The sequence below is a fragment of the Bombus fervidus genome, chromosome 7 (assembly GCF_041682495.2).
Source record: "Bombus fervidus isolate BK054 chromosome 7, iyBomFerv1, whole genome shotgun sequence".
NCBI lineage: Eukaryota > Metazoa > Arthropoda > Insecta > Hymenoptera > Apidae > Bombus > Bombus fervidus.
Window position 1 is genome coordinate 3,896,000 of NC_091523.1, and position 144,179 is coordinate 4,040,178.

At 38.0% G+C, this 144,179-nt stretch overlaps 7 protein-coding genes and 17 non-coding genes across 24 annotated transcripts; 16 read left to right on the forward strand and 8 right to left on the reverse strand.

The window, feature by feature from the left end:
- Nucleotides 1-8,753: 8,753 nt before the first annotated feature.
- On the forward strand, nucleotides 8,754-8,826 carry Trnam-cau (transfer RNA methionine (anticodon CAU)). The gene has a single exon. It is a non-coding gene; the product is annotated as a tRNA-Met (tRNA).
- Nucleotides 8,827-19,903: 11,077 nt separating this feature from the next.
- Nucleotides 19,904-19,976, forward strand: Trnak-uuu (transfer RNA lysine (anticodon UUU)). The gene has a single exon. It is a non-coding gene; the product is annotated as a tRNA-Lys (tRNA).
- Nucleotides 19,977-22,782: 2,806 nt separating this feature from the next.
- Nucleotides 22,783-22,855, forward strand: Trnak-uuu (transfer RNA lysine (anticodon UUU)). The gene has a single exon. It is a non-coding gene; the product is annotated as a tRNA-Lys (tRNA).
- A 2,173-nt stretch (nucleotides 22,856-25,028) lies between these two features.
- Trnam-cau (transfer RNA methionine (anticodon CAU)) lies at nucleotides 25,029-25,101 on the forward strand. The gene has a single exon. It is a non-coding gene; the product is annotated as a tRNA-Met (tRNA).
- A 2,169-nt stretch (nucleotides 25,102-27,270) lies between these two features.
- Nucleotides 27,271-27,343, forward strand: Trnam-cau (transfer RNA methionine (anticodon CAU)). Its single transcript has one exon. It is a non-coding gene; the product is annotated as a tRNA-Met (tRNA).
- An 11,162-nt stretch (nucleotides 27,344-38,505) lies between these two features.
- Nucleotides 38,506-38,578, forward strand: Trnak-uuu (transfer RNA lysine (anticodon UUU)). The gene has a single exon. It is a non-coding gene; the product is annotated as a tRNA-Lys (tRNA).
- A 4,105-nt stretch (nucleotides 38,579-42,683) lies between these two features.
- Nucleotides 42,684-42,756, forward strand: Trnak-uuu (transfer RNA lysine (anticodon UUU)). Its single transcript has one exon. It is a non-coding gene; the product is annotated as a tRNA-Lys (tRNA).
- Nucleotides 42,757-45,409: 2,653 nt separating this feature from the next.
- Trnak-uuu (transfer RNA lysine (anticodon UUU)) lies at nucleotides 45,410-45,482 on the forward strand. The gene has a single exon. It is a non-coding gene; the product is annotated as a tRNA-Lys (tRNA).
- A 2,807-nt stretch (nucleotides 45,483-48,289) lies between these two features.
- On the forward strand, nucleotides 48,290-48,362 carry Trnak-uuu (transfer RNA lysine (anticodon UUU)). Its single transcript has one exon. It is a non-coding gene; the product is annotated as a tRNA-Lys (tRNA).
- Nucleotides 48,363-53,712: 5,350 nt separating this feature from the next.
- Nucleotides 53,713-53,785, forward strand: Trnak-uuu (transfer RNA lysine (anticodon UUU)). The gene has a single exon. It is a non-coding gene; the product is annotated as a tRNA-Lys (tRNA).
- A 2,867-nt stretch (nucleotides 53,786-56,652) lies between these two features.
- Nucleotides 56,653-56,725, forward strand: Trnak-uuu (transfer RNA lysine (anticodon UUU)). Its single transcript has one exon. It is a non-coding gene; the product is annotated as a tRNA-Lys (tRNA).
- Nucleotides 56,726-59,592: 2,867 nt separating this feature from the next.
- Nucleotides 59,593-59,665, forward strand: Trnak-uuu (transfer RNA lysine (anticodon UUU)). The gene has a single exon. It is a non-coding gene; the product is annotated as a tRNA-Lys (tRNA).
- A 6,589-nt stretch (nucleotides 59,666-66,254) lies between these two features.
- Nucleotides 66,255-66,327, forward strand: Trnak-uuu (transfer RNA lysine (anticodon UUU)). Its single transcript has one exon. It is a non-coding gene; the product is annotated as a tRNA-Lys (tRNA).
- A 2,867-nt stretch (nucleotides 66,328-69,194) lies between these two features.
- Nucleotides 69,195-69,267, forward strand: Trnak-uuu (transfer RNA lysine (anticodon UUU)). The gene has a single exon. It is a non-coding gene; the product is annotated as a tRNA-Lys (tRNA).
- Nucleotides 69,268-78,797: 9,530 nt separating this feature from the next.
- Nucleotides 78,798-78,870, forward strand: Trnak-uuu (transfer RNA lysine (anticodon UUU)). Its single transcript has one exon. It is a non-coding gene; the product is annotated as a tRNA-Lys (tRNA).
- Nucleotides 78,871-80,496: 1,626 nt separating this feature from the next.
- On the forward strand, nucleotides 80,497-80,569 carry Trnak-uuu (transfer RNA lysine (anticodon UUU)). Its single transcript has one exon. It is a non-coding gene; the product is annotated as a tRNA-Lys (tRNA).
- An 8,646-nt stretch (nucleotides 80,570-89,215) lies between these two features.
- On the reverse strand, nucleotides 89,216-90,579 carry LOC139988758 (large ribosomal subunit protein eL18-like). The gene is made up of 3 exons (XM_074111823.1): nucleotides 90,328-90,579; nucleotides 89,586-89,792; nucleotides 89,216-89,474 (listed from the first exon to the last, which is right to left on the reverse strand). Exons 2-3 carry the CDS (start codon nucleotides 89,724-89,726, stop codon nucleotides 89,256-89,258), a joined length of 360 nt encoding a protein of 119 aa, XP_073967924.1. The 5' UTR covers nucleotides 89,727-89,792; nucleotides 90,328-90,579; the 3' UTR covers nucleotides 89,216-89,255.
- A 2,642-nt stretch (nucleotides 90,580-93,221) lies between these two features.
- On the reverse strand, nucleotides 93,222-94,586 carry LOC139988765 (large ribosomal subunit protein eL18-like). The gene is made up of 3 exons (XM_074111828.1): nucleotides 94,334-94,586; nucleotides 93,596-93,802; nucleotides 93,222-93,484 (listed from the first exon to the last, which is right to left on the reverse strand). Exons 2-3 carry the CDS (start codon nucleotides 93,734-93,736, stop codon nucleotides 93,266-93,268), a joined length of 360 nt encoding a protein of 119 aa, XP_073967929.1. The 5' UTR covers nucleotides 93,737-93,802; nucleotides 94,334-94,586; the 3' UTR covers nucleotides 93,222-93,265.
- A 2,641-nt stretch (nucleotides 94,587-97,227) lies between these two features.
- LOC139988761 (large ribosomal subunit protein eL18-like) lies at nucleotides 97,228-98,596 on the reverse strand. Its single transcript, XM_074111825.1, has 3 exons — nucleotides 98,344-98,596; nucleotides 97,602-97,808; nucleotides 97,228-97,490 (listed from the first exon to the last, which is right to left on the reverse strand). The coding sequence occupies exons 2-3, from the start codon at nucleotides 97,740-97,742 to the stop codon at nucleotides 97,272-97,274; spliced, it is 360 nt and encodes a 119-aa protein (XP_073967926.1). The 5' UTR covers nucleotides 97,743-97,808; nucleotides 98,344-98,596; the 3' UTR covers nucleotides 97,228-97,271.
- A 2,641-nt stretch (nucleotides 98,597-101,237) lies between these two features.
- On the reverse strand, nucleotides 101,238-102,602 carry LOC139988760 (large ribosomal subunit protein eL18-like). The gene is made up of 3 exons (XM_074111824.1): nucleotides 102,350-102,602; nucleotides 101,612-101,818; nucleotides 101,238-101,500 (listed from the first exon to the last, which is right to left on the reverse strand). The coding sequence occupies exons 2-3, from the start codon at nucleotides 101,750-101,752 to the stop codon at nucleotides 101,282-101,284; spliced, it is 360 nt and encodes a 119-aa protein (XP_073967925.1). The 5' UTR covers nucleotides 101,753-101,818; nucleotides 102,350-102,602; the 3' UTR covers nucleotides 101,238-101,281.
- Nucleotides 102,603-105,243: 2,641 nt separating this feature from the next.
- On the reverse strand, nucleotides 105,244-106,607 carry LOC139988764 (large ribosomal subunit protein eL18-like). The gene is made up of 3 exons (XM_074111827.1): nucleotides 106,355-106,607; nucleotides 105,618-105,824; nucleotides 105,244-105,506 (listed from the first exon to the last, which is right to left on the reverse strand). Exons 2-3 carry the CDS (start codon nucleotides 105,756-105,758, stop codon nucleotides 105,288-105,290), a joined length of 360 nt encoding a protein of 119 aa, XP_073967928.1. The 5' UTR covers nucleotides 105,759-105,824; nucleotides 106,355-106,607; the 3' UTR covers nucleotides 105,244-105,287.
- Nucleotides 106,608-109,248: 2,641 nt separating this feature from the next.
- On the reverse strand, nucleotides 109,249-110,613 carry LOC139988766 (large ribosomal subunit protein eL18-like). The gene is made up of 3 exons (XM_074111826.1): nucleotides 110,361-110,613; nucleotides 109,623-109,829; nucleotides 109,249-109,511 (listed from the first exon to the last, which is right to left on the reverse strand). The coding sequence occupies exons 2-3, from the start codon at nucleotides 109,761-109,763 to the stop codon at nucleotides 109,293-109,295; spliced, it is 360 nt and encodes a 119-aa protein (XP_073967927.1). The 5' UTR covers nucleotides 109,764-109,829; nucleotides 110,361-110,613; the 3' UTR covers nucleotides 109,249-109,292.
- Nucleotides 110,614-113,253: 2,640 nt separating this feature from the next.
- On the reverse strand, nucleotides 113,254-114,620 carry LOC139988769 (large ribosomal subunit protein eL18-like). The gene is made up of 3 exons (XM_074111829.1): nucleotides 114,367-114,620; nucleotides 113,629-113,835; nucleotides 113,254-113,517 (listed from the first exon to the last, which is right to left on the reverse strand). The coding sequence occupies exons 2-3, from the start codon at nucleotides 113,767-113,769 to the stop codon at nucleotides 113,299-113,301; spliced, it is 360 nt and encodes a 119-aa protein (XP_073967930.1). The 5' UTR covers nucleotides 113,770-113,835; nucleotides 114,367-114,620; the 3' UTR covers nucleotides 113,254-113,298.
- Nucleotides 114,621-122,705: 8,085 nt separating this feature from the next.
- Trnak-uuu (transfer RNA lysine (anticodon UUU)) lies at nucleotides 122,706-122,778 on the reverse strand. The gene has a single exon. It is a non-coding gene; the product is annotated as a tRNA-Lys (tRNA).
- Between the last annotated feature and the right edge of the window lie 21,401 nt (nucleotides 122,779-144,179).

The window sequence follows — 144,179 nt, forward strand, 5'->3', positions numbered from 1 at the left end:
CCCAAGGCCGTATCTGGTGGTGCGGATCTCTCCGACCCGCACCTCCGCACTGCCGCATCCCGCCGCTGAGGCCAGCGCCTGCCGCAGCTCCTCCTTAGCGACCGAGATGTCTATCCCGGCCACCCTCAACTCCGCCGTCCTGTTCGGGGCCGCTACTCTCACCGCGGCCGGATCCAGCACCTCGGCCAGACGCGTCGCCAATCGCGACGCCTTTCCTCTGTCTCTGTCGCCGGGGAGCCGGATAATTATACCCCCGGTCATCGATTTCCTCATTCCGAGGGACTCGACGCCGATCTCCGCAAGCGGGACCTTCTGTCGCGCCGTCGCGAGAACATCGGCGTACGAAGTCTTAACCCCCTCGTTGATAGTCAACGTCACCGCGGACGTACGCGGTGCGCGGGGGAGCCCGGCCGTTTTTGTCGCCTGCGCCGTTCCTTTTTTAGCCACCAGTGCGACGCCCGTCTTCCGTACGCCCATTAGTCGCGACGAAGGAGCAGCGGGCATTCTCTCTTTTTTCTCCTCCTTCCTTGCGGCCCTTTCCTTCCGTTGCCGTCTTTCCACCACCCTCCATTCGCCGCCCTCCTGCTCCCTCGGGAGCATTGTGGCTTGGGTGACGCGAGGGACAGCGGGTTGGTCCGCCTTGCGCCGAGGTTCGGGGCTGTGCGGTCTTCGGCCCCCGAACCGTTCCTCGATGGCCCTCATGATGGAGGGACCGAGTTCGCCCATCTTTTTCTCTAGGGCGTCCAGACGCGCGCCTTCTTGTTTCCCCTCCCGCGGAGGGTGGCCGGGCTCAATAGCCCGACCGTTGCACCGCGGGCACTCGTGGGTGCGAGCGAACAGCCTCGTTATCTCTTTACGCAAGGCCGCGTTTTCCTCCTCCAACGCGGTCAGCCTTGCTTCTGCGAGCCTGGCGGCCGTGGAGCTACCGCTGTGGACCACCTCAGCCCTCTGCAGGTTAAGCTCCCTCCATGCGGCGGCGACGTAGCTCGCCGCGTCTTTTAGGTCCTTGATACTTGCTCCCTTCAGGTTCGGCGCTGTCGCCGCCACCCGCAAGATCTTAGACACCTGCCTGGTGAACTCGGCGCTCACGTCGGCCGCCGAGCTCATCCGTATGTCCAGCGCCAAATCCACAGAAATCTCCGGGGTCAGCGTCATAATGCGCCTTCTCTTCCACCCGGAGACGATCGATCCCAGGGATGACCGAGACGCGGAAGAGGCGACCGAATCCCCGTCATCGGACCTCGTCCGCGCTCCTAGCTCCCTTACCGGCGCGAGGCCCGTTACCGCGGCCGGTGCGAGGAAGACGCCGTCCGCCCCGCCCGTGGTTCTCCGCGATGCTCTTGTTATTCTTCTCGGAGGTTCCCTGTGAATCTCCGTACTATTGCCTCCCGCCTCACCAGACGTGAAAACACATCCGGGGGCCTGGCGGTCCACCCCCGAACAGCCGTGGTCGTGCGATGACGACGCAGGAGAGCCCACTTGACTACCCACCGCTGCGTCGGTACTGGGGTATCCCTCCCCTGCACCGTAAACCATTTTCGCTTTTTGGTCGCAATCTATAGTGCTATGTAATTGTTGTCGCCGCGGTAATCAACAAAGTCCGTCCTGGTGCCACACACTCTTTCGCACCCTGCACCGGTCAAAGCCGGTGCAGGGTGTCGGGGGGCCCCACAAGAAGGTGAGGTGAGTGGTCTTGACAGGCATGGGCCCACCAACTTCTCCGAAACTCTCCGCATCGGATCGGCAAAATTGACGGGCGCCAGAGGCACCGACCAGCTGCCACCCGACTGTAAGAGAGCATCAGATCTATCGGGGTTTCCCGGGACGTGGTCCTACGGCCCGAAAACCCATGCCCGCCTCATGCTCCCCATAGCGTAATGCTACCTAACGTTATACGTTATAAGGTAATAGTATACAACATTATACGTTATAAGGTAATAGTATATAACGTTATACGTTATAAGGTTACAGTATATAACCTATAACGATATAAGGTAATAGTATATAACGTTATACGCTATATCGTAATGCTACATAACGTTATACGTTATAAGGTAATAGCATATAACGTTATACGTTATAACGTAATGCTACATAAGGATATACGTTATAAGGTGATAGCATGTAGCGTTATACGTTATAACGTAATGCTACATAACGTTATACGTTATAGCGTAATGCTACAGAAGGATATACGTTATACGGTAATAGCATATAACGTTACACGTTATAGGGTAATAGCATACAACGTTCTACGTTATAACGTAATGCTACATAACGTTATACGTTATAGCGTAATGCTACAGAAGGATATACGTTATAAGGTAATAGCATATAACGTTACACGTTATAGGGTAATAGGATACAACGTTATACGTTATAGCGTAATGCTACCTAACGTTATACGTTATAACGTAATAGTGTTCAACGTTATACGTTATAACGTAATGCTACAGAAGGATATACGTTATAAGGTAATAGCATATAACGTTACACGTTATAGGGTAATAGGATACAACGTTATACGTTATAGCGTAATGCTACCTAACGTTATAGGTTATAACGAAATAGTATACAACGTTACACGTTATAAGGTAATAGTATATAACGTTATACGTTATAAGGTTACAGTATATAACGTGTAACGATATAAGGTAATAGTATATAACGTTATACGCTATAACGTAATGCTACATAACGTTATACGTTATAAGGTAATAGTATATAACGTTATACGTTATGACATAGTGCTACATAACGCTATACGTTATAACGTAATAGTATACAACGGTATACGTTATAACGTAATGCTACATAACGTTATATGTTATAAGGTAATATTATATAGCGTTATACGTTATAACGTAATGCTACATAACGTTATACGTTATAACGTAATAGCACATAACGTTATACGTTATAACGTAATGCTACAGAAGGATATACGTTATAAGGTAATAGTATATAACGTTATACGTTATACGGTAATAGCATATAACGTTACACGTTATAGGGTAATAGGATACAACGTTATACGTTATAGCGTAATGCTACCTAACGTTATACGTTATAACGTAATAGTGTACAACGTTATACGTTATAAGGTAATAGTATATAACGTTATACGTTATAAGGTTACAGTATATAACGTATAACGATATAAGGTAGTAGTATATAACGTTATCCGCTATAACGTAATGCTACATAACGTTATACGTTATAGCGTAATGCTACAGAAGGATACACGTTATAAGGTAATAGCTTATAACGTTACACGTTATAGGGTAATAGGATACAACGTTATACGTTATAGCGTAATGCTACCTAACGTTATATGTTATAAGGTAATAGCATGTAGCGTTATACGTTATAACGTAATGCTACATAACGTTATACGTTATAGCGTAATGCTACAGAAGGATATACGTTATACGGTAATAGCATATAACGTTACACGTTATAGGGTAATAGCATACAACGTTATACGTTATAACGTAATGCTACATAACGTTATACGTTATAGCGTAATGCTACAGAAGGATATACGTTATAAGGTAATAGCATATATCGTTACACGTTATAGGGTAATAGGATACAACGTTATACGTTATAGCGTAATGCTACCTAACGTTATACGTTATAACGTAATAGTGTTCAACGTTATACGTTATAAGGTAATAGTATATAACGTTATACGTTATACGGTAATAGCATATAACGTTACACGTTATAGGGTAATAGCATACAACGTTATACGTTATAACGTAATGCTACATAACGTTATACGTTATAACGTAATAATACATAACGTTATACGTTATAACGTAATGCTACAGAAGGATATACGTTATAAGGTAACAGCATATAACGTTACACGTTATAGGGTAATAGGATACAACGTTATACGTTATAGCGTAATGCTACCTAACGTTATACGTTATAACGTAATAGTGTTCAACGTTATACGTTATAACGTAATGCTACAGAAGGATATACGTTATAAGGTAATAGCATATAACGTTACACGTTATAAGGTAATAGGATACAACGTTATACGTTATAGCGTGTGCTACCTAACGTTATACGTTATAACGAAATAGTATACAACGTTACACGTTATAAGGTAATAGTATATAACGTTATACGTTATAAGGTTACAGTATATAATGTGTAACGATATAAGGTAATAGTATATAACGTTATACGCTATAACGTAATGCTACATAACGTTATACGTTATAAGGTAATAGTATATAACGTTATACATTATGACATAGTGCTACATAACGCTATAAGTTATAACGTAATAGTATACAACGGTATACGTTATAACGTAATGCTACATAACGTTATATGTTATAAGGTAATATTATATAGCGTTATACGTTATAACGTAATGCTACATAACGTTATACGTTATAACGTAATAGTACATAACGTTATACGTTATAACGTAATGCTACAGAAGGATATACGTTATAAGGTAATAGTATATAACGTTATACGTTATACGGTAATAGCATATAACGTTACACGTTATAGGGTAATAGGATACAACGTTATACGTTATAGCGTATTGCTACCTAACGTTATACGTTATAACGAAATAGTATACAACGTTACACGTTATAAGGTAATAGTATATAACGTTATACGTTATAGGGTTACAGTATATAACGTGTAACGATATAAGGTAATAGTATATAACGTTATACGCTATAACGTAATGCTACATAACGTTATACGTTATAAGGTAATAGTATATAACGTTATACGTTATGATATAGTGCTACATAACGCTATACGTTATAACGTAATAGTATATAACGTTATACGCTATAACGTAATGCTACATAACGTTATACGTTATAAGGTAATAGTATATAGCATTATACGTTATAACGTAATGCTGCATAACGTTATACGTTTTAACGTAATAGTACATAACGTTATACGTTATAACGTAATGCTACAGAAAGATATACGTTATATGGTAATAGCATATAACGTTACACGTTATGACGTAATGCTACATAACGTTATAAGTTATAACGTAATAGTATACTACGGTATACGTTATAAGGTAATAGTACATAACGTTATACGTTATAACGTAATGCTACATAACGTTATACGTTATAAGGTAATAGCATATAACGTTATACGTTATAACGTAATGCTACATAAGGATATAGGATATAAGGTAATAGTATATAACGTTATACGTTATAACGTAATGCTACATAACGTTATATGTTATAAGGTAATAGCATGTAGCGTTATACGTTATAACGTAATGCTACATAACGTTATATGTTATAAGGTAGTAGTATATAGCGTTATACGTTATAACGTAATGCTAAATAACGTTATATGTTATAGGGTAATAGTATATAGCGTTATACGTTATAACGTAATATTATATAACGTTATACGTTATAAGGTAATGGCATATAACGTTATACGTTATAACGTAATGCTACTTAAGGATATACGTTATAAGGTAATAGTATAAAACGTTGTACGTTATAACGTAATGCTACATAACGTTATATGTTATAGGGTAATAGTATATAGCGTTATACGTTATAACGTAACGCTACATAACCTTATACGTTATAAGGTAATAGTATATAACGTATAACGTTATAAGGTAGCAATATATAACGTATGACGTTATAAGGTAATGGCATATAACGTTATACGTTACAAGGTAATAGAATATAACGTTATAAGTTATAACGTAATGCTACAGAACGTTATAAGTTATAAGGTAATAGTATCTAACGTTATACGTTATGAGGTAATAGCATATAACTTTATGCGTTATAACGTAATAGTATATAACGTTATACGTTATAATGTTACAGTATATAACGTATAACGATATAAGGTAATAGCATGTAGCGTTATACGTTATAACGTAATGCTACATAACGTTTCACGTTATAACGTAATAGAACATAACGTTATTCGTTATAGCGCAGTGCTACAGAAGGATATACGTTATAAGGTAATAGTATATAACGTTATACGTTATAAGGTAATAGCATATAACGTTACACGTCATAGGGTAATAGCATACAACGTTATACGTTATAACGTAACGGTACATAACGTTATACGTTATAACGTAATGCTACGTAACGTTATACGTTATAACGTAATGCTACATAACGTTATGCGTTATAAAGTAATAGTATTTAACGTTATACGTTATAAGGTAATAGTATATAACGTTACACGTTATAACGTAATGCTACGTAACGTTATACGTTATAGCGTAATAGTATACAACGTTATACGTTATAAGGTAATAGTATATAACGTTATACGTTATGAGGTTACAGTATATAACGTTATACGTTATAACGTAATAGTATATAACGTTATACGTTATAAGGAAATACCACATAACGTTATACGTTATAACGTAATAGAATAGAACGTTATACGTTATATCGTAATAGTATATAACGTCATACGGTATATGTCAACAGTATACAATCGCCCGGCTAGCTCAGTCGGTAGAGCATGAGACTCTTAATCTCAGGGTCGTGGGTTCGAGCCCCACGTTGGGCGAATATCTATATTTTTTTTTTTGCAAGGAAGAGGAAGGTTCGGCGCAGGACACGTTGGAGTTCTGCCCGGCGTGGGTGGAACCGCGACGCGCCAATCAGATCGTCATCGGCGCGAGTGTGCCCCCCGAAGCTGCAGTAAAAGCAATGCTGAGAGGGCGCCAGGTACACACTGCCCTCCGTACCTCCTGCGAGCAGGGGATGCTCGCGAAGGAACGGGCATAGAGAGGAAGGAAAAGAGACCGCGATCCAGCTAGGGCAACGAGACAAGGAGCTCGACGCTTGGTGGTGTGGTCCCCCCTAGCGGCCCAACATAAACAAGGATGCCTCACTCATTAAGTAGGAACGAGACGAGGGGTACCACCCTGATAGTAATTCGCGAGATAGACCGGGGCTCCTCCACTATAAACGTGAGGACGACCACCGAGGAATTTTTTGTCTATAAGAGTGCCAAACTACTCGCGTGGTACGAAAGCAACACCGGCTGCCAATGAGGACTTCTCTACGTATAATAAAAAAAAAACATGGTAGTAGTATATAGCGTTTTACGTTATAACGGAATAGTATAAAACGTTAGAGGTTATAAGGTAATACCATATCACGTTATAGGTCATAATGCTATGCTTCATAACGATATACGTCATAACGTAATGGTATATACCGTCATACGCTATAACGTAATACCATATTACGTTATGCGTTATAACGTCATTGCATATAACGTTGTACGTTATATGTTAATAGTATATAACATTCTACGTTATAACGTAATAATATATAACGATATACGTTATAACGTAGTAGTATATAACGTTATACGTTATAACGAAATAGTATATAACGATAAACGTTATAACGTAATACCATATAACGTTATACGTTACATCGTAATAGAATATAACGTTATGCGTTATATCGTAATAGAATATAACGTTATAGGTCATAAGGAAATACCACATAACGTTATACGTTATAACGTCATAGTTTATAACGTTATACGTTATAAGGAAATACCACATAACGTTATACGTTATAACGTAATAGAATAGAACGTTATACGTTATATCGTAATAGTATATAACGTCATACGTTGTATGGCAACAGTACACAAACGCCTGGCCAGCTCAGTCGGTAGAGCATGAGACTCTTAATCTCAGGGTCGTGGGTTCGACCCCCGCGTTGGGCGAATATCTATATTTTTTTTTTTTGCAAGGAAGAGGAAGGTTCGGCGCAGGACACGTTGGAGTTCCGCCCGGCGTGGGTGGAAGCGCGTCGCGCCAATCAGATCGTCATCGGCGCGAGAGTACCCTCCGAAGCTGCAGTAAAAGCAATGCTGAGAGGGCGCCAGGTATACACTGCCTTCCGTACCTCCTGCGAGCAGGTGATGCTCGCGAAGGAACGGGCATAGAGAGAAAGGAAAAGAGACCGCGATCCAGCTAGGGCAACGAGACAAGGAGCTCGACGCTAGGTGGTGTGGTCCCCCCTAGCGGCCCAACATAAACAAGGATGCCTCACTCATTAAGTAGGAACATGACGAGGGGTACCACCCTGATAGTAATTCGCGAGATAGACCGGGGCTCCTCCACTATAAACGTGAGGACGACCACCGTCGAATTTTTTGTCTATAAGAGTGCCAAACTACTCGCCTGGTACGATAGCAACACCGGCTGCCAATGAGGATTTTTCTACGTATAATAAAAAAAAATGTGGTAGTAGTATATAGCGTTTTACGTTATAACGGAATAGTATAAAACGTTAGAGATTATAAGGTAATACCATATCACGTTATAGGTTATAATGCTATGCTTCATAATGACATACGTTATAACGTAATGGTATATACCGTTATACGCTATAACGTAATACCATATTACGTTATGCGTTATAACGTCATTGCATATAACGTTGTACGTTATATGTTAATAGTATATGACATTCTACGTTATAACGTAATATTATATAACGTTATGCGTTATATCGTAATAGAATAGAACGTTATAGGTTATAAGGAAATACCACATAACGTTATACGTTATAACGTAATAGTATATAACGTTATACGTTATAAGGAAATACCACATAACGTTATACGTTATAACGTAATAGAATAGAACGTTAATCGTTATATCGTAATAGTATATAACGTCATACGTTGTATGGCAACAGTACACAAACGCCTGGCTAGCTCAGTCGGTAGAGCATGAGACTCATAATCTCAGGGTCGTGGGTTCGAGCCCCACGTTGGGCGAATATCTGCATTTTTTTTTTGCAAGGAAGAGGAAGGTTCGGCGCAGGACACGTTGGAGTTCTGCCCGGCGTGGGTGGAACCGCGACGCGCCAATCAGATCGTCATCGGCGCGAGTGTACCCCCGAAGCTGCAGTAAAAGCAATGCTGAGGGGGCACCAGGTACACACTGCCTTCCGTACCTCCTGCGAGCAGGTGATGCTCGCGAAGGAACGGGCATAGAGAGAAAGGAAAAGAGACCGCGATCCAGCTAGGGCGACGAGACAAGGAGCTCGACGCTAGGTGGTGTGGTCCTCCCTAGCGGCCCAACTTAAACAAGGATGCCTCACTCATTAAGTAGGAACATGACGAGGGGTACCACCCTGATAGTAATTCGCAAGATAGCCCGGGGCACCTCCACTATAAACGTGAGGACGACCACCGTGGAATTTTTTGTCTATAAGAGTCCCAAACTACTCGCGTGCTACGAAAGCAACACCGGTTGTCAATGAGGATTTCTCCACGTATAATAATACCACCGTAATACCATAAAATGTTATACGTTATAACGTAATAGCATATAACGTCATAAGTTAAAAGGTAATAGTATATAGCGTTATACGTCATAACGTAATATCATATAAAGTTATACGTTATAACGTAATAGCATATAATGATGTACGTTATACGTTAGACGGTAATAATATATAACGTTACAAGCCAGAAGAAAATACCATACAAGGTGTACGTTATAACGCAATGCTACTTAACGATATACGTAATATCGAAATAGTATATAATGTTATACGTTATAACGGAATAGTATATAACGTTTGAGGTTGTAATGAAATAGTATATAACGCCGCACGTTATAACGTAATAGAATATAACGTTATACGTGATAACGTAATACCATATCACATTATAGGTTATCGTGCAATGCTTCATAGCGATATACGTTGGCACGTAATGGTATATACCGTTATACGCTATAACGTAATAGCATATAACGTTATAAGTTATAAGAAAATAGCATATAGCGTTATACATCATATCGAAATACCATATAAAGTAATACATTATAACGTAATAGAATATAAAGTTATCTGTTATAAGGTAATACCATATAACGTTGTACGTTATAACGCAATGCTACAGAACGATATACGTTATAACGTAAGACGATATATCGTTATACGTTATAACGTAATAGTATATACCGTTATACATTGTATAGTAATGGTATATTTTATGTTATACGCTATAAGGCAATATCATGTAACGTTTTATGCTATATAGCAATGCTACATAACGATATACGTTATAACGTAATAGTATATAACGTTAGAGGTTATAAGGTAATAGAAGATATCGTTATTCGTTATAATGTGTTACCGTATAACGTTACACGGTATAACATAATGCTACATTGCGATATACGTTAAAAGGTAATAGTATATATCGTTACACGGAAAAAGGTAATATTATGTAACGTTATACGTTATAACGTAGTAGTATATAACGTTATACCTTATGAAGTAATACCATATAACGTTATACGTTATATCGTCATTCCATATAACGTTGTAGGTTATATGGTAATAGTATGTAACGTTATAAGTTATAACGTAATACTATATCACAGCCCGGCTAGCTCAGTCGTAGAGCATGAGACTTTTAATCTCAGGGTCGTGGGTTCAAGTCCCACGTTGGGCGAATATATATATATATTTTTTTTTTTTGCAATGACGGGGAAAGTACGGCGCATAACACGTTGGAGTTCTGTCCGACGTGGGCGGAACCGCGAAGCATCCTTTGGCTCGTCATCGGCGCGAGCATGCCCCCCGAAGCTGCACTAAAAGCAATGCTGAGAGGGCGTCAGGTATACACTGCATTCCGTACCTCCTGCGAGCAGGTGATGCTCGCGAAGGAACGGGCATAGAGAGAAAGGAAAAGAGACCGCGATCCAGCTAGGGCAACGAGACAAGGAGCTCGACGCTAGGTGGTGTGGTCCCCCCTAGCGGCCCAACATAAACAAGGATGCCTCACTCATTAAGTAGGAACGAGACGAGGGGTACCACCCTGATAGTAATTCGCGAGATAGACCGGGGCTCCTCCACTATAAACGTGAGGACGACCACCGTCGAATTTTTTGTCTATAAGAGTGCCAAACTACTCGCGTGGTACGATAGGAACACCGGCTGCCAATGAGGATTTCTCTACGTATAATAAAAAAAAAATATGGTAGTAGTATATAGCGTTTCACATATAACGGAATAGTATAAAACGTTAGAGGTTATAAGGTAATACCATATCACGTTATAGGTTATAATGCTATGATTCATAACGATACACGTTATAACGTAATACCATATAACATTATACGTTATATCGTAATAGAATATAACGTTATGCTCTATATCGTAATAGAATACAACGTTATAGGTTATAAGGAAATACCACATAACGTTATACGTTATAACGTCATAGTTTATAACGTTATACGTTATAAGGAAATACCACATAACGTTATACGTTATAACGTAATAGTATATAACGTTATACGTTATAAGGAAATACCACATAACGTTATACGTTATAACGTAATAGTATATAACGTTATAGGTTATAAGGAAATACCACATAACGTTATACGTTATAACCTCATAGTTTATAACGCTATACGTTATAAGGAAATACCACATAACGTTATACGTTATAACGTAATAGTATATAACGTTATGCGTTATATCGTAATAGAATATAACGTTATAGGTTATAAGGAAATACCACATAACGTTATACGTTATAACGTCATAGTTTATAACGTTATACGTTATAAGGAAATACCACATAACGTTATACGTTATAACGTAATAGTATATAACGTTATACGTTATAAGGAAATACCACATAACGTTATACCTTATAACGTAATAGTATATAACGTTATACGTTATAAGGAAATACCACATAACGTTATACGTTATAACGTAATAGAATAGAACGTTATACGTTATATCGTAATAGTATATAACGTCATACGGTATATGGCAACAGTATACAAACGCCCGGCTAGCTCAGTCGGTAGAGCATGAGACTCTTAATCTCAGGGTCGTGGGTGCGAGCCCCACGCTGGGCGAATATCTATATTTTTGTTTTTTGCAAGGAAGAGGAAGGTTCGGCGCAGGACACGTTGGAGTTCTGCCCGGCGTGGGTGGAACCGCGACGCGCCAATCAGATCGTCATCGGCGCGAGTGTGCCCCCCGAAGCTGCAGTAAAAGCAATGCTGAGAGGGCGCCAGGTACACACTGCCATCCGTACCTCCTGCGAGCAGGTGATGCTCGCGAAGGAACGGGCATAGAGAGAAAGGAAAAGAGACCGCGATCCAGCTAGGGCAACGAGACAAGGAGCTCAACGCTAGGTGGTGTGGTCCCCCCTAGCGGCCCAACATAAACAAGGATGCCTCACTCATTAAGTAGGAACATGACGAGGGGTACCACCCTGATAGTAATTCGCGAGATAGACCGGGGCTCCTCCACTATAAACGTGAGGACGACCACCGTCGAATTTTTTGTCTATAAGAGTGCCAAACTACTCGCGTGGTACGTTAGCAACACCGGCTGCCAATGAGGATTTCTCTACGTATAATAAAAAAAAAATATGGTAATAGTATATAGCGTTTTACATATAACGGAATAGTATAAAACGTTAGAGGTTATAAGGTAATACCGTATCACGTTATAGGTTATAATGCTATGCTTCATAACGATATACGTTATAACGTAATGGTATATACCGTTATACGCTATAACGTAATACCATAATACGTTATGCGTTATAACGTCATTGCATATCACCTTGTACGTTATATGTTAATAGTATATAACATTCTACGTTATAACGTAATAATATATAACGATATACGTTATAACGTAGTAGTATATAACGTTATACGTTATAACGAAATAGTATATAACGATAAACGTTATAACGTAATACCATATAACGTTATACGTTATATCGTAATAGAATATAACGTTATGCGTTATATCGTAATAGAATATAACGTTATAGGTTATAAGGAAATACCACATAACGTTATACGTTATAACGTAATAGTATATAACGTTATACGTTATAAGGAAATACCACATAACGTTATACGTTATAACGTAATAGTATATAACGTCATACGGTATATGGCAACAGTACACAAACGCCCGGCTAGCTCAGTCGGTAGAGCATGAGACTCTTAATCTCAGGGTCGTGGGTTCGAGCCCCACGTTGGGCGAATATCTATATTTTTTTTTTTTGCAAGGAAGAGGAAGGTTCGGCGCAGGACACGTTGGAGTTCTGCCCGGCGTGGGTGGAACCGCGACGCGCCAATCAGATCGTCATCGGCGCGAGTGTGCCCCCCGAAGCTGCAGTAAAAGCAATGCTGAGAGGGCGCCAGGTACACACTGCCTTCCGTACCTCCTGCGTGCAGGTGATGCTCGCGAAGGAACGGGCATAGAGAGAAAGGCAAAGAGACCGCGATCCAGCTAGGGCAACGAGACAAGGAGCTCGACGCTAGGTGGTGTGGTCCCCCCTAGCGGCCCAACATAAACAAGGATGCCACACTCATTAAGTAGGAACATGACGAGGGATACCACCCTGATAGTAATTCGCGAGATAGACCGGGGCTCCTCCACTATAAACGTGAGGACGACCACCGTCGAATTTTTTGTCTATAAGAGTGCCAAACTACTCGCGTGGTACGGTAGCAACACCGGTTGTCAATGAGGATTTCTCCACGTATAATAATACCACCGTAATACCATAAAATGTTATACGTTATAACGTAATAGCATATAACGTCATAAGTTAAAAGGTAATAGTATATAGCGTTATACGTCATAACGTAATATCATATAAAGTTATACGTTATAACGTAATAGCATATAATGATGTACGTTATACGTTAGACGGTAATAATATATAACGTTACGAACCAGAAGAAAATACCATACAAGGTGTACGTTATAACGCAATGCTACTTAACGATATACGTAATATCGAAATAGTATATAATGTTATACGTTATAACGGAATAGTATATAACGTTTGAGGTTGTAATGAAATAGTATATAACGCCGCACGTTATAACGTAATAGAATATAACGTTACACGTTATAACGAAATACCACATAACGTTATACGTTATAACGTAATAGTATATAACGTTATACGTTATAAGGAAATACCACATAACGTTATACGTTATAACGTAATAGAATAGAACGTTATACGTTATATCGTAATAGTATATAACGTCATACGGTATATGGCAACAGTATACAAACGCCCGGCTAGCTCAGTCGGTAGAGCATGAGACTCTTAATCTCAGGGTCGTGGGTTCGAGCCCCACGTTGGGCGAATATCTATATTTTTTTTTTTGCAAGGAAGAGGAAGGTTCGGCGCAGGACACGTTGGAGTTCTGCCCGGCGTGGGTGGAACCGCGACGCGCCAATCAGATCGTCATCGGCGCGAGTGTGCCCCCCGAAGCTGCAGTAAAAGCAATGCTGAGAGGGCGCCAGGTACACACTGCCATCCGTACCTCCTGCGAGCAGGTGATGCTCGCGAAGGAACGGGCATAGAGAGAAAGGCAAAGAGACCGCGATCCAGCTAGGGCAACGAGACAAGGAGCTCGACGCTAGGTGGTGTGGTCCCCCCTAGCGGCCCAACATAAACAAGGATGCCTCACTCATTAAGTAGGAACATGACGAGGGATACCACCCTGATAGTAATTCGCGAGATAGACCGGGGCTCCTCCACTATAAACGTGAGGACGACCACCGTCGAATTTTTTGTCTATAAGAGTGCCAAACTACTCGCGTGGTACGGTAGCAACACCGGTTGTCAATGAGGATTTCTCTACGTATAATAAAAAAAAAATATGGTAATAGTATATAGCGTTTTACATATAACGGAATAGTATAAAACGTTAGAGGTTATAAGGTAATACCGTATCACGTTATAGGTTATAATGCTATGCTTCATAACGATATACGTTATAACGTAATGGTATATACCGTTATACGCTATAACGTAATACCATAATACGTTATGCGTTATAACGTCATTGCATATCACGTTGTACGTTATATGTTAATAGTATATAACATTCTACGTTGTAACGTAATAATATATAACGATATACGTTATAACGTAGTAGTATATAACGTTATACGTTATAACGAAATAGTATATAACGATAAACGTTATAACGTAATACCATATAACGTTATACGTTATATCGTAATAGAATATAACGTTATGCGTTATATCGTAATAGAATATAACGTTATAGGTTATAAGGAAATATCACATAACGTTATACGTTATAACGTAATAGTATATAACGTTATACGTTATAAGGAAATACCACATAACGTTATACGTTATAACGTAATAGAATAGAACGTTATACGTTATATCGTAATAGTATATAACGTCATACGGTATATGGCAACAGTATACAAACGCCCGGCTAGCTCAGTCGGTAGAGCATGAGACTCTTAATCTCAGGGTCGTGGGTTCGAGCCCCACGTTGGGCGAATATCTATATTTTTTTTTTTTGCAAGGAAGAGGAAGGTTCGGCGCAGGACACGTTGGAGTTCTGCCCGGCGTGGGTGGAACCGCGACGCGCCAATCAGATCGTCATCGGCGCGAGTGTGCCCCCCGAAGCTGCAGTAAAAGCAATGCTGAGAGGGCGCCAGGTACACACTGCCATCCGTACCTCCTGCGAGCAGGTGATGCTCGCGAAGGAACGGGCATAGAGAGAAAGGCAAAGAGACCGCGATCCAGCTAGGGCAACGAGACAAGGAGCTCGACGCTAGGTGGTGTGGTCCCCCCTAGCGGCCCAACATAAACAAGGATGCCTCACTCATTAAGTAGGAACATGACGAGGGATACCACCCTGATAGTAATTCGCGAGATAGACCGGGGCTCCTCCACTATAAACGTGAGGACGACCACCGTCGAATTTTTTGTCTATAAGAGTGCCAAACTACTCGCGTGGTACGGTAGCAACACCGGTTGTCAATGAGGATTTCTCCACGTATAATAATACCACCGTAATACCATAAAATGTTATACGTTATAACGTAATAGCATATAACGTCATAAGTTAAAAGGTAATAGTATATAGCGTTATACGTCATAACGTAATATCATATAAAGTTATACGTTATAACGTAATAGCATATAATGATGTACGTTATACGTTAGACGGTAATAATATATAACGTTACGAACCAGAAGAAAATACCATACAAGGTGTACGTTATAACGCAATGCTACTTAACGATATACGTAATATCGAAATAGTATATAATGTTATACGTTATAACGGAATAGTATATATCGTTTGAGGTTGTAATGAAATAGTATATAACGCCGCACGTTATAACGTAATAGAATATAACGTTATACGTGATAACGTAATACCATATCACATTATAGGTTATCATGCAATGCTTCATAGCGATATACGTTGGCACGTAATGGTATATACCGTTATACGCTATAACGTAATAGCATATAACGTTATAAGTTATAAGAAAATAGTATATAGCGTTATACGTCATATCGAAATACCATATAAAGTAATACATTATAACGTAATAGAATATAAAGTTATCTGTTATAAGGTAATACCATATAACGTTGTACGTTATAACGCAATGCTACAGAACGATATACGTTATAACGTAAGACGATATATCGTTATACGTTATAACGTAATAGTATATACCGTTATACGTTGTATAGTAATGGTATGTTTTATGTTATACGCTATAAGGCAATATCATGTAACGTTTTACGCTATATAGCAATGCTACATAACGATATACGTTATAACGTAATAGTATATAACGTTAGAGGTTATAAGGTAATAGAAGATATCGTTATTCGTTATAATGTGTTACCGTATAACGTTACACGGTATAACACAATGCTACATTGCGATATACGTTAAAAGGTAATAGTATATATCGTTACACGGAAAAAGGTAATATTATGTAACGTTATACGTTATAACGTAGTAGTATATAACGTTATACCTTATGAAGTAATACCATATAACGTTATACGTTATATCGTCATTCCATATAACGTTGTAGGTTATATGGTAATAGTATGTAACGTTATAAGTTATAACGTAATACTATATCACAGCCCGGCTAGCTCAGTCGGTAGAGCATGAGACTTTTAATCTCAGGGTCGTGGGTTCAAGTCCCACGTTGGGCGAATATATATATATATTTTTTTTTTGCAATGAAGGGGAAAGTACGGCGCATAACACGTTGGAGTTCTGTCCGACGTTGGCGGAACCGCGACGCGCCAATCAGATCGTCATCGGCGCGAGTGTGCCCCCCGAAGCTGCAGTAAAAGCAATGCTGAGAGGGCGCCAGGTACACACTGCCTTCCGTACCTCCTGCGAGCAGGTGATGCTCGCGAAGGAACGGGCATAGAAAAAAAGGAAAAGAGACCGCGATCCAGCTAGGGCAACGAGACAAGGAGCTCGACGCTAGGTGGTGTGGTCCCCCCTAGCGGCCCAACATAAACAAGGATGCCTCACTCATTAAGTAGGAACGAGACGAGGGGTACCACCCTGATAGTAATTCGCGAGATAGACCGGGGCTCCTCCACTATAAACGTGAGGACGACCACCGTCGAATTTTTTGTCTATAAGAGTGCCAAACTACTCGCGTGGTACGATAGCAACACCGGCTGCCAATGAGGATTTCTCTACGTATAATAAAAAAAAAATATGGTAGTAGTATATAGCGTTTTACATATAACGGAATAGTATAAAACGTTAGAGGTTATAAGGTAATACCGTATCACGTTATAGGTTATAATGCTATGCTTCATAACGATATACGTTATAACGTAATGGTATATACCGTTATACGCTATAACGTAATACCATAATACGTTATGCGTTATAACGTCATTGCATATCACGTTGTACGTTATATGTTAATAGTATATAACATTCTACGTTATAACGTAATAATATATAACGATATACGTTATAACGTAGTAGTATATAACGTTATACGTTATAACGAAATAGTATATGACGATAAACGTTATAACGTAATACCATATAACGTTATACGTTATATCGTAATAGAATATAACGTTATGCGTTATATCGTAATAGAATATAACGTTATAGGTTATAAGGAAATACCACATAACGTTATACGTTATAACGTAATAGTATATAACGTTATACGTTATAAGGAAATACCACATAACGTTATACGTTATAACGTAATAGAATAGAACGTTATACGTTATATCGTAATAGTATATAACGTCATACGGTATATGGCAACAGTATACAAACGCCCGGCTAGCTCAGTCGGTAGAGCATGAGACTCTTAATCTCAGGGTCGTGGGTTCGAGCCCCACGTTGGGCGAATATCTATATTTTTTTTTTTGCAAGGAAGAGGAAGGTTCGGCGCAGGACACGTTGGAGTTCTGCCCGGCGTGGGTGGAACCGCGACGCGCCAATCAGATCGTCATCGGCGCGAGTGTGCCCCCCGAAGCTGCAGTAAAAGCAATGCTGAGAGGGCGCCAGGTACACACTGCCATCCGTACCTCCTGCGAGCAGGTGATGCTCGCGAAGGAACGGGCATAGAGAGAAAGGCAAAGAGACCGCGATCCAGCTAGGTCAACGAGACAAGGAGCTCGACGCTAGGTGGTGTGGTCCCCCCTAGCGGCCCAACATAAACAAGGATGCCTCACTCATTAAGTAGGAACATGACGAGGGATACCACCCTGATAGTAATTCGCGAGATAGACCGGGGCTCCTCCACTATAAACGTGAGGACGACCACCGTCGAATTTTTTGTCTATAAGAGTGCCAAACTACTCGCGTGGTACGGTAGCAACACCGGTTGTCAATGAGGATTTCTCCACGTATAATAATACCACCGTAATACCATAAAATGTTATACGTTATAACGTAATAGCATATAACGTCATAAGTTAAAAGGTAATAGTATATAGCGTTATACGTCATAACGTAATATCATATAAAGTTATACGTTATAACGTAATAGCATATAATGATGTACGTTATACGTTAGACGGTAATAATATATAACGTTACGAACCAGAAGAAAATACCATACAAGGTGTACGTTATAACGCAATGCTACTTAACGATATACGTAATATCGAAATAGTATATAATGTTATACGTTATAACGGAATAGTATATATCGTTTGAGGTTGTAATGAAATAGTATATAACGCCGCACGTTATAACGTAATAGAATATAACGTTATACGTGATAACGTAATACCATATCACATTATAGGTTATCATGCAATGCTTCATAGCGATATACGTTGGCACGTAATGGTATATACCGTTATACGCTATAACGTAATAGCATATAACGTTATAAGTTATAAGAAAATAGTATATAGCGTTATACGTCATATCGAAATACCATATAAAGTAATACATTATAACGTAATAGAATATAAAGTTATCTGTTATAAGGTAATACCATATAACGTTGTACGTTATAACGCAATGCTACAGAACGATATACGTTATAACGTAAGACGATATATCGTTATACGTTATAACGTAATAGTATATACCGTTATACGTTGTATAGTAATGGTATGTTTTATGTTATACGCTATAAGGCAATATCATGTAACGTTTTACGCTATATAGCAATGCTACATAACGATATACGTTATAACGTAATAGTATATAACGTTAGAGGTTATAAGGTAATAGAAGATATCGTTATTCGTTATAATGTGTTACCGTATAACGTTACACGGTATAACACAATGCTACATTGCGATATACGTTAAAAGGTAATAGTATATATCGTTACACGGAAATAGGTAATATTATGTAACGTTATACGTTATAACGTAGTAGTATATAACGTTATACCTTATGAAGTAATACCATATAACGTTATACGTTATATCGTCATTCCATATAACGTTGTAGGTTATATGGTAATAGTATGTAACGTTATAAGTTATAACGTAATACTATATCACAGCCCGGCTAGCTCAGTCGGTAGAGCATGAGACTTTTAATCTCAGGGTCGTGGGTTCAAGTCCCACGTTGGGCGAATATATATATATATTTTTTTTTTGCAATGAAGGGGAAAGTACGGCGCATAACACGTTGGAGTTCTGTCCGACGTTGGCGGAACCGCGACGCGCCAATCAGATCGTCATCGGCGCGAGTGTGCCCCCCGAAGCTGCAGTAAAAGCAATGCTGAGAGGGCGCCAGGTACACACTGCCTTCCGTACCTCCTGCAAGCAGGTGATGCTCGCGAAGGAACGGGCATAGAGAAAAAGGAAAAGAGACCGCGATCCAGCTAGGGCAACGAGACAAGGAGCTCGACGCTAGGTGGTGTGGTCCCCCCTAGCGGCCCAACATAAACAAGGATGCCTCACTCATTAAGTAGGAACGAGACGAGGGGTACCACCCTGATAGTAATTCGCGAGATAGACCGGGGCTCCTCCACTATAAACGTGAGGACGATCACCGTCGAATTTTTTGTCTATAAGAGTGCCAAACTACTCGCGTGGTACGATAGCAACACCGGCTGCCAATGAGGATTTCTCTACGTATAATAAAAAAAAAATATGGTAGTAGTATATAGCGTTTTACATATAACGGAATAGTATAAAACGTTAGAGGTTATAAGGTAATACCGTATCACGTTATAGGTTATAATGCTATGCTTCATAACGATATACGTTATAACGTAATGGTATATACCGTTATACGCTATAACGTAATACCATAATACGTTATGCGTTATAACGTCATTGCATATCACGTTGTACGTTATATGTTAATAGTATATAACATTCTACGTTATAACGTAATAATATATAACGATATACGTTATAACGTAGTAGTATATAACGTTATACGTTATAACGAAATAGTATATATCGATAAACGTTATAACGTAATACCATATAACGTTATACGTTATATCGTAATAGAATATAACGTTATGCGTTATATCGTAATAGAATATAACGTTATAGGTTATAAGGAAATACCACATAACGTTATACGTTATAACGTAATAGTATATAACGTTATACGTTATAAGGAAATACCACATAACGTTATACGTTATAACGTAATAGAATAGAACGTTATACGTTATATCGTAATAGTATATAACGTCATACGGTATATGGCAACAGTATACAAACGCCCGGCTAGCTCAGTCGGTAGAGCATGAGACTCTTAATCTCAGGGTCGTGGGTTCGAGCCCCACGTTGGGCGAATATCTATATTTTTTTTTTTGCAAGGAAGAGGAAGGTTCGGCGCAGGACACGTTGGAGTTCTGCCCGGCGTGGGTGGAACCGCGACGCGCCAATCAGATCGTCATCGGCGCGAGTGTGCCCCCCGAAGCTGCAGTAAAAGCAATGCTGAGAGGGCGCCAGGTACACACTGCCATCCGTACCTCCTGCGAGCAGGTGATGCTCGCGAAGGAACGGGCATAGAGAGAAAGGCAAAGAGACCGCGATCCAGCTAGGGCAACGAGACAAGGAGCTCGACGCTAGGTGGTGTGGTCCCCCCTAGCGGCCCAACATAAACAAGGATGCCTCACTCATTAAGTAGGAACATGACGAGGGATACCACCCTGATAGTAATTCGCGAGATAGACCGGGGCTCCTCCACTATAAACGTGAGGACGACCACCGTCGAATTTTTTGTCTATAAGAGTGCCAAACTACTCGCGTGGTACGGTAGCAACACCGGTTGTCAATGAGGATTTCTCCACGTATAATAATACCACCGTAATACCATAAAATGTTATACGTTATAACGTAATAGCATATAACGTCATAAGTTAAAAGGTAATAGTATATAGCGTTATACGTCATAACGTAATATCATATAAAGTTATACGTTATAACGTAATAGCATATAATGATGTACGTTATACGTTAGACGGTAATAATATATAACGTTACGAACCAGAAGAAAATACCATACAAGGTGTACGTTATAACGCAATGCTACTTAACGATATACGTAATATCGAAATAGTATATAATGTTATACGTTATAACGGAATAGTATATAACGTTTGAGGTTGTAATGAAATAGTATATAACGCCGCACGTTATAACGTAATAGAATATAACGTTATACGTGATAACGTAATACCATATCACATTATAGGTTATCATGCAATGCTTCATAGCGATATACGTTGGCACGTAATGGTATATACCGTTATACGCTATAACGTAATAGCGTATAACGTTATAAGTTATAAGAAAATAGTATATAGCGTTATACGTCATATCGAAATACCATATAAAGTAATACATTATAACGTAATAGAATATAAAGTTATCTGTTATAAGCTAATACCATATAACGTTGTATGATATAACGCAATGCTACAGAACGATATACGTTATAACGTAAGACGATATATCGTTATACGTTATAACGTAATAGTATATACCGTTATACGATGTATAGTAATGGTATATTTTATGTTATACGCTATAAGGCAATATCATGTAACGTTTTACGCTATATAGCAATGCTACATAACGATATACGTTATAACGTAATAGTATATAACGTTAGAGGTTATAAGGTAATAGAAGATATCGTTATTCGTTATAATGTGTTACCGTATAACGTTACACGGTATAACACAATGCTACATTGCGATATACGTTAAAAGGTAATAGTATATATCGTTACACGGAAAAAGGTAATATTATGTAACGTTATACGTTATAACGTAGTAGTATATAACGTTATACCTTATGAAGTAATACCATATAACGTTATACGTTATATCGTCATTCCATATAACGTTGTAGGTTATATGGTAATAGTATGTAACGTTATAAGTTATAACGTAATACTATATCAGAGCCCGGCTAGCTCAGTCGGTAGAGCATGAGACTTTTAATCTCAGGGTCGTGGGTTCAAGTCCCACGTTGGGCGAATATATATATATATTTTTTTTTTGCAATGAAGGGGAAAGTACGGCGCATAACACGTTGGAGTTCTGTCCGACGTTGGCGGAACCGCGACGCGCCAATCAGATCGTCATCGGCGCGAGTGTGCCCCCCGAAGCTGCAGTAAAAGCAATGCAGAGAGGGCGCCAGGTATACACTGCCTTCCGTACCTCCTGCGAGCAGGTGATGCTCGCGAAGGAACGGGCATAGAGAGAAAGGAAAAGAGACCGCGATCCAGCTAGGGCGACGAGACAAGGAGCTCGACGCTAGGTGGTGTGGTCCCCCCTAGCGGCCCAACATAAACAAGGATGCCTCACTCATTAAGTAGGAACATGACGAGGGGTACCACCCTGATAGTAATTCGCAAGATAGACCGGGGCACCTCCACTATAAACGTGAGGACGACCACCGTGGAATTTTTTGTCTATAAGAGTCCCAAACTACTCGCGTGGTACGAAAGCAAAACCGGCTGCCAATGAGGATTTTTCTACGTATAATAGAAAAAAAATATGGTAGTAGTATATAGCGTTTTACGTTATAACGGAATAGTATAAAACGTTAGAGGTTATAAAGTAATACCATATCACGTTATAGGTTATAATGCTATGCTTCATACTGATATACGTTATAACGTAATGGTATATACCGTTATACGCTATAACGTAATACCATATTACGTTATGCGTTATAACGTCATTGCATATAACGTTGTACGTTATATGTTAATAGTATATAACATTCTACGTTATAACGTAATAATATATAACGATATACGTTATAACGTAGTAGTATATAACGTTATACGTTATAACGAAATAGTAAATAACGATAAACGTTATAACGTAATACCATATAACGTTATACGTTATATCGTAATAGAATATAACGTTATGCGTTATATCGTAATAGAATATAACGTTATAGGATATAAGGAAATACCACATAACGTTATACGTTATAGCGTAATAGTATATAACGTTATACGTTATAAGGAAATACCACATAACGTTATACGTTATAACGTAATAGAATAGAACGTTATACGTTATATCGTAATAGTATATAACGTCATACGGTATATGGCAACAGTATACAAACGCTCGGCTAGCTCAGTCGGTAGAGCATGAGACTCTTAATCTCAGGGTCGTGGGTTCGAGCCCCACGTTGGGCGAATATCTATATTTTGTTTTTTGCAAGGAAGAGGAAGGTTCGGCGCAGGACACGTTGGAGTTCTGCCCGGCGTGGGTGGAACCGCGACGCGCCAATTAGATCGTCATCGGCGCGAGTGTGCCCCCCGAAGCTGCAGTAAAAGCAATGCTGAGAGGGCGCCAGGTACACACTGCCTTCCGTACCTCCTGCGAGCAGGTGATGCTCGCGAAGGAACGGGCATAGAGAGAAAGGAAAAGAGACCGCGATCCAGCTAGGGCAACGAGACAAGGAGCTCGACGCTAGGTGGTGTGGTCCCCCCTAGCGGCCCAACATAAACAAGGATGCCTCACTCATTAAGTAGGAACATGACGAGGGGTACCACCCTGATAGTAATTCGCGAGATAGACCGGGGCTCCTCCACTATAAACGTGAGGACGACCACCGTCGAATTTTTTGTCTATAAGAGTGCCAAAATACTCGCCTGGTACGATAGCAACACCGGCTGCCAATGAGGATTTTTCTACGTATAATAAAAAAAAATGTGGTAGTAGTATATAGCGTTTTACGTTATAACGGAATAGTATAAAACGTTAGAGATTATAAGGTAATACCATATCACGTTATAGGTTATAATGCTATGCTTCATAATGATATACGTTATAACGTAATGGTATATACCGTTATACGCTATAACGTAATACCATATTACGTTATGCGTTATAACGTCATTGCATATAACGTTGTACGTTATATGTTAATAGTATATGACATTCTACGTTATAACGTAATATTATATAACGTTATGCGTTATATCGTAATAGAATAGAACGTTATAGGTTATAAGGAAATACCACATAACGTTATACGTTATAACGTAATAGTATATAACGTTATACGTTATAAGGAAATACCACATAACGTTATACGTTATAACGTAATAGAATAGAACGTTAATCGTTATATCGTAATAGTATATAACGTCATACGTTGTATGGCAACAGTACACAAACGCCTGGCTAGCTCAGTCGGTAGAGCATGAGACTCATAATCTCAGGGTCGTGGGTTCGAGCCCCACGTTGGGCGAATATCTGTATTTTTTTTTTTGCAAGGAAGAGGAAGGTTCGGCGCAGGACACGTTGGAGTTCTGCCCGGCGTGGGTGGAACCGCGACGCGCCAATCAGATCGTCATCGGCGCGAGTGTACCCCCGAAGCTGCAGTAAAAGCAATGCTGAGAGGGCACCAGGTACACACTGCCTTCCGTACCTCCTGCGAGCAGGTGATGCTCGCGAAGGAACGGGCATAGAGAGAAAGGAAAAGAGACCGCGATCCAGCTAGGGCGACGAGACAAGGAGCTCGACGCTAGGTGGTGTGGTCCTCCCTAGCGGCCCAACTTAAACAAGGATGCCTCACTCATTAAGTAGGAACATGACGAGGGGTACCACCCTGATAGTAATTCGCAAGATAGCCCGGGGCACCTCCACTATAAACGTGAGGACGACCACCGTGGAATTTTTTGTCTATAAGAGTCCCAAACTACTCGCGTGCTACGAAAGCAACACCGGTTGTCAATGAGGATTTTTCTACGTATAATAGAAAAAAAATATGGTAGTAGTATATAGCGTTTTACGTTATAACGGAATAGTATAAAACGTTAGAGGTTATAAAGTAATACCATATCACGTTATAGGTTATAATGCTATGCTTCATACTGATATACGTTATAACGTAATGGTATATACCGTTATACGCTATAACGTAATACCATATTACGTTATGCGTTATAACGTCATTGCATATAACGTTGTACGTTATATGTTAATAGTATATAACATTCTACGTTATAACGTAATAATATATAACGATATACGTTATAACGTAGTAGTATATAACGTTATACGTTATAACGAAATAGTAAATAACGATAAACGTTATAACGTAATACCATATAACGTTATACGTTATATCGTAATAGAATATAACGTTATGCGTTATATCGTAATAGAATATAACGTTATAGGATATAAGGAAATACCACATAACGTTATACGTTATAGCGTAATAGTATATAACGTTATACGTTATAAGGAAATACCACATAACGTTATACGTTATAACGTAATAGAATAGAACGTTATACGTTATATCGTAATAGTATATAACGTCATACGGTATATGGCAACAGTATACAGACGCTCGGCTAGCTCAGTCGGTAGAGCATGAGACTCTTAATCTCAGGGTCGTGGGTTCGAGCCCCACGTTGGGCGAATATCTATATTTTGTTTTTTGCAAGGAAGAGGAAGGTTCGGCGCAGGACACGTTGGAGTTCTGCCCGGCGTGGGTGGAACCGCGACGCGCCAATTAGATCGTCATCGGCGCGAGTGTGCCCCCCGAAGCTGCAGTAAAAGCAATGCTGAGAGGGCGCCAGGTACACACTGCCTTCCGTACCTCCTGCGAGCAGGTGATGCTCGCGAAGGAACGGGCATAGAGAGAAAGGAAAAGAGACCGCGATCCAGCTAGGGCAACGAGACAAGGAGCTCGACGCTAGGTGGTGTGGTCCCCCCTAGCGGCCCAACATAAACAAGGATGCCTCACTCATTAAGTAGGAACATGACGAGGGGTACCACCCTGATAGTAATTCGCGAGATAGACCGGGGCTCCTCCACTATAAACGTGAGGACGACCACCGTCGAATTTTTTGTCTATAAGAGTGCCAAACTACTCGCCTGGTACGATAGCAACACCGGCTGCCAATGAGGATTTTTCTACGTATAATAAAAAAAAATGTGGTAGTAGTATATAGCGTTTTACGTTATAACGGAATAGTATAAAACGTTAGAGATTATAAGGTAATACCATATCACGTTATAGGTTATAATGCTATGCTTCATAATGATATACGTTATAACGTAATGGTATATACCGTTATACGCTATAACGTAATACCATATTACGTTATGCGTTATAACGTCATTGCATATAACGTTGTACGTTATATGTTAATAGTATATGACATTCTACGTTATAACGTAATATTATATAACGTTATGCGTTATATCGTAATAGAATAGAACGTTATAGGTTATAAGGAAATACCACATAACGTTATACGTTATAACGTAATAGTATATAACGTTATACGTTATAAGGAAATACCACATAACGTTATACGTTATAACGTAATAGAATAGAACGTTAATCGTTATATCGTAATAGTATATAACGTCATACGTTGTATGGCAACAGTACACAAACGCCTGGCTAGCTCAGTCGGTAGAGCATGAGACTCATAATCTCAGGGTCGTGGGTTCGAGCCCCACGTTGGGCGAATATCTGTATTTTTTTTTTTGCAAGGAAGAGGAAGGTTCGGCGCAGGACACGTTGGAGTTCTGCCCGGCGTGGGTGGAACCGCGACGCGCCAATCAGATCGTCATCGGCGCGAGTGTGCCCCCCGAAGCTGCAGTAAAAGCAATGCTGAGAGGGCGCCAGGTACACACTGCCATCCGTACCTCCTGCGAGCAGGTGATGCTCGCGAAGGAACGGGCATAGAGAGAAAGGCAAAGAGACCGCGATCCAGCTAGGGCAACGAGACAAGGAGCTCGACGCTAGGTGGTGTGGTCCCCCCTAGCGGCCCAACATAAACAAGGATGCCTCACTCATTAAGTAGGAACATGACGAGGGATACCACCCTGATAGTAATTCGCGAGATAGACCGGGGCTCCTCCACTATAAACGTGAGGACGACCACCGTCGAATTTTTTGTCTATAAGAGTGCCAAACTACTCGCGTGGTACGGTAGCAACACCGGTTGTCAATGAGGATTTCTCCACGTATAATAATACCACCGTAATACCATAAAATGTTATACGTTATAACGTAATAGCATATAACGTCATAAGTTAAAAGGTAATAGTATATAGCGTTATACGTCATAACGTAATATCATATAAAGTTATACGTTATAACGTAATAGCATATAATGATGTACGTTATACGTTAGACGGTAATAATATATAACGTTACGAACCAGAAGAAAATACCATACAAGGTGTACGTTATAACGCAATGCTACTTAACGATATACGTAATATCGAAATAGTATATAATGTTATACGTTATAACGGAATAGTATATAACGTTTGAGGTTGTAATGAAATAGTATATAACGCCGCACGTTATAACGTAATAGAATATAACGTTATACGTGATAACGTAATACCATATCACATTATAGGTTATCATGCAATGCTTCATAGCGATATACGTTGGCACGTAATGGTATATACCGTTATACGCTATAACGTAATTGCGTATAACGTTATAAGTTATAAGAAAATAGTATATAGCGTTATACGTCATATCGAAATACCATATAAAGTAATACATTATAACGTAATAGAATATAAAGTTATCTGTTATAAGGTAATACCATATAACGTTGTACGTTATAACGCAATGCTACAGAACGATATACGTTATAACGTAAGACGATATATCGTTATACGTTATAACGTAATAGTATATACCGTTATACGTTGTATAGTAATGGTATATTTTATGTTATACGCTATAAGGCAATATCATGTAACGTTTTACGCTATATAGCAATGCTGCATAACGATATACGTAATAACGTAATAGTATATAACGTTAGAGGTTATAAGGTAATAGAAGATATCGTTATTCGTTATAATGTGTTACCGTATAACGTTACACGGTATAACACAATGCTACATTGCGATATACGTTAAAAGGTAATAGTATATATCGTTACACGGAAAAAGGTAATATTATGTAACGTTATACGTTATAACGTAGTAGTATATAACGTTATACCTTATGAAGTAATACCATATAACGTTATACGTTATATCGTCATTCCATATAACGTTGTAGGTTATATGGTAATAGTATGTAACGTTATAAGTTATAACGTAATACTAAATCACAGCCCGTCTAGCTCAGTCGGTAGAGCATGAGACTTTTAATCTCAGGGTCGTGGGTTCAAGTCCCACGTTGGGCGAATATATATATATATTTTTTTTTTGCAATGAAGGGGAAAGTACGGCGCATAACACGTTGGAGTTCTGTCCGACGTTGGCGGAACCGCGAAGCATCCTTTGGCTCGTCATCGGCGCGAGCGTGCCCCCCGAAGCTGCAGTAAAAGCAATGCTGAGAGGGCGCCAGGTACACACTGCCTTCCGTACCTCCTGCGAGCAGGTGATGCTCGCGAAGGAACGGGCATAGAGAGAAAGGAAAAGAGACCGCGATCCAGCTAGGGCAACGAGACAAGGAGCTCGACGCTAGGTGGTGTGGTCCCCCCTAGCGGCCCAACATAAACAAGGATGCCTCACTCATTAAGTAGGAACGAGACGAGGGGTACCACCCTGATAGTAATTCGCGAGATAGACCGGGGCTCCTCCACTATAAACGTGAGGACGACCACCGAGGAATTTTTTGTCTATAAGAGTGCCAAACTACTCGCGTGGTACGAAAGCAACACCGGCTGCCAATGAGGACTTCTCTACGTATAATAAAAAAAAAATATGGTAGTAGTATATAGCGTTTTACGTTATAACGGAATAGTATAAAACGTTAGAGGTTATAAGGTAATACCATATCACGTTATAGGTCATAATGCTATGCTTCATAACGATATACGTTATAACGTAATGGTATATACCGTTATACGCTATAACGTAATACCATATTACGTTATGCGTTATAACGTCATTGCATATAACGTTGTACGTTATATGTTAATAGTATATAACATTCTACGTTATGACGTAATAATATATAACGATATACGTTATAACGTAGTAGTATATATCGTTATACGTTATAAAGAACTAGTATATAACGATAAACGTTATAACGTAATACCATATAACGTTATACGTTATATCGTAATAGAATATAACGTTATGCGTTATATCGTAATAGAATACAACGTTATAGGTCATAAGGAAATACCACATAACGTTATACGTTATAACGTAATAGTATATAACGTTATACGTTATAAGGAAATACCACATAACGTTATACGTTATAGCGTAATAGTATATAACGTTATACGTTATAAGGAAATACCACATAACGTTATACGTTATAACGTATTGGAATAGAACGTTATACGTTATATCGTAATAGTATATAACGTCATACGGTATATGGCAACAGTATAGAAACGCCCGGCTAGCTCAGTCGGTAGAGCATGAGACTCTTAATCTCAGGGTCGTGGGTTCGAGCCCCACGTTGGGCGAATATCTATATTTTTATTTTGCAAGGAAGAGGAAGGTTCGGCGCAGGACACGTTGGAGTTCTGCCCGGCGTGGGTGGAACCGCGACGCGCCAATTAGATCGTCATCGGCGCGAGTGTGCCCCCCGAAGCTGCAGTAAAAGCAATGCTGAGAGGGCGCCAGGTACACACTGCCTTCCGTACCTCCTGCGAGCAGGTGATGCTCTCGAAGGAACGGGCATAGAGAGAAAGGAAAAGAGACCGCGATCCAGCTAGGGCAACGAGACAAGGAGCTCGACGCTAGGTGGTGTGGTCCCCCCTTGCGGCCCAACATAAAGAAGGATGCCTCACTCATTAAGTAGGAACATGACGAGGGGTACCACCCTGATAGTAATTCGCGAGATAGACCGGGGCTCCTCCACTATAAACGTGAGGACGACCACCGTCGAATTTTTTGTCTATAAGAGTGCCAAACTACTCGCCTGGTACGATAGCAACACCGGCTGCCAATGAGGATTTCTCTACGTATAATAAAAAAAAAATATGGTAATAGTATATAGCGTTATACATATAACGGAATAGTATAAAACGTTAGAGGTTATAAGGTAATACCGTATCACGTTATAGGTTATAATGCTATGATTCATAACGATACACGTTATAACGTAATGGTATATACCGTTATACGCTATAACGTAATACCATGTTACGTTATGCGTTATAACGTCATTGCATATTACGTTGTACGTTATATGTTAATAGTATATAACATTCGACGTTATAACGTAATAATATATAACGATATACGTTATAACGTAGTAGTATATAACGTTATACGTTATAACGAAATAGTATATAACGATAAACGTTATAACGTAATACCATATAACATTATACGTTATATCGTAATAGAATATAACGTTATGCTTTATATCGTAATAGAATACAACGTTATAGGTCATAAGGAAATACCACATAACGTTATATGTTATGACGTAATAGTATATAACGTTATACGTTATAAGGAAATACCACATAACGTTATACGTTATAACGTAATAGTATATAACGTTATAGGTTATAAGGAAATACCACATAACGTTATACGTTATAACCTCATAGTTTATAACGCTATACGTTATAAGGAAATACCACATAACGTTATACGTTATAACGTAATAGTATATAACGTTATGCGTTATATCGTAATAGAATATAACGTTATAGGTTATAAGGAAATACCACATAACGTTATACGTTATAACGTCATAGTTTATAACGTTATACGTTATAAGGAAATACCACATAACGTTATACGTTATAACGTAATAGTATATAACGTTATACGTTATAAGGAAATACCACATAACGTTATACGTTATAGCGTAATAGTATATAACGTTATACGTTATAAGGAAATACCACATAACGTTATACGTTATAACGTATTGGAATAGAACGTTATACGTTATATCGTAATAGTATATAACGTCATACGGTATATGGCAACAGTATAGAAACGCCCGGCTAGCTCAGTCGGTAGAGCATGAGACTCTTAATCTCAGGGTCGTGGGTTCGAGCCCCACGTTGGGCGAATATCTATATTTTTATTTTGCAAGGAAGAGGAAGGTTCGGCGCAGGACACGTTGGAGTTCTGCCCGGCGTGGGTGGAACCGCGACGCGCCAATTAGATCGTCATCGGCGCGAGTGTGCCCCCCGAAGCTGCAGTAAAAGCAATGCTGAGAGGGCGCCAGGTACACACTGCCTTCCGTACCTCCTGCGAGCAGGTGATGCTCTCGAAGGAACGGGCATAGAGAGAAAGGAAAAGAGACCGCGATCCAGCTAGGGCAACGAGACAAGGAGCTCGACGGTAGGTGGTGTGGTCCCCCCTAGCGGCCCAACATAAACAAGGATGCCTCACTCATTAAGTAGGAACATGACGAGGGGTACCACCCTGATAGTAATTCGCGAGATAGACCGGGGCTCCTCCACTATAAACGTGAGGACGACCACCGTCGAATTTTTTGTCTATAAGAGTGCCAAACTACTCGCCTGGTACGATAGCAACACCGGCTGCCAATGAGGATTTCTCTACGTATAATAAAAAAAAAATATGGTAATAGTATATAGCGTTTTACATATAACGGAATAGTATAAAACGTTAGAGGTTATAAGGTAATACCGTATCACGTTATAGGTTATAATGCTATGCTTCATAACGATATACGTTATAACGTAATGGTATATACCGTTATACGCTATAACGTAATACCATAATACGTTATACGTTATAACGTAATAGAATAGAACGTTATACGTTATATCGTAATAGTATATAACGTCATACGGTATATGGCAACAGTATACAAACGCCCGGCTAGCTCAGTCGGTAGAGCATGAGACTCTTAATCTCAGGGTCGTGGGTTCGAGCCCCACGTTAGGCGAATATCTATATTTTTTTTTTTTGCAAGGAAGAGGAAGGTTCGGCGCAGGACACGTTGGAGTTCTGCCCGGCGTGGGTGGAACCGCGACGCGCCAATCAGATCGTCATCGGCGCGAGTGTGCCCCCCGAAGCTGCAGTAAAAGCAATGCTGAGAGGGCGCCAGGTACACACTGCCTTCCGTACCTCCTGCGAGCAGGTGATGCTCGCGAAGGAACGGGCATAGAGAGAAAGGCAAAGAGACCGCGATCCAGCTAGGGCAACGAGACAAGGAGCTCGACGCTAGGTGGTGTGGTCCCCCCTAGCGGCCCAACATAAACAAGGATGCCTCACTCATTAAGTAGGAACATGACGAGGGATACCACCCTGATAGTAATTCGCGAGATAGACCGGGGCTCCTCCACTATAAACGTGAGGACGACCACCGTCGAATTTTTTGTCTATAAGAGTGCCAAACTACTCGCGTGGTACGGTAGCAACACCGGTTGTCAATGAGGATTTCTCCACGTATAATAATACCACCGTAATACCATAAAATGTTATACGTTATAACGTAATAGCATATAACGTCATAAGTTAAAAGGTAATAGTATATAGCGTTATACGTCATAACGTAATATCATATAAAGTTATACGTTATAACGTAATAGCATATAATGATGTACGTTATACGTTAGACGGTAATAATATATAACGTTACGAACCAGAAGAAAATACCATACAAGGTGTACGTTATAACGCAATGCTACTTAACGATATACGTAATATCGAAATAGTATATAATGTTATACGTTATAACGGAATAGTATATAACGTTTGAGGTTGTAATGAAATAGTATATAACGCCGCACGTTATAACGTAATAGAATATAACGTTATACGTGATAACGTAATACCATATCACATTATAGGTTATCATGCAATGCTTCATAGCGATATACGTTGGCACGTAATGGTATATACCGTTATACGCTATAACGTAATTGCGTATAACGTTATAAGTTATAAGAAAATAGTATATAGCGTTATACGTCATATCGAAATACCATATAAAGTAATACATTATAACGTAATAGAATATAAAGTTATCTGTTATAAGGTAATACCATATAACGTTGTACGTTATAACGCAATGCTACAGAACGATATACGTTATAACGTAAGACGATATATCGTTATACGTTATAACGTAATAGTATATACCGTTATACGTTGTATAGTAATGGTATATTTTATGTTATACGCTATAAGGCAATATCATGTAACGTTTTACGCTATATAGCAATGCTGCATAACGATATACGTAATAACGTAATAGTATATAACGTTAGAGGTTATAAGGTAATAGAAGATATCGTTATTCGTTATAATGTGTTACCGTATAACGTTACACGGTATAACACAATGCTACATTGCGATATACGTTAAAAGGTAATAGTATATATCGTTACACGGAAAAAGGTAATATTATGTAACGTTATACGTTATAACGTAGTAGTATATAACGTTATACCTTATGAAGTAATACCATATAACGTTATACGTTATATCGTCATTCCATATAACGTTGTAGGTTATATGGTAATAGTATGTAACGTTATAAGTTATAACGTAATACTAAATCACAGCCCGTCTAGCTCAGTCGGTAGAGCATGAGACTTTTAATCTCAGGGTCGTGGGTTCAAGTCCCACGTTGGGCGAATATATATATATATTTTTTTTTTGCAATGAAGGGGAAAGTACGGCGCATAACACGTTGGAGTTCTGTCCGACGTTGGCGGAACCGCGAAGCATCCTTTGGCTCGTCATCGGCGCGAGCGTGCCCCCCGAAGCTGCAGTAAAAGCAATGCTGAGAGGGCGCCAGGTACACACTGCCTTCCGTACCTCCTGCGAGCAGGTGATGCTCGCGAAGGAACGGGCATAGAGAGAAAGGAAAAGAGACCGCGATCCAGCTAGGGCAACGAGACAAGGAGCTCGACGCTAGGTGGTGTGGTCCCCCCTAGCGGCCCAACATAAACAAGGATGCCTCACTCATTAAGTAGGAACGAGACGAGGGGTACCACCCTGATAGTAATTCGCGAGATAGACCGGGGCTCCTCCACTATAAACGTGAGGACGACCACCGAGGAATTTTTTGTCTATAAGAGTGCCAAACTACTCGCGTGGTACGAAAGCAACACCGGCTGCCAATGAGGACTTCTCTACGTATAATAAAAAAAAAATATGGTAGTAGTATATAGCGTTTTACGTTATAACGGAATAGTATAAAACGTTAGAGGTTATAAGGTAATACCATATCACGTTATAGGTCATAATGCTATGCTTCATAACGATATACGTTATAACGTAATGGTATATACCGTTATACGCTATAACGTAATACCATATTACGTTATGCGTTATAACGCCATTGCATATAACGTTGTACGTTATATGTTAATAGTATATAACATTCTACGTTATGACGTAATAATATATAACGATATACGTTATAACGTAGTAGTATATATCGTTATACGTTATAAAGAACTAGTATATAACGATAAACGTTATAACGTAATACCATATAACGTTATACGTTATATCGTAATAGAATATAACGTTATGCGTTATATCGTAATAGAATACAACGTTATAGGTCATAAGGAAATACCACATAACGTTATACGTTATAACGTAATAGTATATAACGTTATACGTTATAAGGAAATACCACATAACGTTATACGTTATAGCGTAATAGTATATAACGTTATACGTTATAAGGAAATACCACATAACGTTATACGTTATAACGTATTGGAATAGAACGTTATACGTTATATCGTAATAGTATATAACGTCATACGGTATATGGCAACAGTATAGAAACGCCCGGCTAGCTCAGTCGGTAGAGCATGAGACTCTTAATCTCAGGGTCGTGGGTTCGAGCCCCACGTTGGGCGAATATCTATATTTTTATTTTGCAAGGAAGAGGAAGGTTCGGCGCAGGACACGTTGGAGTTCTGCCCGGCGTGGGTGGAACCGCGACGCGCCAATTAGATCGTCATCGGCGCGAGTGTGCCCCCCGAAGCTGCAGTAAAAGCAATGCTGAGAGGGCGCCAGGTACACACTGCCTTCCGTACCTCCTGCGAGCAGGTGATGCTCTCGAAGGAACGGGCATAGAGAGAAAGGAAAAGAGACCGCGATCCAGCTAGGGCAACGAGACAAGGAGCTCGACGCTAGGTGGTGTGGTCCCCCCTAGCGGCCCAACATAAAGAAGGATGCCTCACTCATTAAGTAGGAACATGACGAGGGGTACCACCCTGATAGTAATTCGCGAGATAGACCGGGGCTCCTCCACTATAAACGTGAGGACGACCACCGTCGAATTTTTTGTCTATAAGAGTGCCAAACTACTCGCCTGGTACGATAGCAACACCGGCTGCCAATGAGGATTTCTCTACGTATAATAAAAAAAAAATATGGTAATAGTATATAGCGTTTTACATATAACGGAATAGTATAAAACGTTAGAGGTTATAAGGTAATACCGTATCACGTTATAGGTTATAATGCTATGCTTCATAACGATATACGTTATAACGTAATGGTATATACCGTTATACGCTATAACGTAATACCATAATACGTTATGCGTTATAACGTCATTGCAGATCACGTTGTACGTTATATGTTAATAGTATATAACATTCTACGTTATAACGTAATAATATATAACGATATACGTTATAACGTAGTAGTATATATCGTTATACGTTATAAAGAACTAGTATATAACGATAAACGTTATAACGTAATACCATATAACGTTATACGTTATATCGTAATAGAATATAACGTTATGCGTTATATCGTAATAGAATACAACGTTATAGGTCATAAGGAAATACCACATAACGTTATACGTTATAACGTAATAGTATATAACGTTATACGTTATAAGGAAATACCACATAACGTTATACGTTATAGCGTAATAGTATATAACGTTCTACGTTATAAGGAAATACCACATAACGTTATACGTTATAACGTAATAGAATAGAACGTTATACGTTATATCGTAATAGTATATAACGTCATACGGTATATGGCAACAGTATACAAACGCCCGGCTAGCTCAGTCGGTAGAGCATGAGACTCTTAATCTCAGGGTCGTGGGTTCGAGCCCCACGTTGGGCGAATATCTATATTTTTTTTTTGCAAGGAAGAGGAAGTTTCGGCGCAGGACACGTTGGAGTTCTGCCCGGCGTGGTTGGAACCGCGACGCGCCAATCAGATCGTCATCGGCGCGAGTGTGCCCCCCGAAGCTGCAGTAAAAGCAATGCTGAGAGGGCGCCAGGTACACACTGCCTTCCGTACCTCCTGCGAGCAGGTGATGCTCGCGAAGGAACGGGCATAGAGAGAAAGGCAAAGAGACCGCGATCCAGCTAGGGCAACGAGACAAGGAGCTCGACGCTAGGTGGTGTGGTCCCCCCTAGCGGCCCAACATAAACAAGGATGCCTCACTCATTAAGTAGGAACATGACGAGGGATACCACCCTGATAGTAATTCGCGAGATAGACCGGGGCTCCTCCACTATAAACGTGAGGACGACCACCGTCGAATTTTTTGTCTATAAGAGTGCCAAACTACTCGCGTGGTACGGTAGCAACACCGGTTGTCAATGAGGATTTCTCCACGTATAATAATACCACCGTAATACCATAAAATGTTATACGTTATAACGTAATAGCATATAACGTCATAAGTTAAAAGGTAATAGTATATAGCGTTATACGTCATAACGTAATATCATATAAAGTTATACGTTATAACGTAATAGCATATAATGATGTACGTTATACGTTAGACGGTAATAATATATAACGTTACGAACCAGAAGAAAATACCATACAAGGTGTACGTTATAACGCAATGCTACTTAACGATATACGTAATATCGAAATAGTATATAATGTTATACGTTATAACGGAATAGTATATAACGTTTGAGGTTGTAATGAAATAGTATATAACGCCGCACGTTATAACGTAATAGAATATAACGTTATACGTGATAACGTAATACCATATCACATTATAGGTTATCATGCAATGCTTCATAGCGATATACGTTGGCACGTAATGGTATATACCGTTATACGCTATAACGTAATAGCATATAACGTTATAAGTTATAAGAAAATAGTATATAGCGTTATACGTCATATCGAAATACCATATAAAGTAATACATTATAACGTAATAGAATATAAAGTTATCTGTTATAAGGTAATACCATATAACGTTGTACGTTATAACGCAATGCTACAAAACGATATACGTTATAACGTAAGACGATATATCGTTATACGTTATAACGTAATAGTATATACCGTTATACGTTGTATAGTAATGGTATATTTTATGTTATACGCTATAAGGCAATATCATGTAACGTTTTACGCTATATAGCAATGCTACATAACGATATACGTTATAACGTAATAGTATATAACGTTAGAGGTTATAAGGTAATAGAAGATATCGTTATTCGTTATAATGTGTTACCGTATAACGTTACACGGTATAACACAATGCTACATTGCGATATACGTTAAAAGGTAATAGTATATATCGTTACACGGAAAAAGGTAATATTATGTAACGTTATACGTTATAACGTAGTAGTATATAACGTTATACCTTATGAAGTAATACCATATAACGTTATACGTTATATCGTCATTCCATATAACGTTGTAGGTTATATGGTAATAGTATGTAACGTTATAAGTTATAACGTAATACTATATCACAGCCCGGCTAGCTCAGTCGGTAGAGCATGAGACTTTTAATCTCAGGGTCGTGGGTTCAAGTCCCACGTTGGGCGAATATATATATATATTTTTTTTTTGCAATGAAGGGGAAAGTACGGCGCATAACACGTTGGAGTTCTGTCCGACGTTGGCGGAACCGCGAAGCATCCTTTCGCTCGTCATCGGCGCGAGCGTGCCCCCCGAAGCTGCAGTAAAAGCAATGCTGAGAGGGCGCCAGGTACACACTGCCTTCCGTACCTCCTGCGAGCAGGTGATGCTCGCGAAGGAACGGGCATAGAGAGAAAGGAAAAGAGACCGCGATCCAGCTAGGGCAACGAGACAAGGAGCTCGACGCTAGGTGGTGTGGTCCCCCCTAGCGGCCCAACATAAACAAGGATGCCTCACTCATTAAGTAGGAACGAGACGAGGGGTACCACCCTGATAGTAATTCGCGAGATAGACCGGGGCTCCTCCACTATAAACGTGAGGACGACCACCGAGGAATTTTTTGTCTATAAGAGTGCCAAACTACTCGCGTGGTACGAAAGCAACACCGGCTGCCAATGAGGACTTCTCTACGTATAATAAAAAAAAAATATGGTAGTAGTATATAGCGTTTTACATATAACGGAATAGTATAAAACGTTAGAGGTTATAAGGCAATACCGTATCACGTTATAGGTTATAATGCTATGCTTCATAACGATATACGTTATAACGTAATGGTATATACCGTTATACGCTATAACGTAATACCATAATACGTTATGCGTTATAACGTCATTGCATATCACGTTGTACGTTATATGTTAATAGTATATAACATTCTACGTTATAAGGTAATAATATATAACGATATACGTTATAACGTAGTAGTATATATCGTTATACGTTATAAAGAACTAGTATATAACGATAAACGTTATAACGTAATACCATATAACGTTATACGTTATATCGTAATAGAATATAACGTTATGCGTTATATCGTAATAGAATACAACGTTATAGGTCATAAGGAAATACCACATAACGTTATACGTTATAACGTAATAGTATATAACGTTATACGTTATAAGGAAATACCACATAACGTTATACGTTATAGCGTAATAGTATATAACGTTATACGTTATAAGGAAATACCACATAACGTTATACGTTATAACGTATTGGAATAGAACGTTATACGTTATATCGTAATAGTATATAACGTCATACGGTATATGGCAACAGTATAGAAACGCCCGGCTAGCTCAGTCGGTAGAGCATGAGACTCTTAATCTCAGGGTCGTGGGTTCGAGCCCCACGTTGGGCGAATATCTATATTTTTATTTTGCAAGGAAGAGGAAGGTTCGGCGCAGGACACGTTGGAGTTCTGCCCGGCGTGGGTGGAACCGCGACGCGCCAATTAGATCGTCATCGGCGCGAGTGTGCCCCCCGAAGCTGCAGTAAAAGCAATGCTGAGAGGGCGCCAGGTACACACTGCCTTCCGTACCTCCTGCGAGCAGGTGATGCTCTCGAAGGAACGGGCATAGAGAGAAAGGAAAAGAGACCGCGATCCAGCTAGGGCAACGAGACAAGGAGCTCGACGCTAGGTGGTGTGGTCCCCCCTAGCGGCCCAACATAAAGAAGGATGCCTCACTCATTAAGTAGGAACATGACGAGGGGTACCACCCTGATAGTAATTCGCGAGATAGACCGGGGCTCCTCCACTATAAACGTGAGGACGACCACCGTCGAATTTTTTGTCTATAAGAGTGCCAAACTACTCGCCTGGTACGATAGCAACACCGGCTGCCAATGAGGATTTCTCTACGTATAATAAAAAAAAAATATGGTAATAGTATATAGCGTTTTACATATAACGGAATAGTATAAAACGTTAGAGGTTATAAGGTAATACCGTATCACGTTATAGGTTATAATGCTATGCTTCATAACGATATACGTTATAACGTAATGGTATATACCGTTATACGCTATAACGTAATACCATAATACGTTATGCGTTATAACGTCATTGCAGATCACGTTGTACGTTATATGTTAATAGTATATAACATTCTACGTTATAACGTAATAATATATAACGATATACGTTATAACGTAGTAGTATATATCGTTATACGTTATAAAGAACTAGTATATAACGATAAACGTTATAACGTAATACCATATAACGTTATACGTTATATCGTAATAGAATATAACGTTATGCGTTATATCGTAATAGAATACAACGTTATAGGTCATAAGGAAATACCACATAACGTTATACGTTATAACGTAATAGTATATAACGTTATACGTTATAAGGAAATACCACATAACGTTATACGTTATAGCGTAATAGTATATAACGTTCTACGTTATAAGGAAATACCACATAACGTTATACGTTATAACGTAATAGAATAGAACGTTATACGTTATATCGTAATAGTATATAACGTCATACGGTATATGGCAACAGTATACAAACGCCCGGCTAGCTCAGTCGGTAGAGCATGAGACTCTTAATCTCAGGGTCGTGGGTTCGAGCCCCACGTTGGGCGAATATCTATATTTTTTTTTTGCAAGGAAGAGGAAGTTTCGGCGCAGGACACGTTGGAGTTCTGCCCGGCGTGGTTGGAACCGCGACGCGCCAATCAGATCGTCATCGGCGCGAGTGTGCCCCCCGAAGCTGCAGTAAAAGCAATGCTGAGAGGGCGCCAGGTACACACTGCCTTCCGTACCTCCTGCGAGCAGGTGATGCTCGCGAAGGAACGGGCATAGAGAGAAAGGCAAAGAGACCGCGATCCAGCTAGGGCAACGAGACAAGGAGCTCGACGCTAGGTGGTGTGGTCCCCCCTAGCGGCCCAACATAAACAAGGATGCCTCACTCATTAAGTAGGAACATGACGAGGGATACCACCCTGATAGTAATTCGCGAGATAGACCGGGGCTCCTCCACTATAAACGTGAGGACGACCACCGTCGAATTTTTTGTCTATAAGAGTGCCAAACTACTCGCGTGGTACGGTAGCAACACCGGTTGTCAATGAGGATTTCTCCACGTATAATAATACCACCGTAATACCATAAAATGTTATACGTTATAACGTAATAGCATATAACGTCATAAGTTAAAAGGTAATAGTATATAGCGTTATACGTCATAACGTAATATCATATAAAGTTATACGTTATAACGTAATAGCATATAATGATGTACGTTATACGTTAGACGGTAATAATATATAACGTTACGAACCAGAAGAAAATACCATACAAGGTGTACGTTATAACGCAATGCTACTTAACGATATACGTAATATCGAAATAGTATATAATGTTATACGTTATAACGGAATAGTATATAACGTTTGAGGTTGTAATGAAATAGTATATAACGCCGCACGTTATAACGTAATAGAATATAACGTTATACGTGATAACGTAATACCATATCACATTATAGGTTATCATGCAATGCTTCATAGCGATATACGTTGGCACGTAATGGTATATACCGTTATACGCTATAACGTAATAGCATATAACGTTATAAGTTATAAGAAAATAGTATATAGCGTTATACGTCATATCGAAATACCATATAAAGTAATACATTATAACGTAATAGAATATAAAGTTATCTGTTATAAGGTAATACCATATAACGTTGTACGTTATAACGCAATGCTACAAAACGATATACGTTATAACGTAAGACGATATATCGTTATACGTTATAACGTAATAGTATATACCGTTATACGTTGTATAGTAATGGTATATTTTATGTTATACGCTATAAGGCAATATCATGTAACGTTTTACGCTATATAGCAATGCTACATAACGATATACGTTATAACGTAATAGTATATAACGTTAGAGGTTATAAGGTAATAGAAGATATCGTTATTCGTTATAATGTGTTACCGTATAACGTTACACGGTATAACACAATGCTACATTGCGATATACGTTAAAAGGTAATAGTATATATCGTTACACGGAAAAAGGTAATATTATGTAACGTTATACGTTATAACGTAGTAGTATATAACGTTATACCTTATGAAGTAATACCATATAACGTTATACGTTATATCGTCATTCCATATAACGTTGTAGGTTATATGGTAATAGTATGTAACGTTATAAGTTATAACGTAATACTATATCACAGCCCGGCTAGCTCAGTCGGTAGAGCATGAGACTTTTAATCTCAGGGTCGTGGGTTCAAGTCCCACGTTGGGCGAATATATATATATATTTTTTTTTTGCAATGAAGGGGAAAGTACGGCGCATAACACGTTGGAGTTCTGTCCGACGTTGGCGGAACCGCGAAGCATCCTTTCGCTCGTCATCGGCGCGAGCGTGCCCCCCGAAGCTGCAGTAAAAGCAATGCTGAGAGGGCGCCAGGTACACACTGCCTTCCGTACCTCCTGCGAGCAGGTGATGCTCGCGAAGGAACGGGCATAGAGAGAAAGGAAAAGAGACCGCGATCCAGCTAGGGCAACGAGACAAGGAGCTCGACGCTAGGTGGTGTGGTCCCCCCTAGCGGCCCAACATAAACAAGGATGCCTCACTCATTAAGTAGGAACGAGACGAGGGGTACCACCCTGATAGTAATTCGCGAGATAGACCGGGGCTCCTCCACTATAAACGTGAGGACGACCACCGAGGAATTTTTTGTCTATAAGAGTGCCAAACTACTCGCGTGGTACGAAAGCAACACCGGCTGCCAATGAGGACTTCTCTACGTATAATAAAAAAAAAATATGGTAGTAGTATATAGCGTTTTACATATAACGGAATAGTATAAAACGTTAGAGGTTATAAGGCAATACCGTATCACGTTATAGGTTATAATGCTATGCTTCATAACGATATACGTTATAACGTAATGGTATATACCGTTATACGCTATAACGTAATACCATAATACGTTATGCGTTATAACGTCATTGCATATCACGTTGTACGTTATATGTTAATAGTATATAACATTCTACGTTATAAGGTAATAATATATAACGATATACGTTATAACGTAGTAGTATATAACGTTATACGTTATAACGAAATAGTATATAACGATAAACGTTATAACGTAATACCATATAACGTTATACGTTATATCGTAATAGAATATAACGTTATGCGTTATATCGTAATAGAATATAACGTTATAGGTTATAAGGAAATACCACATAACGTTATACGTTATAACGTAATAGTATATAACGTTATACGTTATAAGGAAATACCACATAACGTTATACGTTATAACGTAATAGAATAGAACGTTATACGTTATATCGTAATAGTATATAACGTCATACGGTATATGGCAACAGTATACAAACGCCCGGCTAGCTCAGTCGGTAGAGCATGAGACTCTTAATCTCAGGGTCGTGGGTTCGAGCCCCACGTTGGGCGAATATCTATATTTTTTTTTTGCAAGGAAGAGGAAGTTTCGGCGCAGGACACGTTGGAGTTCTGCCCGGCGTGGTTGGAACCGCGACGCGCCAATCAGATCGTCATCGGCGCGAGTGTGCCCCCCGAAGCTGCAGTAAAAGCAATGCTGAGAGGGCGCCAGGTACACACTGCCTTCCGTACCTCCTGCGAGCAGGTGATGCTCGCGAAGGAACGGGCATAGAGAGAAAGGCAAAGAGACCGCGATCCAGCTAGGGCAACGAGACAAGGAGCTCGACGCTAGGTGGTGTGGTCCCCCCTAGCGGCCCAACATAAACAAGGATGCCTCACTCATTAAGTAGGAACATGACGAGGGATACCACCCTGATAGTAATTCGCGAGATAGACCGGGGCTCCTCCACTATAAACGTGAGGACGACCACCGTCGAATTTTTTGTCTATAAGAGTGCCAAACTACTCGCGTGGTACGGTAGCAACACCGGTTGTCAATGAGGATTTCTCCACGTATAATAATACCACCGTAATACCATAAAATGTTATACGTTATAACGTAATAGCATATAACGTCATAAGTTAAAAGGTAATAGTATATAGCGTTATACGTCATAACGTAATATCATATAAAGTTATACGTTATAACGTAATAGCATATAATGATGTACGTTATACGTTAGACGGTAATAATATATAACGTTACGAACCAGAAGAAAATACCATACAAGGTGTACGTTATAACGCAATGCTACTTAACGATATACGTAATATCGAAATAGTATATAATGTTATACGTTATAACGGAATAGTATATAACGTTTGAGGTTGTAATGAAATAGTATATAACGCCGCACGTTATAACGTAATAGAATATAACGTTATACGTGATAACGTAATACCATATCACATTATAGGTTATCATGCAATGCTTCATAGCGATATACGTTGGCACGTAATGGTATATACCGTTATACGCTATAACGTAATAGCATATAACGTTATAAGTTATAAGAAAATAGTATATAGCGTTATACGTCATATCGAAATACCATATAAAGTAATACATTATAACGTAATAGAATATAAAGTTATCTGTTATAAGGTAATACCATATAACGTTGTACGTTATAACGCAATGCTACAGAACGATATACGTTATAACGTAATAGTATATAACGTTAGAGGTTATAAGGTAATAGAAGATATCGTTATTCGTTATAATGTGTTACCGTATAACGTTACACGGTATAACACAATGCTACATTGCGATATACGTTAAAAGGTAATAGTATATATCGTTACACGGAAAAAGGTAATATTATGTAACGTTATACGTTATAACGTAGTAGTATATAACGTTATACCTTATGAAGTAATACCATATAACGTTATACGTTATATCGTCATTCCATATAACGTTGTAGGTTATATGGTAATAGTATGTAACGTTATAAGTTATAACGTAATACTATATCACAGCCCGGCTAGCTCAGTCGGTAGAGCATGAGACTTTTAATCTCAGGGTCGTGGGTTCAAGTCCCACGTTGGGCGAATATATATATATATTTTTTTTTTGCAATGAAGGGGAAAGTACGGCGCATAACACGTTGGAGTTCTGTCCGACGTTGGCGGAACCGCGAAGCATCCTTTGGCTCGTCATCGGCGCGAGCGTGCCCCCCGAAGCTGCAGTAAAAGCAATGCTGAGAGGGCGCCAGGTACACACTGCCTTCCGTACCTCCTGCGAGCAGGTGATGCTCTCGAAGGAACGGGCATAGAGAGAAAGGAAAAGAGACCGCGATCCAGCTAGGGCAACGAGACAAGGAGCTCGACGCTAGGTGGTGTGGTCCCCCCTAGCGGCCCAACATAAACAAGGATGCCTCACTCATTAAGTAGGAACATGACGAGGGGTACCACCCTGATAGTAATTCGCGAGATAGACCGGGGCTCCTCCACTATAAACGTGAGGACGACCACCGTCGAATTTTTTGTCTATAAGAGTTCCAAACTACTCGCCTGGTACGATAGCAACACCGGCTGCCAATGAGGATTTCTCTACGTATAATAAAAAAAAAATATGGTAATAGTATATAGCGTTTTACATATAACGGAATAGTATAAAACGTTAGAGGTTATAAGGGAATACCGTATCACGTTATAGGTTATAATGCTATGCTTCATAACGATATACGTTATAACGTAATGGTATATACCGTTATACGCTATAACGTAATACCATAATACGTTATGCGTTATAACGTCATTGCATATCACGTTGTACGTTATATGTTAATAGTATATAACATTCTACGTTATAACGTAATAATATATAACGATATACGTTATAACGTAGTAATATATAACGTTATACGTTATAACGAAATAGTATATAACGATAAACGTTATAACGTAATACCATATAACGTTATACGCTATATCGTAATAGAATATAACGTTATGCGTTATATCGTAATAGAATATAACGTTATAGGTTATAAGGAAATACCACATAACGTTATACGTTATAACGTAATAGTATATAACGTTATACGTTATAAGGAAATACCACATAACGTTATACGTTATAACGTAATAGAATAGAACGTTATACGTTATATCGTAATAGTATATAACGTCATACGGTATATGGCAACAGTATACAAACGCCCGGCTAGCTCAGTCGGTAGAGCATGAGACTCTTAATCTCAGGGTCGTGGGTTCGAGCCCCACGTTGGGCGAATATCTATATTTTTTTTTTTTGCAAGGAAGAGGAAGGTTCGGCGCAGGACACGTTGGAGTTCTGCCCGGCGTGGGTGGAACCGCGACGCGCCAATCAGATCGTCATCGGCGCGAGTGTGCCCCCCGAAGCTGCAGTAAAAGCAATGCTGAGAGGGCGCCAGGTACACACTGCCTTCCGTACCTCCTGCGAGCAGGTGATGCTCGCGAAGGAACGGGCATAGAGAGAAAGGCAAAGAGACCGCGATCCAGCTAGGGCAACGAGACAAGGAGCTCGACGCTAGGTGGTGTGGTCCCCCCTAGCGGCCCAACATAAACAAGGATGCCTCACTCATTAAGTAGGAACATGACGAGGGATACCACCCTGATAGTAATTCGCGAGATAGACCGGGGCTCCTCCACTATAAACGTGAGGACGACCACCGTCGAATTTTTTGTCTATAAGAGTGCCAAACTACTCGCGTGGTACGGTAGCAACACCGGTTGTCAATGAGGATTTCTCCACGTATAATAATACCACCGTAATACCATAAAATGTTATACGTTATAACGTAATAGCATATAACGTCATAAGTTAAAAGGTAATAGTATATAGCGTTATACGTCATAACGTAATATCATATAAAGTTATACGTTATAACGTAATAGCATATAATGATGTACGTTATACGTTAGACGGTAATAATATATAACGTTACGAACCAGAAGAAAATACCATACAAGGTGTACGTTATAACGCAATGCTACTTAACGATATACGTAATATCGAAATAGTATATAATGTTATACGTTATAACGGAATAGTATATAACGTTTGAGGTTGTAATGAAATAGTATATAACGCCGCACGTTATAACGTAATAGAATATAACGTTATACGTGATAACGTAATACCATATCACATTATAGGTTATCATGCAATGCTTCATAGCGATATACGTTGGCACGTAATGGTATATACCGTTATACGCTATAACGTAATAGCATATAACGTTATAAGTTATAAGAAAATAGTATATAGCGTTATACGTCATATCGAAATACCATATAAAGTAATACATTATAACGTAATAGAATATAAAGTTATCTGTTATAAGGTAATACCATATAACGTTGTACGTTATAACGCAATGCTACAGAACGATATACGTTATAACGTAAGACGATATATCGTTATACGTTATAACGTAATAGTATATACCGTTATACGTTGTATAGTAATGGTATATTTTATGTTATACGCTATAAGGCAATGTCATGTAACGTTTTACGCTATATAGCAATGCTACATAACGATATACGTTATAACGTAATAGTATATAACGTTAGAGGTTATAAGGTAATAGAAGATATCGTTATTCGTTATAATGTGTTACCGTATAACGTTACACGGTATAACACAATGCTACATTGCGATATACGTTAAAAGGTAATAGTATATATCGTTACACGGAAAAAGGTAATATTATGTAACGTTATACGTTATAACGTAGTAGTATATAACGTTATACCTTATGAAGTAATACCATATAACGTTATACGTTATATCGTCATTCCATATAACGTTGTAGGTTATATGGTAATAGTATGTAACGTTATAAGTTATAACGTAATACTATATCACAGCCCGGCTAGCTCAGTCGGTAGAGCATGAGACTTTTAATCTCAGGGTCGTGGGTTCAAGTCCCACGTTGGGCGAATATATATATATATTTTTTTTTTGCAATGAAGGGGAAAGTACGGCGCATAACACGTTGGAGTTCTGTCCGACGTTGGCGGAACCGCGAAGCATCCCTTGGCTCGTCATCGGCGCGAGCGTGCCCCCCGAAGCTGCAGTAAAAGCAATGCTGAGAGGGCGCCAGGTACACACTGCCTTCCGTACCTCCTGCGAGCAGGTGATGCTCGCGAAGGAACGGGCATAGAGAGAAAGGAAAAGAGACCGCGATCCAGCTAGGGCAACGAGACAAGGAGCTCGACGCTAGGTGGTGTGGTCCCCCCTAGCGGCCCAACATAAACAAGGATGCCTCACTCATTAAGTAGGAACGAGACGAGGGGTACCACCCTGATAGTAATTCGCGAGATAGACCGGGGCTCCTCCACTATAAACGTGAGGACGACCACCGAGGAATTTTTTGTCTATAAGAGTGCCAAACTACTCGCGTGGTACGAAAGCAACACCGGCTGCCAATGAGGACTTCTCTACGTATAATAAAAAAAAAATATGGTAGTAGTATATAGCGTTTTACGTTATAACGGAATAGTATAAAACGTTAGAGGTTATAAGGTAATACCATATCACGTTATAGGTCATAATGCTATGCTTCATAACGATATACGTTATAACGTAATGGTATATACCGTTATACGCTATAACGTAATACCATATTACGTTATGCGTTATAACGTCATTGCATATAACGTTGTACGTTATATGTTAATAGTATATAACATTCTACGTTATGACGTAATAATATATAACGATATACGTTATAACGTAGTAGTATATATCGTTATACGTTATAAAGAACTAGTATATAACGATAAACGTTATAACGTAATACCATATAACGTTATACGTTATATCGTAATAGAATATAACGTTATGCGTTATATCGTAATAGAATACAACGTTATAGGTCATAAGGAAATACCACATAACGTTATACGTTATAACGTAATAGTATATAACGTTATACGTTATAAGGAAATACCACATAACGTTATACGTTATAGCGTAATAGTATATAACGTTATACGTTATAAGGAAATACCACATAACGTTATACGTTATAACGTATTGGAATAGAACGTTATACGTTATATCGTAATAGTATATAACGTCATACGGTATATGGCAACAGTATAGAAACGCCCGGCTAGCTCAGTCGGTAGAGCATGAGACTCTTAATCTCAGGGTCGTGGGTTCGAGCCCCACGTTGGGCGAATATCTATATTTTTATTTTGCAAGGAAGAGGAAGGTTCGGCGCAGGACACGTTGGAGTTCTGCCCGGCGTGGGTGGAACCGCGACGCGCCAATTAGATCGTCATCGGCGCGAGTGTGCCCCCCGAAGCTGCAGTAAAAGCAATGCTGAGAGGGCGCCAGGTACACACTGCCTTCCGTACCTCCTGCGAGCAGGTGATGCTCTCGAAGGAACGGGCATAGAGAGAAAGGAAAAGAGACCGGGATCCAGCTAGGGCAACGAGACAAGGAGCTCGACGCTAGGTGGTGTGGTCCCCCCTAGCGGCCCAACATAAACAAGGATGCCTCACTCATTAAGTAGGAACATGACGAGGGGTACCACCCTGATAGTAATTCGCGAGATAGACCGGGGCTCCTCCACTATAAACGTGAGGACGACCACCGTCGAATTTTTTGTCTATAAGAGTGCCAAACTACTCGCCTGGTACGATAGCAACACCGGCTGCCAATGAGGATTTCTCTACGTATAATAAAAAAAAAATATGGTAATAGTATATAGCGTTATACATATAACGGAATAGTATAAAACGTTAGAGGTTATAAGGTAATACCGTATCACGTTATAGGTTATAATGCTATGCTTCATAACGATATACGTTATAACGTAATGGTATATACCGTTATACGCTATAACGTAATACCATATTACGTTATGCGTTATAACGTCATTGCATATAACGTTGTACGTTATATGTTAATAGTATATAACATTCTACGTTATGACGTAATAATATATAACGATATACGTTATAACGTAGTAGTATATATCGTTATACGTTATAAAGAACTAGTATATAACGATAAACGTTATAACGTAATACCATATAACGTTATACGTTATATCGTAATAGAATATAACGTTATGCGTTATATCGTAATAGAATACAACGTTATAGGTCATAAGGAAATACCACATAACGTTATACGTAATAACGTAATAGTATATAACGTTATACGTTATAAGGAAATACCACATAACGTTATACGTTATAGCGTAATAGTATATAACGTTATACGTTATAAGGAAATACCACATAACGTTATACGTTATAACGTAATAGAATAGAACGTTATACGTTATATCGTAATAGTATATAACGTCATACGGTATATGGCAACAGTATACAAACGCCCGGCTAGCTCAGTCGGTAGAGCATGAGACTCTTAATCTCAGGGTCGTGGGTTCGAGCCCCACGTTGGGCGAATATCTATATTTTTTTTTTTTGCAAGGAAGAGGAAGGTTCGGCGCAGGACACGATGGAGTTCTGCCCGGCGTGGGTGGAACCGCGACGCGCCAATCAGATCGTCATCGGCGCGAGTGTGCCCCCCGAAGCTGCAGTAAAAGCAATGCTGAGAGGGCGCCAGGTACACACTGCCTTCCGTACCTCCTGCGAGCAGGTGATGCTCGCGAAGGAACGGGCATAGAGAGAAAGGCAAAGAGACCGCGATCCAGCTAGGGCAACGAGACAAGGAGCTCGACGCTAGGTGGTGTGGTCCCCCCTAGCGGCCCAACATAAACAAGGATGCCTCACTCATTAAGTAGGAACATGACGAGGGATACCACCCTGATAGTAATTCGCGAGATAGACCGGGGCTCCTCCACTATAAACGTGAGGACGACCACCGTCGAATTTTTTGTCTATAAGAGTGCCAAACTACTCGCGTGGTACGAAAGCAACACCGGCTGCCAATGAGGACTTCTCTACGTATAATAAAAAAAAAATATGGTAGTAGTATATAGCGTTTTACGTTATAACGGAATAGTATAAAACGTTAGAGGTTATAAGGTAATACCATATCACGTTATAGGTCATAATGCTATGCTTCATAACGATATACGTTATAACGTAATGGTATATACCGTTATACGCTATAACGTAATACCATATTACGTTATGCGTTATAACGTCATTGCATATAACGTTGTACGTTATATGTTAATAGTATATAACATTCTACGTTATGACGTAATAATATATAACGATATACGTTATAACGTAGTAGTATATATCGTTATACGTTATAAAGAACTAGTATATAACGATAAACGTTATAACGTAATACCATATAACGTTATACGTTATATCGTAATAGAATATAACGTTATGCGTTATATCGTAATAGAATACAACGTTATAGGTCATAAGGAAATACCACATAACGTTATACGTTATAACGTAATAGTATATAACGTTATACGTTATAAGGAAATACCACATAACGTTATACGTTATAGCGTAATAGTATATAACGTTATACGTTATAAGGAAATACCACATAACGTTATACGTTATAACGTATTGGAATAGAACGTTATACGTTATATCGTAATAGTATATAACGTCATACGGTATATGGCAACAGTATAGAAACGCCCGGCTAGCTCAGTCGGTAGAGCATGAGACTCTTAATCTCAGGGTCGTGGGTTCGAGCCCCACGTTGGGCGAATATCTATATTTTTATTTTGCAAGGAAGAGGAAGGTTCGGCGCAGGACACGTTGGAGTTCTGCCCGGCGTGGGTGGAACCGCGACGCGCCAATCAGATCGTCATCGGCGCGAGTGTGCCCCCCGAAGCTGCAGTAAAAGCAATGCTGAGAGGGCGCCAGGTACACACTGCCTTCCGTACCTCCTGCGAGCAGGTGATGCTCTCGAAGGAACGGGCATAGAGAGAAAGGAAAAGAGACCGCGATCCAGCTAGGGCAACGAGACAAGGAGCTCGACGCTAGGTGGTGTGGTCCCCCCTAGCGGCCCAACATAAACAAGGATGCCTCACTCATTAAGTAGGAACATGACGAGGGATACCACCCTGATAGTAATTCGCGAGATAGACCGGGGCTCCTCCACTATAAACGTGAGGACGACCACCGTCGAATTTTTTGTCTATAAGAGTGCCAAACTACTCGCGTGGTACGGTAGCAACACCGGTTGTCAATGAGGATTTCTCCACGTATAATAATACCACCGTAATACCATAAAATGTTATACGTTATAACGTAATAGCATATAACGTCATAAGTTAAAAGGTAATAGTATATAGCGTTATACGTCATAACGTAATATCATATAAAGTTATACGTTATAACGTAATAGCATATAATGATGTACGTTATACGTTAGACGGTAATAATATATAACGTTACGAACCAGAAGAAAATACCATACAAGGTGTACGTTATAACGCAATGCTACTTAACGATATACGTAATATCGAAATAGTATATAATGTTATACGTTATAACGGAATAGTATATAACGTTTGAGGTTGTAATGAAATAGTATATAACGCCGCACGTTATAACGTAATAGAATATAACGTTATACGTGATAACGTAATACCATATCACATTATAGGTTATCATGCAATGCTTCATAGCGATATACGTTGGCACGTAATGGTATATACCGTTATACGCTATAACGTAATAGCATATAACGTTATAAGTTATAAGAAAATAGTATATAGCGTTATACGTCATATCGAAATACCATATAAAGTAATACATTATAACGTAATAGAATATAAAGTTATCTGTTATAAGGTAATACCATATAACGTTGTACGTTATAACGCAATGCTACAGAACGATATACGTTATAACGTAAGACGATATATCGTTATACGTTATAACGTAATAGTATATACCGTTATACGTTGTATAGTAATGGTATATTTTATGTTATACGCTATAAGGCAATATCATGTAACGTTTTACGCTATATAGCAATGCTACATAACGATATACGTTATAACGTAATAGTATATAACGTTAGAGGTTATAAGGTAATAGAAGATATCGTTATTCGTTATAATGTGTTACCGTATAACGTTACACGGTATAACACAATGCTACATTGCGATATACGTTAAAAGGTAATAGTATATATCGTTACACGGAAAAAGGTAATATTATGTAACGTTAATTCGTTATAACGTAGTAGTATATAACGTTATACCTTATGAAGTAATACCATATAACGTTATACGTTATATCGTCATTCCATATAACGTTGTAGGTTATATGGTAATAGTATGTAACGTTATAAGTTATAACGTAATACTATATCACAGCCCGGCTAGCTCAGTCGGTAGAGCATGAGACTTTTAATCTCAGGGTCGTGGGTTCAAGTCCCACGTTGGGCGAATATATATATATATTTTTTTTTTGCAATGAAGGGGAAAGTACGGCGCATAACACGTTGGAGTTCTGTCCGACGTTGGCGGAACCGCGAAGCATCCTTTGGCTCGTCATCGGCGCGAGCGTGCCCCCCGAAGCTGCAGTAAAAGCAATGCTGAGAGGGCGCCAGGTACACACTGCCTTCCGTACCTCCTGCGAGCAGGTGATGCTCTCGAAGGAACGGGCATAGAGAGAAAGGAAAAGAGACCGCGATCCAGCTAGGGCAACGAGACAAGGAGCTCGACGCTAGGTGGTGTGGTCCCCCCTAGCGGCCCAACATAAACAAGGATGCCTCACTCATTAAGTAGGAACGAGACGAGGGGTACCACCCTGATAGTAATTCGCGAGATAGACCGGGGCTCCTCCACTATAAACGTGACGACGACCACCGAGGAATTTTTTGTCTATAAGAGTGCCAAACTACTCGCGTGGTACGAAAGCAACACCGGCTGCCAATGAGGACTTCTCTACGTATAATAAAAAAAAAATATGGTAGTAGTATATAGCGTTTTACGTTATAACGGAATAGTATAAAACGTTAGAGGTTATAAGGTAATACCATATCACGTTATAGGTCATAATGCTATGCTTCATAACGATATACGTTATAACGTAATGGTATATACCGTTATACGCTATAACGTAATACCATATTACGTTATGCGTTATAACGTCATTGCATATAACGTTGTACGTTATATGTTAATAGTATATAACATTCTACGTTATGACGTAATAATATATAACGATATACGTTATAACGTAGTAGTATATATCGTTATACGTTATAAAGAACTAGTATATAACGATAAACGTTATAACGTAATACCATATAACGTTATACGTTATATCGTAATAGAATATAACGTTATGCGTTATATCGTAATAGAATACAACGTTATAGGTCATAAGGAAATACCACATAACGTTATACGTTATAACGTAATAGTATATAACGTTATACGTTATAAGGAAAAACCACATAACGTTATACGTTATAGCGTAATAGTATATAACGTTATACGTTATAAGGAAATACCACATAACGTTATACGTTATAACGTAATAGAATAGAACGTTATACGTTATATCGTAATAGTATATAACGTCATACGGTATATGGCAACAGTATACAAACGCCCGGCTAGCTCAGTCGGTAGAGCATGAGACTCTTAATCTCAGGGTCGTGGGTTCGAGCCCCACGTTGGGCGAATATCTATATTTTCTTTTTTGCAAGGAAGAGGAAGGTTCGGCGCAGGACACGTTGGAGTTCTGCCCGGCGTGGGTGGAACCGCGACGCGCCAATCAGATCGTCATCGGCGCGAGTGTGCCCCCCGAAGCTGCAGTAAAAGCAATGCTGAGAGGGCGCCAGGTACACACTGCCTTCCGTACCTCCTGCGAGCAGGTGATGCTCGCGAAGGAACGGGCATAGAGAGAAAGGCAAAGAGACCGCGATCCAGCTAGGGCAACGAGACAAGGAGCTCGACGCTAGGTGGTGTGGTCCCCCCTAGCGGCCCAACATAAACAAGGATGCCTCACTCATTAAGTAGGAACATGACGAGGGATACCACCCTGATAGTAATTCGCGAGATAGACCGGGGCTCCTCCACTATAAACGTGAGGACGACCACCGTCGAATTTTTTGTCTATAAGAGTGCCAAACTACTCGCGTGGTACGGTAGCAACACCGGTTGTCAATGAGGATTTCTCCACGTATAATAATACCACCGTAATACCATAAAATGTTATACGTTATAACGTAATAGCATATAACGTCATAAGTTAAAAGGTAATAGTATATAGCGTTATACGTCATAACGTAATATCATATAAAGTTATACGTTATAACGTAATAGCATATAATGATGTACGTTATACGTTAGACGGTAATAATATATAACGTTACGAACCAGAAGAAAATACCATACAAGGTGTACGTTATAACGCAATGCTACTTAACGATATACGTAATATCGAAATAGTATATAATGTTATACGTTATAACGGAATAGTATATAACGTTTGAGGTTGTAATGAAATAGTATATAACGCCGCACGTTATAACGTAATAGAATATAACGTTATACGTGATAACGTAATACCATATCACATTATAGGTTATCATGCAATGCTTCATAGCGATATACGTTGGCACGTAATGGTATATACCGTTATACGCTATAACGTAATAGCATATAACGTTATAAGTTATAAGAAAATAGTATATAGCGTTATACGTCATATCGAAATACCATATAAAGTAATACATTATAACGTAATAGAATATAAAGTTATCTGTTATAAGGTAATACCATATAACGTTGTACGTTATAACGCAATGCTACAGAACGATATACGTTATAACGTAAGACGATATATCGTTATACGTTATAACGTAATAGTATATACCGTTATACGTTGTATAGTAATGGTATATTTTATGTTATACGCTATAAGGCAATATCATGTAACGTTTTACGCTATATAGCAATGCTACATAACGATATACGTTATAACGTAATAGTATATAACGTTAGAGGTTATAAGGTAATAGAAGATATCGTTATTCGTTATAATGTGTTACCGTATAACGTTACACGGTATAACACAATGCTACATTGCGATATACGTTAAAAGGTAATAGTATATATCGTTACACGGAAAAAGGTAATATTATGTAACGTTATACGTTATAACGTAGTAGTATATAACGTTATACCTTATGAAGTAATACCATATAACGTTATACGTTATATCGTCATTCCATATAACGTTGTAGGTTATATGGTAATAGTATGTAACGTTATAAGTTATAACGTAATACTATATCACAGCCCGGCTAGCTCAGTCGGTAGAGCATGAGACTTTTAATCTCAGGGTCGTGGGTTCAAGTCCCACGTTGGGCGAATATATATATATATTTTTTTTTTGCAATGAAGGGGAAAGTACGGCGCATAACACGTTGGAGTTCTGTCCGACGTTGGCGGAACCGCGAAGCATCCTTTGGCTCGTCATCGGCGCGAGCGTGCCCCCCGAAGCTGCAGTAAAAGCAATGCTGAGAGGGCGCCAGGTACACACTGCCTTCCGTACCTCCTGCGAGCAGGTGATGCTCTCGAAGGAACGGGCATAGAGAGAAAGGAAAAGAGACCGCGATCCAGCTAGGGCAACGAGACAAGGAGCTCGACGCTAGGTGGTGTGGTCCCCCCTAGCGGCCCAACATAAACAAGGATGCCTCACTCATTAAGTAGGAACGAGACGAGGGGTACCACCCTGATAGTAATTCGCGAGATAGACCGGGGCTCCTCCACTATAAACGTGACGACGACCACCGAGGAATTTTTTGTCTATAAGAGTGCCAAACTACTCGCGTGGTACGAAAGCAACACCGGCTGCCAATGAGGACTTCTCTACGTATAATAAAAAAAAAATATGGTAGTAGTATATAGCGTTTTACGTTATAACGGAATAGTATAAAACGTTAGAGGTTATAAGGTAATACCATATCACGTTATAGGTCATAATGCTATGCTTCATAACGATATACGTTATAACGTAATGGTATATACCGTTATACGCTATAACGTAATACCATATTACGTTATGCGTTATAACGTCATTGCATATAACGTTGTACGTTATATGTTAATAGTATATAACATTCTACGTTATGACGTAATAATATATAACGATATACGTTATAACGTAGTAGTATATATCGTTATACGTTATAAAGAACTAGTATATAACGATAAACGTTATAACGTAATACCATATAACGTTATACGTTATATCGTAATAGAATATAACGTTATGCGTTATATCGTAATAGAATACAACGTTATAGGTCATAAGGAAATACCACATAACGTTATACGTTATAACGTAATAGTATATAACGTTATACGTTATAAGGAAATACCACATAACGTTATACGTTATAGCGTAATAGTATATAACGTTATACGTTATAAGGAAATACCACATAACGTTATACGTTATAACGTAATAGAATAGAACGTTATACGTTATATCGTAATAGTATATAACGTCATACGGTATATGGCAACAGTATACAAACGCCCGGCTAGCTCAGTCGGTAGAGCATGAGACTCTTAATCTCAGGGTCGTGGGTTCGAGCCCCACGTTGGGCGAATATCTATATTTTCTTTTTTGCAAGGAAGAGGAAGGTTCGGCGCAGGACACGTTGGAGTTCTGCCCGGCGTGGGTGGAACCGCGACGCGCCAATCAGATCGTCATCGGCGCGAGTGTGCCCCCCGAAGCTGCAGTAAAAGCAATGCTGAGAGGGCGCCAGGTACACACTGCCTTCCGTACCTCCTGCGAGCAGGTGATGCTCGCGAAGGAACGGGCATAGAGAGAAAGGCAAAGAGACCGCGATCCAGCTAGGGCAACGAGACAAGGAGCTCGACGCTAGGTGGTGTGGTCCCCCCTAGCGGCCCAACATAAACAAGGATGCCTCACTCATTAAGTAGGAACATGACGAGGGATACCACCCTGATAGTAATTCGCGAGATAGACCGGGGCTCCTCCACTATAAACGTGAGGACGACCACCGTCGAATTTTTTGTCTATAAGAGTGCCAAACTACTCGCGTGGTACGGTAGCAACACCGGTTGTCAATGAGGATTTCTCCACGTATAATAATACCACCGTAATACCATAAAATGTTATACGTTATAACGTAATAGCATATAACGTCATAAGTTAAAAGGTAATAGTATATAGCGTTATACGTCATAACGTAATATCATATAAAGTTATACGTTATAACGTAATAGCATATAATGATGTACGTTATACGTTAGACGGTAATAATATATAACGTTACGAACCAGAAGAAAATACCATACAAGGTGTACGTTATAACGCAATGCTACTTAACGATATACGTAATATCGAAATAGTATATAATGTTATACGTTATAACGGAATAGTATATAACGTTTGAGGTTGTAATGAAATAGTATATAACGCCGCACGTTATAACGTAATAGAATATAACGTTATACGTGATAACGTAATACCATATCACATTATAGGTTATCATGCAATGCTTCATAGCGATATACGTTGGCACGTAATGGTATATACCGTTATACGCTATAACGTAATAGCATATAACGTTATAAGTTATAAGAAAATAGTATATAGCGTTATACGTCATATCGAAATACCATATAAAGTAATACATTATAACGTAATAGAATATAAAGTTATCTGTTATAAGGTAATACCATATAACGTTGTACGTTATAACGCAATGCTACAGAACGATATACGTTATAACGTAAGACGATATATCGTTATACGTTATAACGTAATAGTATATACCGTTATACGTTGTATAGTAATGGTATATTTTATGTTATACGCTATAAGGCAATATCATGTAACGTTTTACGCTATATAGCAATGCTACATAACGATATACGTTATAACGTAATAGTATATAACGTTAGAGGTTATAAGGTAATAGAAGATATCGTTATTCGTTATAATGTGTTACCGTATAACGTTACACGGTATAACACAATGCTACATTGCGATATACGTTAAAAGGTAATAGTATATATCGTTACACGGAAAAAGGTAATATTATGTAACGTTATACGTTATAACGTAGTAGTATATAACGTTATACCTTATGAAGTAATACCATATAACGTTATACGTTATATCGTCATTCCATATAACGTTGTAGGTTATATGGTAATAGTATGTAACGTTATAAGTTATAACGTAATACTATATCACAGCCCGGCTAGCTCAGTCGGTAGAGCATGAGACTTTTAATCTCAGGGTCGTGGGTTCAAGTCCCACGTTGGGCGAATATATATATATATTTTTTTTTTGCAATGAAGGGGAAAGTACGGCGCATAACACGTTGGAGTTCTGTCCGACGTTGGCGGAACCGCGAAGCATCCCTTGGCTCGTCATCGGCGCGAGCGTGCCCCCCGAAGCTGCAGTAAAAGCAATGCTGAGAGGGCGCCAGGTACACACTGCCTTCCGTACCTCCTGCGAGCAGGTGATGCTCGCGAAGGAACGGGCATAGAGAGAAAGGAAAAGAGACCGCGATCCAGCTAGGGCAACGAGACAAGGAGCTCGACGCTAGGTGGTGTGGTCCCCCCTAGCGGCCCAACATAAACAAGGATGCCTCACTCATTAAGTAGGAACGAGACGAGGGGTACCACCCTGATAGTAATTCGCGAGATAGACCGGGGCTCCTCCACTATAAACGTGAGGACGACCACCGAGGAATTTTTTGTCTATAAGAGTGCCAAACTACTCGCGTGGTACGAAAGCAACACCGGCTGCCAATGAGGACTTCTCTACGTATAATAAAAAAAAAATATGATAGTAGTATATAGCGTTTTACGTTATAACGGAATAGTATAAAACGTTAGAGGTTATAAGGTAATACCACATCACGTTATAGGTCATAATGCTATGCTTCATAACGATATACGTTATAACGTAATGGTATATACCGTTATACGCTATAACGTAATACCATATTACGTTATGCGTTATAACGTCATTGCATATAACGTTGTACGTTATATGTTAATAGTATATAACATTCTACGTTATGACGTAATAATATATAACGATATACGTTATAACGTAGTAGTATATATCGTTATACGTTATAAAGAACTAGTATATAACGATAAACGTTATAACGTAATACCATATAACGTTATACGTTATATCGTAATAGAATATAACGTTATGCGTTATATCGTAATAGAATACAACGTTATAGGTCATAAGGAAATACCACATAACGTTATACGTTATAACGTAATAGTATATAACGTTATACGTTATAAGGAAATACCACATAACGTTATACGTTATAGCGTAATAGTATATAACGTTATACGTTATAAGGAAATACCACATAACGTTATACGTTATAACGTATTGGAATAGAACGTTATACGTTATATCGTAATAGTATATAACGTCATACGGTATATGGCAACAGTATAGAAACGCCCGGCTAGCTCAGTCGGTAGAGCATGAGACTCTTAATCTCAGGGTCGTGGGTTCGAGCCCCACGTTGGGCGAATATCTATATTTTTATTTTGCAAGGAAGAGGAAGGTTCGGCGCAGGACACGTTGGAGTTCTGCCCGGCGTGGGTGGAACCGCGACGCGCCAATTAGATCGTCATCGGCGCGAGTGTGCCCCCCGAAGCTGCAGTAAAAGCAATGCTGAGAGGGCGCCAGGTACACACTGCCTTCCGTACCTCCAGCGAGCAGGTGATGCTCTCGAAGGAACGGGCATAGAGAGAAAGGAAAAGAGACCGCGATCCAGCTAGGGCAACGAGACAAGGAGCTCGACGCTAGGTGGTGTGGTCCCCCCTAGCGGCCCAACATAAACAAGGATGCCTCACTCATTAAGTAGGAACATGACGAGGGGTACCACCCTGATAGTAATTCGCGAGATAGACCGGGGCTCCTCCACTATAAACGTGAGGACGACCACCGTCGAATTTTTTGTCTATAAGAGTGCCAAACTACTCGCCTGGTACGATAGCAACACCGGCTGCCAATGAGGATTTCTCTACGTATAATAAAAAAAAAATATGGTAATAGTATATAGCGTTTTACATATAACGGAATAGTATAAAACGTTAGAGGTTATAAGGTAATACCGTATCACGTTATAGGTTATAATGCTATGCTTCATAACGATATACGTTATAACGTAATGGTATATACCGTTATACGCTATAACGTAATACCATATTACGTTATGCGTTATAACGTCATTGCATATAACGTTGTACGTTATATGTTAATAGTATATAACATTCTACGTTATGACGTAATAATATATAACGATATACGTTATAACGTAGTAGTATATATCGTTATACGTTATAAAGAACTAGTATATAACGATAAACGTTATAACGTAATACCATATAACGTTATACGTTATATCGTAATAGAATATAACGTTATGCGTTATATCGTAATAGAATACAACGTTATAGGTCATAAGGAAATACCACATAACGTTATACGTTATAACGTAATAGTATATAACGTTATACGTTATAAGGAAATACCACATAACGTTATACGTTATAGCGTAATAGTATATAACGTTATACGTTATAAGGAAATACCACATAACGTTATACGTTATAACGTATTGGAATAGAACGTTATACGTTATATCGTAATAGTATATAACGTCATACGGTATATGGCAACAGTATAGAAACGCCCGGCTAGCTCAGTCGGTAGAGCATGAGACTCTTAATCTCAGGGTCGTGGGTTCGAGCCCCACGTTGGGCGAATATCTATATTTTTATTTTGCAAGGAAGAGGAAGGTTCGGCGCAGGACACGTTGGAGTTCTGCCCGGCGTGGGTGGAACCGCGACGCGCCAATTAGATCGTCATCGGCGCGAGTGTGCCCCCCGAAGCTGCAGTAAAAGCAATGCTGAGAGGGCGCCAGGTACACACTGCCTTCCGTACCTCCTGCGAGCAGGTGATGCTCTCGAAGGAACGGGCATAGAGAGAAAGGAAAAGAGACCGGGATCCAGCTAGGGCAACGAGACAAGGAGCTCGACGCTAGGTGGTGTGGTCCCCCCTAGCGGCCCAACATAAACAAGGATGCCTCACTCATTAAGTAGGAACATGACGAGGGGTACCACCCTGATAGTAATTCGCGAGATAGACCGGGGCTCCTCCACTATAAACGTGAGGACGACCACCGTCGAATTTTTTGTCTATAAGAGTGCCAAACTACTCGCCTGGTACGATAGCAACACCGGCTGCCAATGAGGATTTCTCTACGTATAATAAAAAAAAAATATGGTAATAGTATATAGCGTTATACATATAACGGAATAGTATAAAACGTTAGAGGTTATAAGGTAATACCGTATCACGTTATAGGTTATAATGCTATGCTTCATAACGATATACGTTATAACGTAATGGTATATACCGTTATACGCTATAACGTAATACCATATTACGTTATGCGTTATAACGTCATTGCATATAACGTTGTACGTTATATGTTAATAGTATATAACATTCTACGTTATGACGTAATAATATATAACGATATACGTTATAACGTAGTAGTATATATCGTTATACGTTATAAAGAACTAGTATATAACGATAAACGTTATAACGTAATACCATATAACGTTATACGTTATATCGTAATAGAATATAACGTTATGCGTTATATCGTAATAGAATACAACGTTATAGGTCATAAGGAAATACCACATAACGTTATACGTAATAACGTAATAGTATATAACGTTATACGTTATAAGGAAATACCACATAACGTTATACGTTATAGCGTAATAGTATATAACGTTATACGTTATAAGGAAATACCACATAACGTTATACGTTATAACGTAATAGAATAGAACGTTATACGTTATATCGTAATAGTATATAACGTCATACGGTATATGGCAACAGTATACAAACGCCCGGCTAGCTCAGTCGGTAGAGCATGAGACTCTTAATCTCAGGGTCGTGGGTTCGAGCCCCACGTTGGGCGAATATCTATATTTTTTTTTTTGCAAGGAAGAGGAAGGTTCGGCGCAGGACACGTTGGAGTTCTGCCCGGCGTGGGTGGAACCGCGACGCGCCAATCAGATCGTCATCGGCGCGAGTGTGCCCCCCGAAGCTGCAGTAAAAGCAATGCTGAGAGGGCGCCAGGTACACACTGCCTTCCGTACCTCCTGCGAGCAGGTGATGCTCGCGAAGGAACGGGCATAGAGAGAAAGGCAAAGAGACCGCGATCCAGCTAGGGCAACGAGACAAGGAGCTCGACGCTAGGTGGTGTGGTCCCCCCTAGCGGCCCAACATAAACAAGGATGCCTCACTCATTAAGTAGGAACATGACGAGGGATACCACCCTGATAGTAATTCGCGAGATAGACCGGGGCTCCTCCACTATAAACGTGAGGACGACCACCGTCGAATTTTTTGTCTATAAGAGTGCCAAACTACTCGCGTGGTACGAAAGCAACACCGGCTGCCAATGAGGACTTCTCTACGTATAATAAAAAAAAAATATGGTAGTAGTATATAGCGTTTTACGTTATAACGGAATAGTATAAAACGTTAGAGGTTATAAGGTAATACCATATCACGTTATAGGTCATAATGCTATGCTTCATAACGATATACGTTATAACGTAATGGTATATACCGTTATACGCTATAACGTAATACCATATTACGTTATGCGTTATAACGTCATTGCATATAACGTTGTACGTTATATGTTAATAGTATATAACATTCTACGTTATGACGTAATAATATATAACGATATACGTTATAACGTAGTAGTATATATCGTTATACGTTATAAAGAACTAGTATATAACGATAAACGTTATAACGTAATACCATATAACGTTATACGTTATATCGTAATAGAATATAACGTTATGCGTTATATCGTAATAGAATACAACGTTATAGGTCATAAGGAAATACCACATAACGTTATACGTTATAACGTAATAGTATATAACGTTATACGTTATAAGGAAATACCACATAACGTTATACGTTATAGCGTAATAGTATATAACGTTATACGTTATAAGGAAATACCACATAACGTTATACGTTATAACGTATTGGAATAGAACGTTATACGTTATATCGTAATAGTATATAACGTCATACGGTATATGGCAACAGTATAGAAACGCCCGGCTAGCTCAGTCGGTAGAGCATGAGACTCTTAATCTCAGGGTCGTGGGTTCGAGCCCCACGTTGGGCGAATATCTATATTTTTATTTTGCAAGGAAGAGGAAGGTTCGGCGCAGGACACGTTGGAGTTCTGCCCGGCGTGGGTGGAACCGCGACGCGCCAATTAGATCGTCATCGGCGCGAGTGTGCCCCCCGAAGCTGCAGTAAAAGCAATGCTGAGAGGGCGCCAGGTACACACTGCCTTCCGTACCTCCTGCGAGCAGGTGATGCTCTCGAAGGAACGGGCATAGAGAGAAAGGAAAAGAGACCGCGATCCAGCTAGGGCAACGAGACAAGGAGCTCGACGCTAGGTGGTGTGGTCCCCCCTAGCGGCCCAACATAAACAAGGATGCCTCACTCATTAAGTAGGAACATGACGAGGGGTACCACCCTGATAGTAATTCGCGAGATAGACCGGGGCTCCTCCACTATAAACGTGAGGACGACCACCGTCGAATTTTTTGTCTATAAGAGTGCCAAACTACTCGCGTGGTACGGTAGCAACACCGGTTGTCAATGAGGATTTCTCCACGTATAATAATACCACCGTAATACCATAAAATGTTATACGTTATAACGTAATAGCATATAACGTCATAAGTTAAAAGGTAATAGTATATAGCGTTATACGTCATAACTTAATATCATATAAAGTTATACGTTATAACGTAATAGCATATAATGATGTACGTTATACGTTAGACGGTAATAATATATAACGTTACGAACCAGAAGAAAATACCATACAAGGTGTACGTTATAACGCAATGCTACTTAACGATATACGTAATATCGAAATAGTATATAATGTTATACGTTATAACGGAATAGTATATAACGTTTGAGGTTGTAATGAAATAGTATATAACGCCGCACGTTATAACGTAATAGAATATAACGTTATACGTGATAACGTAATACCATATCACATTATAGGTTATCATGCAATGCTTCATAGCGATATACGTTGGCACGTAATGGTATATACCGTTATACGCTATAACGTAATAGCATATAACGTTATAAGTTATAAGAAAATAGTATATAGCGTTATACGTCATATCGAAATACCATATAAAGTAATACATTATAACGTAATAGAATATAAAGTTATCTGTTATAAGGTAATACCATATAACGTTGTACGTTATAACGCAATGCTACAGAACGATATACGTTATAACGTAAGACGATATATCGTTATACGTTATAACGTAATAGTATATACCGTTATACGTTGTATAGTAATGGTATATTTTATGTTATACGCTATAAGGCAATATCATGTAACGTTTTACGCTATATAGCAATGCTACATAACGATATACGTTATAACGTAATAGTATATAACGTTAGAGGTTATAAGGTAATAGAAGATATCGTTATTCGTTATAATGTGTTACCGTATAACGTTACACGGTATAACACAATGCTACATTGCGATATACGTTAAAAGGTAATAGTATATATCGTTACACGGAAAAAGGTAATATTATGTAACGTTAATTCGTTATAACGTAGTAGTATATAACGTTATACCTTATGAAGTAATACCATATAACGTTATACGTTATATCGTCATTCCATATAACGTTGTAGGTTATATGGTAATAGTATGTAACGTTATAAGTTATAACGTAATACTATATCACAGCCCGGCTAGCTCAGTCGGTAGAGCATGAGACTTTTAATCTCAGGGTCGTGGGTTCAAGTCCCACGTTGGGCGAATATATATATATATTTTTTTTTTGCAATGAAGGGGAAAGTACGGCGCATAACACGTTGGAGTTCTGTCCGACGTTGGCGGAACCGCGAAGCATCCTTTGGCTCGTCATCGGCGCGAGCGTGCCCCCCGAAGCTGCAGTAAAAGCAATGCTGAGAGGGCGCCAGGTACACACTGCCTTCCGTACCTCCTGCGAGCAGGTGATGCTCTCGAAGGAACGGGCATAGAGAGAAAGGAAAAGAGACCGCGATCCAGCTAGGGCAACGAGACAAGGAGCTCGACGCTAGGTGGTGTGGTCCCCCCTAGCGGCCCAACATAAACAAGGATGCCTCACTCATTAAGTAGGAACGAGACGAGGGGTACCACCCTGATAGTAATTCGCGAGATAGACCGGGGCTCCTCCACTATAAACGTGACGACGACCACCGAGGAATTTTTTGTCTATAAGAGTGCCAAACTACTCGCGTGGTACGAAAGCAACACCGGCTGCCAATGAGGACTTCTCTACGTATAATAAAAAAAAAATATGGTAGTAGTATATAGCGTTTTACGTTATAACGGAATAGTATAAAACGTTAGAGGTTATAAGGTAATACCATATCACGTTATAGGTCATAATGCTATGCTTCATAACGATATACGTTATAACGTAATGGTATATACCGTTATACGCTATAACGTAATACCATATTACGTTATGCGTTATAACGTCATTGCATATAACGTTGTACGTTATATGTTAATAGTATATAACATTCTACGTTATGACGTAATAATATATAACGATATACGTTATAACGTAGTAGTATATATCGTTATACGTTATAAAGAACTAGTATATAACGATAAACGTTATAACGTAATACCATATAACGTTATACGTTATATCGTAATAGAATATAACGTTATGCGTTATATCGTAATAGAATACAACGTTATAGGTCATAAGGAAATACCACATAACGTTATACGTTATAACGTAATAGTATATAACGTTATACGTTATAAGGAAATACCACATAACGTTATACGTTATAGCGTAATAGTATATAACGTTATACGTTATAAGGAAATACCACATAACGTTATACGTTATAACGTAATAGAATAGAACGTTATACGTTATATCGTAATAGTATATAACGTCATACGGTATATGGCAACAGTATACAAACGCCCGGCTAGCTCAGTCGGTAGAGCATGAGACTCTTAATCTCAGGGTCGTGGGTTCGAGCCCCACGTTGGGCGAATATCTATATTTTCTTTTTTGCAAGGAAGAGGAAGGTTCGGCGCAGGACACGTTGGAGTTCTGCCCGGCGTGGGTGGAACCGCGACGCGCCAATCAGATCGTCATCGGCGCGAGTGTGCCCCCCGAAGCTGCAGTAAAAGCAATGCTGAGAGGGCGCCAGGTACACACTGCCTTCCGTACCTCCTGCGAGCAGGTGATGCTCGCGAAGGAACGGGCATAGAGAGAAAGGCAAAGAGACCGCGATCCAGCTAGGGCAACGAGACAAGGAGCTCGACGCTAGGTGGTGTGGTCCCCCCTAGCGGCCCAACATAAACAAGGATGCCTCACTCATTAAGTAGGAACATGACGAGGGATACCACCCTGATAGTAATTCGCGAGATAGACCGGGGCTCCTCCACTATAAACGTGAGGACGACCACCGTCGAATTTTTTGTCTATAAGAGTGCCAAACTACTCGCGTGGTACGGTAGCAACACCGGTTGTCAATGAGGATTTCTCCACGTATAATAATACCACCGTAATACCATAAAATGTTATACGTTATAACGTAATAGCATATAACGTCATAAGTTAAAAGGTAATAGTATATAGCGTTATACGTCATAACGTAATATCATATAAAGTTATACGTTATAACGTAATAGCATATAATGATGTACGTTATACGTTAGACGGTAATAATATATAACGTTACGAACCAGAAGAAAATACCATACAAGGCGTACGTTATAACGCAATGCTACTTAACGATATACGTAATATCGAAATAGTATATAATGTTATACGTTATAACGGAATAGTATATAACGTTTGAGGTTGTAATGAAATAGTATATAACGCCGCACGTTATAACGTAATAGAATATAACGTTATACGTGATAACGTAATACCATATCACATTATAGGTTATCATGCAATGCTTCATAGCGATATACGTTGGCACGTAATGGTATATACCGTTATACGCTATAACGTAATAGCATATAACGTTATAAGTTATAAGAAAATAGTATATAGCGTTATACGTCATATCGAAATACCATATAAAGTAATACATTATAACGTAATAGAATATAAAGTTATCTGTTATAAGGTAATACCATATAACGTTGTACGTTATAACGCAATGCTACAGAACGATATACGTTATAACGTAAGACGATATATCGTTATACGTTATAACGTAATAGTATATACCGTTATACGTTGTATAGTAATGGTATATTTTATGTTATACGCTATAAGGCAATATCATGTAACGTTTTACGCTATATAGCAATGCTACATAACGATATACGTTATAACGTAATAGTATATAACGTTAGAGGTTATAAGGTAATAGAAGATATCGTTATTCGTTATAATGTGTTACCGTATAACGTTACACGGTATAACACAATGCTACATTGCGATATACGTTAAAAGGTAATAGTATATATCGTTACACGGAAAAAGGTAATATTATGTAACGTTATACGTTATAACGTAGTAGTATATAACGTTATACCTTATGAAGTAATACCATATAACGTTATACGTTATATCGTCATTCCATATAACGTTGTAGGTTATATGGTAATAGTATGTAACGTTATAAGTTATAACGTAATACTATATCACAGCCCGGCTAGCTCAGTCGGTAGAGCATGAGACTTTTAATCTCAGGGTCGTGGGTTCAAGTCCCACGTTGGGCGAATATATATATATATTTTTTTTTTGCAATGAAGGGGAAAGTACGGCGCATAACACGTTGGAGTTCTGTCCGACGTTGGCGGAACCGCGAAGCATCCCTTGGCTCGTCATCGGCGCGAGCGTGCCCCCCGAAGCTGCAGTAAAAGCAATGCTGAGAGGGCGCCAGGTACACACTGCCTTCCGTACCTCCTGCGAGCAGGTGATGCTCGCGAAGGAACGGGCATAGAGAGAAAGGAAAAGAGACCGCGATCCAGCTAGGGCAACGAGACAAGGAGCTCGACGCTAGGTGGTGTGGTCCCCCCTAGCGGCCCAACATAAACAAGGATGCCTCACTCATTAAGTAGGAACGAGACGAGGGGTACCACCCTGATAGTAATTCGCGAGATAGACCGGGGCTCCTCCACTATAAACGTGAGGACGACCACCGAGGAATTTTTTGTCTATAAGAGTGCCAAACTACTCGCGTGGTACGAAAGCAACACCGGCTGCCAATGAGGACTTCTCTACGTATAATAAAAAAAAAATATGATAGTAGTATATAGCGTTTTACGTTATAACGGAATAGTATAAAACGTTAGAGATTATAAGGTAATACCACATCACGTTATAGGTCATAATGCTATGCTTCATAACGATATACGTTATAACGTAATGGTATATACCGTTATACGCTATAACGTAATACCATATTACGTTATGCGTTATAACGTCATTGCATATAACGTTGTACGTTATATGTTAATAGTATATAACATTCTACGTTATGACGTAATAATATATAACGATATACGTTATAACGTAGTAGTATATATCGTTATACGTTATAAAGAACTAGTATATAACGATAAACGTTATAACGTAATACCATATAACGTTATACGTTATATCGTAATAGAATATAACGTTATGCGTTATATCGTAATAGAATACAACGTTATAGGTCATAAGGAAATACCACATAACGTTATACGTTATAACGTAATAGTATATAACGTTATACGTTATAAGGAAATACCACATAACGTTATACGTTATAGCGTAATAGTATATAACGTTATACGTTATAAGGAAATACCACATAACGTTATACGTTATAACGTATTGGAATAGAACGTTATACGTTATATCGTAATAGTATATAACGTCATACGGTATATGGCAACAGTATAGAAACGCCCGGCTAGCTCAGTCGGTAGAGCATGAGACTCTTAATCTCAGGGTCGTGGGTTCGAGCCCCACGTTGGGCGAATATCTATATTTTTATTTTGCAAGGAAGAGGAAGGTTCGGCGCAGGACACGTTGGAGTTCTGTCCGACGTTGGCGGAACCGCGAAGCATCCCTTGGCTCGTCATCGGCGCGAGCGTGCCCCCCGAAGCTGCAGTAAAAGCAATGCTGAGAGGGCGCCAGGTACACACTGCCTTCCGTACCTCCTGCGAGCAGGTGATGCTCGCGAAGGAACGGGCATAGAGAGAAAGGAAAAGAGACCGCGATCCAGCTAGGGCAACGAGACAAGGAGCTCGACGCTAGGTGGTGTGGTCCCCCCTAGCGGCCCAACATAAACAAGGATGCCTCACTCATTAAGTAGGAACGAGACGAGGGGTACCACCCTGATAGTAATTCGCGAGATAGACCGGGGCTCCTCCACTATAAACGTGAGGACGACCACCGAGGAATTTTTTGTCTATAAGAGTGCCAAACTACTCGCGTGGTACGAAAGCAACACCGGCTGCCAATGAGGACTTCTCTACGTATAATAAAAAAAAAATATGATAGTAGTATATAGCGTTTTACGTTATAACGGAATAGTATAAAACGTTAGAGGTTATAAGGTAATACCACATCACGTTATAGGTCATAATGCTATGCTTCATAACGATATACGTTATAACGTAATGGTATATACCGTTATACGCTATAACGTAATACCATATTACGTTATGCGTTATAACGTCATTGCATATAACGTTGTACGTTATATGTTAATAGTATATAACATTCTACGTTATGACGTAATAATATATAACGATATACGTTATAACGTAGTAGTATATATCGTTATACGTTATAAAGAACTAGTATATAACGATAAACGTTATAACGTAATACCATATAACGTTATACGTTATATCGTAATAGAATATAACGTTATGCGTTATATCGTAATAGAATACAACGTTATAGGTCATAAGGAAATACCTCATAACGTTATACGTTATAACGTAATAGTATATAACGTTATACGTTATAAGGAAATACCACATAACGTTATACGTTATAGCGTAATAGTATATAACGTTATACGTTATAAGGAAATACCACATAACGTTATACGTTATAACGTATTGGAATAGAACGTTATACGTTATATCGTAATAGTATATAACGTCATACGGTATATGGCAACAGTATAGAAACGCCCGGCTAGCTCAGTCGGTAGAGCATGAGACTCTTAATCTCAGGGTCGTGGGTTCGAGCCCCACGTTGGGCGAATATCTATATTTTTATTTTGCAAGGAAGAGGAAGGTTCGGCGCAGGACACGTTGGAGTTCTGCCCGGCGTGGGTGGAACCGCGACGCGCCAATTAGATCGTCATCGGCGCGAGTGTGCCCCCCGAAGCTGCAGTAAAAGCAATGCTGAGAGGGCGCCAGGTACACACTGCCTTCCGTACCTCCAGCGAGCAGGTGATGCTCTCGAAGGAACGGGCATAGAGAGAAAGGAAAAGAGACCGCGATCCAGCTAGGGCAACGAGACAAGGAGCTCGACGCTAGGTGGTGTGGTCCCCCCTAGCGGCCCAACATAAACAAGGATGCCTCACTCATTAAGTAGGAACATGACGAGGGGTACCACCCTGATAGTAATTCGCGAGATAGACCGGGGCTCCTCCACTATAAACGTGAGGACGACCACCGTCGAATTTTTTGTCTATAAGAGTGCCAAACTACTCGCCTGGTACGATAGCAACACCGGCTGCCAATGAGGATTTCTCTACGTATAATAAAAAAAAAATATGGTAATAGTATATAGCGTTTTACATATAACGGAATAGTATAAAACGTTAGAGGTTATAAGGTAATACCGTATCACGTTATAGGTTATAATGCTATGCTTCATAACGATATACGTTATAACGTAATGGTATATACCGTTATACGCTATAACGTAATACCATATTACGTTATGCGTTATAACGTCATTGCATATAACGTTGTGCGTTATATGTTAATAGTATATAACATTCTACGTTATGACGTAATAATATATAACGATATACGTTATAACGTAGTAGTATATATCGTTATACGTTATAAAGAACTAGTATATAACGATAAACGTTATAACGTAATACCATATAACGTTATACGTTATATCGTAATAGAATATAACGTTATGCGTTATATCGTAATAGAATACAACGTTATAGGTCATAAGGAAATACCACATAACGTTATACGTTATAACGTAATAGTATATAACGTTATACGTTATAAGGAAATACCACATAACGTTATACGTTATAGCGTAATAGTATATAACGTTATACGTTATAAGGAAATACCACATAACGTTATACGTTATAACGTATTGGAATAGAACGTTATACGTTATATCGTAATAGTATATAACGTCATACGGTATATGGCAACAGTATAGAAACGCCCGGCTAGCTCAGTCGGTAGAGCATGAGACTCTTAATCTCAGGGTCGTGGGTTCGAGCCCCACGTTGGGCGAATATCTATATTTTTATTTTGCAAGGAAGAGGAAGGTTCGGCGCAGGACACGTTGGAGTTCTGCCCGGCGTGGGTGGAACCGCGACGCGCCAATTAGATCGTCATCGGCGCGAGTGTGCCCCCCGAAGCTGCAGTAAAAGCAATGCTGAGAGGGCGCCAGGTACACACTGCCTTCCGTACCTCCAGCGAGCAGGTGATGCTCTCGAAGGAACGGGCATAGAGAGAAAGGAAAAGAGACCGCGATCCAGCTAGGGCAACGAGACAAGGAGCTCGACGCTAGGTGGTGTGGTCCCCCCTAGCGGCCCAACATAAACAAGGATGCCTCACTCATTAAGTAGGAACATGACGAGGGGTACCACCCTGATAGTAATTCGCGAGATAGACCGGGGCTCCTCCACTATAAACGTGAGGACGACCACCGTCGAATTTTTTGTCTATAAGAGTGCCAAACTACTCGCCTGGTACGATAGCAACACCGGCTGCCAATGAGGATTTCTCTACGTATAATAAAAAAAAAATATGGTAATAGTATATAGCGTTTTACATATAACGGAATAGTATAAAACGTTAGAGGTTATAAGGTAATACCGTATCACGTTATAGGTTATAATGCTATGCTTCATAACGATATACGTTATAACGTAATGGTATATACCGTTATACGCTATAACGTAATACCATATTACGTTATGCGTTATAACGTCATTGCATGTAACGTTGTACGTTATATGTTAATAGTATATAACATTCTACGTTATGACGTAATAATATATAACGATATACGTTATAACGTAGTAGTATATATCGTTATACGTTATAAAGAACTAGTATATAACGATAAACGTTATAACGTAATACCATATAACGTTATACGTTATATCGTAATAGAATATAACGTTATGCGTTATATCGTAATAGAATACAACGTTATAGGTCATAAGGAAATACCACATAACGTTATACGTTATAACGTAATAGTATATAACGTTATACGTTATAAGGAAATACCACATAACGTTATACGTTATAGCGTAATAGTATATAACGTTATACGTTATAAGGAAATACCACATAACGTTATACGTTATAACGTAATAGAATAGAACGTTATACGTTATATCGTAATAGTATATAACGTCATACGGTATGTGGCAACAGTATACAAACGCCCGGCTAGCTCAGTCGGTAGAGCATGAGACTCTTAATCTCAGGGTCGTGGGTTCGAGCCCCACGTTGGGCGAATATCTATATTTTTTTTTTTTTGCAAGGAAGAGGAAGGTTCGGCGCAGGACACGTTGGAGTTCTGCCCGGCGTGGGTGGAACCGCGACGCGCCAATCAGATCGTCATCGGCGCGAGTGTGCCCCCCGAAGCTGCAGTAAAAGCAATGCTGAGAGGGCGCCAGGTACACACTGCCTTCCGTACCTCCTGCGAGCAGGTGATGCTCGCGAAGGAACGGGCATAGAGAGAAAGGCAAAGAGACCGCGATCCAGCTAGGGCAACGAGACAAGGAGCTCGACGCTAGGTGGTGTGGTCCCCCCTAGCGGCCCAACATAAACAAGGATGCCTCACTCATTAAGTAGGAACATGACGAGGGATACCACCCTGATAGTAATTCGCGAGATAGACCGGGGCTCCTCCACTATAAACGTGAGGACGACCACCGTCGAATTTTTTGTCTATAAGAGTGCCAAACTACTCGCGTGGTACGGTAGCAACACCGGTTGTCAATGAGGATTTCTCCACGTATAATAATACCACCGTAATACCATAAAATGTTATACGTTATAACGTAATAGCATATAACGTCATAAGTTAAAAGGTAATAGTATATAGCGTTATACGTCATAACGTAATATCATATAAAGTTATACGTTATAACGTAATAGCATATAATGATGTACGTTATACGTTAGACGGTAATAATATATAACGTTACGAACCAGAAGAAAATACCATACAAGGTGTACGTTATAACGCAATGCTACTTAACGATATACGTAATATCGAAATAGTATATAATGTTATACGTTATAACGGAATAGTATATAACGTTTGAGGTTGTAATGAAATAGTATATAACGCCGCACGTTATAACGTAATAGAATATAACGTTATACGTGATAACGTAATACCATATCACATTATAGGTTATCATGCAATGCTTCATAGCGATATACGTTGGCACGTAATGGTATATACCGTTATACGCTATAACGTAATAGCATATAACGTTATAAGTTATAAGAAAATAGTATATAGCGTTATACGTCATATCGAAATACCATATAAAGTAATACATTATAACGTAATAGAATATAAAGTTATCTGTTATAAGGTAATACCATATAACGTTGTACGTTATAACGCAATGCTACAGAACGATATACGTTATAACGTAAGACGATATATCGTTATACGTTATAACGTAATAGTATATACCGTTATACGTTGTATAGTAATGGTATATTTTATGTTATACGCTATAAGGCAATATCATGTAACGTTTTACGCTATATAGCAATGCTACATAACGATATACGTTATAACGTAATAGTATATAACGTTAGAGGTTATAAGGTAATAGAAGATATCGTTATTCGTTATAATGTGTTACCGTATAACGTTACACGGTATAACACAATGCTACATTGCGATATACGTTAAAAGGTAATAGTATATATCGTTACACGGAAAAAGGTAATATTATGTAACGTTATACGTTATAACGTAGTAGTATATAACGTTATACCTTATGAAGTAATACCATATAACGTTATACGTTATATCGTCATTCCATATAACGTTGTAGGTTATATGGTAATAGTATGTAACGTTATAAGTTATAACGTAATACTATATCACAGCCCGGCTAGCTCAGTCGGTAGAGCATGAGACTCTTAATCTCAGGGTCGTGGGTTCAAGTCCCACGTTGGGCGAATATATATATATATTTTTTTTTTGCAATGAAGGGGAAAGTACGGCGCATAACACGTTGGAGTTCTGTCCGACGTTGGCGGAACCGCGAAGCATCCCTTGGCTCGTCATCGGCGCGAACGTGCCCCCCGAAGCTGCAGTAAAAGCAATGCTGAGAGGGCGCCAGGTACACACTGCCTTCCGTACCTCCTGCGACCAGGTGATGCTCGCGAAGGAACGGGCATAGAGAGAAAGGAAAAGAGACCGCGATCCAGCTAGGGCAACGAGACAAGGAGCTCGACGCTAGGTGGTGTGGTCCCCCCTAGCGGCCCAACATAAACAAGGATGCCTCACTCATTAAGTAGGAACGAGACGAGGGGTACCACCCTGATAGTAATTCGCGAGATAGACCGGGGCTCCTCCACTATAAACGTGAGGACGACCACCGAGGAATTTTTTGTCTATAAGAGTGCCAAACTACTCGCGTGGTACGAAAGCAACACCGGCTGCCAATGAGGACTTCTCTACGTATAAGAAAAAAAAAATATGGTAGTAGTATATAGCGTTTTACGTTATAACGGAATAGTATAAAACGTTAGAGGTTATAAGGTAATACCATATCACGTTATAGGTCATAATGCTATGCTTCATAACGATATACGTTATAACGTAATGGTATATACCGTTATACGCTATAACGTAATACCATATTACGTTATGCGTTATAACGTCATTGCATATAACGTTGTACGTTATATGTTAATAGTATATAACATTCTACGTTATGACGTAATAATATATAACGATATACGTTATAACGTAGTAGTATATATCGTTATACGTTATAAAGAACTAGTATGTAACGATAAACGTTATAACGTAATACCATATAACGTTATACGTTATATCGTAATAGAATATAACGTTATGCGTTATATCGTAATAGAATACAACATTATAGGTCATAAGGAAATACCACATAACGTTATACGTTATAACGTAATAGTATATAACGTTATACGTTATAAGGAAATACCACATAACGTTATACGTTATAGCGTAATAGTATATAACGTTATACGTTATAAGGAAATACCACATAACGTTATACGTTATAACGTATTGGAATAGAACGTTATACGTTATATCGTAATAGTATATAACGTCATACGGTATATGGCAACAGTATAGAAACGCCCGGCTAGCTCAGTCGGTAGAGCATGAGACTCTTAATCTCAGGGTCGTGGGTTCGAGCCCCACGTTGGGCGAATATCTATATTTTTATCTTGCAAGGAAGAGGAAGGTTCGGCGCAGGACACGTTGGAGTTCTGCCCGGCGTGGGTGGAACCGCGACGCGCCAATTAGATCGTCATCGGCGCGAGTGTGCCCCCCGAAGCTGCAGTAAAAGCAATGCTGAGAGGGCGCCAGGTACACACTGCCTTCCGTACCTCCTGCGAGCAGGATGATGCTCGCGAAGGAACGGGCATAGAGAGAAAGGAAAAGAGACCGCGATCCAGCTAGGGCAACGAGACAAGGAGCTCGACGCTAGGTGGTGTGGTCCCCCCTAGCGGCCCAACATAAACAAGGATGCCTCACTCATTAAGTAGGAACATGACGAGGGATACCACCCTGATAGTAATTCGCGAGATAGACCGGGGCTCCTCCACTATAAACGTGAGGACGACCACCGTCGAATTTTTTGTCTATAAGAGTGCCAAACTACTCGCGTGGTACGGTAGCAACACCGGTTGTCAATGAGGATTTCTCCACGTATAATAATACCACCGTAATACCATAAAATGTTATACGTTATAACGTAATAGCATATAACGTCATAAGTTAAAAGGTAATAGTATATAGCGTTATACGTCATAACGTAATATCATATAAAGTTATACGTTATAACGTAATAGCATATAATGATGTACGTTATACGTTAGACGGTAATAATATATAACGTTACGAACCAGAAGAAAATACCATACAAGGTGTACGTTATAACGCAATGCTACTTAACGATATACGTAATATCGAAATAGTATATAATGTTATACGTTATAACGGAATAGTATATAACGTTTGAGGTTGTAATGAAATAGTATATAACGCCGCACGTTATAACGTAATAGAATATAACGTTATACGTGATAACGTAATACCATATCACATTATAGGTTATCATGCAATGCTTCATAGCGATATACGTTGGCACGTAATGGTATATACCGTTATACGCTATAACGTAATAGCATATAACGTTATAAGTTATAAGAAAATAGTATATAGCGTTATACGTCATATCGAAATACCATATAAAGTAATACATTATAACGTAATAGAATATAAAGTTATCTGTTATAAGGTAATACCATATAACGTTGTACGTTATAACGCAATGCTACAGAACGATATACGTTATAACGTAAGACGATATATCGTTATACGTTATAACGTAATAGTATATACCGTTATACGTTGTATAGTAATGGTATATTTTATGTTATACGCTATAAGGCAATATCATGTAACGTTTTACGCTATATAGCAATGCTACATAACGATATACGTTATAACGTAATAGTATATAACGTTAGAGGTTATAAGGTAATAGAAGATATCGTTATTCGTTATAATGTGTTACCGTATAACGTTACACGGAATAACACAATGCTACATTGCGATATACGTTAAAAGGTAATAGTATATATCGTTACACGGAAAAAGGTAATATTATGTAACGTTATACGTTATAACGTAGTAGTATATAACGTTATACCTTATGAAGTAATACCATATAACGTTATACGTTATATCGTCATTCCATATAACGTTGTAGGTTATATGGTAATAGTATGTAACGTTATAAGTTATAACGAAATACTATATCACAGCCCGGCTAGCTCAGTCGGTAGAGCATGAGACTTTTAATCTCAGGGTCGTGGGTTCAAGTCCCACGTTGGGCGAATATATATATATATTTTTTTTTTGCAATGAAGGGGAAAGTACGGCGCATAACACGTTGGAGTTCTGTCCGACGTTGGCGGAACCGCGAAGCATCCTTTGGCTCGTCATCGGCGCGAGCGTGCCCCCCGAAGCTGCAGTAAAAGCAATGCTGAGAGGGCGCCAGGTACACACTGCCTTCCGTACCTCCTGCGAGCAGGATGATGCTCGCGAAGGAACGGGCATAGAGAGAAAGGAAAAGAGACCGCGATCCAGCTAGGACAACGAGACAAGGAGCTCGACGCTAGGTGGTGTGGTCCCCCCTAGCGGCCCAACATAAACAAGGATGCCTCACTCATTAAGTAGGAACATGACGAGGGATACCACCCTGATAGTAATTCGCGAGATAGACCGGGGCTCCTCCACTATAAACGTGAGGACGACCACCGTCGAATTTTTTGTCTATAAGAGTGCCAAACTACTCGCGTGGTACGGTAGCAACACCGGTTGTCAATGAGGATTTCTCCACGTATAATAATACCACCGTAATACCATAAAATGTTATACGTTATAACGTAATAGCATATAACGTCATAAGTTAAAAGGTAATAGTATATAGCGTTATACGTCATAACGTAATATCATATAAAGTTATACGTTATAACGTAATAGCATATAATGATGTACGTTATACGTTAGACGGTAATAATATATAACGTTACGAACCAGAAGAAAATACCATACAAGGTGTACGTTATAACGCAATGCTACTTAACGATATACGTAATATCGAAATAGTATATAATGTTATACGTTATAACGGAATAGTATATAACGTTTGAGGTTGTAATGAAATAGTATATAACGCCGCACGTTATAACGTAATAGAATATAACGTTATACGTGATAACGTAATACCATATCACATTATAGGTTATCATGCAATGCTTCATAGCGATATACGTTGGCACGTAATGGTATATACCGTTATACGCTATAACGTAATAGCATATAACGTTATAAGTTATAAGAAAATAGTATATAGCGTTATACGTCATATCGAAATACCATATAAAGTAATACATTATAACGTAATAGAATATAAAGTTATCTGTTATAAGGTAATACCATATAACGTTGTACGTTATAACGCAATGCTACAGAACGATATACGTTATAACGTAAGACGATATATCGTTATACGTTATAACGTAATAGTATATACCGTTATACGTTGTATAGTAATGGTATATTTTATGTTATACGCTATAAGGCAATATCATGTAACGTTTTACGCTATATAGCAATGCTACATAACGATATACGTTATAACGTAATAGTATATAACGTTAGAGGTTATAAGGTAATAGAAGATATCGTTATTCGTTATAATGTGTTACCGTATAACGTTACACGGTATAACACAATGCTACATTGCGATATACGTTAAAAGGTAATAGTATATATCGTTACACGGAAAAAGGTAATATTATGTAACGTTATACGTTATAACGTAGTAGTATATAACGTTATACCTTATGAAGTAATACCATATAACGTTATACGTTATATCGTCATTCCATATAACGTTGTAGGTTATATGGTAATAGTATGTAACGTTATAAGTTATAACGTAATACTATATCACAGCCCGGCTAGCTCAGTCGGTAGAGCATGAGACTTTTAATCTCAGGGTCGTGGGTTCAAGTCCCACGTTGGGCGAATATATATATATATTTTTTTTTTGCAATGAAGGGGAAAGTACGGCGCATAACACGTTGGAGTTCTGTCCGACGTTGGCGGAACCGCGAAGCATCCCTTGGCTCGTCATCGGCGCGAGCGTGCCCCCCGAAGCTGCAGTAAAAGCAATGCTGAGAGGGCGCCAGGTACACACTGCCTTCCGTACCTCCTGCGACCAGGTGATGCTCGCGAAGGAACGGGCATAGAGAGAAAGGAAAAGAGACCGCGATCCAGCTAGGGCAACGAGACAAGGAGCTCGACGCTAGGTGGTGTGGTCCCCCCTAGCGGCCCAACATAAACAAGGATGCCTCACTCATTAAGTAGGAACGAGACGAGGGGTACCACCCTGATAGTAATTCGCGAGATAGACCGGGGCTCCTCCACTATAAACGTGAGGACGACCACCGAGGAATTTTTTGTCTATAAGAGTGCCAAACTACTCGCGTGGTACGAAAGCAACACCGGCTGCCAATGAGGACTTCTCTACGTATAATAAAAAAAAAATATGGTAGTAGTATATAGCGTTTTACGTTATAACGGAATAGTATAAAACGTTAGAGGTTATAAGGTAATACCATATCACGTTATAGGTCATAATGCTATGCTTCATAACGATATACGTTATAACGTAATGGTATATACCGTTATACGCTATAACGTAATACCATATTACGTTATGCGTTATAACGTCATTGCATATCACGTTGTACGTTATATGTTAATAGTATATAACATTCTACGTTATAACGTAATAATATATAACGATATACGTTATAACGTAGTAGTATATAACGTTATACGTTATAACGAAATAGTATATAACGATAAACGTTATAACGTAATACCATATAACGTTATACGTTATAACGTAATTGTACATAACGTTATACGTTATAGCGCAATGCTACAGAAGGATATACGTTATGGGGAGCATGAGGCGGGCATGGGTTTTCGGGCCGTAGGACCACGTCCCGGGAAACCCCGATAGATCTGATGCTCTCTTACAGTCGGGTGGCAGCTGGTCGGTGCCTCTGGCGCCCGTCAATTTTGCCGATCCGATGCGGAGAGTTTCGGAGAAGTTGGTGGGCCCATGCCTGTCAAGACCACTCACCTCACCTTCTTGTGGGGCCCCCCGACACCCTGCACCGGCTTTGACCGAGGCAGGGTGCGAAAGAGTGAGTGGCACCAGGACGGACTTTGTTGATGACCGCGGCGACAACAATTACATAGCACTATGGATTGCGACCAAAAAGCGAAAATGGTTTACGGTGCAGGGGAGGGATACCCCAGTACCGGCGCAGCGGTGGGTAGTCAAGTGGGCTCACCTGCGTCGTCATCTCACGACCACGGCTGTTCGGGGGTGGACCGCCAGGCCCCCGGATGTGTTTTCACGTCTGGTGAGGCGGGAGGCAATAGTACGGAGATTCACAAGGAACCTCCGAGAAGAATAACAAGAGCATCGCGGAGAACCACGGGCGGGGCGGACGGCGTCTTCTTCGCACCGGCCGCGGTAACGGGCCTCGCGCCGGTAAGGGAGCTAAGAGCGCGGACGAGGTCCGATGACGGGGATTCGGTCGCCTCTTCCGCGTCTCGGTCATCCCTGGGATCGATCGTCTCCGGGGGGAAGAGAAGGCGCATTATGACGCTGACCCCGGAGATTTCTGTGGATTTGGCGCTGGACATACGGATGAGCTCGGCGGCCGACGTGAGCGCCGAGTTCACCAGGCAGGTGACTAAGATCTTGCGGGTGGCGGCGACAGCGCCGAACCTGAAGGGAGCAAGTATCAAGGACCTAAAGGACGCGGTGACCTACGTCGCCGCCGCATGGAGGGAGCTTAACCTGCAGTGGGCTGAGGTGGTCCACAACGGTAGCTCCACGGCCGCCAGGCTCGCGGAAGCAAGGCTGACCGCGTTGAAGGAGGAAAACGCGGCCTTGCGTAAAGAGATAACGAGGATGGCCGCTCGCACCCACGAGTGCCCGCGGTGCAACGGTCGGGCTATTGAGCCCGGCCACCCTCCGCGGGAGGGGAAACAAGAAGGCGCGCGTCTGGACGCCCTAGAGAAAAAGATGGGCGAACTCGGTCCCTCCATCATGAGGGCCATCGAGGAACGGTTCGGGGGCCGAAGACCGCGCAGCCCCGAACCTCGGCGCAAGGCGGACCAACCCGCTGTCCCACGCGTCACCCAAGCCACAATGCTCCCGAGGGAGCAGGAGGGCGGCGAATGGAGGGTGGTGGAAAGACGGCAACGGAAGGAAAGGGCCGCAAGGAAGGAGGAGAAAAAAGAGAGAATGCCCGCTGCTCCTTCGTCGCGACTAATGGGCGTACGGAAGACGGGCGTCGCACTGGTGGCTAAAAAAGGAACGGCGCAGGCGACAAAAACGGCCGGGCTCCCCCGCGCAACGCGTACGTCCGCGGTGACGTTGACTATCAACGAGGGGGTTAAGACTTCGTACGCCGATGTTCTCGCGACGGCGCGACAGAAGGTCCCGCTTGCGGAGATCGGCGTCGAGTCCCTCGGAATGAGGAAATCGATGACCGGGGGTATAATTATCCGGCTCCCCGGCGACAGAGACAGAGGAAAGGCGTCGCGATTGGCGACGCGTCTGGCCGAGGTGCTGGATCCGGCCGCGGTGAGAGTAGCGGCCCCGAACAGGACGGCGGAGTTGAGGGTGGCCGGGATAGACATCTCGGTCGCTAAGGAGGAGCTGCGGCAGGCGCTGGCCTCAGCGGCGGGATGCGGCAGTGCGGAGGTGCGGGTCGGAGAGATCCGCACCACCAGATACGGCCTTGGGACTGCATGGGTAAGGTGCCCAGTGGCTGGAGCCCGGAAATTAGCCCGGGACGGGAAAGTAGCTCTGGGCTGGTCCACGGCGAAGGTCACGGCTATCCCGAAGAGATCCTTGCAGTGCTTTAAATGCCTGGAGTTGGGGCACATGCGGGCAACCTGCACGTCCAACGTGGATCGCGGGCATCTGTGCTACAGGTGTGGCGGTGGCGGGCATCGTTCCAGGGGGTGTCCCGCCTCCGCGCCCAAGTGCCCGTTATGCGACTCGCTGGGGGCGCCAGCCAACCACAGGATGTGCGGGGCGGCATGTGCTCCGCCGAGAACTAAGAGGAAGCCACCGATCCGTGAACCGACCGCGGAGGTAACGCAAGAGGGGAGCACCGTCGAACATCCAGCAGTGGATGGCCGGGAGGAGGCCATGGAGGTGATTGAGTGATTTTAACCGTCTCCTCCAATGCAACTTGGGCAGATCGAGAAGGGCGCATGACCTGCTCCTCCAAACTATCCGGGAGGGAGAGGTCGCCCTCGCGACAGTGGCCGAGCCGTATCGCGTCCCTGACGCTCCCAACTGGATCGGGGATTTGGACGGACTGACGGCCATAACTTGGACGCCGACCCTGGGCGCCTTTGGCGCCCTGCTTGACCGTGGTAGCGGCTACGTCGCGGTCGAATGGGCAGGAATAGCGGTGGTGGCGGTCTACGTCTCCCCCAACAGCGGCCTGGCCGCGTTCGGGGACTTTCTGGACGATGTCGGGGAATGCGTCAAAAGGTGCTTTCCCCGTCAGGTGCTGGTCCTCGGGGACTTCAACGCTCACTCGACGCAGTGGGGGAACTCCGCGACGAACGCCAGAGGAAGATGGCTGACAGACTGGGCTGCGGGACTCGGACTCCTGCTGGTAAACAAGGGTACGGCGAGCACCTGCGTGGCGTGGAGGGGGTCCTCCGTGGTCGACATCACGTGGGCCACCTCGAAGCTGTACCCGAGGATCCGTGACTGGAGAGTGGCCGAGGGAGTCGAGACCTTGTCCGATCACCTCTACATATTTATGGAGGTGGTCTCGGAGGACGTGGACGAAAATAACAACCAAGTCGCCCGAGGTGGTGCGAGCCGCTCCGGCCCGCAACCACCCAGATGGCGCCTGAAGGAGCGGGACAGGGAGATGTTGCGGGCGGCAGCCATCGTCTCGGCGTGGAGCTGAGACGCCCAAGGGACGACCAGTTTGGAAAGCGTCGACGAGGAGGCGGAGATCCTCCAAGGATACATGAGCGCGGCGTGCGACGCCTCGATGCCGCGCTCCGTCCCGGGCGGTGGACGCAACCGCAGCGTTCACTGGTGGACGCCGGAGATAGCGGAATTGCGGGCGAGCTGCGTACGGGCACGCAGAAGATTCCTGAGGGCCCGTCGCCGTAGAAGGACGCGCGACGAGGAGGAGATCTCCCGCTGCTACGGGGTCTACAGAGAGGCGAGACGAACTCTGCAGCGGGAGATCAAGATCGCGAAGGCTCGGTCTTGGAAGGAGCTGATCGAGGCGGTTGAGTCAGACCCGTGGGGGCGGCCGTACAAGGTGGAAGTAACGAAGAAGTTGCGACCCGCGGCCCCCTCGCTGACCGCCAACATGGATCCGGTACTGCTGGCCAGGGTCATCGGGACGCTGTTTCCGCGTCAGGACAGCGACGCGGGGCGGTCGGGATCGTCCCTCTCCTCCGGCGGGGGCGAGACGTCGTCAACAGCAGCGGTGGCGACGACGTCGACGGAGCGGAGCGAGGAGCTGCAGGTCACTCAGGAGGAGCTTCTCGCGGCGACTAAGAAGATGGCGTTCCGGGACGTGGCACCGGGTCCGGACGGAGTTCCGGGCCGAGTCTGGGCGGAGACGATGGAGGTGGTGGCCCCTCGCGTGCGGCATCTGTTTACCCGATGCCTGAGGGAGGGCATCTACCCGCGGATATGGCGGATGGCGAGATTGGTCCTGCTGCGAAAGGAGGGTCGTCCGCCGGAATCGCCGTCAGCGTACAGGCCGATATGCCTGCTGGACGAGATCGGGAAGCTCCTCGAGAGGGTGATCGCCGCCCGTCTGGAGGCCCATATCTCGGGGCGGGATCCCGGATGGCACGACAGTCAGTACGGCTTTCGCCGGGGTCGCTCCACGGTGGATGCTGTGAAGCGGGTGATGAGCATGGCGGAGGACATGGTTTCCCGCTACGGAACGGCGGTAGCGGTCTCCCTGGACGTCAGCAATGCCTTCAACTCTATCCCCTGGGCGAGGATAATGGAGGCTCTGCGACATTTCGAGGTGCCGGCGTAAGTGGTTGAGGTCATCGGAGCCTACCTAAACGATAGGTGGATCACCTTCACTGGGAGGAACGGGGAAGAGAGAAGGCGCGTGGAGCGCGGCGTCCCGCAGGGTTCGGTGTTGGGACCGATCTTGTGGATCACGGCCTACGACTCCGTCCTTCGATGCCCGATGCCCCCGGGCACGGGCTTGGTTTGTTACGCCGACGATACCTTGGTGCTAGCCGGGGGACGGTGGTGGAGTGAGACCGTGATTCTCGCGGAAGACGCTGTGGCATGCGCGGTGCACGCTATTCAGCGACTGGGATTGAGCGTGTCGCCGGCCAAGTCGGAGGCCCTATGGTTCTTCGACCGCCGCCGCAGGGGATCCCCTCCCGATGGTTTGTCCATGGCCATAAATGGCGAAGCGGTGCCGGTGAAGTGTCGTATGAGGTACCTGGGACTCACCATCGACAGTCGGTGGACGTTCGGACCACATTTCGAGCTCCTGGTCCCGAGGGTGACGGCCGCAGCCAACGCCTTGTGCGGCCTTCTTCCGAATATAGGCGGAGCAGGGTCGGGAGTCCGCCGACTCTACGAGGGAGTGATCCGGTCCCTGGTCCTCCATGGGGCACCGGTGTGGGCCCAAGATCTGATGGCCAACCGTCGCAGTCGTACCCTGGTGAGGAGACTGCAAAGGACGATCGCTATCCGAATAGCCAGAGGATATCGAACAATATCCTACGAGTCGGCGACAGTGCTGGCGGCGTCCCCCCCGTTCGAGCTGCGGGCCCTCGAGCTCTGTCGGGTGCATGAACACCTGAGGGCACCGCCTTCGACGGTGGCGCTGTCGCTGGGCGGCCTCTCGGCCTCGAACGTCCGGGAAGAGGCAAAGCTGGAGATCTGGGAGCGGTGAGGCTCCCAGCTGATGGAGGAGGACGCCAGGCGGCCACACCGAGCCGTCCGCGCCGTGCTTCCCAATTGGGAGGCTTGGAGAGATCAAGGCGGGGTTCCGCTCACCTTCAGGACGACACAGATGCTCGCCGGACACGGGGTCTTCGGTGAGTACCTGCTGAAGATCGGGCGGGAGGTGACGTCCACCTGTCACCACTGCGGGGAAGAGGAGGACACGGTACAGCACACGCTGGAGTTCTGTCCAGCGTGGGCGGAACCGCGGCGCGCCCGGCAGCTCGACATCGACGAGAGGTTGGCTCCGGAAGCGGTCGTTGAGGCCATGCTCCGAGGGCCCCGGGAGTTTAACGCTGTCCGCGCCTACTGCGAGGAGGTTATGCAGAGAAAGTAGCGGGTAGAGAGGCACCGGAAGAGAAGAGCCGATCCCAGTAGATCGTCGCATCAACGCCGCAGGGGCTCCGTACGACGCAGGGGCGCGGCGCCGCCGTCGCTGCCCCGGGTGCGTCAGATTAGGGGACGTGGCGCTAGGAGGAGTGGTTCCCCCTAGCTTTCCAACTCAAGCCGGGACGCCTCCCTAGACAACTACAACGGCAGGGAGATAGACGACGAGGTTGCACTCGGTAGTGATTCGCAAGAGACCCCGGGTGCTCCTCTGAACGTCGGGATGACCACCGTGGGGTTTTAGTCGGTAGGAGTCCGACACTACACGGTCGTTGCTACGCAGCGCCGAGTGTCCATGAGGATTTCCCCACGATAAAAAAAAAAAAAAAAAAAGCATTACGTTATACCGTATAACGCTATATACTATTACCTTATAACATATAAAATTATGTTGCATAGCGTTATAACGTATAACGCCATATGCTATTACCTTAGAACATATAACGTTATGTAGCATTACGTTATAACGTATACCGTTGTATACTATTACGATATAACGTATAACGTTCTATTCTATTACGTTATAACGTATAACGTTATGTGGTATTTCCTTATAACGTATAACGTTATGTACTATTACGTTATAACGTATAACGTTATGTGGTATTTCTTTCTAACTCAAATTTATGTTTTGTCATAATTATATACCATGTAAAATGTTCGTGTCTATAAGTTTTACTTCTATTTGCTAGATAATGACACAATTATGAAGTAACACGCAATATAGACATGCTAAAATTGCTCATATTGAGGTTGTCTGATAGAGGAACGAGTGGATGAATTTGTAATAGAAAATATATTGAAATAAGTATAGGTATAGGTATAAGTACAGGTATAGCGTATACTGATCCAGATCCTCACTCTTGCAGTGTTACAATACAATAGAAGAAGCTATGATAGTATATATTTATAGCAAAAAGGACATTATCATTAGCCTTGTAGCTCTAGCCGAAGGTTACAAGAAACAACAACAGAAATCTACTTCTAGCTCTTCTGTTTCTAGACCTTGTAAGCCAAAACAAAATTTATATTCAAGGGCACAATAACATGGACCTCTCCTTATTTCGAATTTTTTGTTTCACTAAATTCTATTCATAACAGCGATCTCCAGGTCACGGATATACAAAAGAAGAAGTGTAGAGTTTTTCTTGAAGTAATTACCTCAACAGCTTAATTAAAATTAGTGATATTAGTGATATATTAGTGATAATATAGAATAAAATAAAATGTATAGAAAAAAATATTTTTATTCATTTTTTGAAAATTATAGGCTTGATTAAATATAAAGTTTAAATTTGCTATTGTAACTCCTTAAATAAAATATCAATTATTATGTATGCATATTGTGGACATACCGATTCAATTTAAATAGTATTGTACTCCTAGGTGGCGTTAGCACCAAGTGATGGAATTTTATAAAAACACCGCTCTTGTAAAGTAATTTTTATGATAAAACACTAATGAATGCATCAGTCTCCACGTAGAGAATAATGCATCGATTGATATAATATACATACATATGTATATATTCATAATTTCTTTCAATGGTAGCTTATGTTACACAAAATATATAACTTTATATTATATTCCTCACTAACATCATGGCATTTTGTTGCGTTATATTAAATATTTAATCAGCACTTTGAAACATGATAATAAAACGTGGTAAAGATGATAATTTCATTTTATAATATTAAGATATTTTAGCAGCATAACATTTCAGGTTGTACAATACAAACTTGTGCAGTGCTACCACTATAATAATAAATAAAATTATTTACGTTTTACATTAATGTATATTTTATTTATTTGTTAGAATAGTTCTTTTAATTTTTTCAACATTCTTAAGTTAATCTTTATAACTTATATTTTTTCTTGCATTCTAGAATTGAGAAAGATGTTATGAAAAATTCTGTTATTTATAATCAATGTAGAGCCATGTAGTTTTAGCTTAAATAGTTTTTCCATTAAAACAAAAGATATGATTAACACGCAATCATCCATTTACATACTTTGCATATACATTTACCGTTAACAATACAGATGAAATGAAATTTGAACATCGATTACGCCATCTAGATGTATTTTAGATACGAGTATTAGAGTTCGCTTTTCTCTTATTCTCCCCTCCTTTCCATCCATTTCCTTATCTGAATCAGCTGATTATTGTTTTCGTATTTTCAACGAATCTGCCCGTTAAACAAAATTTATTTTTTATAACCGCAGCTACGCCTACGTAGCTCTTGCTCTTTCAAACTTTCAACCCTTAGAGCGTACCAATGGTTTTGTATGGGAATGTGGTACGCCAGGTGCAGGTCCGAAGTGTTTAGCTGCTTCACGAGCTTTCCGACGACCTTGCACAAAAACAGTTTGTTTTCCGGTAGGTGTACGTAATGCTAATTTATCGAATGTGATTACTTCACCTCCAGCTTTTAATATACGTGCTCTAGCTCTTTCAGTAACACGTAGAGCACATACCTATAAAAAATTATGAAATTATACATTAATAATTTTTCCAACCAAATACAAAATAACATTTTATTTATACAAACTCAAAATTAAATTCTGATAATTATTTCTATTGCTTACTATAAGTCTAGGAATTTCAAAAATCCTAGCATCATCTGTCACTGTACCAACAATTACTGCAATTGCATGTCTTCGTTCAGGTTTCTTCATAAACCTGACAATACGTGCAAGAGATATGGGAGGACGGTGTATTTTACTCATAAAAAGTCTCTTAAGAACAATCTTATTAAACTTAGAATTTGTACGTCTTGCTAGGAAACGGTAAAGCTATAACAAAAATAAAACCATATACTTCTATATTTTTATTGTATAAAAAAATACTTTGATAAAAAATCACAATAATGTTTTACCAGTTTCATTGCGAAATTATAAAAAAAAAAAAAAAAAAAAAAATACAAATTTTGCATTAAAACGCAATAATGTATCATTTCCTAATAAGAAATATAAACTTTTATAAACTTTCTGAGTAGCATTGTGTCAGCTAATATAATCGTCTTCTACATAAAGAAAAAACACGGAATAGGAAAGTTGACTAAATTTTTCTAGCGAACGTTCAAATTGGATCAGACCATAATACAAACCACTGACACGGAGTGCGGTTCGCAAAAGAAATTTATCTGTTTCAAAACTCACGTGTTTATAACAACAATATAGTATTACATCAATTGTAATACGCAATTAATTTTCAACACAAGTTACAAGAGTAGCGTTAGTTTGTAAATAAAATACAAAATACAACTGGTACAAAATTAAAGAGGTAATAAGAAATATATATATTTAGAAATGCATGTAAAACACTTACTTTGACGAGAAGTCGTAAGTAGACATCTTGCGACTTAGGTTCTGTGCGCCGAACTTTCCTATCGTGTTTGTGGTTTATATCGATACCCTGTAAAGAAAATAATTTTTGTTAACTTACTTTAATATTTTTCAAATTTAACAAAGAATTTTATTTATATCGATTAACACAAATAAATCAAAACTCTATTGATTTTATAAATATAACAACGCCACTGCGCCACCCTACCATGTTGATACACCGGAAAAGAAACAGACGAGCTTATAGACAGATCAGATAGACCCGTGGAAACGGATGTCCAAGGGGGCGCTGTTAGACAATGGAAAATTGGCACGATGAATACTATGTAAAAACTATGGAGTGAACAACTTAATGTACAAATTTATATTAATTTTTCATCCAAATGAAAGTGGAAATAAACTAATTTAAAATAAATAAAGAAATAATGATCTGTTTGTGTGTACGTGCAGGGTAATCGTTATAGTAATATATCTGTATCCTTTTTATGAGAGATTTTGCGAAACCTTTTCGAGCCTTCTTTGCCGTTTCTTTAGCTATTCTAGTTTCTTCAATAATTTTTAATCGTTTTATTTCTTCTGGACTTCTTTCCGATACACCTAAAGAAAACCTACACGTGTGCGTTTATTTTAATAACTTCTATTTCAACAATGCTAATTTTTAATGGCTATTTGTTTTACTAAAAATTATGTATCTTACATACTCATGTTCCTCGTTATTTTGTACTCGTTGCAATTCCATTGTTAATACTTTTAATAATTGTGGGCAGTCAGCATCAAATATAAGTTTTACCATTCGACCATTCTAGTAGGATTGCTTCTATTGTAGCTTTAAAATTTATGTTAATTATATATTAAACTTACGTGTATGAACATCCATGTTGGTTCACTTTTCCCTTGAAAACGTTCTAAGTTCGTGATATAATCGCACATTGCCTATATTTATAGCAATACACATTAATTATTTACTCAACATCTATAATTATTTACAATTATAAAATTAGCATGGCGTAACTCAACGTATCTCCTCCAATTTCCATTTTGATTTTTTTAAGGGTGCTTACCATCCCTGTGCAGGGTCCACTCCATTCTGAATATATATGTCGACCACTGAAACGTTCGGATTGTTTAATTTTTAATTGCTTATAACTTTTACGTTTAATAATTTTTGAAAAAAAGAGAATACGTATCTGAAATTTTTGCTTCCTAAATTCATCTACATAATCAGTGAAAAATGAAATATGTTCCATTAAAAAATGTATACATTTATATCTTTGTCCCTCTCAAATTTATGTTTTGTCATAATTATATACCATGTAAAATGTTCGTGTCTATAAGTTTTACTTCTATTTGCTAGATAATGACACAATTATGAAGTAACACGCAATATAGACATGCTAAAATTGCTCATATTGAGGTTGTCTGATAGAGGAACGAGTGGATGAATTTGTAATAGAAAATATATTGAAATAAGTATAGGTATAGGTATAAGTACAGGTATAGCGTATACTGATCCAGATCCTCACTCTTGCAGTGTTACAATACAATAGAAGAAGCTATGATAGTATATATTTATAGCAAAAAGGACATTATCATTAGCCTTGTAGCTCTAGCCGAAGGTTACAAGAAACAACAACAGAAATCTACTTCTAGCTCTTCTGTTTCTAGACCTTGTAAGCCAAAACAAAATTTATATTCAAGGGCACAATAACATGGACCTCTCCTTATTTCGAATTTTTTGTTTCACTAAATTCTATTCATAACAGCGATCTCCAGGTCACGGATATACAAAAGAAGAAGTGTAGAGTTTTTCTTGAAGTAATTACCTCAACAGCTTAATTAAAATTAGTGATATTAGTGATATATTAGTGATAATATAGAATAAAATAAAATGTATAGAAAAAAATATTTTTATTCATTTTTTGAAAATTATAGGCTTGATTAAATATAAAGTTTAAATTTGCTATTGTAACTCCTTAAATAAAATATCAATTATTATGTATGCATATTGTGGACATACCGATTCAATTTAAATAGTATTGTACTCCTAGGTGGCGTTAGCACCAAGTGATGGAATTTTATAAAAACACCGCTCTTGTAAAGTAATTTTTATGATAAAACACTAATGAATGCATCAGTCTCCACGTAGAGAATAATGCATCGATTGATATAATATACATACATATGTATATATTCATAATTTCTTTCAATGGTAGCTTATGTTACACAAAATATATAACTTTATATTATATTCCTCACTAACATCATGGCATTTTGTTGCGTTATATTAAATATTTAATCAGCACTTTGAAACATGATAATAAAACGTGGTAAAGATGATAATTTCATTTTATAATATTAAGATATTTTAGCAGCATAACATTTCAGGTTGTACAATACAAACTTGTGCAGTGCTACCACTATAATAATAAATAAAATTATTTACGTTTTACATTAATGTATATTTTATTTATTTGTTAGAATAGTTCTTTTAATTTTTTCAACATTCTTAAGTTAATCTTTATAACTTATATTTTTTCTTGCATTCTAGAATTGAGAAAGATGTTATGAAAAATTCTGTTATTTATAATCAATGTAGAGCCATGTAGTTTTAGCTTAAATAGTTTTTCCATTAAAACAAAAGATATGATTAACACGCAATCATCCATTTACATACTTTGCATATACATTTACCGTTAACAATACAGATGAAATGAAATTTGAACATCGATTACGCCATCTAGATGTATTTTAGATACGAGTATTAGAGTTCGCTTTTCTCTTATTCTCCCCTCCTTTCCATCCATTTCCTTATCTGAATCAGCTGATTATTGTTTTCGTATTTTCAACGAATCTGCCCGTTAAACAAAATTTATTTTTTATAACCGCAGCTACGCCTACGTAGCTCTTGCTCTTTCAAACTTTCAACCCTTAGAGCGTACCAATGGTTTTGTATGGGAATGTGGTACGCCAGGTGCAGGTCCGAAGTGTTTAGCTGCTTCACGAGCTTTCCGACGACCTTGCACAAAAACAGTTTGTTTTCCGGTAGGTGTACGTAATGCTAATTTATCGAATGTGATTACTTCACCTCCAGCTTTTAATATACGTGCTCTAGCTCTTTCAGTAACACGTAGAGCACATACCTATAAAAAATTATGAAATTATACATTAATAATTTTTCCAACCAAATACAAAATAACATTTTATTTATACAAACTCAAAATTAAATTCTGATAATTATTTCTATTGCTTACTATAAGTCTAGGAATTTCAAAAATCCTAGCATCATCTGTCACTGTACCAACAATTACTGCAATTGCATGTCTTCGTTCAGGTTTCTTCATAAACCTGACAATACGTGCAAGAGATATGGGAGGACGGTGTATTTTACTCATAAAAAGTCTCTTAAGAACAATCTTATTAAACTTAGAATTTGTACGTCTTGCTAGGAAACGGTAAAGCTATAACAAAAATAAAACCATATACTTCTATATTTTTATTGTATAAAAAAATACTTTGATAAAAAATCACAATAATGTTTTACCAGTTTCATTGCGAAATTATAAAAAAAAAAAAAAAAAAATACAAATTTTGCATTAAAACGCAATAATGTATCATTTCCTAATAAGAAATATAAACTTTTATAAACTTTCTGAGTAGCATTGTGTCAGCTAATATAATCGTCTTCTACATAAAGAAAAAACACGGAATAGGAAAGTTGACTAAATTTTTCTAGCGAACGTTCAAATTGGATCAGACCATAATACAAACCACTGACACGGAGTGCGGTTCGCAAAAGAAATTTATCTGTTTCAAAACTCACGTGTTTATGACAACAATATAGTATTACATCAATTGTAATACGCAATTAATTTTCAACACAAGTTACAAGAGTAGCGTTAGTTTGTAAATAAAATACAAAATACAACTGGTACAAAATTAAAGAGGTAATAAGAAATATATATATTTAGAAATGCATGTAAAACACTTACTTTGACGAGAAGTCGTAAGTAGACATCTTGCGACTTAGGTTCTGTGCGCCGAACTTTCCTATCGTGTTTGTGGTTTATATCGATACCCTGTAAAGAAAATAATTTTTGTTAACTTACTTTAATATTTTTCAAATTTAACAAAGAATTTTATTTATATCGATTAACACAAATAAATCAAAACTCTATTGATTTTATAAATATAACAACGCCACTGCGCCACCCTACCATGTTGATACACCGGAAAAGAAACAGACGAGCTTATAGACAGATCAGATAGACCCGTGGAAACGGATGTCCAAGGGGGCGCTGTTAGACAATGGAAAATTGGCACGATGAATACTATGTAAAAACTATGGAGTGAACAACTTAATGTACAAATTTATATTAATTTTTCATCCAAATGAAAGTGGAAATAAACTAATTTAAAATAAATAAAGAAATAATGATCTGTTTGTGTGTACGTGCAGGGTAATCGTTATAGTAATATATCTGTATCCTTTTTATGAGAGATTTTGCGAAACCTTTTCGAGCCTTCTTTGCCGTTTCTTTAGCTATTCTAGTTTCTTCAATAATTTTTAATCGTTTTATTTCTTCTGGACTTCTTTCCGATACACCTAAAGAAAACCTACACGTGTGCGTTTATTTTAATAACTTCTATTTCAACAATGCTAATTTTTAATGGCTATTTGTTTTACTAAAAATTATGTATCTTACATACTCATGTTCCTCGTTATTTTGTACTCGTTGCAATTCCATTGTTAATACTTTTAATAATTGTGGGCAGTCAGCATCAAATATAAGTTTTACCATTCGACCATTCTAGTAGGATTGCTTCTATTGTAGCTTTAAAATTTATGTTAATTATATATTAAACTTACGTGTATGAACATCCATGTTGGTTCACTTTTCCCTTGAAAACGTTCTAAGTTCGTGATATAATCGCACATTGCCTATATTTATAGCAATACACATTAATTATTTACTCAACATCTATAATTATTTACAATTATAAAATTAGCATGGCGTAACTCAACGTATCTCCTCCAATTTCCATTTTGATTTTTTTAAGGGTGCTTACCATCCCTGTGCAGGGTCCACTCCATTCTGAATATATATGTCGACCACTGAAACGTTCGGATTGTTTAATTTTTAATTGCTTATAACTTTTACGTTTAATAATTTTTGAAAAAAAGAGAATACGTATCTGAAATTTTTGCTTCCTAAATTCATCTACATAATCAGTGAAAAATGAAATATGTTCCATTAAAAAATGTATACATTTATATCTTTGTCCCTCTCAAATTTATGTTTTGTCATAATTATATACCATGTAAAATGTTCGTGTCTATAAGTTTTACTTCTATTTGCTAGATAATGACACAATTATGAAGTAACACGCAATATAGACATGCTAAAATTGCTCATATTGAGGTTGTCTGATAGAGGAACGAGTGGATGAATTTGTAATAGAAAATATATTGAAATAAGTATAGGTATAGGTATAAGTACAGGTATAGCGTATACTGATCCAGATCCTCACTCTTGCAGTGTTACAATACAATAGAAGAAGCTATGATAGTATATATTTATAGCAAAAAGGACATTATCATTAGCCTTGTAGCTCTAGCCGAAGGTTACAAGAAACAACAACAGAAATCTACTTCTAGCTCTTCTGTTTCTAGACCTTGTAAGCCAAAACAAAATTTATATTCAAGGGCACAATAACATGGACCTCTCCTTATTTCGAATTTTTTGTTTCACTAAATTCTATTCATAACAGCGATCTCCAGGTCACGGATATACAAAAGAAGAAGTGTAGAGTTTTTCTTGAAGTAATTACCTCAACAGCTTAATTAAAATTAGTGATATTAGTGATATATTAGTGATAATATAGAATAAAATAAAATGTATAGAAAAAAATATTTTTATTCATTTTTTGAAAATTATAGGCTTGATTAAATATAAAGTTTAAATTTGCTATTGTAACTCCTTAAATAAAATATCAATTATTATGTATGCATATTGTGGACATACCGATTCAATTTAAATAGTATTGTACTCCTAGGTGGCGTTAGCACCAAGTGATGGAATTTTATAAAAACACCGCTCTTGTAAAGTAATTTTTATGATAAAACACTAATGAATGCATCAGTCTCCACGTAGAGAATAATGCATCGATTGATATAATATACATACATATGTATATATTCATAATTTCTTTCAATGGTAGCTTATGTTACACAAAATATATAACTTTATATTATATTCCTCACTAACATCATGGCATTTTGTTGCGTTATATTAAATATTTAATCAGCACTTTGAAACATGATAATAAAACGTGGTAAAGATGATAATTTCATTTTATAATATTAAGATATTTTAGCAGCATAACATTTCAGGTTGTACAATACAAACTTGTGCAGTGCTACCACTATAATAATAAATAAAATTATTTACGTTTTACATTAATGTATATTTTATTTATTTGTTAGAATAGTTCTTTTAATTTTTTCAACATTCTTAAGTTAATCTTTATAACTTATATTTTTTCTTGCATTCTAGAATTGAGAAAGATGTTATGAAAAATTCTGTTATTTATAATCAATGTAGAGCCATGTAGTTTTAGCTTAAATAGTTTTTCCATTAAAACAAAAGATATGATTAACACGCAATCATCCATTTACATACTTTGCATATACATTTACCGTTAACAATACAGATGAAATGAAATTTGAACATCGATTACGCCATCTAGATGTATTTTAGATACGAGTATTAGAGTTCGCTTTTCTCTTATTCTCCCCTCCTTTCCATCCATTTCCTTATCTGAATCAGCTGATTATTGTTTTCGTATTTTCAACGAATCTGCCCGTTAAACAAAATTTATTTTTTATAACCGCAGCTACGCCTACGTAGCTCTTGCTCTTTCAAACTTTCAACCCTTAGAGCGTACCAATGGTTTTGTATGGGAATGTGGTACGCCAGGTGCAGGTCCGAAGTGTTTAGCTGCTTCACGAGCTTTCCGACGACCTTGCACAAAAACAGTTTGTTTTCCGGTAGGTGTACGTAATGCTAATTTATCGAATGTGATTACTTCACCTCCAGCTTTTAATATACGTGCTCTAGCTCTTTCAGTAACACGTAGAGCACATACCTATAAAAAATTATGAAATTATACATTAATAATTTTTCCAACCAAATACAAAATAACATTTTATTTATACAAACTCAAAATTAAATTCTGATAATTATTTCTATTGCTTACTATAAGTCTAGGAATTTCAAAAATCCTAGCATCATCTGTCACTGTACCAACAATTACTGCAATTGCATGTCTTCGTTCAGGTTTCTTCATAAACCTGACAATACGTGCAAGAGATATGGGAGGACGGTGTATTTTACTCATAAAAAGTCTCTTAAGAACAATCTTATTAAACTTAGAATTTGTACGTCTTGCTAGGAAACGGTAAAGCTATAACAAAAATAAAACCATATACTTCTATATTTTTATTGTATAAAAAAATACTTTGATAAAAAATCACAATAATGTTTTACCAGTTTCATTGCGAAATTATAAAAAAAAAAAAAAAAAAAAAAATACAAATTTTGCATTAAAACGCAATAATGTATCATTTCCTAATAAGAAATATAAACTTTTATAAACTTTCTGAGTAGCATTGTGTCAGCTAATATAATCGTCTTCTACATAAAGAAAAAACACGGAATAGGAAAGTTGACTAAATTTTTCTAGCGAACGTTCAAATTGGATCAGACCATAATACAAACCACTGACACGGAGTGCGGTTCGCAAAAGAAATTTATCTGTTTCAAAACTCACGTGTTTATAACAACAATATAGTATTACATCAATTGTAATACGCAATTAATTTTCAACACAAGTTACAAGAGTAGCGTTAGTTTGTAAATAAAATACAAAATACAACTGGTACAAAATTAAAGAGGTAATAAGAAATATATATATTTAGAAATGCATGTAAAACACTTACTTTGACGAGAAGTCGTAAGTAGACATCTTGCGACTTAGGTTCTGTGCGCCGAACTTTCCTATCGTGTTTGTGGTTTATATCGATACCCTGTAAAGAAAATAATTTTTGTTAACTTACTTTAATATTTTTCAAATTTAACAAAGAATTTTATTTATATCGATTAACACAAATAAATCAAAACTCTATTGATTTTATAAATATAACAACGCCACTGCGCCACCCTACCATGTTGATACACCGGAAAAGAAACAGACGAGCTTATAGACAGATCAGATAGACCCGTGGAAACGGATGTCCAAGGGGGCGCTGTTAGACAATGGAAAATTGGCACGATGAATACTATGTAAAAACTATGGAGTGAACAACTTAATGTACAAATTTATATTAATTTTTCATCCAAATGAAAGTGGAAATAAACTAATTTAAAATAAATAAAGAAATAATGATCTGTTTGTGTGTACGTGCAGGGTAATCGTTATAGTAATATATCTGTATCCTTTTTATGAGAGATTTTGCGAAACCTTTTCGAGCCTTCTTTGCCGTTTCTTTAGCTATTCTAGTTTCTTCAATAATTTTTAATCGTTTTATTTCTTCTGGACTTCTTTCCGATACACCTAAAGAAAACCTACACGTGTGCGTTTATTTTAATAACTTCTATTTCAACAATGCTAATTTTTAATGGCTATTTGTTTTACTAAAAATTATGTATCTTACATACTCATGTTCCTCGTTATTTTGTACTCGTTGCAATTCCATTGTTAATACTTTTAATAATTGTGGGCAGTCAGCATCAAATATAAGTTTTACCATTCGACCATTCTAGTAGGATTGCTTCTATTGTAGCTTTAAAATTTATGTTAATTATATATTAAACTTACGTGTATGAACATCCATGTTGGTTCACTTTTCCCTTGAAAACGTTCTAAGTTCGTGATATAATCGCACATTGCCTATATTTATAGCAATACACATTAATTATTTACTCAACATCTATAATTATTTACAATTATAAAATTAGCATGGCGTAACTCAACGTATCTCCTCCAATTTCCATTTTGATTTTTTTAAGGGTGCTTACCATCCCTGTGCAGGGTCCACTCCATTCTGAATATATATGTCGACCACTGAAACGTTCGGATTGTTTAATTTTTAATTGCTTATAACTTTTACGTTTAATAATTTTTGAAAAAAAGAGAATACGTATCTGAAATTTTTGCTTCCTAAATTCATCTACATAATCAGTGAAAAATGAAATATGTTCCATTAAAAAATGTATACATTTATATCTTTGTCCCTCTCAAATTTATGTTTTGTCATAATTATATACCATGTAAAATGTTCGTGTCTATAAGTTTTACTTCTATTTGCTAGATAATGACACAATTATGAAGTAACACGCAATATAGACATGCTAAAATTGCTCATATTGAGGTTGTCTGATAGAGGAACGAGTGGATGAATTTGTAATAGAAAATATATTGAAATAAGTATAGGTATAGGTATAAGTACAGGTATAGCGTATACTGATCCAGATCCTCACTCTTGCAGTGTTACAATACAATAGAAGAAGCTATGATAGTATATATTTATAGCAAAAAGGACATTATCATTAGCCTTGTAGCTCTAGCCGAAGGTTACAAGAAACAACAACAGAAATCTACTTCTAGCTCTTCTGTTTCTAGACCTTGTAAGCCAAAACAAAATTTATATTCAAGGGCACAATAACATGGACCTCTCCTTATTTCGAATTTTTTGTTTCACTAAATTCTATTCATAACAGCGATCTCCAGGTCACGGATATACAAAAGAAGAAGTGTAGAGTTTTTCTTGAAGTAATTACCTCAACAGCTTAATTAAAATTAGTGATATTAGTGATATATTAGTGATAATATAGAATAAAATAAAATGTATAGAAAAAAATATTTTTATTCATTTTTTGAAAATTATAGGCTTGATTAAATATAAAGTTTAAATTTGCTATTGTAACTCCTTAAATAAAATATCAATTATTATGTATGCATATTGTGGACATACCGATTCAATTTAAATAGTATTGTACTCCTAGGTGGCGTTAGCACCAAGTGATGGAATTTTATAAAAACACCGCTCTTGTAAAGTAATTTTTATGATAAAACACTAATGAATGCATCAGTCTCCACGTAGAGAATAATGCATCGATTGATATAATATACATACATATGTATATATTCATAATTTCTTTCAATGGTAGCTTATGTTACACAAAATATATAACTTTATATTATATTCCTCACTAACATCATGGCATTTTGTTGCGTTATATTAAATATTTAATCAGCACTTTGAAACATGATAATAAAACGTGGTAAAGATGATAATTTCATTTTATAATATTAAGATATTTTAGCAGCATAACATTTCAGGTTGTACAATACAAACTTGTGCAGTGCTACCACTATAATAATAAATAAAATTATTTACGTTTTACATTAATGTATATTTTATTTATTTGTTAGAATAGTTCTTTTAATTTTTTCAACATTCTTAAGTTAATCTTTATAACTTATATTTTTTCTTGCATTCTAGAATTGAGAAAGATGTTATGAAAAATTCTGTTATTTATAATCAATGTAGAGCCATGTAGTTTTAGCTTAAATAGTTTTTCCATTAAAACAAAAGATATGATTAACACGCAATCATCCATTTACATACTTTGCATATACATTTACCGTTAACAATACAGATGAAATGAAATTTGAACATCGATTACGCCATCTAGATGTATTTTAGATACGAGTATTAGAGTTCGCTTTTCTCTTATTCTCCCCTCCTTTCCATCCATTTCCTTATCTGAATCAGCTGATTATTGTTTTCGTATTTTCAACGAATCTGCCCGTTAAACAAAATTTATTTTTTATAACCGCAGCTACGCCTACGTAGCTCTTGCTCTTTCAAACTTTCAACCCTTAGAGCGTACCAATGGTTTTGTATGGGAATGTGGTACGCCAGGTGCAGGTCCGAAGTGTTTAGCTGCTTCACGAGCTTTCCGACGACCTTGCACAAAAACAGTTTGTTTTCCGGTAGGTGTACGTAATGCTAATTTATCGAATGTGATTACTTCACCTCCAGCTTTTAATATACGTGCTCTAGCTCTTTCAGTAACACGTAGAGCACATACCTATAAAAAATTATGAAATTATACATTAATAATTTTTCCAACCAAATACAAAATAACATTTTATTTATACAAACTCAAAATTAAATTCTGATAATTATTTCTATTGCTTACTATAAGTCTAGGAATTTCAAAAATCCTAGCATCATCTGTCACTGTACCAACAATTACTGCAATTGCATGTCTTCGTTCAGGTTTCTTCATAAACCTGACAATACGTGCAAGAGATATGGGAGGACGGTGTATTTTACTCATAAAAAGTCTCTTAAGAACAATCTTATTAAACTTAGAATTTGTACGTCTTGCTAGGAAACGGTAAAGCTATAACAAAAATAAAACCATATACTTCTATATTTTTATTGTATAAAAAAATACTTTGATAAAAAATCACAATAATGTTTTACCAGTTTCATTGCGAAATTATAAAAAAAAAAAAAAAAAAATACAAATTTTGCATTAAAACGCAATAATGTATCATTTCCTAATAAGAAATATAAACTTTTATAAACTTTCTGAGTAGCATTGTGTCAGCTAATATAATCGTCTTCTACATAAAGAAAAAACACGGAATAGGAAAGTTGACTAAATTTTTCTAGCGAACGTTCAAATTGGATCAGACCATAATACAAACCACTGACACGGAGTGCGGTTCGCAAAAGAAATTTATCTGTTTCAAAACTCACGTGTTTATGACAACAATATAGTATTACATCAATTGTAATACGCAATTAATTTTCAACACAAGTTACAAGAGTAGCGTTAGTTTGTAAATAAAATACAAAATACAACTGGTACAAAATTAAAGAGGTAATAAGAAATATATATATTTAGAAATGCATGTAAAACACTTACTTTGACGAGAAGTCGTAAGTAGACATCTTGCGACTTAGGTTCTGTGCGCCGAACTTTCCTATCGTGTTTGTGGTTTATATCGATACCCTGTAAAGAAAATAATTTTTGTTAACTTACTTTAATATTTTTCAAATTTAACAAAGAATTTTATTTATATCGATTAACACAAATAAATCAAAACTCTATTGATTTTATAAATATAACAACGCCACTGCGCCACCCTACCATGTTGATACACCGGAAAAGAAACAGACGAGCTTATAGACAGATCAGATAGACCCGTGGAAACGGATGTCCAAGGGGGCGCTGTTAGACAATGGAAAATTGGCACGATGAATACTATGTAAAAACTATGGAGTGAACAACTTAATGTACAAATTTATATTAATTTTTCATCCAAATGAAAGTGGAAATAAACTAATTTAAAATAAATAAAGAAATAATGATCTGTTTGTGTGTACGTGCAGGGTAATCGTTATAGTAATATATCTGTATCCTTTTTATGAGAGATTTTGCGAAACCTTTTCGAGCCTTCTTTGCCGTTTCTTTAGCTATTCTAGTTTCTTCAATAATTTTTAATCGTTTTATTTCTTCTGGACTTCTTTCCGATACACCTAAAGAAAACCTACACGTGTGCGTTTATTTTAATAACTTCTATTTCAACAATGCTAATTTTTAATGGCTATTTGTTTTACTAAAAATTATGTATCTTACATACTCATGTTCCTCGTTATTTTGTACTCGTTGCAATTCCATTGTTAATACTTTTAATAATTGTGGGCAGTCAGCATCAAATATAAGATTTACCATTCGACCATTCTAGTAGGATTGCTTCTATTGTAGCTTTAAAATTTATGTTAATTATATATTAAACTTACGTGTATGAACATCCATGTTGGTTCACTTTTCCCTTGAAAACGTTCTAAGTTCGTGATATAATCGCACATTGCCTATATTTATAGCAATACACATTAATTATTTACTCAACATCTATAATTATTTACAATTATAAAATTAGCATGGCGTAACTCAACGTATCTCCTCCAATTTCCATTTTGATTTTTTTATGGGTGCTTACCATCCCTGTGCAGGGTCCACTCCATTCTGAATATATATGTCGACCACTGAAACGTTCGGATTGTTTAATTTTTAATTGCTTATAACTTTTACGTTTAATAATTTTTGAAAAAAAGAGAATACGTATCTGAAATTTTTGCTTCCTAAATTCATCTACATAATCAGTGAAAAATGAAATATGTTCCATTAAAAAATGTATACATTTATATCTTTGTCCCTCTCAAATTTATGTTTTGTCATAATTATATACCATGTAAAATGTTCGTGTCTATAAGTTTTACTTCTATTTGCTAGATAATGACACAATTATGAAGTAACACGCAATATAGACATGCTAAAATTGCTCATATTGAGGTTGTCTGATAGAGGAACGAGTGGATGAATTTGTAATAGAAAATATATTGAAATAAGTATAGGTATAGGTATAAGTACAGGTATAGCGTATACTGATCCAGATCCTCACTCTTGCAGTGTTACAATACAATAGAAGAAGCTATGATAGTATATATTTATAGCAAAAAGGACATTATCATTAGCCTTGTAGCTCTAGCCGAAGGTTACAAGAAACAACAACAGAAATCTACTTCTAGCTCTTCTGTTTCTAGACCTTGTAAGCCAAAACAAAATTTATATTCAAGGGCACAATAACATGGACCTCTCCTTATTTCGAATTTTTTGTTTCACTAAATTCTATTCATAACAGCGATCTCCAGGTCACGGATATACAAAAGAAGAAGTGTAGAGTTTTTCTTGAAGTAATTACCTCAACAGCTTAATTAAAATTAGTGATATTAGTGATATATTAGTGATAATATAGAATAAAATAAAATGTATAGAAAAAAATATTTTTATTCATTTTTTGAAAATTATAGGCTTGATTAAATATAAAGTTTAAATTTGCTATTGTAACTCCTTAAATAAAATATCAATTATTATGTATGCATATTGTGGACATACCGATTCAATTTAAATAGTATTGTACTCCTAGGTGGCGTTAGCACCAAGTGATGGAATTTTATAAAAACACCGCTCTTGTAAAGTAATTTTTATGATAAAACACTAATGAATGCATCAGTCTCCACGTAGAGAATAATGCATCGATTGATATAATATACATACATATGTATATATTCATAATTTCTTTCAATGGTAGCTTATGTTACACAAAATATATAACTTTATATTATATTCCTCACTAACATCATGGCATTTTGTTGCGTTATATTAAATATTTAATCAGCACTTTGAAACATGATAATAAAACGTGGTAAAGATGATAATTTCATTTTATAATATTAAGATATTTTAGCAGCATAACATTTCAGGTTGTACAATACAAACTTGTGCAGTGCTACCACTATAATAATAAATAAAATTATTTACGTTTTACATTAATGTATATTTTATTTATTTGTTAGAATAGTTCTTTTAATTTTTTCAACATTCTTAAGTTAATCTTTATAACTTATATTTTTTCTTGCATTCTAGAATTGAGAAAGATGTTATGAAAAATTCTGTTATTTATAATCAATGTAGAGCCATGTAGTTTTAGCTTAAATAGTTTTTCCATTAAAACAAAAGATATGATTAACACGCAATCATCCATTTACATACTTTGCATATACATTTACCGTTAACAATACAGATGAAATGAAATTTGAACATCGATTACGCCATCTAGATGTATTTTAGATACGAGTATTAGAGTTCGCTTTTCTCTTATTCTCCCCTCCTTTCCATCCATTTCCTTATCTGAATCAGCTGATTATTGTTTTCGTATTTTCAACGAATCTGCCCGTTAAACAAAATTTATTTTTTATAACCGCAGCTACGCCTACGTAGCTCTTGCTCTTTCAAACTTTCAACCCTTAGAGCGTACCAATGGTTTTGTATGGGAATGTGGTACGCCAGGTGCAGGTCCGAAGTGTTTAGCTGCTTCACGAGCTTTCCGACGACCTTGCACAAAAACAGTTTGTTTTCCGGTAGGTGTACGTAATGCTAATTTATCGAATGTGATTACTTCACCTCCAGCTTTTAATATACGTGCTCTAGCTCTTTCAGTAACACGTAGAGCACATACCTATAAAAAATTATGAAATTATACATTAATAATTTTTCCAACCAAATACAAAATAACATTTTATTTATACAAACTCAAAATTAAATTCTGATAATTATTTCTATTGCTTACTATAAGTCTAGGAATTTCAAAAATCCTAGCATCATCTGTCACTGTACCAACAATTACTGCAATTGCATGTCTTCGTTCAGGTTTCTTCATAAACCTGACAATACGTGCAAGAGATATGGGAGGACGGTGTATTTTACTCATAAAAAGTCTCTTAAGAACAATCTTATTAAACTTAGAATTTGTACGTCTTGCTAGGAAACGGTAAAGCTATAACAAAAATAAAACCATATACTTCTATATTTTTATTGTATAAAAAAATACTTTGATAAAAAATCACAATAATGTTTTACCAGTTTCATTGCGAAATTATAAAAAAAAAAAAAAAAAATACAAATTTTGCATTAAAACGCAATAATGTATCATTTCCTAATAAGAAATATAAACTTTTATAAACTTTCTGAGTAGCATTGTGTCAGCTAATATAATCGTCTTCTACATAAAGAAAAAACACGGAATAGGAAAGTTGACTAAATTTTTCTAGCGAACGTTCAAATTGGATCAGACCATAATACAAACCACTGACACGGAGTGCGGTTCGCAAAAGAAATTTATCTGTTTCAAAACTCACGTGTTTATGACAACAATATAGTATTACATCAATTGTAATACGCAATTAATTTTCAACACAAGTTACAAGAGTAGCGTTAGTTTGTAAATAAAATACAAAATACAACTGGTACAAAATTAAAGAGGTAATAAGAAATATATATATTTAGAAATGCATGTAAAACACTTACTTTGACGAGAAGTCGTAAGTAGACATCTTGCGACTTAGGTTCTGTGCGCCGAACTTTCCTATCGTGTTTGTGGTTTATATCGATACCCTGTAAAGAAAATAATTTTTGTTAACTTACTTTAATATTTTTCAAATTTAACAAAGAATTTTATTTATATCGATTAACACAAATAAATCAAAACTCTATTGATTTTATAAATATAACAACGCCACTGCGCCACCCTACCATGTTGATACACCGGAAAAGAAACAGACGAGCTTATAGACAGATCAGATAGACCCGTGGAAACGGATGTCCAAGGGGGCGCTGTTAGACAATGGAAAATTGGCACGATGAATACTATGTAAAAACTATGGAGTGAACAACTTAATGTACAAATTTATATTAATTTTTCATCCAAATGAAAGTGGAAATAAACTAATTTAAAATAAATAAAGAAATAATGATCTGTTTGTGTGTACGTGCAGGGTAATCGTTATAGTAATATATCTGTATCCTTTTTATGAGAGATTTTGCGAAACCTTTTCGAGCCTTCTTTGCCGTTTCTTTAGCTATTCTAGTTTCTTCAATAATTTTTAATCGTTTTATTTCTTCTGGACTTCTTTCCGATACACCTAAAGAAAACCTACACGTGTGCGTTTATTTTAATAACTTCTATTTCAACAATGCTAATTTTTAATGGCTATTTGTTTTACTAAAAATTATGTATCTTACATACTCATGTTCCTCGTTATTTTGTACTCGTTGCAATTCCATTGTTAATACTTTTAATAATTGTGGGCAGTCAGCATCAAATATAAGTTTTACCATTCGACCATTCTAGTAGGATTGCTTCTATTGTAGCTTTAAAATTTATGTTAATTATATATTAAACTTACGTGTATGAACATCCATGTTGGTTCACTTTTCCCTTGAAAACGTTCTAAGTTCGTGATATAATCGCACATTGCCTATATTTATAGCAATACACATTAATTATTTACTCAACATCTATAATTATTTACAATTATAAAATTAGCATGGCGTAACTCAACGTATCTCCTCCAATTTCCATTTTGATTTTTTTAAGGGTGCTTACCATCCCTGTGCAGGGTCCACTCCATTCTGAATATATATGTCGACCACTGAAACGTTCGGATTGTTTAATTTTTAATTGCTTATAACTTTTACGTTTAATAATTTTTGAAAAAAAGAGAATACGTATCTGAAATTTTTGCTTCCTAAATTCATCTACATAATCAGTGAAAAATGAAATATGTTCCATTAAAAAATGTATACATTTATATCTTTGTCCCTCTCAAATTTATGTTTTGTCATAATTATATACCATGTAAAATGTTCGTGTCTATAAGTTTTACTTCTATTTGCTAGATAATGACACAATTATGAAGTAACACGCAATATAGACATGCTAAAATTGCTCATATTGAGGTTGTCTGATAGAGGAACGAGTGGATGAATTTGTAATAGAAAATATATTGAAATAAGTATAGGTATAGGTATAAGTACAGGTATAGCGTATACTGATCCAGATCCTCACTCTTGCAGTGTTACAATACAATAGAAGAAGCTATGATAGTATATATTTATAGCAAAAAGGACATTATCATTAGCCTTGTAGCTCTAGCCGAAGGTTACAAGAAACAACAACAGAAATCTACTTCTAGCTCTTCTGTTTCTAGACCTTGTAAGCCAAAACAAAATTTATATTCAAGGGCACAATAACATGGACCTCTCCTTATTTCGAATTTTTTGTTTCACTAAATTCTATTCATAACAGCGATCTCCAGGTCACGGATATACAAAAGAAGAAGTGTAGAGTTTTTCTTGAAGTAATTACCTCAACAGCTTAATTAAAATTAGTGATATTAGTGATATATTAGTGATAATATAGAATAAAATAAAATGTATAGAAAAAAATATTTTTATTCATTTTTTGAAAATTATAGGCTTGATTAAATATAAAGTTTAAATTTGCTATTGTAACTCCTTAAATAAAATATCAATTATTATGTATGCATATTGTGGACATACCGATTCAATTTAAATAGTATTGTACTCCTAGGTGGCGTTAGCACCAAGTGATGGAATTTTATAAAAACACCGCTCTTGTAAAGTAATTTTTATGATAAAACACTAATGAATGCATCAGTCTCCACGTAGAGAATAATGCATCGATTGATATAATATACATACATATGTATATATTCATAATTTCTTTCAATGGTAGCTTATGTTACACAAAATATATAACTTTATATTATATTCCTCACTAACATCATGGCATTTTGTTGCGTTATATTAAATATTTAATCAGCACTTTGAAACATGATAATAAAACGTGGTAAAGATGATAATTTCATTTTATAATATTAAGATATTTTAGCAGCATAACATTTCAGGTTGTACAATACAAACTTGTGCAGTGCTACCACTATAATAATAAATAAAATTATTTACGTTTTACATTAATGTATATTTTATTTATTTGTTAGAATAGTTCTTTTAATTTTTTCAACATTCTTAAGTTAATCTTTATAACTTATATTTTTTCTTGCATTCTAGAATTGAGAAAGATGTTATGAAAAATTCTGTTATTTATAATCAATGTAGAGCCATGTAGTTTTAGCTTAAATAGTTTTTCCATTAAAACAAAAGATATGATTAACACGCAATCATCCATTTACATACTTTGCATATACATTTACCGTTAACAATACAGATGAAATGAAATTTGAACATCGATTACGCCATCTAGATGTATTTTAGATACGAGTATTAGAGTTCGCTTTTCTCTTATTCTCCCCTCCTTTCCATCCATTTCCTTATCTGAATCAGCTGATTATTGTTTTCGTATTTTCAACGAATCTGCCCGTTAAACAAAATTTATTTTTTATAACCGCAGCTACGCCTACGTAGCTCTTGCTCTTTCAAACTTTCAACCCTTAGAGCGTACCAATGGTTTTGTATGGGAATGTGGTACGCCAGGTGCAGGTCCGAAGTGTTTAGCTGCTTCACGAGCTTTCCGACGACCTTGCACAAAAACAGTTTGTTTTCCGGTAGGTGTACGTAATGCTAATTTATCGAATGTGATTACTTCACCTCCAGCTTTTAATATACGTGCTCTAGCTCTTTCAGTAACACGTAGAGCACATACCTATAAAAAATTATGAAATTATACATTAATAATTTTTCCAACCAAATACAAAATAACATTTTATTTATACAAACTCAAAATTAAATTCTGATAATTATTTCTATTGCTTACTATAAGTCTAGGAATTTCAAAAATCCTAGCATCATCTGTCACTGTACCAACAATTACTGCAATTGCATGTCTTCGTTCAGGTTTCTTCATAAACCTGACAATACGTGCAAGAGATATGGGAGGACGGTGTATTTTACTCATAAAAAGTCTCTTAAGAACAATCTTATTAAACTTAGAATTTGTACGTCTTGCTAGGAAACGGTAAAGCTATAACAAAAATAAAACCATATACTTCTATATTTTTATTGTATAAAAAAATACTTTGATAAAAAATCACAATAATGTTTTACCAGTTTCATTGCGAAATTATAAAAAAAAAAAAAAAAAAATACAAATTTTGCATTAAAACGCAATAATGTATCATTTCCTAATAAGAAATATAAACTTTTATAAACTTTCTGAGTAGCATTGTGTCAGCTAATATAATCGTCTTCTACATAAAGAAAAAACACGGAATAGGAAAGTTGACTAAATTTTTCTAGCGAACGTTCAAATTGGATCAGACCATAATACAAACCACTGACACGGAGTGCGGTTCGCAAAAGAAATTTATCTGTTTCAAAACTCACGTGTTTATGACAACAATATAGTATTACATCAATTGTAATACGCAATTAATTTTCAACACAAGTTACAAGAGTAGCGTTAGTTTGTAAATAAAATACAAAATACAACTGGTACAAAATTAAAGAGGTAATAAGAAATATATATATTTAGAAATGCATGTAAAACACTTACTTTGACGAGAAGTCGTAAGTAGACATCTTGCGACTTAGGTTCTGTGCGCCGAACTTTCCTATCGTGTTTGTGGTTTATATCGATACCCTGTAAAGAAAATAATTTTTGTTAACTTACTTTAATATTTTTCAAATTTAACAAAGAATTTTATTTATATCGATTAACACAAATAAATCAAAACTCTATTGATTTTATAAATATAACAACGCCACTGCGCCACCCTACCATGTTGATACACCGGAAAAGAAACAGACGAGCTTATAGACAGATCAGATAGACCCGTGGAAACGGATGTCCAAGGGGGCGCTGTTAGACAATGGAAAATTGGCACGATGAATACTATGTAAAAACTATGGAGTGAACAACTTAATGTACAAATTTATATTAATTTTTCATCCAAATGAAAGTGGAAATAAACTAATTTAAAATAAATAAAGAAATAATGATCTGTTTGTGTGTACGTGCAGGGTAATCGTTATAGTAATATATCTGTATCCTTTTTATGAGAGATTTTGCGAAACCTTTTCGAGCCTTCTTTGCCGTTTCTTTAGCTATTCTAGTTTCTTCAATAATTTTTAATCGTTTTATTTCTTCTGGACTTCTTTCCGATACACCTAAAGAAAACCTACACGTGTGCGTTTATTTTAATAACTTCTATTTCAACAATGCTAATTTTTAATGGCTATTTGTTTTACTAAAAATTATGTATCTTACATACTCATGTTCCTCGTTATTTTGTACTCGTTGCAATTCCATTGTTAATACTTTTAATAATTGTGGGCAGTCAGCATCAAATATAAGATTTACCATTCGACCATTCTAGTAGGATTGCTTCTATTGTAGCTTTAAAATTTATGTTAATTATATATTAAACTTACGTGTATGAACATCCATGTTGGTTCACTTTTCCCTTGAAAACGTTCTAAGTTCGTGATATAATCGCACATTGCCTATATTTATAGCAATACACATTAATTATTTACTCAACATCTATAATTATTTACAATTATAAAATTAGCATGGCGTAACTCAACGTATCTCCTCCAATTTCCATTTTGATTTTTTTAAGGGTGCTTACCATCCCTGTGCAGGGTCCACTCCATTCTGAATATATATGTCGACCACTGAAACGTTCGGATTGTTTAATTTTTAATTGCTTATAACTTTTACGTTTAATAATTTTTGAAAAAAAGAGAATACGTATCTGAAATTTTTGCTTCCTAAATTCATCTACATAATCAGTGAAAAATGAAATATGTTCCATTAAAAAATGTATACATTTATATCTTTGTCCCTCTCAAATTTATGTTTTGTCATAATTATATACCATGTAAAATGTTCGTGTCTATAAGTTTTACTTCTATTTGCTAGATAATGACACAATTATGAAGTAACACGCAATATAGACATGCTAAAATTGCTCATATTGAGGTTGTCTGATAGAGGAACGAGTGGATGAATTTGTAATAGAAAATATATTGAAATAAGTATAGGTATAGGTATAAGTACAGGTATAGCGTATACTGATCCAGATCCTCACTCTTGCAGTGTTACAATACAATAGAAGAAGCTATGATAGTATATATTTATAGCAAAAAGGACATTATCATTAGCCTTGTAGCTCTAGCCGAAGGTTACAAGAAACAACAACAGAAATCTACTTCTAGCTCTTCTGTTTCTAGACCTTGTAAGCCAAAACAAAATTTATATTCAAGGGCACAATAACATGGACCTCTCCTTATTTCGAATTTTTTGTTTCACTAAATTCTATTCATAACAGCGATCTCCAGGTCACGGATATACAAAAGAAGAAGTGTAGAGTTTTTCTTGAAGTAATTACCTCAACAGCTTAATTAAAATTAGTGATATTAGTGATATATTAGTGATAATATAGAATAAAATAAAATGTATAGAAAAAAATATTTTTATTCATTTTTTGAAAATTATAGGCTTGATTAAATATAAAGTTTAAATTTGCTATTGTAACTCCTTAAATAAAATATCAATTATTATGTATGCATATTGTGGACATACCGATTCAATTTAAATAGTATTGTACTCCTAGGTGGCGTTAGCACCAAGTGATGGAATTTTATAAAAACACCGCTCTTGTAAAGTAATTTTTATGATAAAACACTAATGAATGCATCAGTCTCCACGTAGAGAATAATGCATCGATTGATATAATATACATACATATGTATATATTCATAATTTCTTTCAATGGTAGCTTATGTTACACAAAATATATAACTTTATATTATATTCCTCACTAACATCATGGCATTTTGTTGCGTTATATTAAATATTTAATCAGCACTTTGAAACATGATAATAAAACGTGGTAAAGATGATAATTTCATTTTATAATATTAAGATATTTTAGCAGCATAACATTTCAGGTTGTACAATACAAACTTGTGCAGTGCTACCACTATAATAATAAATAAAATTATTTACGTTTTACATTAATGTATATTTTATTTATTTGTTAGAATAGTTCTTTTAATTTTTTCAACATTCTTAAGTTAATCTTTATAACTTATATTTTTTCTTGCATTCTAGAATTGAGAAAGATGTTATGAAAAATTCTGTTATTTATAATCAATGTAGAGCCATGTAGTTTTAGCTTAAATAGTTTTTCCATTAAAACAAAAGATATGATTAACACGCAATCATCCATTTACATACTTTGCATATACATTTACCGTTAACAATACAGATGAAATGAAATTTGAACATCGATTACGCCATCTAGATGTATTTTAGATACGAGTATTAGAGTTCGCTTTTCTCTTATTCTCCCCTCCTTTCCATCCATTTCCTTATCTGAATCAGCTGATTATTGTTTTCGTATTTTCAACGAATCTGCCCGTTAAACAAAATTTATTTTTTATAACCGCAGCTACGCCTACGTAGCTCTTGCTCTTTCAAACTTTCAACCCTTAGAGCGTACCAATGGTTTTGTATGGGAATGTGGTACGCCAGGTGCAGGTCCGAAGTGTTTAGCTGCTTCACGAGCTTTCCGACGACCTTGCACAAAAACAGTTTGTTTTCCGGTAGGTGTACGTAATGCTAATTTATCGAATGTGATTACTTCACCTCCAGCTTTTAATATACGTGCTCTAGCTCTTTCAGTAACACGTAGAGCACATACCTATAAAAAATTATGAAATTATACATTAATAATTTTTCCAACCAAATACAAAATAACATTTTATTTATACAAACTCAAAATTAAATTCTGATAATTATTTCTATTGCTTACTATAAGTCTAGGAATTTCAAAAATCCTAGCATCATCTGTCACTGTACCAACAATTACTGCAATTGCATGTCTTCGTTCAGGTTTCTTCATAAACCTGACAATACGTGCAAGAGATATGGGAGGACGGTGTATTTTACTCATAAAAAGTCTCTTAAGAACAATCTTATTAAACTTAGAATTTGTACGTCTTGCTAGGAAACGGTAAAGCTATAACAAAAATAAAACCATATACTTCTATATTTTTATTGTATAAAAAAATACTTTGATAAAAAATCACAATAATGTTTTACCAGTTTCATTGCGAAATTATAAAAAAAAAAAAAAAAAAATACAAATTTTGCATTAAAACGCAATAATGTATCATTTCCTAATAAGAAATATAAACTTTTATAAACTTTCTGAGTAGCATTGTGTCAGCTAATATAATCGTCTTCTACATAAAGAAAAAACACGGAATAGGAAAGTTGACTAAATTTTTCTAGCGAACGTTCAAATTGGATCAGACCATAATACAAACCACTGACACGGAGTGCGGTTCGCAAAAGAAATTTATCTGTTTCAAAACTCACGTGTTTATGACAACAATATAGTATTACATCAATTGTAATACGCAATTAATTTTCAACACAAGTTACAAGAGTAGCGTTAGTTTGTAAATAAAATACAAAATACAACTGGTACAAAATTAAAGAGGTAATAAGAAATATATATATTTAGAAATGCATGTAAAACACTTACTTTGACGAGAAGTCGTAAGTAGACATCTTGCGACTTAGGTTCTGTGCGCCGAACTTTCCTATCGTGTTTGTGGTTTATATCGATACCCTGTAAAGAAAATAATTTTTGTTAACTTACTTTAATATTTTTCAAATTTAACAAAGAATTTTATTTATATCGATTAACACAAATAAATCAAAACTCTATTGATTTTATAAATATAACAACGCCACTGCGCCACCCTACCATGTTGATACACCGGAAAAGAAACAGACGAGCTTATAGACAGATCAGATAGACCCGTGGAAACGGATGTCCAAGGGGGCGCTGTTAGACAATGGAAAATTGGCACGATGAATACTATGTAAAAACTATGGAGTGAACAACTTAATGTACAAATTTATATTAATTTTTCATCCAAATGAAAGTGGAAATAAACTAATTTAAAATAAATAAAGAAATAATGATCTGTTTGTGTGTACGTGCAGGGTAATCGTTATAGTAATATATCTGTATCCTTTTTATGAGAGATCTTGCGAAACCTTTTCGAGCCTTCTTTGCCGTTTCTTTAGCTATTCTAGTTTCTTCAATAATTTTTAATCGTTTTATTTCTTCTGGACTTCTTTCCGATACACCTAAAGAAAACCTACACGTGTGCGTTTATTTTAATAACTTCTATTTCAACAATGCTAATTTTTAATGGCTATTTGTTTTACTAAAAATTATGTATCTTACATACTCATGTTCCTCGTTATTTTGTACTCGTTGCAATTCCATTGTTAATACTTTTAATAATTGTGGGCAGTCAGCATCAAATATAAGTTTTACCATTCGACCATTCTAGTAGGATTGCTTCTATTGTAGCTTTAAAATTTATGTTAATTATATATTAAACTTACGTGTATGAACATCCATGTTGGTTCACTTTTCCCTTGAAAACGTTCTAAGTTCGTGATATAATCGCACATTGCCTATATTTATAGCAATACACATTAATTATTTACTCAACATCTATAATTATTTACAATTATAAAATTAGCATGGCGTAACTCAACGTATCTCCTCCAATTTCCATTTTGATTTTTTTAAGGGTGCTTACCATCCCTGTGCAGGGTCCACTCCATTCTGAATATATATGTCGACCACTGAAACGTTCGGATTGTTTAATTTTTAATTGCTTATAACTTTTACGTTTAATAATTTTTGAAAAAAAGAGAATACGTATCTGAAATTTTTGCTTCCTAAATTCATCTACATAATCAGTGAAAAATGAAATATGTTCCATTAAAAAATGTATACATTTATATCTTTGTCCCTCTCAAATTTATGTTTTGTCATAATTATATACCATGTAAAATGTTCGTGTCTATAAGTTTTACTTCTATTTGCTAGATAATGACACAATTATGAAGTAACACGCAATATAGACATGCTAAAATTGCTCATATTGAGGTTGTCTGATAGAGGAACGAGTGGATGAATTTGTAATAGAAAATATATTGAAATAAGTATAGGTATAGGTATAAGTACAGGTATAGCGTATACTGATCCAGATCCTCACTCTTGCAGTGTTACAATACAATAGAAGAAGCTATGATAGTATATATTTGTCGGGTTGGGGTTAACACTTGGATTTGGGGCGTGTAAAGAATCTGCGCCAGGGTCGCTCATCGTCGGTGTACTATCGATGATATCTTTTATTGTCGCAAATACAAGATAAACTACCGGTGTCGATACTCGAACGATAATGACAATGATCGCGGGGTCGGTATAGCGAATCCACGGCCCACGGGATAACTGATCTATTTTACTTCAAAGTCTAAGTCGAACTCGACTTACTCCTTGTGATGCAAGGATCGCTTGATTAACTCTTTACTAAGACGTGGATTATTCACTGATCGTACAAACACAATAGGTATCTAACTAATGCGACTGTAAGAAAAAGAATTACTTTCCGTCGCAACGACGCTGCAAAGGAAAACTATGGTGGGATGTGCCTAAGGGCACGAGGTCATCGGATTCGTCAAAGAAAACTTCCGCTCGAAGGGTGAGGGAAATAGACGTTGCTGTTAATTGGTTAATCTCCATGTTGGTGGTTAGAAAAGGATGCTAGCCGCTCTCGAGAGAGAGTTCCTAGCGGGAAACGTCGTACGTGAGGAAAGCAGATCTCACGTATCTTGCCGCAATAGGTTACAGATATACGGGCTGATATAATGAAGACTGTTTGCCAGTCTAAAGGACTTTAGTTAACCAGATCCTAAGATTTGTAATGGTTTCTCAGGCTATCTGAACATTAACTGCGAATGATGCGTCGGCATCTGGCGACCATCTCACCCAAAGAATGGGGTCTGTGTGTAGCCGCTGGAATGTCTCATTGTCAAGTGCCGGTACGGCCAATTCTTTAAAGGAAAGCTATGTAACTTCGTATCTCTGTTAGGTGGAACGTTCATCCCGTGGTCGTGGCTACACTCGGAGACCGGTCGTCGCCTCGAGCCCAAGCTCATTGTCTCAAGTTTCGAATGGCTGTGTTTGGGTTATTTCGTGAATGCTATTGAGGTTTTTCCAAGTAATTCCAACGGATGGCCCCGTTGTCCTTTCATCTCCGACATATATATATATATATATATATATTCGCCCAACGTGGGACTTGCACCCACGACCCTGAGATTAAAAGACTCATGCTCTACCGACTGAGCTTGCATGGCTTTGATGTACTATTACGTTATAACTTATAACGTTATATACTATTACCATATAACGTACAACGTTATATGCAATGACGTTATAACGCATAACGTTATATGGTATTACGTTATAGCGTCAGTCTCGCTCGGGCAACCGAGGCGAACAGATGTGTGTAAGCAAACGTGTGCTCCAGTCAAGTGATTCAGAGAAGTGCTACGAATAGTGATAGTGACAAACAATGCAACAGCAGATATCAACGATCAAGATTGCAACCAATGGAGAAAAATATTACATAAAAGGGTCGTCAGATTTACCAGGCTTACAGCAACAACAGCAAAATAATAACAACCAAAATGATATGGAAATAGAAGAAATGGAAGAGCAGCGGAGACAGGAGGAGTGCAGACACAACAACAAAATAAGTTACCAGGACGAAAACTGGAAGCTAGCAAAGACTAGCAAAAAACGTAAAATAATTCCAGGCACAAATGCTGCAGGAAACCCAGATACAGGAAAGCAGCGATGGCTGCAAGAATTACCTTTAAGAAACTCCTTCAGCTCACTAACGGAAGAAATAGACAATGACCCGACAAGCAAAACCACAACTAAAACACCTTACATATCAAAACCACCACCAATATTTGTTGAGGCCCAAATAATAAACCCGCTTATTGATCTACTAAACAATGTAGTCGGGAAGGATAACTACACAATAAAACAAACAAAATTAGAACAAGTAAAAATTCAAACAAACACCCCAGAAGTTTATAGGAAAGTGATAAATGAACTAAAGGAAAAAAATGCTATATACCACACGTACCAACTCAAAACAGAAAGGAGCTATAAAATAGTTATAAGAGGTTTACATCCAAAAACTAACACAAAAAAATTAAGTGAAGAATTAGGAAAAATTGGCCATGAAACAAGAGCAATAAACAATATGACAAGATGCGATACGAAGCAACCATTGCCACTATTCTTAATAGAACTGGAACCCAGAACCAATAACAAGGAAATCTATGAAATCAAAAAAATACTAAATACAATTGTAACAGTGGAACCACCACGCTACAAAAAAGATATACCACAATGCATGCGGTGTCAACAATACGGACACACAAAAAATTATTGCAATAGAAGCCCGGCATGTGTTAAATGTGCAAAAAATCACCTAACAATACACTGCCCATACACAGGAAAAATAGAAGAAGTTAAATGCTATAATTGTAACGGAAACCACTCAGCCAGCTACAAAGGATGTGAAATAAGGAAACAAATACAACGTAAACTGTTTCCTCCACTTCGCAACAGATCACACAATGACCATCAACCACAACAAAGTATAACGGATAACGAAACAACATTGAAAGCACAACACGAACTAAACGCTATAAGCAGAAACATAGATCCCCAAGGTAAACGAAGCTACGCACAAGTAACTAAAAACATTAGCAAACCAACGCTTGCAATCAATCAGAATGAAAACAATAACATCGAAGACGTTACAGACATCAAAGAAATGCTCAAACAATCCATTAAAGGTACGGAAATGTTAGGAAAAATGGTAAGTGATCTAAACACAATACTAAGACAACAAGCACAACAAACAACAATCATGTTACAACTACTCACTAACTTGCTAAGTAAAAAATAGAGATGGACATTTTGAAAATAGCAGTCTGGAACTCCAATGGCTTGCAACAGCGAGCCCACGAAACTAAAATATTTTTGTATAAAAATAATATTGATATACTACTTGTCTCAGAAACACATTTCACCCTAAAAAACTACATGAAAATACCGTACTACACCATATACGATACCAAACATCCCTTAGGTAAAGCACATGGAGGAACTGCAGTAATAATAAAAAATGACATCAAGCATCACTTACATAGTCAAACAAATCAAGAACACCTACAAGCAACCACTGTCACAATACAAACCAATGACAATTACTTCCAGATGTCAGCAGTATATGTACCTCCGAGACACAAAATGACACTTAAAAAATGGGAAGAGTACTTCCAATCCTTAGGCGACAAATATATAGCGGCAGGAGACTTTAATGCAAAGCATACATTATGGGGTTCGAGAATTAGCACGCCGAGAGGTAGAACATTGGAAAAATACATTAGAAGCAGCAACCTCAACGTACTATCTACAGGAAAACCAACGTACTGGCCGACAGACCCCAATAAAATACCTGACCTGTTGGATTTTGCAGTAACAAAAGGGCTAAATGTAAGCAAATTAAAAATAGCAACCAGCCTCGAGCTTAACTCCGACCATACACCAATTATAATAGAATATACAAGCAAACCACTACTTTATAACAAGTCAGAGTCACTTTGCAATAAAACCACTAACTGGCAAACTTTCAAAGAGCTGATCGAAAACAAAATCAACTGCAATATCCCGTTGAAAACACCTGAACACATTGAGCAGGCAGTAGCAACTTTGACAGAAATAATACAGGAAGCAGCGTGGGCAACCACCACCTATGAAACAAATAGCAGGCAATCAAAAATTATTCCGCAGGACATCCTAGACAAAATCAGGGAAAAAAGAAAAGCGAAAGCAAAATGGCAAAAACAGAGAACACGAGAAAACAAGAAAAACCTAAATAAACTTGCAAAGGAACTAAAGAATAAAATAAGGGAACATCATAATAACGAATTCTCAAAATTCATCGAATCACTATCCGCGCATGAGAATACCGACTACTCCCTATGGAAAGTCACTAACAAAATTAAGAAAACAGTAAAAACAATCCCAGCAATCAGAAAAATGGACAACACATGGGCCAGAACCAACGAAGAACAGGCATAAGAATTCTCAAAGCACCTACAAAATATATTTTCGCCGTATGAAATTAATAACAGCATCCCTGGATGGCAAACAAATGAAGAAGTGGAAAATGCCAGCAACACAACTGATAAACGCTGCACCATACTCAGCACAACAGCGCAAGAAGTTACAAACTTAATTGAGGCAACAAAGACAAGTAAAGCACCAGGATTTGACTTGATCAATGGGAAAATCTTAAAAAACCTTCCCCCAAAGGCAATAAGACTAACAACGATAATATTTAACGCAATTCTAAAAATACAGTACTTTCCTGCACTATGGAAAATAGCACAGATAGTGATGTTACCCAAACCAAACAAAAACCCACATCTAACTGCATCCTACAGGCCGATATCATTACTACCTGCGTTTTCCAAATTATTAGAGAAAATAATATATAACCGCTTAAAACCAACAATAGAAAAAGAAAAACTAATACCGAACCATCAATTTGGATTCAGGAATAAACACTCCACAATAGAACAAATGCATAGACTCGTCAATGAAATCTTACAGTCGCTTGAAACAAAACAATACTGCACAGCACTCTTTATGGATATCGAAAAAGCATTCGACAAAGTTAACCATGAAAAACTTCTTCAAACAATCAAAAAGCAATTTCCAGAACAAATCTACAAACTACTCAAAACTTACTTAAACAACAGAACCTTTGTAGTAAAAATAAATGGTGCATACTCTGAAATTAAGGACATCAAGGCAGGAGTACCGCAAGGAAGTGTCTTAGGACCAATATTATACACACTATACACGGCAGATATACCAACAACTGTCAACAGTAAAACACTGACGTTTGCGGACCATACGGCCATACTAGTGAGGCATGCAAATCTAGAAACGGCCGCCGCACTACTACAAGAACACACTACAAAAATAGAAAAATGGCTGCAAAAAAAACAAATAAAAGTGAACACCAGCAAGTGCAACCACATAACATTTACACTTAGAAAAGGAAAAACACCAGATATTCAACTGAACGGCGCCCATGTCACACACTCAAGGAATCATCTGATTAGTAAATAAATAGACCGAACACTCTGAAGGTCACACCCGTTGAAACAATGGATTAACGAGACCCCCTCCAAAGGGACTAGATCCTCGGTAGAGCGATAGACCTTCCTAAACGAGCGTAAATAGTCTGATATAGTATTTCGAACCTACCTGTTGTAACCGTCACTCAGTTGGATTTTCTATAATAAATTTGATCTTTGCGTATCAAATTCTATTTTCTTCACCCTATTTGTGAAAGAATCATTTCATTCGTGCCGCGGCGCGAGGACATCACCTGCGATATGTTAATTTCGCGATCTTTTGTGCCTCCGACGTGACACCCACATAGCACAAACAAAGCAAGTCAAATATCTAGGAATAAATTTAGACACACGCCTTACATGGAAGCACCATATAAAATCAATAATAAACAGAATAAGTGCAAAAAGGAAGCAGATGTACTGGTTAATCAATAGAAAATCTAAATTAAGCACAATGAATAAACTAAATATATACAAAACAGTAATCAAACCAATCTGGACATACGGAGTCCCATTATGGGGGACAGCAGCAATGAGTCACATAAGCAAAATAGAAATAGAGCAAGCAAAACTTTTAAGGACAATAGTTAACGCTCCATGATACGTCAGAAATGAAGACCTACGAAAAGATCTAAAAATTCCAACAGTCAAAGAGGAAATCGCTAGATACGCAAAAAAGTACAAAGAAAGACTTGCAGCACACCCAAACCAGCTGGCTGCTGAAAGAAATAAACCCAAAATAGAAAGAAGACTGAAGAGGAAGCATCCCGCAGACCTCGAAATAGAGATGCAATAGGAAACCTAGAAGATGGAACCCCGCTGGGGGTAACCATCCACATGCTATATTTTATTTATTTTTATTTATTTTTTTTATTTTTTATTTTTTTTATGCTTTTATTTTCTAAGCTATAATATTTTACCAAATGTCCTTCTGGAGAAATTGTAAAAATTTAACAAACAATCAATAAAAAAAAAAAAAAACGTTATAGCGTATAACGGTATATACCATTACGTTATAACGTATATCGTTATGAAGCATTACATTATAACCTATAACGTGATATGGTATTACCTTATAACGTATAACGTTATATTCTATTACGTTATGACGTATAGTGCTATATAATATTACTTTTTAACTTATAACGTTATATGCTATTACGTTATAACGTATGGCATTATATACTATTACCTTATAACCTCTAACGTTATATACTATTCCGTTATAACGTATAACGCTATATACTATAACCTTATTTTTTTTTTATTATACGTAGAGAAATCCTCATTGACAGTCGGTGTTGCTTTCGTAACACCCGAGTAATTTGGAACTCTTATAGACAAAAAATTCCACGGTGGTCGTCCTCACGTTTATAGTGGTTGTGCCCCGGGCTATCTTGCGAATTACTATCAGGGTGGTACGCCTCGTCATGTTCCAACTTAATAAGTGAGATATCCTTGTTTATGTTGGGCCGCTATGGGGGACCACACCACATAGCGTCGAGCTCCTTGTCTCGTCGCTCTAGCTGGATCGCGGGCTCTTTTCCTTTCTCTCTATGCCCGTTCCTTCGCGAGAATCACCTGCTCGCAGAAGGTGCGGAAGGCGGTGTATACCTGGCGCCCTCTCAGCATTGCTTCCACTGCAGCTTCGGGGGATACACTCGCTCCGATGACGATCTGATTGGCGCGTCGCGGTTCCGCCCACGCCGGGCAGAACTCCAACGTGTCCTGCGCCGTGCCTTCCTCTTCCTTGCAAAAAAAAAAAATATATATATTCGCCCAACGTGGGACTTGAACCCACGACCCTGAGATTAAAAGTCTCATGCTCTACCGACTGAGCTAGCCGGGCTGCCATATAACATTGCCATATAACATATGACGTTATATACTGTTACGATATAACGTATAACGTTATATTCTATTACGTTATAACGTATAACGTTATGTGGTATTTCCTTATAACGTATAACGTTATATACTATTACGATATAACATATATGGGTATACGGTACTACGTCAGAACGATTAACGTTATATACTATTTCCTTATAACGTAACGTAATGGTATTACCTTGTAGCGTATAACGTTATATACTGTTACGTCACAACGTATAAGGGTTTATGGTATTACCTTCGAGCGTATAACGTTATATACTATTTCCATATAACGTATAACGTACAACGTTATATGGTATTACGTTATAACGTGTAACGTTATATACTATTACCTTATAACGTATAACGTTATATGGTATTACGTGATATCGTGCAACGAAATATAATATTTCCTTATAACATATAACGTTATAAACTATTTCGTTGTAACGTATATCGTTATGTAGCATGCGTTATAACGTATAACGTTATATACTATTACCAAATAACGTGTAACGTATAACGTTATATACTATTACGTTATAACGTATAAGGTTATATGGTATTTCCTTATAGCTTATAACGTCATATACTATTACGTTATAACGTATAACGTTATATGGTACCACCTTACAGCGTATAACGTTATGTACTATTACCGTATAACGTATAACGTATATCGTTATGTGGCACTGCGTTATAACGTATAACGTTATATACTATTTGGTTACAAAGGATATCGATATGTAGCATTGCGTTATTACGTATAACGTTATATTGTCTTTCCTTATAACGTATAACGTTATATACTATTACGTTATAGCGTATATAATTATGTAGCATTATGTTGTAACGTATAACGTTATATATTATTACTTTATAACGTATATCGCAATGTAGCATTACGTTATACCGTAAATGTTTATATGGTATCAGCGTAGAGCGTATAACGTTATGTGATATTACCATGTATCGTATAACGTTATATAATATTACCATATAACGTATAACATATAACGTTATATGGTATAACGTAACGTTATAACGTAACACCATACAATGTTATACGTTATAACGTCATAATATGTAACATTATACGTTACAAGGTAATGCTACATAACGGTGAACGTTATAACGTAATAGGATATAACATTATACGTTATAACGTAATGCTACATAACGCTATTCGCTTGATATAATACCATATAACGTTATACTCTATAACGAAATGCTACATAACCTTACACGTTATAAGGTAATACCATATCACGTTATACGTTATAACGTAATACGATATAACTTTATACGTTATAACGTAATTGTATATAACGTTATACCTCATAAGATAATACCATATAACGTTGTATTTTATAACGCAATACCATGTAAAGTTATACGTTATGCGTTATATGATAATAGTGTATAACGTTATACGGTATGTGGTAATACCATATAACGTTATGCGTCATAACGTAATTGCATATAACGTGAAAAGTTATAATGTAATAGAATATAACGTAATAGTATATAACGTTATTCGTTATACCGTAACACCATATAATGCTATACGTTATTACGTCACAGTATATAACATTATACGTTACAAGGTAATGCTACATAACGATACACGCTATAACGTAATAGATTATAACGTCATACGTTATAAGGTAAAAGTATATAACGATATACGTAATGACGTAATACCATATAACGTTATACGTTATATCGTGGTACTATATTGCATTATACGTTATTACTTGATTCTACATAACGTTATACGTTAGTACGTAATACTATATAACGTTATACGTCATAGCGTAATGCGACATAACGTTATACGATTCAGATAATTCCATATAACGTTATACGCTGCAACGTAATTGTTACGCCACGAGGCTTTTTAGAGATCGTATTTCCAACCGTCGCTCGCGGCCCTCCAGCGTCGCAGATACATCCTCTTATCTGCCCGACGAAAAATATACATTGTATCGATGAGCGCATATTTATCACCAAATAACGAGTTCTGGAACCGTCGATCTCGGACCGTTATTTTCTAACGAAGAAGTCGGCCTGTGTGATCATCGGCGCGTGCGGTGGCGTGATCCGAGCATATGGGGGGGTCGTCTCCCCGAAAGACAAAGAATCGAAATCTGTAACCGATCAGTCTCATTCGAACACTCTAACCGATCAGTCTCATTCGAAATCTGTAACCGGGGAGTCCATTTTCGTCGTCCGAACAGTCAATAAGTCTACCACGGTTCTATCTTCAAATCAATCCGTTTGTAAAGTCTAACTATCTCATCGAGAGATATCGTCAAATCGGGTCACATTTTCTGTAACGCATAAGCTGTACTCATCGTCAAATACTTGTGACGCTCATAATATTGTGTAATCCATTGTTGAATATATACATCATATTAACCTGTTAACACAGTGTTAATTTCAATTAACCACCCCTGTTATCCTAACCGAAACACGGGGAACGACTAATTCGCGGCGTCGATTAGCCGAATCGTAGCGAGAATTTACGCCTCTCGCTGACGCGTTTTCCTCGCGACCGCGTCTCTCCACGAACGGTCGTAACATTTGGTCCTTCGAGCCGGATTCAGTGGTAAGTGAAAAGTGCACACCAGTGACACCCACTACCATACAGTGCCACGTGAATCCAACATAACCAGCAGCGGAAGCGTTACCACTCCAGCGAAGTCAGTAACGTCAAGGGGTCGTCACCTTGGAAGAGGCATAATTCGATGGTTGAAGACGCAACCATGCAGCCTCCCGCCGCAACTGGACAATCGTCAACATAACGATATTCAACAATTCCGATCGCACGACAAAACACGTCACTTTCGGGAAGAATCGCCTTCCTCACGAAACGTACGTCAACGACATTCCACTGCACAGGGACAAGCCACAACCTGCAGTCGGAACAACTTCAGTTTCACTACAACACGAGTGATCTTCGGGAAGAACGCCTTCCTCGCGAACATCACGATATCCCGCTGCACAGTGACGAGCGAGCACTGCAGCCGGAACAATTCTGCATCGGGAAACACCGATCACACATCACAAGTACCACCTTCGTTAACGAAGTATCTTCATCACAAAAAATGGCAAACGAAGCAAGAATCACCGCCTTGAAACAGGAGTACGACGATATAAGCGAAGAATTCAAGACCATATGGAGACTACTCGACCAATACGAACAGTCCGGGCAGCGCAACAAGGGCAGCTTAAAATTTTATCAAACACTGGTCGACGACAATTGGAAACAATTCAACATTGTCCTTAACAAATTGCTCGACATCGACGACAACGAACCTGAGGACTTATCGGATGTCTATTTAGACCTGACGGTACGATTGATTAGACTCAACAACATTGATTCTTCCTCAACGGATGCCTCCAACGCAGTGGCGAATCCAAAACTATCGAAATGCAACAGCAATACTTCCAGCAGTTACCAGAGACGTAAGAATAATCTAAATAATAACAGTAACAATGATCATACTCCGCCGATGGAGAATCTCGTATCGAGTCTAGCGCCGATTCCATCACATGACACGCGAAGTTCATTGCATAATACTCGCAGCGCGCCAACACGCGACTCGACGACGATCAAGTTCGCGTCCTCATTATCCGAAAAATCTGATTCAACGATACCGATCGCCGTGAATCAGACAACTTCTAACGTCCGCCGCTCATCGTCAATACGCGACCAGACGACAAGTACGGTAGCAACGTCTCTACTTGAACAATCTGATTCAACGTTACCGATCGCCGTGAATCAGACAATCTCTCACGTTTGCAACTCATCGCCAATACGCGGCTTAACGACAAACAAGCTCGCGTCATCAGTATCTGAACGATCTGATTCAACGCTACCAAACGCTGTGAATCAGACAACTTCGAACGTTCACTGCTCATTGCCTACACGCGACTCGACGACGACCAAGTTCGCGTCCTCATTATCCGAAAAATCTGATTCAACGATACCGATCGCCGTGAATCAGACAACTTCTAACGTCCGCTGCTCATCGCCTACACGCGACTCGACGACGACCAAGTTCGTGTCATCATTATCGGAACAATCTGATTCAACGCTACCAATCGGCTTGAATCAGACAATCTCTAACGTTCGCAACTCAGAGCCAAAACGCGATTCGACGACAAACAATTTCGCATTATCATTATCTGAACAATCTGATTCAACGCCAGCAAGCGCCTTGAATCAGACAACCTCTGCCACTCGCAACTCTTCGCCAACACGCGACTTGAAGACAACCTCTCACGATCCTCTGGACCGGAAAAAACTGAATCCCGTTCATGACAACAGAGTCAATTTCGAATCAAAACCTACAGCAGGGGTTTCGAAATCCATGATAAGATTCTCTAGGAACATTTCCTCCTCAATCAACATCTCAATGTTCAATCTGTCTTACAGCACGTTACCTGTATCATCTGAGAGCAGGAGTATCATATCGGAGAGTCATTCTCCTGGACATAACACGAAGATGCCACCTTCGCCATTTCCGAAAGGGGCCACATCTGCAAATTACCCGAAGCGGAATAATCATCACGTTGTCACCACCGTAACGAATTCCTCAAATGAGATTAGTTGTCAAACCACACCATCAGTTTTCAATACTTATCCACTGAGCCCACAGATTGCTGCATCGGACAAGTCTCGGGAAAAAACCACGAAGACCTCACTGGAGTCACCCCTGACTCCAATAACGCCAACATATTTTCCAATGCCAAGGCAAGTCACAGTTACGACGTCCAGTGTCGCGACGCCCAACGCTCATTCTCCGCCAAGGATCATCACTAAGAGAGCGCGATTCGGGCGGATCATCGGGGGGAGCCCAACCTCCCAATCAACTCCAAAACTCCGCATCGTGTTGGACGAATCAACATCAGGCAACACAAGAATTCCGTTCAACGACACCTCATGGGCAGAGGTGTTCCAAGACACTTCCTGGGTTGAGGTACTACACGACACCTCCATGATCGAGACATTCCACGACACTTCATGGGCAGAGGTGTTCCATGATACTTCCTGGGCCGAGCTGCTACCTAACACCTCCAGGATCGAAGCATTCAACGACACCTCATGGGCAGAGGTGTTCTACGACACTTCATGGGCAGAGGTGTTCCATGACACTTCCTGGGCAGAGGTGCTTCACAATACCTCCAGGATCAAGGCACAAAACGACACTTTCTGGGCCCAAAAACACAACCGCAAATTCCTAAAACGACGAAAACCTCAGCGATCGAAACTACAAGGAGTTTCCGAACAGGACATAAACAACAAACTTGTCAAATCACTATAATTTAGTAATTTTCAGATGTAATCCGTACTCTACGAAGGGAATCTCGCCCATTCATCAACCTCAGAATCACCTATTGCAAATCATTTACGTCAAAGAGCGAGAGGATCGCAACCACCGCAGAATCCAGGTATTCGTATCCAACTTATACGTCTTGCAGTTAATGCAGTCCACATCGAGCTGGTCAACGACCTCATAAGCGAGGCCTTCGTCGCGTCTCTGGGAAGATTCATCGCTCATCGAAGGGTCAGTCTTTCTAGCCGGCCGATGGATCGAATGGCACTTCACACTCTCAACTCGCCTCACTTCAACGGATTGCGGAAGCTAGCAGCAATTCTTCAAACGACATCTCAGACGTGTCGTCATTAACAAGCTTCATACAATTAAAACGCGAAACACACTCCCTATCAGAATCAAAACCAACCCTCAACTCTAGACCGCCAACTTCGATATCTCCAGATCGAAACGATCTCTTAATCCTTACTCCCAGTCACCTCCTCATCGGAGACTAACAAGTTTGCGAGATTGAGTTTTCAGGGATACTCCAACCAACCTTCTCCAGCTAGCATCAAGAATATCCACACGAGCTGAACATACGAACCAAAGGGAGCAAGGGCAGTTACGGCATACTAGAAGACATCATCGTCCTCCTCATAGAAGACAACGTTCTCCCAATGCGATGACCATTGGGCAGAATCATCAAGGTCCAGCCCGGCGCAGACGGCATCATACGGACGGCTACCGTACGAACGGCAACAAGCACACTGGATCGGAGCGTCAAGCGGATGGTACCACTACCGAGCAGATCGCCGACAGATGACTCCGAAACACCCAACAGCTACGACGTCTAACGAGAGATCCACCTCACAGTATTACCCATAGTACTTGATCGGTACCCTCTCAACGGGGGGAGTATGTTACGCCACGAGGCTTTTTAGAGATCGTATTTCCAACCGTCGCTCGCGGCCCTCCAGCGTCGCAGATACATCCTCTTATCTGCCCGACGAAAAATATACATTGTATCGATGAGCGCATATTTATCACCAAATAACGAGTTCTGGAACCGTCGATCTCGGACCGTTATTTTCTAACGAAGAAGTCGGCCTGTGTGATCATCGGCGCGTGCGGTGGCGTGATCCGAGCATATGGGGGGGTCGTCTCCCCGAAAGACAAAGAATCGAAATCTGTAACCGATCAGTCTCATTCGAACACTCTAACCGATCAGTCTCATTCGAAATCTGTAACCGGGGAGTCCATTTTCGTCGTCCGAACAGTCAATAAGTCTACCACGGTTCTATCTTCAAATCAATCCGTTTGTAAAGTCTAACTATCTCATCGAGAGATATCGTCAAATCGGGTCACATTTTCTGTAACGCATAAGCTGTACTCATCGTCAAATACTTGTGACGCTCATAATATTGTGTAATCCATTGTTGAATATATACATCATATTAACCTGTTAACACAGTGTTAATTTCAATTAACCACCCCTGTTATCCTAACCGAAACACGGGGAACGACTAATTCGCGGCGTCGATTAGCCGAATCGTAGCGAGAATTTACGCCTCTCGCTGACGCGTTTTCCTCGCGACCGCGTCTCTCCACGAACGGTCGTAACAGTAATGCTACATTGTGATATACGTTATAACGTAATGCTACATAACCTTATACGTTATAAGGTAATAGTATATAACGTTATACGTAATAACGCAATGCTACATAACGATATACGTTATAACGTAATACCATATAACGTTATACGTAATAATGCAATGCTACATAAGGATATACGTTATAACGTAATACCATATAACGTTATACGTTATAACGTGATACTACATAACGTCATACGCTAGTACGTGATACCATATTACGTTAAACGTTATAATGTAATATCATATAATGTACGTTATAGCTTAGTACTAAATAACGTTATACGTTAGAACGTTACCATATATCGTTATACGTTATAACGTGATACTATATAACGTTATACGCTAGTACGTAATACCATATAACGTTAAGCGTTATAATGTAATATCATATAAAGTTATACGTTATAACGTAATACCATGTAACTTTATACGTTGTAACGTGATACTATATAACGTTATACGTTATTATGTTATACCATTAAACCTTTTCCTGTATAACGTGATACTATATAACGTTATACGTTATAACGTGGTACTATATAGCATTATACGTTATAGCTTGATTCTACATAAGGTTATACGTTAGTACGTTATACTATATAACGTTATACGCTGTAACGTAATACCATATAACGTTATACGTTATAACTTGATACTATATAACGTCATACGTTATAACGTAATACTATACATTATACTTTATAGCGTAGTACTATGTATCATTATAGGTTATAACTTAATTTCATATTACGTTATACGTTTTTGCGTAGTACGGTATAACGTTGTACGTTATAAAGTAATATGTTATAGCATTATACTATAATTCGTTGGACGCTTTAACGTTACGCTGTATAACGTAATAATATATTACGAAATACTGTATCAGGTAATACTACACAGCGAAATACCATGTAAAATAATACTATGTAGCGTAATACTATTTAACGTAATACGATACATCATAATACCTTACAACATAATACTACATAACGTAATACTGTATAACGCAATGCATTATTTTTTAATATTATAAAACGGTATACCTTATAACGTAATACTATATAACATAATACCTTATAACGTAATACTTTATAGCGCAATACTGTATAACGTATAACTATATGACGTAATAATATATAATGTAATACTATATAACGTAATCCTATGCAACGTAATATCTTTTTACGTATTACTGTATAGCGTATTACGTTCAAACGTAATACCATATACCGTATTACATTATAACGTAATATTACGTAGTGCAATACTATATAGTGTAATGCTATATAACGTAATACTGTATAACGCAATGAATTGTAATGTAATACTCTATAACGGAATATCTTATAGCGTAATACTATATAACGTAGTACTATATTCCGTAATACTATGTATCGTAACACTGTATAGCGTAACATTATGTAATGTAATATCTTATAACGTAATACCATATTCCGCAATTCATTATAATGTAACATTGTATAAGATAATGCTATATAGCGTAATACATTACACCGAAAATACAGTACAACGTAATAATATATAACGTAATGCATTGTGACGTAATACTGTATAGCGTAATATATTATAACGTAGTATGATCTGGCGTAGTACAATATAGCGTAATACTATTCAATGTAATATAGTATAACGTTATATAATATAACGTAATACTGAATGTCGTGTTATAATGTAACGTAATATAATATATCGTAATATTACATAACGTTATATAATATAATGTGTTATTATATAACGTAATAGAATATAACATGGTATAATATTGCGGAATGGAATGTAACATTACATTATATAGCGTAATAAAGTATGACGAATGGAATGGGCAGATCTTAGACGAAATCATTTTACTTTTTTATTTACTTTGTGAACCTCTGTTGTTGGATTTAATATTGGCTAATTTTAAAACTCTTCGTTTTAACTCATAGATGGTGGCCGATTGATATTTCAGGACATCATATATCGTCTTCTATTGTTCTATGCGTATTCTGGGGGCTTATTTTATTCTTAGCTTATAGCGAGGTGCAGGAAATGCATTGAGTGGTATTCCATATACTATCTATGGTAGTATGAATTCTCGATCGTGACTTTGATTATTGACTAAGTACAGAATAAACGTGATGCACAATGCTATTTCATATTCCACAGTTTGGAGTCATCTGACCTCTTCACCATTTTTATGTCATATGCAACATTATCGGTGCAATATTGTAGCAGTTTAAATCAAAACTAAAGTCTTGTATGAAATTACGAATAGAATATAGAACGGATATAGAACAATAGGATGTTTTATAATAGCGTTCAAACAAAGCAATTTTTTTAGTTCCACATACTCCTGCCTGAAAAACTCTCAAGACAATTTGTGGATAACTCAAACAGACAAAGTAAACCCAATGAAAAGAGCAAAAGATCAACGACAAGAGTAAGAAAACCAACGAAAGATATAAAAAGACCAACAAAAGAAGCAAAGAGATCACCAAAAATTTACCTCTGTGGATAAACTTCTCGCTCTAAATAAACAATGTATGTATGTACAAAAAGCGTGCACAATGGGCTTACCGAGATATATTTTGCATAAAATTAATTAAGACTAAAACACACGTATGCCACGGTGTCCCACGGCGGGGGTATAAGCGCAGCCCAGATCACCAAAAGATTCCGAAGAAGATTTTGGATGATGTATATTAGACTTTGTTAAAGTATTTCTGAGGCTGTTATCGTTTTTCAAATAACAGTACATACTCAGAAATAGTGATATGTGAATTGTTTTACAAGTAGTGGATAACATATTTCTGATATTAAAATTTAATTTATAATAATATTTACAACAGTATTCCAAGCTACCAATATTTGGAAAACGATATCAATTATCAGGTCCTACCACGAGAACATTTATCGATACAATATACATTTTACGTTATACTAAGTTTTGTTTGCTTTCATTTAATGCATAATTGGGGAGAATAAATCGGATAGATTACGTAAAATATGTGTCCTTCATACGCAATATCATATCTTATTAATAATTATAATTTAATATCTAATTTGTTAAAGGGAATACGGTACAGCATGTAGAAAGTTGTTAAAGATATTTCAATCCAAACATAATTCAATTAAATTATATTTGATTCTCAAATAATTTTCTAAATTTTCGAAGCCGGAGAATACTATAAACTACGAGAAGTTGAAATTCATTAAGACAAAAATAAAATTTAAAAATGACTCTGTCAGGTTTATACGTGAGGACGGAGAGATATTTCTCAAATATTGTTCAATAAAAGTATATTGAATATTGTTAGTTACTGAAGTATGCACGAATATGGTAGAACTTGTGGGAGTTAATCTCATATCTCAGCTCAAATAATCATATTTGAACACTGAATTCATCACTAAAGCAACTAAATCATAGGTTTTACCAATCGTTGCACGCATTATTGGACGACTACATTTTGTTGCCTTCGATCTGATTGCATTTTGTTTCTTAAATCCCTGATCACGGTTTGATTCCTTGACTCTGAGCGGACACAAAAGAGTTAAATTCCATCCATAGTCAGTCAACAGTTACACTTTGCATTGGCATTGATTTTATATGAAGCAGTTAAGTGAAAAATTAAGTATTGTATCTAAAATTAAGTTTAAATAAAATAACATTTCAAGAAGGATTTCAAAGGTTTAGTTAATATTACACAAAATAAAATAACTCATTAATTTAATTGTTACGGATTGATCATATTATTACGGTTGTTTATTATTACGGTATTAATTGTTTTAATTAATTTAATTTGTTTTAAATTAAGGGTATAATTGTCACACATTAACGGCTTAATTATTTTTAGTTAATAATATATTATTATAAATTAACAACAAAATTGTTTTAAATTAGTGGCGGTATTTTAAAGTCTTTTGTATTAACGTTACATTTTCGATTAGCACTGTACAAAGCATCAAGTCTATATAAACTCGCGCGCGAGACGGATGTTCTTTATATATACTTTTATCATTTATGTATTAGCATCAGATATGTGTCAGATGTTGTCACACGTTCGACAAGATCATGAAAAGTTTTTTCATTACAACACAATCAAATTTAATTAATTACTAAATAATTTTTAAATTTTTATTGTAAATTGAAGTCTTCACCAATTTATTACAACAATTACTCTTATAATTTCTATATTTTTTAATTTACACTTCTGTGGTACTTATTTTTTATTCAGAATTAGTTTACAGAAGTATTACTTTACATTAAATGCCACTTGTGACAAAAATGATTATATACTATACAGCCAAATATGACCAGTGGTTAAGGATAATCACCGATTCCAAACGAAAAGAAGTTTATATAACTCAATTTTTAATAATTACAAATTTTTCGAAATTCTTTTACAGGATATTTAACTTTCACAACCCATCATAATGTTTTACAGCGATTTATACACTTTCTTAGCTTAATTCTAAACATACAACCTTGTTCAACAATTAACTATTAAATATATAAATCTAAGATTATGTTAAATTATCGTTTTAGTTGGATTATTAATTTAATTATTTACGTTATATTATTTAATAACGTCTGAAATCTATATTTAATATACTGCAGCATTCCATTTATTTGAACCTGTCAGACAACAAATACTTATGTTCTTAATATTCTTCGTTCATATAATAGTAGTTCACGTTCATATAAATGAATTCAATGAGCGGAAGTTTATTTAATCGAACAATGAGGTAAAGTTTTATATAAATAAACGGAGCGCTATATGATCATAATCGTTGCAATGTTATACGCTGTAGGGGGCGTTAGAAACACTGATCTTTTTCGAGGTCGGTATTTCAGAACGTGATACACGAAGTCCCATTGAATGTAACGTCTATCCTGTCCTTAATGAATGATATAATGTCTGGTATATTATGTATGTAATAAATGTTTTAATAGAATCATCGATGAGGTAAATAATTCCTTCGAAGTCCTCTGTCGGTAAGATACAAAGAATCGCAATTCCATCCAGTTCGCTGTAGATCAGTTAGATGTCTCAGGTAGGCTATCTGGTATACTTATGTACACTTGTAATTAATATATACAGGGATCAGCATTGCTTGACTCAACGTCACATAGGGTAAAAGCAACACGACCGTGTTAATAAGAAAGGAAAAAAAAGTGAAAAGGGAATAGGTGGTTTCATTGGAAACACGTACTTGATGCACGTGCAATTTTACGATCTTTTAGAGAATCATATTCGAATTGTATCTCATAAATAGAACGAAAAAAAAACAAAAGCTCTACAAAGCAAACTTGTACAAATGTTCATTGACGCAATCTTATGGAACAGACATATTGACATCTTCGCCAGAAGTATACTTGACTCGTCCGACCAACGACGAGCGAAGTCTAATATATCTGGGCCGGTCGCGAACCAGGAAGAATCAGAAATCGGCAGAACGCGAGGAGATCACGGCGGTATCAAGGCGGTTTTCACGGTAGTTGAAAGAGCAGAAGGATGGCATCCGCGAAACTAGTCAGAGCGATCAAGCGTTCCGATATCGCGACATACGATTTACTGTCATTCGCGCGAACACCGGCTTCTAGATAGATAGAGGAGCTCCTTCCCCTCTGAATCGTAATACCGATAGAAGCGCATGGTTGCGTTATGTTGCCGCTAATTTGGATTTATGTTCGCATTCGCACGTCGCGGCCCCGTCGCTCGACTGTTCGCGCCACTACCGACAGAATCTCCGATCGAACGCTTTTTTTCACTTCTAGTGGAAATTTCTCTGAATCGTCTCTCGATCGCGATGTTACGATAGAGGAAGAGAGCATAGAACCAGTTCGAGAAAATGTTGGACGAGCGACGATTTATTTGGTTTTAATATTGTTCGAAAATTGTCTTAGATATGATTTTTTTATCATTACGTAACAGATTCCTTTTCACTATTTTTCATGACTATGGAAAAATGTTGATAGATCAAGTTAAAATTCTTATTGCTCCTTGCAATGAAAGTTTCAGAAATTTCAAAATTAACACTTTTCTATTTTGTATCTGTATATTCGCTATATTCATTATTCAAATAAATTCAACCGCTCAAAATGATTTCAACATCTAAAGAAATATTACTACTTTCTCTTTGTCTTTATCTATGTTATATGGCCTTCATTGACCCTGTTTAACTATGATCATTGAATTCATCAGGATGTGAATTGCGTCCGTGCAACAAGAAAATCTACTGTTTCACATAAAAATACGTATAAAAATACGAAGTAAGCTAAAAGTTTAATTGTTTGAAATGCTACATTCTTATTTGCGTTGTATTTTGTAGCGTGATGGGCGTCTCGCGCTAAATAAAAAATCTAACTAAGCGTATTTTTCTTGTTAATAGAAAATATACAATCACAGCTATTCGATGCGCTTCCTCAAGCTATTTATCGACTTTCTTAAACAATTTGTATCATTTCGATCGCTACATCAAATCAAATTTGTTCTCTATTATTTCTATCATTATATCACAGTACTAGCAAAACGCAAATCCAAAATAATTAAATCTCTCAATTTATCCACAAAAATCTGGACATATTTCAAAATAATCTCTCTCTCTCTCTGTCTCTCTCTCTCTCAAAAAGAAAAGAAACACGAGATAAAAAGGAACCCCTTATACGAAAATCTTACACGTAACCCAACAAGCAAGCTGAACAGCCGAGAAAGAGAGAATCGAGTAGGATCGCTAAGCGACGGGTAATTCAGCGCGAAAATGTGCATTAAATCGACGACGAGGACAAATGGTAACCTTATATCGATGGATCGAGGCTCATCGACGACAAGGGGTGGTAACTCTGTACGAAAATTGCTTATCCGTCGATGACAGAATGGCACGCAAGAGAGAGAGACAGGGAGAGAGATAAAGTTGAGAGCGGGGGCGGGCGCGAAAAAATGGCAAATCTGATCCGGACAGCGGCGTGGTAGCGAGGGTACTGGCCGAGGTCGTCATTACCCGTCATTATCGTGGCTCGGCCAACCACTGTAATCCGTATTTCATTTTCTGCCGGTTTTTTGCTCCCTTCCCTCTTCCCCCGTCTCTTCCGAGAGCAAGTTGTTACGGCCCTAGATTACAGGCATCGTCCAACGACGACCGATAGTTTCCGCGATAGAGCTCCCCTTGGACGTACTCGGCGGTTTGCACCTTCCACCCCTTCGGTTCTCGTCTTTTCCGCGGGTTGTCGTTGCTGCAATCAGCATAGTTGACGAGATCATTTCCATTAAAGTGTTCTACAAGGGAATGAGGATAGTCTTCCGTGAATGTGGAGTTGGATAGAATTTCTTTGGATTAGATTCTGATTTCAAAGTTTGTGGTATTTGTAACATCTGCTCTATGGATGTTGATCAGTGTCGTGATGAATTGGATCGTTTAATCGAAATGCAGGGTAATTGGAAGATTTGCAGCCCTTCAATTAAAAAGCTCCTAGAATTTCTCAAGTCATGTTTTTAAACAAACTAGCCCAACTATAATGCTTTTTTAACGATAATATGAAAAACAAAAGTTTCAAAAAGTAAAGGAAATATCAATAATGATCCGGACTTTTGCGAGATAAACAATTTTTTTCCTGTAATTAGCGAAACAAAATGAAGCAGAACATTGTGGGTATCGTAGCGCTTGAAACAGTTTCACAGTCGTGCACGCATTGACCTTTCGTTTTGACTCTGACTACGTCATGAATTGGAAAAAAGAGGAGATCGACTATTATGGGCATTAAAAAACCGAGTACCAATATCTCGCAATACGCAATTTACCTTTTGTGAACATTGTTAGTGTAAAAAGGTAAAACAAATTTCTTTCTTTATTCGGGGTGTTCGACCATTCGGGAGGACGCGATCACGAAGAAACGCGCAACGAGAGTCGCAAATTACCGTTACGATTTGATAATCGATGCCACGAGTCGGTCGATCCTCTATTTCGGTTAGCATAATAAAGGTGATTGAACTGATGATAACACTTAGTTAACAAATTAATATATGCACTTTATTCCAACAACTTTGTAAATATAAGTAGTTGTGCGTGGTGCGTGTAGATGTAATCTCAGCGAAGTGTAAACAGTAAGTTAAACTCATAATTGATCAATGAACGGAAAACCAGTCAATAGATAGTGACTGATCTAAGGATGGAGAACCAGTCAAGACATTGCCTGAGCAACGGATGAAAAACCAGTGAAGTTCGGTGACGATGCTGTCGCAAAGGAAAATTATTGATGGATGTTAGTCGCTTGCGGCTGGAAATGATCGTTGAGCATGGGAAAAATCCGACGATTGAATAATAACCCTAAGGAACGCCTCAACTCGTAGATGCTTTGTAACAATTAAGGGCCTTGACGGTAAAATAAAAATGCTTAGTTTTATGACAGTTCCTTAGAATTATTGCGGTCCGACTAATTATATTTGCACAGCTAGTGGCCGCCTTGACCGAGGGATGGATTCTGATTTATGTAGAGAGTCACTGAACGTAGCACGGGGAATAAGCATACCCTTCTTTTTCCGATTCTCGACATTGATGTTCCAGCGTTAAAACATCGATTTAGGACAGCATCATTTTAAAAGTGGAAGAAATTGCAAAAAGTCGTAGATGATGATTTGTCTTGAAAATAGTCGAAGAAATTTTATGAGCAACGAGTTTTTGTTTTTGTCTCGTCAGTGTTTATTGAGTTCTTTGGAATTTATTACCTGATTAAGGTCTCTTAATTGTGTCATAGCTATTTTTATCTGTCTACAATGCTCTGGTTAGTATTGCAATAATTGCAGTAATAGGAGTGGAAGCGAATTTGAAGTGAATTTGAAAAGCGTGTACTAGTTGCTTTATACTGTTGAAATCATTTGATGATCGTTGAATTTCAAACGTGCAAGTATAATATAAATTTTAATGAAATATTTTTTTTTTTTGCTAAATAGTTTTTGCCAAATTCCAAGCTTCTGATACTTTCCACGTGCATACATTAATTTATCATGTAAACAAGTACTTTATCCTCTAAATTGCTAATTATTATTCTCGTGATAAATTAGTCATGTGTTAAATTATCATATTAACTGTTTCTCCTTAAGCAGGAACTTATCAAGAGAATCATTTTTACTTTCTACAGAATGTCACATTTGATCATAGGTGGATACGTTTTGAACAATTTAAAAATTATTACGAAATATATTAGGAATGCTACGAACTTTTATCCGAATACTATTTTTAAAAATGACATATCGATTACAGTAGCCGCCCAATTTGCATTGTTAATTCACTGATTTTACTAATTCGCGTAAAAGGTGCTCCGAAACTAACGAATCACAGCCGTAAATCTCATTTCGCGATAAGATATCGATTCTTTTCGCGTGTAATCCTCTAAATAGCTGATGATTTCTGATACATCGTCCTTTATAGATCTTAAGTTGCCAAATAACTTCCACTGCATTGGTTTGATCTGTGATACGATATTATATATTTTAAACCATTCGGATAAAAAATCCAAGAATATCTTATAAATTGCAATTTTTATCAAGAACATTTTTTTATAAAAATGAAATTCAATCAAACAAACTTTACGAGATATATTTTCCCACAGATTACGATAAAATACAGTACGTGTAATGTCACGTATATGCAGATTTCCAGAATTAAATAATTTGCACCAGGTGCGTTGAAAGGCTTAGTCATTATAGAGCGGATATTAAAGCATCGATTAAAGGACAGCGAACGAGATTGAATTAATATCTCTCGAGCCTCTAATTAAATGACTGGATAAACGAGCTTGGTGATTTTTATTTGTCCCTCGTCATCGTGTGTACTTCTTTGAGATATTACTCGGTGAGCAATTAATTCTATCTTTCTTAACCCCTTTAACCAATCGACCTCTTCCTCTTCGGTTCCGCCGCATCCTTGGAACCGATTACATTCTTGCAGGACAAGGTTGTTGGAAAGGGCAGGAGAAAGACCGGTGAACGTGTCTATGTCGAGGTAATAATATGTAAAAGGAAACTCAAGAATACAGAATAAATGAACTTCGCGCGTTAAGACTGCGCGTTGAAGGTGTTCGCGAAACTTGCTAATACTTCGGGTTTTCTTTGATTTTATGAGGCAACGTTCGTAGTAAAGTTTTGAAGTTAATATAATTGCTACGAATGAACCGTTCGATATAACGATATGTTCATAAAATATAACAACACAGTAATATGTAACAACGTTGACGTATGGATAAAATAACTTTCTAAGCACCAAAATTATTCAATTCTCGATCCGCTAGAAAGATCATTTTGAGTTTATATTTTAAAACTAGATAATCGTCTGCAGATATTTCCCACAATTTTTTGGCACGATGGATGTAACGAGTGAGAAACGAGGGAAAAACAAAGCTAAAGCATCGACACAGGAAGAATTAAACAGGAGGTTAAAGGTTAAGACGATAAGTGGGAATCTCGACAGAAACAGGGAGGGGGAATTAACCTTCTTTCGATAGAAAGATGAGATATACAGGATCGCAAGATGGATAAAGACGAAGGAGATTAATCGTCTCGGATGGCTTTGCTATCGGCAGCTATCAAACGCGCGAGGTTACCTTCTGTCTTGAATACGTACATATATGAACGACTCTGCGATTCAACACCACCCTCTTCCCCTCTTCGTTGCTCGGTCATTCTGTAGATGATTACGATTACGATAATCATCTTGAAAGCAGAAACTTGTTTGGAATATTATGAAATGTGCGCGCAACAATATTTTATTATTAATACCTCCTCCCTGGTACGTTGTTCGATTAATAATTGCTCAATCAATGTCTATGTTTTAGTGACTCGACTCGCTGTTGATGCCCGTCATCGTTTAATATTTATCATTCTCACTTTTATCCTGTTAAATTATTTACTTTGAACGTTTCTTTTTTAATATCGTTGCTAATCTGTAAATGTAGGTTTTCAAAGGGTGAAATATTCCCTATCGTTAAATTTTTGTGGCGAGCTCAATTCTCGAAATTGTTTCTCTTTGCAAAAACGAATCTTATACATTCCCATTATAACTGCAACCTATCAAACAAATAATTTCCCATGAATAATTTTTGATCCCATTACCGCAATCAGGTCAGGACATTGTAGGTAATGGGAAACTTGCAAAAAGTCATCATCAGAGGATTAACAATAATTAGCGTCGACTAGCAGGACAATCATTTACGATATCGAACAAAACGAAAGCAGATCCCTGGACACATGATCCTTAAACAGCGGCGACAAAAGTTAAATTCGCAAATCGAATCGTTTCTCTTTCGAATTAAACGGAGGTAACACACGTATTTTTCGTGAGATCGATTTACGAATATGAGGACCGGGAACAATATCGAACTGACGTCAGTCTCGTTTCCGAGGTCGCACACGGGCATCGAGATAAAACGTTGAACACACGGTGATCGTTCAGAGTCGATAATTGAATACTTCTCGCGATTCGGTCGCGGATAAATTGAATATCTCTTTCCGTGGCCAACGGGGACACTGAGCAGACGTAGATAAATCAGATACGCGTGTCGGTGGAATGCAAGGATAAGTGAAAATCGTAGTTCCGATGGGTCGGCCGCGGCATTGTACGCATCTCCTAGATATCATTACGCGAAAATGGACAAAAGCAACTTAGAAAAATCGTTTAATCATTGCTGAAACATATCGAAGATCTCTTGATTCACTGCATATTGCATAGCTTCTTTTTTTAGATAACGGCGGCCGAAGGAGACGATGGAGTTTAAGTTTATTTCGATTTTACGAAGGATTAAGTGCAGTCGTAAGTGAGAAAATCCATTTGTCACTACTTTAAGCTTGCACAAATTTTTCTTCGATTATAAGAACGTAAGTTAGGATTGATAAAAGTTTCTTTTTATAGAGGAGGAAGTGGTGGCTAATGCTGTAAATGTAAAAGCTTACCGGTTGCTAGTGCTGACATACACATTACACGAGAATGAGAAAAAATTTATGCAGATGAATATTTCGACTCCAAAATATTACTCGTAAAGTTATAATTTATTAACCGCGCTTCAACGGCCAAGTAAATTGCTAATGTACACTTCTATAAAGAGTGCAGTGTACGTTTCAAGGCCGATGGATAATCCAAAGAAAGGCGATAATTGCGGTTCGGTGGTACGGAGGTCCCTTTTCTTTCACCGAAAGTTCACTCGAGTTTAACGTTATACACTTCGATACACATGGCCCACTCTTAATAGTTTTAATATAATCTGGACAAATTAAGCATCTTTGCCTTCTTTTTATATTAATTTAATAACCAATTGTTATCGATCGATTAATCCAATATTCGTTATCGCATTTCTACTAATTGCTTGATTACTCTAATTTTTGTTTCACGTCTTGCAAATACAATTTTAATAGTTTTGTTACTTTTAACACACTGTTAACTCTCCGGGAAATGTTGGAATTTTGAATTTCATCGGTTTTCTATTTCCAAGGACATAATATTCTTGGTTCGTTTCTTTCGATTTGTACCATCAGATTACTTTACGCAAAATAATACCAGTGTCCGATCATCGTTCGTGCATTTACTTACCGAGCCACGATCGATCTCCGAATTGGCGCGACAATGCTTGTTGGCCGTAATGAATCTTGGTTGTCGCATAATGAGAGCATAAATTATGCGCTCTGGTACGAGTATCCTTTTCTCTGTGTTGCTCCTCAACGAGATCCAACCCGGTCCCTGCAATAAATTCTATACTATACAGACCATACTTTTGCTCTGCCTCTCTCTTTCTTCCCCTTCTTTCCGTATTCTCCTTCTCTCTTTGTTCTTCCTCGTTCTCTTTTTCAGTCACTTCATACCTTTCGCTCTCGGTTTTCCCGTACACCTACACTTCATCTAGACTTCCTTTCCTTCTCTTTCCTTTGCGTTTTACTGGTCTTTCTAAGCCTTTGAAAATTTTCTGGTAATTAATTAGTTTGACAAAGTTAGAAGTTGTCTTATTGTCCTTTAAATTTTTATTTCTTATATATTTGTATTTTCTACCCTTCTACAATTGTTATTTCATTAATTATCTCCTTGTTCCATTGTTAGTATAAAAAAATATTCACCTCCCCATAATTTCTCTGTCATTGTCATATTTTCTACTTTTCTACAGTGTTCTATCTTTTGAATATCATCTCTAATTTATGCTGCTTTTTCTTTTATCCGTCCTTCACGGTGGTCCCATAATTCACTTTCGTACCTCCCACTTCTCCACCTTATTAATTTTACCACTCTTATCACTATCTTCCCTTACCTCTTGTGCCAATATCTCGTCTTCGACGTTTCAATTTTTGTCTCATTCCTCTTCTGTAAAGAGTTCATTCAAAATTACCTATATTTGTTTGACTATTATTCAAATTACTCTTCAAATTTTTCTATGTGAAATAACTTTTTCCTTGTATCTTACTCTTTTTTTCCATCTTTGCATCAAATTTCCGTTTTCAACGAATCCTTTCCCTGCGCCTCCGCAGGATACATTCCGCGGATCGTTGGTGAAGTTTTTCCTCGGTCCTCTTTCACCCATTTTCTCCCCGCGGTTCTATCTTAGCTCGCATCTCATTGTTCGTCCACGTTCCTCTGGTTTGCGCCTCCGCCGCGCTACGTGCAACGTCGCGGTTCACGTGAAGGTGTATCGGCGCGTGTTCGGCCGCGCTCGACCAGGCTCGTCGCTCGTATATACTTACCTGGCAATTAGTTTTGCGGAGAATGTTGTTGTCCTTGGTCGTACGGACACACGCGCGATTCGCTCGTTCGCGGGGGTGTCCCCGTGCACACGGCAGTCTCTATATCGGCGCGGAACAACGCAGTGGACGGCTTCCACTCGCGGCTTCTCCGAGACCCGTAAAAGCGGTCTCGCAGGAATCGCAGGTGCACACCTCTTAGAAGTTCCACGCTCGTACGTGCCTGGAACTTTCTTCGATTCGTATCCGTTATTCGATTCTCTTCTTCCGTTGATCCATCGTTGCATTAATCAACGTATAATCGGATTTTCAGTTGTTTCCACTTCTGGTTAGGGTCTTCCAGGTAGAAAAGTTTCTTACCGAGAATCAGTAATCTGATGATTTTTGTGAAGGTTTTTGGCAATGATAGATGATGTAGTATAGGAATGTTTAAAAGATGTATGATTACTTTGGAGGAGTTTACTTTAATCGATGTATTTGTTTGTTTTCTAAATAATAAAGTACGATCAGGGAAATAATATCAGGAAATACCAATTTTCTACGTTCACAAGTTTCTACGGTCACAAGATTCCACGTTCATAAGTTTTACAAGTTTCCACGTTCGTCTCTTCCAATAAAAGGGAAGTCTATAAATTTAAGAGACTACACGTGTAGTAAGAGGAACAGTACACGATACCTTGA

What these genes read in the sequence shown, in the direction of transcription:
- LOC139988758 (XM_074111823.1), bottom strand. Translation starts at nt 89,726, where the DNA reads ATGAGTAAAATACACCGTCCTCCCATATCTCTTGCACGTATTGTCAGG. An exon ending in TTGAAATTCCTAGACTTATA is followed by an intron (nt 89,475 to 89,585) that starts GTAAGCAATAGA and finishes AATTTTTTATAG; the next exon opens with GTATGTGCTCTACGTGTTAC.
- LOC139988766 (XM_074111826.1), bottom strand. Translation starts at nt 109,763, where the DNA reads ATGAGTAAAATACACCGTCCTCCCATATCTCTTGCACGTATTGTCAGG. An exon ending in TTGAAATTCCTAGACTTATA is followed by an intron (nt 109,512 to 109,622) that starts GTAAGCAATAGA and finishes AATTTTTTATAG; the next exon opens with GTATGTGCTCTACGTGTTAC.
- LOC139988760 (XM_074111824.1), bottom strand. Translation starts at nt 101,752, where the DNA reads ATGAGTAAAATACACCGTCCTCCCATATCTCTTGCACGTATTGTCAGG. An exon ending in TTGAAATTCCTAGACTTATA is followed by an intron (nt 101,501 to 101,611) that starts GTAAGCAATAGA and finishes AATTTTTTATAG; the next exon opens with GTATGTGCTCTACGTGTTAC.
- LOC139988769 (XM_074111829.1), bottom strand. Translation starts at nt 113,769, where the DNA reads ATGAGTAAAATACACCGTCCTCCCATATCTCTTGCACGTATTGTCAGG. An exon ending in TTGAAATTCCTAGACTTATA is followed by an intron (nt 113,518 to 113,628) that starts GTAAGCAATAGA and finishes AATTTTTTATAG; the next exon opens with GTATGTGCTCTACGTGTTAC.
- LOC139988765 (XM_074111828.1), bottom strand. Translation starts at nt 93,736, where the DNA reads ATGAGTAAAATACACCGTCCTCCCATATCTCTTGCACGTATTGTCAGG. An exon ending in TTGAAATTCCTAGACTTATA is followed by an intron (nt 93,485 to 93,595) that starts GTAAGCAATAGA and finishes AATTTTTTATAG; the next exon opens with GTATGTGCTCTACGTGTTAC.
- LOC139988764 (XM_074111827.1), bottom strand. Translation starts at nt 105,758, where the DNA reads ATGAGTAAAATACACCGTCCTCCCATATCTCTTGCACGTATTGTCAGG. An exon ending in TTGAAATTCCTAGACTTATA is followed by an intron (nt 105,507 to 105,617) that starts GTAAGCAATAGA and finishes AATTTTTTATAG; the next exon opens with GTATGTGCTCTACGTGTTAC.
- LOC139988761 (XM_074111825.1), bottom strand. Translation starts at nt 97,742, where the DNA reads ATGAGTAAAATACACCGTCCTCCCATATCTCTTGCACGTATTGTCAGG. An exon ending in TTGAAATTCCTAGACTTATA is followed by an intron (nt 97,491 to 97,601) that starts GTAAGCAATAGA and finishes AATTTTTTATAG; the next exon opens with GTATGTGCTCTACGTGTTAC.